At 45.8% G+C, this 144,179-nt stretch overlaps 5 long non-coding RNA genes across 5 annotated transcripts; 4 read left to right on the top strand and 1 right to left on the bottom strand.

The window, feature by feature from the left end:
- Nucleotides 1-22,462: 22,462 nt before the first annotated feature.
- LOC123837481 (uncharacterized) lies at nucleotides 22,463-26,695 on the bottom strand. Its single transcript, XR_006789225.3, has 2 exons — nucleotides 26,552-26,695; nucleotides 22,463-23,427 (listed from the first exon to the last, which is right to left on the bottom strand). It is a non-coding gene; the product is annotated as an uncharacterized LOC123837481 (long non-coding RNA).
- Nucleotides 26,696-38,661: 11,966 nt separating this feature from the next.
- Nucleotides 38,662-49,908, top strand: LOC123837482 (uncharacterized). The gene is made up of 4 exons (XR_006789226.3): nucleotides 38,662-38,726; nucleotides 43,343-43,477; nucleotides 45,060-45,155; nucleotides 47,094-49,908. It is a non-coding gene; the product is annotated as an uncharacterized LOC123837482 (long non-coding RNA).
- A 14,892-nt stretch (nucleotides 49,909-64,800) lies between these two features.
- On the top strand, nucleotides 64,801-73,676 carry LOC123836899 (uncharacterized). Its single transcript, XR_006789117.3, has 3 exons — nucleotides 64,801-65,206; nucleotides 68,630-68,761; nucleotides 73,293-73,676. It is a non-coding gene; the product is annotated as an uncharacterized LOC123836899 (long non-coding RNA).
- A 19,466-nt stretch (nucleotides 73,677-93,142) lies between these two features.
- LOC135365537 (uncharacterized) lies at nucleotides 93,143-94,473 on the top strand. Its single transcript, XR_010413513.1, has 2 exons — nucleotides 93,143-93,428; nucleotides 94,088-94,473. It is a non-coding gene; the product is annotated as an uncharacterized LOC135365537 (long non-coding RNA).
- A 7,819-nt stretch (nucleotides 94,474-102,292) lies between these two features.
- LOC123837483 (uncharacterized) lies at nucleotides 102,293-107,015 on the top strand. The gene is made up of 4 exons (XR_006789229.3): nucleotides 102,293-102,807; nucleotides 102,908-103,014; nucleotides 105,775-105,861; nucleotides 106,482-107,015. It is a non-coding gene; the product is annotated as an uncharacterized LOC123837483 (long non-coding RNA).
- The last annotated feature ends 37,164 nt before the right edge of the window (nucleotides 107,016-144,179 follow it).

Below are 144,179 nucleotides of genomic sequence, written 5' to 3' on the forward strand. Positions count from 1 at the left end.
CTGGGGTGTACCTGTTACAATTTTTTTTTTTTTTTTTTACTGTTTTCCAAACTGATATTTTAGTTGACAATATATTGGGACTATCTCTCCATGAAATTAATTATTTCTCACTGAAGGAACATGGCTTAAAAATCAGGGCCAGTCATTTGCCCAAGGCCCTTCCTCCCAGTGGGCGGATCCTGGTCTGCTAAAGAGAAGGGCAGGTGGTGACTTGATGTACAGAGAATTAGAACAAAAGGGACAGAGTCTCTGCAAGGAATATTTCCATCGGCAGTGGTGCCCTAATTGTCAGGTGTCCTGACCCTTAGCCCAGTCCTCTGTACATATAGTACATTGAACACTTGCTTAAAAAGAAAATGACATCTGGTTAACTGAGATTTCACGGTACACTTTATTTTGCAACAAAGCTATAACGGCATTCCTAAGAAGCCTCAGGTCATCAAAAACAAAATTAAAAAAGAATTGTTTTGATGGTTAAAAAAAAAAAAGCTAGAAGCTGTCTTACTCACCGTAACTAAATTATTTTTCTTGCAGGATTTTCAGTAATAAAGGCATTTCAAAAATATCTTTCGTTATTGAAAATTTAAACTCCGAACTATTTAACTAAGACCGACAAAAGCAATCCTAAATATCACAGAGGAAAGGCTAGATGGCATACAAGATTGAAAATAAAATCTATGGATTCACAAACAAGGACAAGGAATCCTAGCACAGCTCATGGCTACCAGCGCCTGGGCATTGGGCCACTCAAACCAAGTGTGCCTGGGACCTTCTCCCCCACCCCGGCCAGCTTCTTCTCCTCCTCGAGTCGTGCCAATGCCCAGTGGTGATCATGTGAAGCCAAGCACAATAGGCATAATACAAACCACGTTCCCAGAATTATTGCTTTATTTCTTATTCACATTCGTGAGAACATGTGCTGTGGCAGCTCGCCTATACATTTGGTCATCACCACTTCTGTGAATCAACCAAGAAACAAAACAAGAAAACAAACAAAGAGGGCATGTTTTTTACCCCTTCTCATGTGGCCTGGCAGCCTTTATTTCACATAGTGGTCCCTCTGAGAACAAGCCACAGGGAAGTTGCTGCTGTGGATGTCCCCGGGTAACATGACCCGTGGCTCTCAGAGCTGGGCATATTGTCCAAAGGGGAAAAGTACCTGCCATTTGTCAGGACTGAATGCCTGCCAGAGTGTGTCCCTTTCACCGGGAAGTATTCCTAAAAGGATGCATTCAAATCCACAAACCGTGTGATATCTGATGTTTTATCTGAAAGAGATGAGGGGAGGGGGAGGGGGAGGGAAGGCAGCGAGAGAGAGAGAGAGAGAGAGAGAGAGAGAGAGAGAAGGAGCAGAAACAAATGAAATCGATCGAAACAGCCTTCGTCCATATCCCCAAACGGCAACGCTCAACAGAAAAATTCCAGAAAAGCTGTAGGACCTTCTTACCTTTAGGAACCAGAGAATAGTGTAGAATCAGAAAACCACCAAGAGAAAGAAGTGGATCTCTTCCTCAGGAGAGACTGTTCTACAAAAAGTCACAAAATGGGCAGGAGAAAAGTTTATTTTTGACCCAAGCTAAAGGGAGACATTGGCCATTCCCCCCCCACCCACCCAACAGATCTTAGCATTTTCGAGGGTCCACTTGTCCTGAGGAGTTTTGAGAAAACTCCAGACTTCTGGAGGCTCTGGGGCTTATCAGTTGCCATGGAAACCATTAATCTCACTGCTGAAGTTCTAAGTGATTGGAGATGAAGAATGTTCACTCGAACCCGTTTTAGCCCGGCCCCTCTTCCTCCGTGCGACTGCCCTAGCAGCTAGCTGAGTGCCCCCCGCTGCTGCCCCCGGGGCCACGGGCGCTGTGAACTTCGAGAGAGTCCACACGTTAATGCAAGCTGCCCGGTCTGCAGTTAGGGACCTCTAGCTGGCAACGAGACCAAGCAGGTCTGAGACAAGTTGGTATAAATTCTGGCACGGACTGGCTCACCTGTTGTGTGATGAAGTCATGAGGTTGCCGCTTGCTCACTTTGGGACCCGGCCAGGCAGCATTTGTTCAAGTGAAAAATAAGGCTCTGCGTGTGTGGTGTGACTGTAGCAACAGAAGCAAATGGGCAAACAGATTCCGTGGAGGAAAAGAATGAAAAAGTGGGCGGCGGGGACAATCGGGCAGCTGTGTTGAAAGGTGTCTTAGTCAGGATGGCGCCGTGGCAAGAGACAAAAACCTACTCAGCTCGAGTACAGAGGGATTTGTTTGATGGTACAGGAACCCAACTGAAGGAAGTGGGAGCTGACATCATGGCAGCTGGGGAATTGCCCCCAGCTTCTCGCATTCTCTGCTCTCCCATCCCATGGGTCTGATGTGGAGTTGGGTTGCCCTGGTGCCTCGGCGGGAGGGGGGCTCCAGCTCAATGTAGTCTCACAGCGCAGGGACCCAGGGCTCTCTAGCAGATGTGTCTCTATTAGGGATTCCTAGGCAGGTATCTTTTTTTTTTTTAAGATTTTATTTATTTATTTGAGAGAGAGAATGAGAGACGGAGAGCATGAGAGGGAGGAGGGTCAGAGGGAGAAGCAGACTCCCTGCCGAGCAGGGAGCCTGATGCGGGACTCGATCCTGGGACTCCAGGATCATGACCTGAGCCGAAGGCAGTCGCTTAACCAACTGAGCCACCCAGGCGCCCCCTAGGCAGGTATCTGATTGGTCCAGTTGCCTGTGGATGGTGGGGTCAGAGGGCAGGCTTCCTCTGACCAGGTGGGGGGTAAGTTCTCTGAGAGAGAGGTAGAATTGGGGGGTAGAAGTGGTAGGTGGAGGAAATGATACACATTTGCAAAAGGAAAGCTTGGCATGGGCATTGACAAATCATTAACGGCTCAGAATGGACCCTGGCCATAAAAACAGAATAGCTGGAGCATCCTTTCAGGCTGAATATTGTACTGGTGTGAGTGATACAGGAAAGGGCAACATGGAGGACTGGTTGTGGATTCCAGATAGAACAGGGAGGCAGTGCAACTGGAGGGGTTAAAGAGATGCTAAATGTATAAAGGAGTTGAGTGAAAGTCCTGGTGAGAACAAAGACCAGGAGTTTGGAGGCTCACAAGAACAAAGATGGCCTCCAGGGAGAGCCACCCTAGAGCAGGCTGTGACTGGGGAGGGAGTGGGTGTCCGCACAGACTTGGGTGAGGTCTGGGCTGTGGCCACGCTGGGTACGATGTACAAACACCTTGATAAGTGTCATATCCATGGATGATGTTATGGGCTGAATTGTGTCCCCCCAAATTCATATGTTGAAGTCCTAAGCCCTCAGCACCTCAACATGTGACTGCATTTGGAGACAGGATCTTTAAAGAGTTAATTAAGGTCGGGCTTAATTAATTGAGAGCACGGCACATGTTCTCAAATTGAGACCAATCATCAATTAAGTTAAATGAGGTCGGGCACCTGGGTGGCTCAGTCGTTAAGCGTCTGCCTTCGGCTCAGGTCATGATCCCGGGGTCCTGGGATTGAGTCCCACATCGGGCTCCCTCCTCGGCGGGAAGCCTGCTCTCCCTCTCCCACTCCCGCTGCTTGTGTTCCTGCTCTCGCTATCTCTGTCTCTGTCAAATAAATAAACAAAATCTTTAAAAAAAAAAAGGTTAAATGAGGTCATGGGGTGGGCCCCAATCCGGCAGGACTGGTGTCCTTATAAGAAGAGGGGATTAGGACACGGACAGACACAGAGGGAAGACCATGTGAGGACCCAGGGAGAAGAAGCCATCTGCAAGCCAAGGAGAGAGTCCAGGAGAACCAGCCCTACTGACACCCCGATCTTAGACTTTCAGCCTCCAGAACTGTGAGAAATAAATGTCTGTCAATTAAGCCCCCAAGCCTGCGGTACTTTGTTACTGCTGCCCTGGCAGACGAACACAGATGGAATGTGGAGAGGATCATTTATTGGCCTAGAGGCAGCACTGGAATTCCAAGAGAAGGCCAAACACACCCACCTGAGCTGATGGAACTTAGGGAGTGAGAAAAGCCCAGAGGAGGGGCGTGTATTTCCCAAGGAGAGCAAGGAGCTCAGGGAAAAGGGGAGAGAGGAGAGGTCTGCATTACAGAGAGACGGCCCACAGTGCAGGGGATTTAGGTGATCGGAGGCAGCTGGGAGGAGGCAATGGGGCAAAGGAGCCGGTGAGGTGGGCAAGGGTGGGATGGCTGTTTAGGCTGGGCTCAGGCAGCAGGAGTAGGAGAATAAACGCCCCGTCTCATGTGCGGGACGCAGATATGTGATGTCACAGGAGCGTGGGGGTGGAGATGGAATGGAGCCATGTCAGAGGCAGAAGGAATTGACATGGGCTTGGCAGGATCTTGTAATTGATGGAGAAAGCGGAGTTACAGAGAACACATGTGCGCGCATGCACGCACGCACACACACACACACACACCTTGTTTCATCAGAGGAGAATTCAGGGATTCAGGGATCCTGGGACAAGAGGAATCCCAGGCCATGTGTCATAGTGACTCCTTACCAGGGAGCCCGGAGCATGTCCAGTCTGAATGAGAAGCTCTGGAATTCTTTGGGGTGCTTGGAAGTGACTGGACCCTTATGGCCTATTATGGTCAGACTCTGTGCCCCCAGCTGCCTTGGAATAAAACCAGTTTCTGACTTGTTTTTCTGTTTCTGCCAAATTAGTAAAGCACAGACTCTCTCCTGCTTTGAGTAATTCTGAGGCTTAGCTTTTTGAGGACTGATCTTGCTCAGTGGTTTGCTTGGGCAGAGGAAGGATTGTGGGAGCTTTGTGTAAAATCTTCCAGAAGTGTAGTTGAAGGTCAGTAACTGATTTGTGTAGGATTTGGGAGGGCGGTGGGCAGTCTTGAGTGGTGGCTGGTTAAAAAACAAATGAGGGTGAGTGTGTAGGTGTTTTGGGGATGTGTCCAGCATGAACCAGGGCTGTGCCCTGGAACACAGCTAAACCCTATGCTTGGGGTACATTGCATGGTGTCATCATGTAAGTGATGCCAATTCAAAACAGATAGCAATGTACGGATAGCTCAACATACATAGATATGGCCAATAGCACTTGAATGCAGGCTCCATAGGAGGAAGGGCCATTTTCTGCTGTATTTTCCAGTGCCCGGATCACAGTGCCAAACACATATTGGTGTTCAGTAAATGTCAGCAGAATGAATGAGTCAATCACAGAGTTGAAATGCATGGAGTTCAAAACCTTAGGTACTCCCACCCTCTCCCTTCCCTCCGACCCTCTAGTTTCTTTTGTCTAAACAACAAGAACAACAAACACAACCAAAACTGGACAAAGAACGTCTACAGAAAAATCACATAAGAGGGACAGAAAGGCTAGAGTATGTTCAGCATCACTCAGAATCAAAGAATACAATTAACACGATAATTTTATGCTGCTTTAAAATTAGCATACATGTTATTTTGAAATTAGCAAAGGTTAAAAAATGATACTATTGAATGTTGGCATGAATGCAGTGAGATCTTATATTTCAGGTGGGAACGTAAGGGGGTATCACTTTTATAAAAAGTCAATGTGTATCAAAAATTGTAAATTGTAAAAATACTGTAAGAATTGTAAAAATAATCATATGAGTTGACACGCTTCCGATTGTAATTGTATGGCTAAATCTTGGATCAAGTTTAATTCATTATACTGAATTTCCCCATTCCAGGAGGGCAGTTGCAAGGCAATGACAATGTATTTTTCGAGGAGAAAATACCGGTAGTAGAAATAGTGAGATATTAAGACAGAAATAGAAATGAGCAATCTGGAAAATGCTCCTGACCACATAGCAAGTATTGTGGTTTTGTTTTGTTTTGTATTAATGTAGAATAAAACAGCCAAAGGGTCCCAGGAGACCAATCATCAATTAAGTCCTAGTATGCACAGAGCTAAGACCAAATTATTCCCTACCATGTTTTATAGTATTTTACCAACTTGTTTTTGTATGACTGAGGTTTATGCCATGAGCTTGTTTCACTTTAAATGCCCACTCTAGTAAGCATTTAGCCAACACTTAAAATCGATACATTGATAATTTATATTCAGTACATTATAGGGCTTCAGTTACTTTGTAATCTTTTGACTAAGGTACTTGAATAGTCCTTGGCTTTTGGATGAATGCCTAGTGATATGGCTTTTGCATGATTGCATTTGTTATTTTACCACTCGAACCTATATTTTACTGGATAGCAGTTTCAAAAACAAAAAATAGTAGAATACTTAGTGCATGTAACAGTGATAGGGGAATCTTTCTCAATTCAGAAATAGGGCTCAATGTGAAATGCAAATCCGGATCATCTTGACAACTATGCCTGGTGTGGGCATGTGTGTATATCTCAGACTTGTGGAGTTCATTTGTTTTCAGATTTTATTTGATGGGCAAGTAGGAATGCTTTGGAGCTAAGCTGTCGTTAAGAAACCCCCGAGTGGCAAATGTCACACACCTGTCGGCCATGAATGACCCTTTCTTTCTGGAACTGCTGTAATGTTAACTTTGCCTTATTTCCCTTCTAGCCCGGCTCCTCTTTCCAGCATGCTCTCCAGCGATTCGTCATTTCAGCAGGACTTCCCCATCAACATCTGTTCCGAGAGCCAGTTCTGTGTGAGAGAATGCGGGGCAGTGCTTTGAAATTTGCAGAGGGTTATTATGCAGATGGCAGTGGGGAGGTCTTGGCTCCCCCACGTAGGAGACAAATGCAATGGGTGATACCTCCACCCACCCCCTCTGCACATGTTGCTCTGCAAGCCTGTATTGGCTCAGTTTTTAGAAGCTTCCAGTGTGAGCCTTCCCAGGGAGCTCACCTCCCTCCTCTGCAAGACCTTGTGACTCATGGGTCAATACGGCATAGTCCCTGTCTTCAAGGAGGACACCATCGGGGCCACATGTCACTTACTGCCTTGCTCTGTTCCTTTACCCCATGCAAACTGGCTTCTCTTCCCTCAGGATGCTCCCCCCACCACCCCTAGCAGTTGAAGCTTGGTGGCCTCCTTTTGGGCCTAGTCCTGTTGGACTCATGTGAATGGGGGTCAAAACATTCGTCCTGTCCTTATTCTCCTTCTTTCAGTCATCAGGTGTCCTTCTTAAACCCAGGCGTGGGCCTACATTCCTTGGCTCCAGGGCCTTCCATGGTTCTCCGTTGCTTATGGGGTATATTATCAATTTTATTTTTAGCATGGCACCCCTTCTTTCTGCTGGCTTCACTTTAATTCCACTCATGCTTGCTGTTCTTGAAATGTTAATGTTTTAGGCTCAGGTCCTTACCCAGTTGGGTCCACTTGGTCCATAAGGTCCTACCTCCCCAATTTCCACCCCCCCACTCCTCCCCCCACTGCTACCATGGACTTCTATTCATTCTTCAAGGTCCAATTAAGAACTCATACTGTGGCAGCTTCTCTGACCCCCATGTAAAGCGAAGTTTTTGTGCCTGACAGCCATTTATTCCAATTATGTATACCACTGATAATGCATCATGGTTACTTGCATGTTTGCTCAGCCTTTTCACTGAATTGTGGGCCTGATTAATTCATTCAACCTACTCTCTCTTTGTGCCTGGCACTTAATAGTTGCTTAATAAAACTATATTTAACTTCTTGTTAAATATAAATGCATCCCTTAACTCCTCCACTTTCTCCAATTGACTGCAAGCTTCTTGGGGGAGCCATTCTGTTTTTCCTCTTTGTTTACTCCGTTGAACTCAGCTTGGTACCTGCCGCATAGTAAATGCACAATAAATGTTGAAAGTGGTAGTATCGGGCGCCTGGGTGGCTCAGATGGTTAAGCATCTGCCTTTGGCTCAGGTCATGATCCCAGGGTCCTGGGATCGAGTCCCGCATCGGGCTCTCTGCTCCTTGGGAGCCTGCTTCTCCCTCTGCCTCTCTCTCTCTCTGTCTCTCATGAATAAATAAATAGAAATCTTTAAAATAAAATAATAATAATAAAAAAAGAAAGTGGTAGTATCTATCTATCTATCTATCTATCTATCTATCTATCTATCTATCTATCTATCATCTATCTATCTATCATCTATCTATCTATGAAAGCCTGAATACAGCAATAGACAAAATCTGCCTGGCAACATTCCAAGTTGGGGGGGGGAGGTGGGAGAAAGATGGTAACATTGCCCATTTTTTGGATGAAGAACCTGAACAAAAGAGAGGGTATGTTGTGGGTGCAACTCTGACTTTCTAATTATACTACTTATTTTGCGTCTATGGACATTTCTGAGAGTCTCATCTAAGGTGACTCCAAAGAATCGGGTAGATATCACTGCCTTGAAGAAGTCTTAGGGTCTTGGGAAAGCCAGGGGCTCTTGCAGGCTGAGCACATCCACTATGTAAATGGACTCCATTACCTCCCAAGGAGCCTCCCCCAGGAGATCAGGGGCTCTTTCTGGCCATAGAGCTCTCTGTTCCTCTTCTACTGGAGATCCAACTGGACTCCAGGTTCAGCCCAGCTTTCCCATCAGGGCAGTAGGCCCTTATGTGACTGACACTTAATCTCCATTAAAAAGCATTGGTTCATATTTTTGAGTTTTTTTTTTTTTATGTTCTTTTTCTCCTCTGGAACCAGGTTCATTCACTCAGCAGCATTTAGCAGTTTTTGCTGTTGTATGTCAGGCTTTCTGCTAGGTGTTGGCCTATAGTTGTGGAGAAAGTGAACACAGTTCCTGGTCTCAGGGGCTCCCAGACCAGCAAGGCAGGCTGACAGACACTCATGCATTTGCTCACACCTCACTCCCACGCAGGTGGGGCAATGTGCACAGGACCATAAAGGAGGGGCTGGGCTGGGGCTGGGGCTGGGGCTTGGCCCCTAGGGCCCTTTGTCCGGTCTGGATGACTCAGGGCCGGAGACGCTGAAGGAAGCAAGGAGGAGGCTGATGGAGGAAATGCTTCAGAGAAGAGGAAATATGCACAATGTCCTTTCCGCGTCCCACGTGGCAAGATGAAACGTAGGGCTCAGGTAGCTTTCTCTCCCATTATTCTCAGCTCTGCCCAGCTCCTTCTGTTCCCCTTCGTCAAAGAGTTTAACCCTGTCTCTATTCTCTGTACATGCGCACAGGCACAGATATGTGCCTGTGAACACACACACACACACACATACACACAGACACACATAGAACACTGTGGTCTCTGCTCCAGCTTCCAGAATGTCTGATTCAGGGAGGATGTGGGCTCACTTGCCGTTCTGATCTCAGCTGCTGCTTTCGGGACAGGCTGCCCTGCCGCCTCCAGCTAGTGAAGTTTTGTTCCTTATCGAGGCAGCAGAAACCAAATCAATAGGCGAGCAAAACACGGAGTTCAAGGCAACAGGAGGAAGGGAGAGAATGACGCTGTTTTGCCGTGGTAGGTATGCCACCGAGTGCTTTGCTGGCGATTACCTGGAAAAAACAAAATCCGCCCTGCCTGATGGTTGCATTATATTTTTACACTGGTCATGTTGGTATAAAAAGTGAAAAACTATCATAAAAGTTAAAATGGCAAATGTCGATTTCCTTCTTTTCCTGATTTCACAACTCAGGCAGGAGAGGAGTTAAATTGTAGTAGTGCGAGGAAGTAGCAGAGCAAAAGTCACTGTGCTATTTCTTGGAACTATTTCGGCCTAACCAGTTATCATTTCTCAAGCCCTCTGGGAGCGTGCCAGGAGCTGTCTGCCTAAGTAGCCACAGGCTGAGTGGCCGGCACTGCGTGTTCTAGTCTTTGGGGGTAATGCTGAGCAGCTTTTACAGTTACCTCTTTAACTGGCCTCTCATTTGCTTCTATTTTAAGCAGTGTCTTTTGGTGGAAAGTGCACTGAATGGGGAGTCAGAATATCTGGGTTCTAGTCTTCAGCAGGCCCTTCTTCGGGACATATCGATCCTTTACCCATGAGAGGAGAAGCAATTCAAGCAGAGCCTTCTAAAGGTTCTTCCTACCTCCAGGAGCCTTTGTCCTAGGTTAGGGGTTGGCAAACCACAGCCCCCTGCCTGTATGTGTTCTGTCCATAAACTAAGGGTGGTTTTTTGCCTTTTTAATGGTTGAACGAAATCAAAAGAAGAAGAATACTTTGTGATCTATGAAAATGGTCTGACTTTTAATTTGGCATCCGCGAGTAAAGTCTTATTGGAACGTGGGCATATTCATTTGTATTGTCTACGACTGCTTTTGTACTTCAATGGTAGAGCTGAGTGGTTGCCACAGAGACCATGTGACCTGCAATGCTTAAAATGTTTACAATCTGGTGGTTTATGGAAAAAATTCGCTGATACCTGTTGACCACAGTACGATATATATGCTTACTTTTGCGTTCACGAAAACAATAAGACCTCAGTGAGTTACTGTAAGAAGTAAATGAGATAATGGGTGTATATTGAAAAGGATGTCATGTACATAAATACCCAGCTCCTGGGGGTGCTGGATGGAGAAGGAAGAAACCTTTACTAATAGTTTGTACAAAAACCAGTTATATTTTTTATTCAGAAGCATTGAAAATGTATAGGATTGGAGATGTGCGAAATTATGTGTACATCTGGAAGGGAAAAATAATATGAACTTACTTGCTGGATTGGTATGATTCTAGATGAAGTTGTGTGTGTGGGTGTGTTGTAATTATTTAAACTACTGCTTTAACTCCATTTTAAAATAAATAAGGGGGTGCCTGGGTGGCTCAGTCGTTTAAGCATTGGACTCTTGATTTTGACTCAGGTCATGATCTCAGGGTCCAGAGATTGAGCAGGGCATCGAGCTCCACACTCAGCTCAGTCTGCTTGAGATTTTCTCTGCCCCTCCCCACTGCCCTCTCTCTTTCTTTCTCAAATAAATAAACAAATCTTAAAAAAGTAAATAAAATAAATAAGAAAAAGGGGAAAGTACCCTCTCATCTTTATTTCAATACTAATGCTAAAAAAATTTTTTTTTAGTTTCCAAAGTGAACATTGAACTTTAATGGATGAGATCTAGTTGTCTGTATATTCCATACTAAGTTGTCTGCAGGCAACATTGTCCCAAACAAATGAAAGATATAAAGAGTCAAGTAATGGAAACAATATACAATTTAAGAAAAATTACACCAGCCATGATTTATGGGTTTGTTACAATATTATTAGAATATTCCTTCACCTGTTAAATAGTTCATCTTTTACTTAAGTGTTTAGCAAGAAAAGCAAAATTCTACTTGTTTAAAATTTAACTTATTCAGAAAACTGGGAGGAAAAAAAAAGGAGCATTTTCAGTGGGATTGGGTCAGTTTCAGGTTTGGCAAAAGACACAAAGATCAAAGTCTAACCTGAGAGGTTCAGAGCTTCAGTGTGCCAAAGAATAACCTAGAGATAGCAGAACTTGGATTTCACATCCTACTTTCTAAAGTCAGTGTTGAGGGAGCATTCAGATCCACTCAGTCTGTGTCTTTGGTATGTAAGTAGCAACGTCCATTCTCCACGAAAGTGACCAGTGGTTTGGTTGAACTGGCAGAGTTCTCCGTGGACACAGCCTTACTGTGAGCTGTGCACAAGCATCACACAGATTGTGGGGTTGCCCCTCTCTCTTCCCTGAGGTGCAGAATGATCTGCACAATGAAATTTCAGGAGTTTAGGGCACCAATTCCTAGGCTGGTGGATGTGACTTCTCTTGGTATTAGTAGTGAGACCTTGGACAAGCCACTTAATCCTGCTGAACCTTGACTTCTTCATCTCAAAGGAGGAATGACAGTAGAACTTGCTTCATGGAGTTGTGAATGCAGACTAAGAAAATCCATGGAAAAGGGCTAACATACAGCACCAGGTGTGTAGACCGCTTTCAATGAGTGTTAGCCATCTTTGTTAGCACGGGTAGTCAGGTAGCTAAAAGCACAATGAAACAAATAGTTCTTGGTGGTGGAGGTTCGCGTAAATGCCTTTCCATTGCCTGCAAGCCCTGGGTCACATGATAAATGTAGACTGTCCAGCTCACTGGTTTGTAAAGGATGAAAATGTCTGGCAGAATTTTTTAACAATTTTACATCTTTGTAGAATGCCTTAGGCAGAAGTTCTTTAGCACTCGAGTGATTTTTTTTTTTTTTTTTTACATTAATATCCATCCAACAAAATGATGAAGTACACGCCGGTCACTGGAGCTGTCAGGAATGGTCAATAAACAATGACAAATAATCTTTTACATTCTCACAATAAACACTGCTGCTCCTTCTCACCATCTTCCTTGATAAACACCATCTGGAGGGAGCTTTCACCCAAGAGACAGCTCACTGCCATGATGGAAGATAAAGTCAGTGGCTGCCGGAATTTATCATTGCTCCCTCATTTTTTTTAAGCGTGGAAACTGATGAGGCTCCCTGGTTTGGGACCCTGGATTCTAGTGGCTTCCTTCCTGATGTGGGACACAACTTTGGGTAATGACTTATTTATCTTTTTCTTTAACTCTCAGTCATCTCAGCCTCTTGCTTTTGCATTCATGGGCTCAGCTGCCCATGAGGGAATTGGGGGGGCTGCAGTGAGGAGGAAAGAGACTTTGGGGCAGTTGAGTGTGAGAGAGGCCAATGGGGGAGATGAGAAGGAGGATTTAAAGAGTGTGTTGTACATAATGAATGGGCACCCCCTCTTTGGTGTTTTTATGAGAAATAGCAGTAAAGAACTCAGTATATTTTTGGGTGTTGGACTAGTGTTTCCTTGAATGCTACACTGGACCAAGATGGGGCCACCATTCTCAGTTCCTAGCTTACCGCCTACAACAGGGCCTGACATGTTGTAAGTGCTTAATAAATATTTGTTGAATGAATTACCACTATCCTGGTTCCAGGTATATATCTCATGAATCTAAAGCCACAGATCTCCAAATGTATTATAAATATCCTCTAAATCTCCTTTTTATGAAATGAGCCTGTTATTATAACTCTTCTATTGACCTTTCCCTGCCCTTCCCCCTCCCCTATATCCACCCTTACATCCACATTCCAGAAGCAGTTCCAATGTCTTTTTTTTTTAAAGATTTTATTTATTTATTTGAGAGAGAAAGAATGAGAGATAGAGAGCATGAGAGGGAGGAGGGTCAGAGGGAGAAGCAGACTCCCTGCCGAGCAGGGAGCCCGATGTGGAACTCGATTCTGGGACTCCAGGTTCATGACCTGAGCTGAAGGCTGTCGCTTAACCAACTGAGCCACCCAGGCGCCCCAGTTCCAATGTCTTTAGAAGTCATCTCTTGTAGAGTTTCCCAATTCTGTCCTTATGCTTTCTGACCTTACTTCCTCATTACTTGACAGGGGTGGTCATAATATTGTGAGACTCAAAGATGATATTTGGTCAGGGACCAAGGAATATATAGATTCTTTGTGGCTCTGTCAATGTTCCCCTCCAAAAAGTCCCAGAGGAAGAGAAATGTATGGTAATCACCCAAGACCAAGTTGTGATATAGAAGGGAAAGTGATCTAATATAGGGGAGAGATGGCCCCAGGTCACAATCATGTGAAGAAAAGAAGAACCAGAGACACACAGAGGTCGATCATCTGATTCCTGATGCAAGCTCGATCATAGGGTTGTAGGGACATCCTGTTATACTTTGTGTGTGTAGGGGAGCTGGAGGGGGGCTACTCTCTTACCCTGGACTTTTAGTCTTGATCCTGATTCATTCAGTAGAGGAGAGGGGCAGGTGTGTGTGTATGTGTGTGTGTGTATATATCCTTGAGCGCTCTTTAGAAGTTGAGCTTACTACGCATGGGTCACTGTGCCATAGTGGACCCCTTGTTGTGGGAGTGGGGTTGGGAGGGCTTTAAAGGAACCAGTGGCTTTGGGAATAGTCATTCATGTAAGAACATAAATCCTACCAGATAATCATCATGAATTCAAATATATTTAATTGAGTAAACATGTATTGTGTTCCTACTGTGTTCCAAGTGCTAAGGCTAAAAAAATGAACAAGAAATAAAATCTATTCCCAAGTGTCCCACAGCTCAGTGGGAGAATATAAAAGTGTAATTAGTATCATAATGAAGTATGCAGAAGGTGCTGTGGGATGGAAGATGGGGGAGCGATCAATCTTTGGCTGTAAGCTAGAGAGAGGCAGGCCATTTGAGTTGAGCCATAAAGGATGGTTAGAAGGTTGTCACGTGGACAATGTGGGGGACGGGTGGGGAAGGACATTTTAGGCAGAGAGAATAGCAGTGAGCCAACACAGGCCATGAAGAAATGCATGATCTTTTGTAGGCACAAACCATAGTTTTGTGAGGTTGGGGATTCTAAAATGTAGACTCTAAGGAGAAAGAAGGTAGAGGAGAAAATGGAAAGGCACATCCTATTCCAAGGAGAGTCTGTTGCAGGTTGGGTTTTCCAGATGCTGACATGGAGTTTGGGAGCACAGTGTTTCTTAACCATTAAGGCTAATGAAGGGGGAGGAGGCAGGACTGGGCAGAGGGAGAAGCTGAATCCCAACATATACCCCACAAAACTTCAGCCACTCCAGTGGGAAGCCTCGCCCACCTCCCAGCTCTGAGCATTGCTGGAAGAGTGGACCATTTAATGGCATACTTAGGAAGTCTGCCCCCACCAGCCTGCTTAATCTGCTCGAAGTTCTCAGAGGACTTTAGCTGGGGTAGTGGCATCCAGTGACAGGTGGCTATTATTAACTCCTCAGTGATAATGAACACAGGTGCTACACCTAGACCAAGACCCGACTGTGGTCAAGAGATCCTCCTTATGAAATCTAAAAGTCAATTCATGGCTAACTGTTGACCGGAAGTTGTGGGTTGCTGTTAATATCTTGAGGGCAAGGTTTTCTATGAAGATAGAAGTCAGTACCCACACACCTCTCAACTTGGTTGTGAACATATCCTTGAATTCCATGCTTCTTTCCTTCTGTTGAATGAGGAGATAGGCTGTCCTACTTGACATTGACAATGACCCTTTAGGAGGTCTGTGAACACAAAGGAGATCTCAGGGTATATTCTAGCTCCAGTAGGAGTCCACTATAAAGACAAAACTTGACTGAGAGCTCTTGTTTTGTAAGCTGGGTAAGGCTGAAGAATGGCAGGGAGAGCAGGACAGAGTTGTGATCCATTTGTCTTATTACTGGGTCCTCCAAAGACTCATCCTTATTTTTAACACCACGCTGCCTTGATTTAAATCCTGGTGCAAGCATGTCAAGCTGTGTGACTTTGATCAAGCTACTTAACTTCTCTGTGCTGCAATTTCCTCATATTTAAAATGGGAACAATAAAGACAGTAACCACATAGGGTCATGGAAATCATTATGAAGATTGAATGCCTTAATGAGATAGAAGAGCTTAGAACAATGTCTAATGTAGAGTAAATATTCTGTAAAAGCTAGCTCTTACTCTGATTGTTTAAAAACCACTTAAAATATATAACCCCCAAACTTTAAGACCCTAGAGACCTTTGAAAAAGAAGAAGAAAAGAGGAAAATGTTGGGAATGGGCGTGACACTTCCTTCCTTCACTTATTTAACTAATATTTTTGCAATAAACCTCCAGTGCCAGGTAACTGTGTAAAGACGTGGGTAACCTGAATAAAGAAGGTATAGTTTCTGCCCCTGAGGACTCCCAGTTTACTGGGGGACTTGCAAACTTAAGTAAAATATAATGTGGCATCCTATGTGCTTCATTAGAGGTATATGAAGGCGGCCAGGGGAAGCGGCCAAGGCTTTGGAGAAGGAAGTGTCAAAGGGTGAGGAGGAAGTCATTGGGTGCAGGTGCCCCGGGAGGAAGATTTTGCCGGCGGATGTGGGAGCAGAATAAAAGCGGGAAGATGTGGAGGGGCTTGGTGCTCCATTCAGGGAGAGCTGAGTACAGCCGGAGCAGGGAGGGATCCAGGCTGATGACGGCACAGGTGAGTTGGAGCCAGGCTGCCCAGAGTCTTGAACTGCTAAGCAAGGGGTTTGAACTTCACTCTGATGGCAAAGTGCAGGGGTGTGATGTGATCAGAATCTGCGTCTTGGAAGCCTTGTCTGGCTTCTCAGCAGTCCAGAGTCCTACTTCCTCCTTAGATCCTTGGTGCTTGGAGTGAGCTCTGAGGACCAGCAGGGCTGGCTTGGCTTGTGAGCCCATCAGCAATGCAGAATTTCAGGACCCATCTCAGACCCCCGCAAACTGCCAGACCATTGCACTCTGGGCTATACTGCATATTGAGGTTCAGAGTGTTTGCCTTACAAACGTTGCCCTCTTCCCCATTCTGTTGCTGGCAAGCTGAGCCCCCTGAGCAAGAAGAGCACAGGGCATTGGGGCTTTGGGGCTGAGGATTGCTCAGGTGAAGTGTTCTCTGAAAGGCGGTGGTTCCCATAACACGGCCAGGGCAGCTCATCCGTGCCTGTCTCCCATGGCTTTTCTCAGTCAGGGTATTTGTACTTAGTGGCTGGGACACAGACATGTTTCAAGATGTTTCTGCTCATCAAGTGCTTAAAAATTTTCACAATCAGATTTTTATGTCCAGCCTTTGGAAGTTATAATCTGTTCCCATAGTTCTCTGTTCTGTCAGGCTTTCTCTTACATTACATGAACATTTGTGACCTCTATTTTCCATTTGTGACCTCTATTTTCCAAGTTTCTCTACCCTTCTAGAAGTTTCCAAAGTTGCCTCTGGGTCTCATTTTTTGCAGATGTCTTTTCAAACATTATTTAATCTACCAGCATCCCTTCAGTTTATAAATAGCATGAGAAGGTGGCCTTCCCCCGTTTGCAGGATGTATTAACCTCAAAGAAACAAGAGTGTGGATCTGGAGAGAAGAAACAGCCACATCCTGAGAGCTAGGTGCTGCCTTTCACTGGCTCAAATCCAAGGCACATGCATATGAGCTGAACATTGCAAAAATTGCCCCAAATAGATGAGCCTCTAGGCATCAAAGACTTTGTATAAAAGCTGAAAGTATATCTTTTCAAGCAGAGCTCCTGTATTTTTTTCAAGCTACTGTAGAATTGGTATGATATTTCAAAGTATAGGAAAAGCCAGGGAAATTCTGAGAGAATTCTTTTTTTCCCTTTTAACTTCCTATGGTACCTGGGGAAAAAAAATCTGCAAAGCTGCTTGGGTGTATCTTACTGAATCCAGATAGCCCATCACAGAACATCTGAATTCGACATTCTGTTCTCACAGAATGAATGCTCTGCTAAGCAGTTAATCAGCCCGTCGTTCCAACTCAGGGAAGAGAAGAGAGACGAAGGAACCTGGGGGTGGGTGGATGGGGGAAGAGCAGAGCTTTCTTACCTCATATAGCAAGGGTAAATCTGAAAGAGACGCTATTAGAACCTATTCCAACAAAGGCATCCTACCAAATGCAAAGGCATGAAAACAAACAAACAGGAAATGATTCAAATACATACAGCACAGTGGTCAGATCAAGTTCGCTCAGCCTTGGCACAATTGACATTCTGGACTGGATAATTCTTTGTGCAGGGCTGTTCTGTGCATTGTAGGGTATTTAGCAGCATCCCCGGGCTCTACTCACTAGATGCATTCCCTTGGTCATGACCACCCAAAGTGTCTCCAGATATTGCCACATGTCCCTTGGGGTGGGTAACACCACCCCTGGCCAAGAGCAACTAGGTTAAAGAAAGGGCTAAATGGCTTCATGGCCCAGCTCTGCCACCTACTAGCTCCATGATCTTGGATAAACCTCTTAGTCTCTTGAGCTCAATTTCTTCATTTGTAAAAATGGGACGACCTCACAGGATTATTATAGGATTAAATACTTAAATATGCATCATCTAGCACATAGTACGTGTTCAATAAACATCAACTATTTTTGTGATGATAATCACATCCTCTCACCTGAGGTAAAATACTATAACCAGTAAACTGGAACGACTCATTGATAAGAAGATTAAGGACACAGACCACATCTTAGATGATCACATGGGGAAAAGTTCTGCTGTAGTGAACAAAAGCATTGATTTGCCCTACATTCATGCTCAGCTAAAAGAAAAGCACTACACACATCGGATTAGCAGAGAAGCTCTGGAAATTCTGAAGGACTCAAACAGTGTTAATAGGGGTGCCGGATTTAACCTTGGAAATCTGGAAAACAACAGGGCACAGTGTAAACAGAGTAGAAAAAAGAACAGAGGGCCTTTTAGAAGAGCTGTAAGGCTTAAATAAAATCCTCCCTCCCTGTACAACACCCACTGTCTCACTTAAGCGCCTCACTTAGAAAAGTCCCTTTGAGGTCTGAAGTAACTGGTCGTCCTTGCTGAAGAACATGGCACCTCCTCCTTCCACTCTAACTTGCCCATGATTCCTGACGATGGAAGGCAAAGCATCTAGTGTTCTCGGAGATGCTGAACCAGGAACTCTAGGCAGAGCCTGGGGCTGGGGGTGGGGATGGGGAGTGCCAAAGAAGAGAGTTAAAACTGAAGAACCACCAGCTTTTGATGGATTTTATTATGGATGCATAAATCAAGCAAGATGTGAACTTTAAATTGATTGCAACATGTTACCTTATCACTGTGTTCTCTGATTAATTTCTGGTCTGATCTTATCTTGTGTTTCCCAAGATGCTTCTGAAGGCTTTCATGTCCACAGCCTAAATCACACTTTCTTTTCTCCTGCCAGTATTCCATGTTCCCAGAGCGCACAGAGATGGGGAAGTGTTTTATATAGCGCAACTTACTGCTTTGGAGGCCTCTCCCTTGCCTATAGCAAAATTCCTTAGGGTGCAAAAGAAAAACCTGACTCTGCTGAGTTCTTCTTGCCTTTTTTGTATAGCTTTAATCTCTGCAATCATTTCAAGGCCTTGGTTTATTTTGATGTGTTAATTCATCCACTTTTTCGCTTTGTATCTAATTTTATCCTGTAGTTAAGTCTTAAAATTTCAATATCACCTTGAGTGTTATCAGGGTTATTCTTCATGCCAAAGGCCCAGAAATATTGATCTACTTATGTAGCTTTATCTGGCTCTATTTTTTTTTTTTTCTTCCTTGAGGTACTGTTATTAGTCAGGATCCCGATAGAAAGAAGATGGTTGACTTGAAAAGAATTTTAATGAAGCCCTTTGGACAGAGGTAAAGGAACCAATCCCAGATGGCAAGGCACCCAGGACCCAGGAACAGTGAGGAGCTGTGAGCTCCCTGAGGCCTGAGGGGCAATGAGGGGTGGGGATAGGATTGTCAGAGCCTGATGAGAAATGTACCAGAGGAGGCTCCCATAGAGGGTAACCGCATGGCAATAGAGACACCAACAGCCCTTTGGAGAGACATGGAGGGAGCGGAGAGAATAAACACCCCTACTATCTCTTATTCCACTTTTTGGTTTCCTCATGGTGTCTCTGATTGGCCAATCTGGATGATCGAATCTAGAGAGATTAGCTTCCCTGGCACAGAGAAGGGCAGATAATAGATCTGGATGGAGGTAGGAATGAGGCGTGAGCAATAACGAACATCAACCTCTTCTTCATTCTTGGCTGTGGAAATTCTCATTAGATTATCAATAGATGAGCAATTCTCAGTAGATTATCAATGGTGATGAATACACATGAATGCATGCCAATTCCATTCTTGTTATGATGAAACCAATTTATGCTCTTCCTGGAGATATGTATATAGTTTTGTTGTTGTTGTTGTTGTTATTGCTATTGTTTTGTTTTAGGAAACCTCTCTTTCTCCTGCTTGATCAGTCTTGTATCCCTATACAGAGTGGACGGCTGTCTTTAAAAGCCTTCATGCCCATATAAAGAATGTACTAGAGATGTTAATTCTCAGCTCCTACTCTACATCTACTGAACCAGAAACTCTGGGGTGGGGCCCATCGGTGTTAACAAGCCCTCGGGGAGTCTGACACATGCTCAAGTTTGAGAAGCACGGGGCAAGATGTTGTCCAGAACATCTCTGATGCTTCTCTCACACCACGCCTTTTTGTTCCGGGTGTTGCTGTGGCAACCAGCCGTGCATAGGTGTAGCCTGACCACACCTCACTTCAGCTGCACCACAGGTAACTTCTCTGCCCCTGGGCTTCTCTTCCACAGCAGTGTGGCATAACTGGGGGAGTCTGTTCAGCTCTTCCTGGGCATGTGCAAACCTGGAAAGGCTAAGGAGTTCATGAATAGTCCTGGGGCAGCCTTGGACCAATAGAGGTTGGGAGCCCGTGGATATATTGCACTCCCCATGGTCTTGGGGTGAAGGTGCATTCTACGTGGTTCCTCAGTAGTTTCCATTGGGACTGACCGCCATTTGCGCGAAGCACTAAGAAGCTCAGTAATGCACCTTTGGGTTGGCTTTCCCTCTTCCCAATCACTTTCTAAGATAACTACCTGCATGCAAACCTTTGTCTCAGACTCTACTTCTTGGAGGAATCCAAGCTAGGGCAAATGTTCTTTCCTTATCCTTTATCAATATTTTACTCATCTTTATTTATTTATTTATTTAAAAGATTTTATTTATTTATTTATTTGACAGAGAGAGACACAGCGAGAGAGGGAACACAAGCAGGGGGAGTGGGAGAGGGAGAAGCAGGCTTTCCGCAGAGCAGGGAGCCCGATGCGGGGCTCGATCCCAGGACCCTGGGATCATGACCTGAGCTGAAGGCAGACGCTTAACGACTGAGCCACCCAGGTGCCCCTTTTACTCATCTTTAAAGACCAATTCAATGTCATCTATTGCTCATAAACCTCTGTCTTCCCAGTTAGAGTCTAATACGCCCTCAGTTTGCTTCTATACTGTTTATTTTTACCAGCACAGCAGTGGCTATAATCTGTCTGGAAATATGGTTTTTCTATAGCTCTCTGTCTCCCCAGTGAGACTAGTGTTCTTGAGGTCAGGGACAGTGTCTATTCATTCAAGGAATACTCCCCCATCCACCCTTGTCCTGGCGGGTTTTTGGATCGTGCTGAGCACAATAAATATTTGTTGAATTTAATAGAATGTCAGAGTCCTCTCTGATGGCTTTTAAAGTCACATTGTAATACTCTCAGTGTGTCTGACTTTGGATAGTGTTCTCCTTTACTGTTACAATCTTGAAGTTATGAGGCTTTCTCTTTTAGCTATTTTCTTTTCTTTTTTGAAGATTTTATTTATTTATTTGAGAGAGAGAGAGACACACAGCAAGAGAGGGAACACAAGCAGGGGGAGTGGGAGAGGGAGAAGCAGACTGCCTGCGGAGCAGGGAGCCCGATGTGGGGCTCGATCCCAGGACCCTGGGATCATGACCTGAGCTGAAGGCAGACGCTTCACGACTGAGCCACCAGGCGCCCTCTTTTAGCTATTTTCAATCCAGTTGTTGCTCAAAAAGGAGGTCTAATTGATCGTGACTGTTCAGTACAGCCAAGGCCCACTTCATGTACATGTGACCTATGAAGATGCACAGGGTCCTGTGTTCAGAAGGGTCCCATGCTCCAATAATGCTTGGCTGTTGCCATCTCGAACTTCTTAACAATTTTATCTTTGTAGTTGTGTTCTGTGAGTGAAGTCCAAAGGACACTGGAATATACATGTGAGCAGAGCAGATACATGTAATGTGCATGTCTACCCTTCCCGGCTGCCCCATCACGTGTACTTCATGATGCTCCATGAGGACAGAATCCCAGCTGACTCATGACACAGGGTAATCTTGCAACACTTAAAATGAGCACAAGGCAAGTGTGTTAGTTCCATGACTAAACTGGGAACAGGAAGGTAAATAAGGCCACGACGTGGGGAGAGAGGGAGAGAGGCCATGCTTTCCAGGTAGAACTGGAATGTGCTTCCAATGCAGAAAGAAGGCAGTGGTGTTCCAAGAAACACCAGCAACCAGGAAACCCTATCATATCCTGCCTTACTCATGTCATTTTCCTGTATTAGCTCACCACTTCAGCTGAAAATGATGATGGAGAAGAATAGGGACAGGTAGGGTAACCCAAGAGCTCCTTTCTCGTTTGATCCTTCCTTCCTTTTTAATATGCTGGAGATGGAAAATGTTGGTAGAATGTGCACATAACAAGAGGTGCAATAAACACAGTTTGGTTCATTTTTTTTCAGTGTTTCCATTGTTCCAATAAGAATAAAAATATGTGAACTATATGATATTGTAAAATACCAGTTGTACAATTTCAGTGATTCTGCATACCAGTTGAATGCTGGAACAAGGAAACTCAGAAGTGTATCAAAAAAGAGAAGTGGGGGGTAAGAAAAAGGAGGAGAAGTGACCCCAATTCTGTGGGGTCACTGTATATGATAAAGATGAGTGGGAAGATTTAAATATATTCATACATGGGGCGCCTGGGTGGCTCAGTCGGTTGAGTGTCTGACTTTGATTTTGGCTCAGGTCAGGATCTCAGGGTTGTGAGATCGAGCCCTTTGTTGGGCTCTGCGCTGGGCTTGGAGCCTGCTTGGGATTCACTCCTCCTTCTGCCCCTCTTCCCTCCCCTGCACACACACTCTCTCTCCCTCTCAAAATAAATAAATACATACATACATATATACGCAAATATGTTCATACATGAAAAGAAGCATTAATTCAAAAAGAAATGAAAAATAAAAAAATACATTAAAAGTTTTTGTGTAATGACCCTTTATGTGTATGTTTCAAGCATGTAAAATAAAATGCTTTAATAAGTAAAAAGAAATATGAGTAAGGTGAGCTACTTCTATTCCCAGTTAGAACGTGCCAGGCTTTGGGAATACAAAGATAAAAGCCATGGTCCTTGCCCAAGGACTTCACAGATTAACAGGGGATTCAGACAATCAACTCGACAATCAGAGAAGAGGGTGGTGAGAGCTTTGGGCATCTAGCTGCTTGGGGGTCAGGATCAAAGCGCGCAGACATCTCCGCGGGCGTCTGGATGCTGACTCACGTAGCCCTGGCCACTGGTCACCCTCTACCATGGTGCTTGGCACACAGCAGGCATGCAATCATCAGAGGAATGAATCTGATTCAGCATAGTTTTCTGGAGGAGGTGACTTCTTAACTGGAAGTTTGGTAGCTGGGCTTGCGGACACCTTCCGTTGCTCCATGAACCTTCAAACATCGTGATGAGGTTGTGGTTGAAGTTATCTAAGAGACCACGGTGGAACACAATTTCCCCTCTAGGGAAATTGTTATATTCAACATCAGTAGGAGAAGGAAAGATTGGGGCCCATTCCTGCCTTAGGTGTTACTCTTAATCACAGGGACAGGGTTTAATTTTGTATTATACATTTTACGGCTAAGAATTAGAAAAGGCTTTGTGTATTCCTTCCCCAGATGAATTCCTTCCCCTTTCCTTACATTTCATAAGTCCTTCCATGTACCCTATTCTTTTTGCCTGTGTACTTCATATTTCTTTGCAGGACACTCAGTAATCTTCATCCCTGAAAGAAAGATTTGTTCAGCAAGGTCCTCCTCAGGGGGCTCCAGAAGCCTTGGAAGATGACAAATGGTGATAACCACCATTCACAGAGCTTCAACCTTAGGGCTCTTCTGCTTGGTGTCACCATGGTTCGTGTATTCATTAGGCTGGGAGTTTCTTGAAAGTGGCTCTGTGGTTTCAGCTACCCCGGGGACCCAGCACCGTGCCTGGAACATAGAAGAAGCACAATAAATGGGGTTCCTTTTTAATATGAATGAATGAATGGTTGAATGAATGACCTAATACCATCTGACTGCTCCCAAGCTTCTTTAATTATGGTCTTTGGTGCCTCACCTCTTTATCTTATTTATTACTCTTTTTCGGACACTTTTAAATATAGAATATACACACATCTGCACAGGCTCACCCTCCCTCTCCCCTTCCCCCTTATATACACACTGGCGTTATGTAGGCACAGCAGAACTTGACTACAGGATTTAGCTGGGACACTCACACTTGTTAAGACAGTTCACAAGAACATAAAAAAGATGATGGATAGCTTCGTCCCAGCCCTTGCGCATTTCAGCACGATGGAATCTCTTGGAGGTATCTGATTTCAGAGCACACCTGTGGACCTAGTGACAATCTGTACTCCTGAGTGGGTTTGGGAAAGCACTTATTTATTTTAAAGCTAAAATTAAATGACATGTTTTTACATGTTGTATAGCGGCCGGCGCTGATGCAAAACTTTGTCAACATGGAACTTTTCACACCTCGGGTTCCAACTTCAGTAAGTGGATTACCTGGTAGGACTGGTGTTGGTTTTCGGCATTGAAAATGAATGAACTAACTTGGGAAAGCTCAGAGTCATGGCCCTTTAGCTTTCTTTGAGTGAAAATCCTTTCATCTGAAAAGAATTGGGGTCACTTCTCCTCCTTTTTCTTTCCCCCCACTTCTCTTTTTGGATACACTTCTGAGTTTCCTTGTTCCAGATAGGACTCCCAGATCAACGTAGAAGCTGCCAAGTGCTGTGGCAGCGAGGTGACCATTTTTCCCGAAGCAGCTGGGAAGTGCCCTGGTCTGGGATGTGCAAGGCTAATGGAACCACCCTCGCGTCTGTGATGCTAAATTAACAGTCTTTGCTCCTTAGCCACCAGCTCTGCTGCCCACGGGTTGGGCTGCCTGTGCGTCCCTTTGTCTGCCAACAATGTCTCATTGCTTTCTTCACCGACAAAACGTCCTGCTCACAGCGAAAGGCCCCGGATGAGCCCCTGCGAGACTTCTCCTTGCCCCGGGTTCTTCCCACTGTGACCCTCCTGTTGATAGCAACCCTCTGCACACAGTTTCTCGTCCGATCCACTTTTGCAGGGCAGGACAAGGAAATCTCTCAGTCCTTACTATTACAGAGGCAGCTATGGGTCCCCCAAATAAGGTGGAAACTAGAATGTAGGGCAAGATTTAAAAAAGAAAAAGTGCTCATTGAAATGGGGAGCTAAAAGTTGATAAGACCCTCACACCATGGGTAGGAGGAGCTCGATGCAGGAAAGCCATCATGTAACGTGGCCTATATGCTGTTATGATATACTGTTATTATTATTACTTTATAACCCTTTAGGCATTTCGATATTATAAGGTATTTTTATATACATGATTGTTGATCTTTAATCAAGAATAGGTACTGTAATCTTTTACAAATGAGGGTAATTGAAGCTTCTAGAAGTTATGAGATCCTGTACAAGGACAGCCTTGGGACCGAGAAACTAAATCTATGATGCGTCACACAATTTTATTACTGATAAAATTGAGGGTATTTCCTGAGATATCTTTACAAAGCAGCTGATTGAAAAGGAGACTAACAACAAATATCGTGTACACATGTTACAATGCACAAAGCTGTTATAAAGTGCAAGCAGTAAGGCGGTGAGCCTCTTGGGATCTAGCAAGGGAGGATGATGCTAAGAATTGATGAGTATTTCCAGCACAGTCAAAGGAGAAAAGACATTGTGTTTAGTGAACAAGACCATTCTGGTCACTAAAAAAGTCTATTCTTCATTGGGGAAGAGATTTTTCATCACCCCCTAATACGACTACCTAATGCATTCTACCAGACGAAGCAAGCTCTAGGGTCATGCAATCCCTTTTGCTTGGTCTGGTGAACTTGACAAACATGTGATTAATTCTGTTTCTTTAGTACCTAGCAGCTGGAGAGGAGTAGGGTGCTCTGTATGTTGGACTAGAAAATTGTCGTCATTGGAGAAGTATGTCTTGTGCTTTACAATTAAGGCTCTGGCTCCCAGGTTAGTAAATCAGGCTCTTGTCTTGGTGAACTTGGTTAGCATGAATCCGTTCTCCAGCACCAACTCACTTCGGGGTGAGGTCGATCTGAGTTTCTACAAGACTGAGCACTTAAACCCATGATGGTCACACCAAGTGCAGCTTTCTGAGGGTCCTAGCTGGATCTACCAGCTTGCCTTCTTCATCACTGGGTATGAAAATAAATCTGATTAGATGGTCCACTGAAACAGCTTTCCTCACCAATAGCATCTTAGATGTGAACGAATCTTTGTAATCACCTGGTTCAATCTCCTCCGCACATAGAGGTCCTGTAAGTGGCTGTGTAAACCAGCAGTCAGCTTATTTCCTCAAGATGCATTCACTTTGGATGGCTCTAATTGTTAAGAATTTTTTCCTTATATATTGAGCTGACCTTTTTCTGCCTTTCTGTTCATTTCTCTAGAGCTGTAAGTACAGGGGTGCCTGGGTGGCTCAGTCGGTTAAGCATCTGCCTTTGGCTCAGGTTATTAAGTCAAGGTATTTTGGTTTTATTCTTTCTCCCTCACTTCCCATTAAAAAAGTACCAAGAATGGGGATGCCTGGGTGGCTCAGTGGGTTAAGCGTCTGCCTTTGGCTCAGGTCATGATCCTGGAGTCCTAGGATCGAGCCCTGCATCTGGCTCTTTGCTCAACGGGGAGTCTGCTTCTCCCTCTCCCTCTGCTGCCCCCCCCCCCCCGCGTGGGCTCTCTACCTTGCTCTCTCTCTCAAATAAATAAACAATCAAAAAAGAAAAAATAAGTGGAATGTTAGAACCGCCATGGCAGCGGAGGAAGAAGGAAGATTTTCATGAACTCCTCCCATTCTGGCACAATACCTCTGTCCCTTTTACTAAGACGGACAGAGAACCAGAGAGAAACACCGACTGAATTCAAGAGATCAAAGATGATTAAAGAGCTAGACATTAAGACATGGCGAGAGCAGAATGCACTAGACAAAGAAGAGATACTATGATATCACGGACCCTCAGTGGCCCGGGAAGTAAGACATCCCAAAGCAGCCGCCCCGGGGAATACCTACCACGGGTTCTCAAAGCGTGGTTCCCAGACAAGCAGCATTATCGTCACCAGGGAACCTGGTAGACAGGCAAATTATCCAACCTCATCCCAGACCTACTGAATCTGAAACTCGGCAGGCGGGGCCCAGCAATGTTTTGACAAGCTTTCCAGGGAATTCGAATGTGTGCTAAAGTTTGACAAGCACCCCTTGAGACCAGTGTTTCTCAAAATTTAAAATTCTTCTGCGTCTCCTGGGGAGCTGGTTAGGCCGCGCATTCTGACTCAGCAGGGACGGAATGGGGCCCGAGACTCTGCATTTCTCACAGGCTCCCTGGGGAGGCCATGCTGCCGTGGCTCCCACCACATGGAGTAAGTCGAGAAGGCAGACTGAGTGTGTGTTCCATGATGGGAGGGCTTCCTAAGGAAATAGTCGGGGAGGATACCGATCTCGTTAGCATTTTATTTCATTTTTTTCTTTCAAGGCCATGAGCAAGACTAAGGCCGCTTTCTTTGAAGGGCTTGTTGTCCGGGGGGTGTGGATGCTTTTGGCCATAGCACCGTGTTTGTGTCTCAGTGGTATGCCTCCTGAAAGTTCCAAACATTCGCTGCCACGCCTGACTTTGTGTTAACAGTTCCTCTTTCCAGATGGAGAAGCTGAGGCTGGGCCACAGAGCTATTTGTGTTCCAAGGTCACAGAGATCTGGGACAGCCCGGGCTGGCGAGGGCCTCCTGATCTGGCTGGAGCTCTTTGCACAAACCCCTTACGTCTCTCCCCATGGCCAGTGGGAAGTGGTGAGCGAGCTAGGAGATTAACACGCCTGCAGCTCCGCAGTAAAACCCAGAGCCGCTCACTCTCCAGGCTCGCTGGTGAATCACAGGGAGCTTTAACCTCCTTTCCGTCAGAAAGCATTTATTTAAAACCCCTTGGCTAACTCACAGGGTGAGCTGGCTTGTCACACACCGTCACATGGGATGGAAACTGGCAATTAAATTTAGCAACCCACCTCGGCAAATCCAGACCGAGATGTTTACAGGCTAGCCCGCAAGGAGCCAGGAGTTTTCGCTCCTAAATCAAGAGGTTTCCAGAGAAAGTGAAGTCAGGCTCGGGGGGGTTATGCTGAATTAGGGGCACCTGTTCCCATCAATAACTTGATGGCAAGACTCAGAGGGCCAGGAATGCCTGTTCCGCGCGCAGCCTGATGGAGGGCTGTCCGCCTCATTGTCGGTCTGTGTGAGGCTCAGCAGTGGGGAGATGTGAAAAGGAGGTGTTTGCTCCAAGGACGGTTTGTTTGTTTTCCCCCTCTGGGGGCTGAGACAGACAACAGTAGCCAAAGAATAAATGTCATTTTTCCTATACCCTCCCTCCCCCCCAAAAAGCACCACAACTGCAATATTGAGCAACTCAAGTCGATTTTTTGATGGCCAATGGCGGGGTGGGCCTATTGAGTAGTGAGTTTTGCTGGTTTACAGGATGCCATCGTGATTATAGCCTGGATTCATTGCTGCAGCCTGCCTGTGGTCCGGGAAGTTTTCTGTTAGAAGGTTCTACTTTCTGGAAAAACCCTTGGGGTGAAAATGAGCAAAAGTGGAATTTGTGTGTATTTCTGGATCTGGTGGTGTGCGTTGGGATGTCTACATGAGAAGAGACGTCTCTCATTTTAGCAGAAGGCCCTGCTTTCGTGTGGCTGGGAGGGCAACTGTCAGAGGGAGGTGAGTGGAAGACCCATGCACGAGCCAGACTCTAGTCACATCTTTTCCAACGACTGACGTGCCTGGTGAAGGACACCTGCCCAGCTTCTGTAAGAGCTTGTCTTTGACAGGAGCCCAGGTATGTGGGTGGGATGAAGAGGACCCTAGGGAAAGGTCGGGGGCGCCACTCTCCATCTGCATGAAAACATTCTGCTGGCCAGGTGAAGATAAACATGTTTGAGCTTCAGCACACTCACATGAGTATCTGTTCTCCCACCGTACATAATAGCACCTTACAGAGAAGGGAACGGGACTTCGAGTGTCGTCAACTGGGCCCTGCGGGGAGGAAAAGGCCAGCTGAGAATGGGAGCCACCCCAAGATTAGCGTGAGGGGGAGTGGCTTCTTATTCCAGCCACCCTGGTGAATTTCCTGTCCTGTGGAGTGATGCTGGAAAGGCATCAAAGCCTTCAGGGCTGGTAAAACCTAGCTTTGCAGAGCCAGGTTCCCTCACAGAACGATTCCCTAAGCCCTGTGTTCCTATCTACCTTTTCCATCATAGCTCCCTTCCTTATCTTTTCTTTCTCTCTCTTCCTTTTTTTTTTTTTTTTTAACCTCCCTCACCTTCCTTTCATTTGTTCCTACTCTCCTTTCTAGGCCTAATGGCAAAGAGTATCCCCTACAGATGTTCCTGAGCCACCCCAGGGCCCTTGGGCTTAGGAGGTAAATGGTCCCCTATGGCTCAGTTCAAGCAGGTTGGGGCTGATGCTCACGAGGCCTTGAATCTGATACCGGCTTGACTCGCTGTGCTGGTCGCTGTATATTTTCAGGGTCTGGGTGTCTCTCTCTGTGGAGTGTGGATAGACCTCCCCTTCTTTCACCCGGATGATCTGAAGGACTAGCGAGCTCGGATATGAGATCACGACTCAGGAAGGGCACGGTGTGAACGCTGGGCATTGCTACCACTGGGCATTTCTGTGCACAATGGTTACCTTTCACGGTGCTCCAACTGGCCTTCCTAGTCACGTCTTCCTCGTCTTGTAGAGCAGGTTGTATCCTAAGAATTGTGTTTGGCTCAAGGTCACACAAGGTTGGGCGCCTCAGCTGAATCTAAACAAAGAGCAATTGAGTTCCTAACCTATGCTCAGCCCATTTGACCACAGTGACCTCTGCTCTCTGTACCTGGAAGCCCAGCCCTGGTGAGGGAAATAATGCTCCTGCTTCTCCAGGTGCTGTGGAAACCAGTTACACCACCTCATCCTCCCCCTGGCTGGGTTGAATCCAGCTCTGTCTGTGTCTGGCCCACATCTTACGCCTGCTTAGCACAGTCTGCTCCTTGCTGAGAGAAAGCATGGGGCAGAGGTGTCAGTTGGGGGGAGGGGAGCGGTGCTTGGTCTGGCAAGGGGGGAGCTAGAGGACACAAAATCCACTTTGGGGGTTCAGAGTGATGGGCTGGCCTGGAAGGTGAGCTTTACAGCCTAATTAAAATGTTTCCATTCTGTCCAACTTTAACTCGCTTCCTTTGCATATGGGGCGTCTAAAGCAGGAATGCCAGAACAGTACAAAAAAAGTGGGGAAAAAAGATCCCCTCTAAGTCTGGGATGATTGCAACAGCCGTGGCTGGATTCGTTGGTCTTTTGCCTGGATTCCACTGCCCTGCTTTGGATTGCAACAGCCTGTCTTGCAAACTACATCTCCCAGGCTCCCTTGCTGCCTGGCTTCCAGCTGGGTTCAGCCCAAGGGGGTTCAGTGAACGAGGATAAATCAGAGGGCTGGAGGAAGGGAAATGCTGGGGTGTTTCGCTCCGTCTCACTCTGAGCCGGCCAGGATCTGTGGGGGCACCCTTGTTGGACCGACCCTTTCCACGGTTCCCACTCCGCAAGACTGCCCAGAGTTCAGGTGCGGATAACGGTCCCTTTCCAGACCTACGGTGCATGGAATCTTCTGCTACTTCAGTCTGGGGTTGGGTTTTCAGTTCTTCCAGCATCTCTGTAACCAGTGCCCCCACATCACATTTCCTCTGTTAGATTCCCTGACTGGGCACTGTTTGCCTAACTCATCAGATGAGGAGACTGGGACCCAGGGGAGCCATGGGCCTGCCTGTAGAACCTGGATCAGAGGGAGCCTGGGAACCCAGCCCCCCGCCCCCTCTCCCGCCGCTACCATCGCCTACAGACGCCTGTGGTGGGCCTCCTCGTGCAGGGGGCCCTTGGGTCTGAGGTGGAAGTGGGCCACATTTTACGGGTAAGGAGAAACCCAGAAATAAAGCTGAAATTGCTAACTGAAGCACAGAAATGGGCCAAATACTCTAATCAGCCAGAAAGGACCTTCCTTTATTATTTATTTTATTATTATTATTTTTTAAAAGATTTTATTTATTTGAGAAAAAGAGTGAGTGAGAGAGAGCACAAGCCAGGGAAGGGACAAGGGGAGAGGGAGGAGCAGACTCTCTGCCGAGCAGGTAGCCCGATGCAGAACTCGATCCCAGGACCCTGGGATCATGACCTGAGCTGAAGGCAGACGCTTAACTGACTGAGCCACCCAGGCGCCCAAAGGACCTTCCTTTAAAGTCAGCTAAAAAAAAAAAAAAGAAGAAGATAAAAAGAGAAACTTGGTGTCAAGGTATTAAAGAAAGAGGTGTATCTTCTTTTTTTTAAATTATTTATTTATTTTTATTTATTTTTTAAAAAATCTTCCTTTTATTTTATTATGTTATGTTAATCACCATACAGTGCATCATTAGTTTTTGATGTAGTGTTCCATGATTCATTGCGTATAACACCCAGTGCTCCATGCAGTATGTGCCCTGAGGTGCATCTTCTTATTTCTCCTTTCTATTTGCCTCTTTAGACTTTGAGGAGGAACCATGGGCTGGGGATCTTCTTTCGAAGAGAAACAGAGGCCCCTCAACCCTTTTCTCGGAGGGCTGGATACTGCTGGGGGACACCCATGTCTCTGTCAGAGCACCTTTCTCTTTGAGTATTGTTGACACACAGTGTTGCCTTAGTTTCAGGTACAACGAGGTGATCTGAGAAGTTTATATGTCACACTGTGCTCACCATCCGTGTAGCCACCATCTGTCACCATACAAGGCTGTCACAGCATCATTACTATATTCCCTATGCTGTGCTTTTTATTCCCATGACTTATTCCTTCCATAATTGGACAGCTGTATCTCCCGCCGCCTTCACTCACTTTGCCCATCCATCCCCGCACCCCTCCATGTCCAGAGCGTCTTGCCATGACTTCTTTGGGGCGCGTCTAGGAGCCTGACCCTTGTCACAACCAGGCCCCGACTCCCCGCAGCCTGCGTTGAAGATGGGCTGCCACCAGCCTGGACCTCATCCAGCCCAGCACCTGCTCCCCCACCCCGCCCCTGCCCCCAAACCAGCCCTTCCCAAGGGCACTCCGTGGTCAGCAGGGCCAGCAGAGCCCTGGAGGGCCCCCCGCCCCGACAACCGCCCTTTGACTCATGCATTATTCAGAGGTCCCTGAGCCGGCGCTGCCAGCCACCTGCAGCTCCCGGGAAGGTTCAGCTCTGGTGGCACAGTCGTATCCAAAGGGACTTGTGACATCAGAGAAGTTTTTTTTTAACTTTATTTTTAATTGTAGTAAAATACACATAACATAAAACTTGCCATCTTAACTGTTTCTGAGCGTCAAGTTCAGTGGCATTAAGTACAGTCTCATGGTTGTGGGGCCATCCCCTCCATCCATCCCCAGAACTTCTTCATCTTCCCAAATTGAAGCTGAGCACCCCTTGACCGCTAACTCCTCATTCTCCCCACCTCCTAGCCCCTGGCGGCCCCCCTTCTACTTTCTGTCTCCGTGAACTTCACTTCTCTGGGGACCTCCTGTAAGTGGACTCAGCCAACATCTGTCGTTCGTGACTGGCTTAGGTCGCTGAGCACGATGATCTCACGCTTCATCCCTGTGTCAGAAGTTCCTTCCTTTTTGAGGCTGAAGAATATTCCACTGTACGTATAGGCCACGTTTTGTGTATCCATTCAGCCACCGACAGACTCTTGGGTTAATGCTGTGGATAATGCTGCGGTGAACATGGGGGCGCAACTATCTGTGTGAGACCCTGTTTTCAATTCTCCTGCGTTTATACTCAGAAGTGAAATTGCTGGATCCTATGGTAGTTCTGGTTTTAATTTTTTGAGGAACCTCCATTTGGTTTCCCATAGCTGCGTTACTTTGCATTTCAAGCAACAGTGCACAAGCATTCCCTTTGTTCCATATCCTTGCCCACTCTAGCCGTTGTCTGTTTGTCTCACACCTCTAGCCATCCTGATGGGTACGAAGCATCTTTTACCTTTATAATTCATGTTTAAAAAATGGGGTCTGTATGTGGAATAAAAATGTCAACATCAGTTTTCCTCTTCCCAACCTCCGTGTCTCTGTTTCTAGAGACGACCGCTGTTTCCACCCTAAAGAATGCTTCTGGAGATGGTCTATGCACAGATAAGCTTATGTGTATATACTGCTTTTTAAAACAAACAAGAGCATAGATTACACATTATTTTACCTTACTTTTTTTTTTAACTAAACATGGCATTTTTCACATAACACTCCATAACTGTATTCATAGGTGACAAGGGATTTAAGTCTGTATAAGACACTGAAACTATAATTAGAGTCCTCATCCTTCCAACCTAATACAGAAAGTTTGGACTTTTGGAAGATAACACACACATACAAGCCTTAAAAAAAAAAAAAAGAATGTTCTTCCTTGTTAAGCTGTTCCCTCGGCTTAAGTTTTATGTTAATGCTCTGAGGACAAGGGCATTTTTATGTTTTGGACATAACATACACACTGGACCAGCACCCTGTCATCAGACACATTAATATTTCTGCAGCAAAACATAAAGATAAATTACACCAAGTGGGATAAAGATTCTAAATAGCCATGCATTGGTCATGGTCAGGTTTTGCCACCAAATGTGTTTGAAAAGCTTTCAGTTTTCAGAGCTTGTTGAATTCTAGATAAGAGATTACAGGCTTGTAGTATTTAGGGAGTGCCAGATCCTGGGCTGGAAGCTTTTTTTTTTTTTTTCCAAAGGTTTTATGTACTTTTTTGACAGAGAGAGAGAGAGAGAGCGCACAGGTAGGCAAAGCAGCAGGCAGAGGCGGAGGGAGAAGCAGGCTCCCCGCTGAGCAAGGAGTCGGATGTGGGGCTTGATCCCAGGACCCTGGGATCATGACCTGAACTGAAGGCAGACGCTTGACCCACTGAGCCACCCAGGCGCCCCTGGATTGGAAGCTTTTTTTCATCTTATGTTTGCTACTCATAATAACCTCACAAGATAGAAACTTTACTGATGGGGAAACTGAGGCACAGAGACAGAAAGTAATTTGCCCAAGTGGATGCCTAAGCTGGGACTGGAACCCAGGTCTGTCTGATCCCCACGCCCGGGCTCATCCCGCTGTGTCCCAGGGGACAGCATACCCTTGTCTCCTGTAATTATCAATAGTGCCGCTTCACTCTCAAAAGAACTGGGTCTTGGGGCGCCTGGGTGGCTCAGTCGTTAAGCGTCTGCCTTCGGCTCGGGTCATGATCCCAGGGTCCTGGGATCGAGCCCCACATTGGGCTCTCTGCTCCGCAGGAAGCCAGCTTCTCCCTCTCCCACTCCCCTTGCTTGTTTTCCCTCTCTTGCTGTGTCTCTCTTTGTCAAATAAATAAATAAAATCTTTAAAAAAAAAAAAGAAAAAAAAGAACTGGGTCTTGGAATATATGTTATACGGTCACGCCCACCATACCCTGCTATGCCTTGGTGACTGGAGCTTTCTGGAGTTTAAAACAGCCTTTACACTGCACTGGCCTGGATTGTCCGTTTTGCCAGCACTTTACAGCTTATTAAGAAGGGGGTGGGTAGCCACGGGAGCTCTTCCTCTTCCTTGAAGACTTCCCTGAATTCTGAAACCTCAGGGAAGCTCATGGTCCACACCGCACTGTTTACCTCTTCATCTGGTGGGATGATGTGGTCTCTCTAATTTAAATTTTTTTTTAAATTGTGGTAAAATACACATAAGCAAAATTTACCATTTTAACCGTTTCTAAGTGTGCAGTTCGGTAGCATTAAGTACATTAACACTGTTGTGCAACCATCACCACCGTCCTTCTCTAAAACTTTCTCATCTTGCAAAATTGAAACTGCGCCCATTAAACACTGACCCCTCCCGCCTCCCCCAGCCCCTGGCAACCACCCTTCTACTTTCTGTCTCTGTGAATTTGACGACTCTAGGGGCCTAGTATAAATGGAATCATCCAGAATTTGTCCTGATGTGACTGTTTATATTCCCTTAGCACCATGTGTTCAAGGTTCCTCTATGTTGTAGCATGTGTCGGAATGTCCTTCCTTGGGGTGCCTGGGTGGCTTCATTGGTTGAACATGATTCTTGATTTTGGCTCAGGCCATGATCTCAGGGTCCTGGGATGGAGTCCTGTGTCGGGCTCTGTGCTCAGTGTTGATTGAGTCTGCTTGAGATTCTCTTTCTCTCTCTCTCCCTCTGCCCCTCCCCACCTTGTGCGCGCACACACACACTCTCTTTCTCTCTCTCTAAAAATAAACAAAATCTTTTTTTTTTTAAAGATTTTATTTATTTGTCAGAGAGAGTGAGTGAGCACAAGCACGAGGAGTGGCAGGCAGAGGGAGAAGCAGACTCCCCGCTGAGCTGGATTCTGGACTCGATCCCAGGACTCTGGGATCATGACCTGAGCCGAAGGCAAACACTTAACCAACTGAGCCACCCAGGCGTCCCTAAAAATAAATAAATAAAATCTTAAAAAAAAAAAAAAAGAATATCCTTCCTTGTTAAGCTGTTCCCTCTGCTTAAGTTTTAGGTTCGTGCTCGGAGGACAAGGGCATCCTGTGGGCTGCTGGTCTCACACATGACCACGGATTTGATGGCTCAGTCAGTATCAGCGGGTGCGTGATGTGCAGATGAGCAATGTTTAGGGCTGTAGCTGCCCTCCGAGTGAGGCAAGAGGCTGGCAGACCAAGAGGGCCCCACGCCTTCCGTGGCCTGGTCGTGGCATTTGTGCTTTTAACCACACCTGCGCTTTTGTTTTGGCCGTAGATTAGTGGTTGACTTATTCCGTGGAATCAAGGGGCAAATGTTGCTACTGTTCTCATCAGTCCGCAGCAGCGTCGCCCATTGATCAGGGTGTGCGAGAGCGAGAGTGGGAGCTGAGAGCGTGTGAGAGTGTGGAAACGTGTAAGTGTGAACATGTGCGGGTGTGACCGTGTGTGCACAAGTATGTGGGTGTGAACATGTGTGAGCGCGTGAGGAAGTGTGTGTGTGGGCGGGTGTGACTATGTGTATGTGTGTAAGAACACGTGTGAGCGTGTGCGTGAGTGCGTGGGAAAGTGCAGGGGGAGCACTCTGCAGCCGCAGGCTAGATAGGGGAGGAGGGATAGTCTCTCTTGCCCCTCACCCTGCCTCAACAGAAGCCCTGGTTTAGACAAAGTACGGATAAGCTCTGTTCTAGACTTGAGACCCTAATTGGGCTTCAGTGGTTCTAAATGGGAAGGGGAAAGTCTTGAGTTTCTTTCTTTCACTTTTTACGTGTGTTCTCTTCAAAGGACGGGGAGGAAGATGCTGGCTCTGGGTCTGTGAGGTCTCTGGTCTTTTAGGGCCAACAGAGTCCTTCCTCAGCCCCAGGTCCCGCCGCCCCGCAGGGCAGCCACCGTCCCCCGTGCCCGGCGGCACACGTTCAGGTTCGGGCTGTCGTCACCCCGCTTTACTGTTCACAGACAGCGTGCGATCACTGGCTCAAACCGCAGCGGTCTTGCTTTGTGGATGAGGTTTGTTGAGCTCCCGCTGTGGGGTCGAGCGTGCACTTTCCAGCCTGGGCGGGATCCCGGGCTGTCCGGCTCAGGCTGCACGCGCTCTCAAGGGAGCGGCTGTGGGGGGTCTGCCCCGGCACAAGCCGGGGCCTGGCGTCCTCCCCGCGGCAGCCGGGCCCCGGTTCTGGCCGTGCGGCCTGCTTTCCGCCCCTGCCCCGGCCGGCTCGCTCAGCAAGGGCGCCCGGACAGAAGGAGCCCCGCAGGGTGGTCCGGCCAGGCCTGCCGATGCCCGGCCCCGGCCTCGCGCGGCCTCACGCCGTTTGCTGGGTGGCTCCGAGATCGGCCTGGGGGCTAGCGGCGCCCGGTGACCCTGACACTGTCCCAGCCCTCACGCCGTGCCAGCGCAGGCCCTGACGTCCACCCGACGCTGGACAGCTCGTCGGAGCCGCGGAGCTCGGGTCAGCCCGGGAGCCCTGCCCATTCCAGAAGCTTCCCCTGCGTGAACCGGAAGCACATCCTCCTGGGTGGAGGAGGGGAAGGCGGCGGCGGCTGTCTGGGCTCGTCGTCCGGGTGCAATGCTCTGCTTGTTACTGAGCTCCTGTGAGTTACGAACACACCAGGGGGGAGCGGGCGGAGTTTGGAGAAGCCACACAAACCGACCCCGGGCTGGGGCCCGGCCGCCCCCGAGATGGCGCGGTCTGACGTGCGCACGGGGCCCCTGGAGTCATGGGACGCAGGGTCTGCGGGGACGTGTCGGTGGAAGTGCATGCGGGGTCTCGATCAGTCACCCCCGGGCCAGCCAGATTGGGCACAGGTTAGAACTAGAAGGGTTCGTGTGTGTGTGTGTGTTTCCGTGTGTGTGTCCGTGTATATGTGTGTATGTATGTCTGTGTGTGTATGCGTGCATGTGTATGTGTGCCCGTGTTTCTGTGTATTATGTGTGTATGTGTATATGTGTGTACATGGGCCTTGTGTGCCTATGTACGCATATGTGTGTATATGTGTGTGCCTGTGTGTGCACGCATATGTATGTCTATGTATATATGTGTGTCTGTGTATATGTGTGCATGTATGTATGCATATGTATATGTGCATGTGTGTATGTGTCCATGTTATGTATATGTGCATGCGTGTATGTGTATGTGTGTCCATGTTATGTATGTGTATGTATATGTGCATGTGTGTATGTGTCCATGTTATGTATATGTGCATGCGTGTATGTGTATGTGTGTCCATGTTATGTATGTGTATGTATATGTGCATGTGTGTATGTGTGTGGCCGTGTTATGTATGCATATGTATATGTGCATGTGTGTATGTGTCCATGTTATGTATATGTGCATGCGTGTATGTGTGTCCATGTTATGTATGTGTATGTATATGTGCATGCATGTATGTGTATGTGTGTGGCCGTGTTATGTATGCATATGTATATGTGCATGTGTGTGTGGCCGTGTGTGTGTCCCCGTGTGTATGTTTGTCCGCATGTATATGTATGTAGAGAGTGTGTGTGTGTACGTATATATGTGTGTTTATATGTCTGTGTATATGTGTGTGGCCGTGTTATGTATGCGTATGTATATGTGCATGTGTATGTGTGTGTGGCCGTGTGTGTGTCCCCGTGTGTATGTGTTTGTCCGTATGTATGGAGTGTGTGTGTGTGTGTGTGTGTGTGTGTGTGTGTAGCAGTACCATGTAGCTTCCAGCCTTTCCTCAGCTGTTGGGAAGAAGCCCTGCTCAGCTGGATCTGCTCCCCGCCTCTCGGGAGCCCGGCAGATCCAGGCTGTAGGACAGGCTGGATGATGGAGGAGGCCCCTGGCTGTCAGGCCGGGAGGGAGCTCCGTGCAGGTAGAGCAGCCTGAGAGAGGAGGAGGGAGAGGAGGAGGAGGAGGGCCAGGTGCAGGGGGTGGCGTGGGGGAGGGAGCCGAGGCTGCGGGTGCGGTGGGCCTGGCAGAAGTTCTCAGCCTGCGGGCCCTGAGGCTGGGGCTGGGGCAGATGGCCTCTTCAGGCACTGTAAGTTCCTTTTGAACCCTGTACAGCACAGAATGGATCCAAGACAAGCAGAGAGTCTGGTTTTACTCCTCCTGTCGCTGTATTTTCAAATCCGTGGTGCACATTTACACTCTAACCACATGCAGACTTGCCGTGTGTGCGGGCAGCCGTCCGTGCCCGCCCAGCGCCCTGCCAGTGGGGAAAGGTCGTCTGAGGCTGGGCCTGCTCCTGCAATCCCTAAAGCCCACTGTGGGCCACAAGTCACGGGCGGGCCCGCTGCGTCGCTGTCATGCTACCTGCTCTGAGAAGTCGCCCGGCTGCTGGTGGTTGGCGCGGGGCCCGGTCCCGCTCACCGCTGCCCGTTCAGTGCCCCTCTGCCATCTGTCTTCTGGCCGGGCTCTGACCTGGGGGTGGTAGGGCCGCGGGGTCGGGGGGCGGCCCAGGGAAGTGGGGGGCGGCAGCCATGCCTGGCGTGGCGGGGAGCAGGCCCCCATCCAAGGCCGTCCTCTGCCCACGGAGCTGTGGGTCTCCAGAGCTCACTTGCACAATGCGTCCTGGGAGCGTTTTCATCAGAGGCTTGGCAACTGTCAGGTTAGCACATGACCTTTAAAACTGTTGAAAAGGAGCCACTTCTGGAGATGTGCCTTCTTCCTGCTTCCTGTCCACTGCTCAAGGACATGCCTGCCTGCCTCCCAGGCGAAGGCGGGCCACCCACCACTGGGGGAGTAAGTCATACATGGAGCCCGTTGCTTGGTCACTTGGCAGCTGGTTTTACTTTATCGTTATTGCTATTTTACCTCGGCTGTCTTCTGTGCATCCTTTAGTGAATTTAGCATCTCCTCATCTCTGGAAAGACCCAGGAGCCACACCCTAGTTCTCCCTCTTACACCACTCTCACCTCCAGGGATACCCTGTTCTCTGGCAACTGTCTCCCTCCCGCCACACCTGCACCTGGACACTTTCTGATTCTCAGCGGGGCTCACTGAGCTGCCTTCCCGCAGTATTATCTGCCTTGGAGAGGCTTTAGGTGGGAGGGAGAATGGGGGGCATCACCGAGGGGACTTGGCAGAGGAGGGTGAAAAAGCAGCCTGTGGGCGACAGGTGAAGGGAGCCGTTTCCGAGGAGGACGGCAAGGTCAGTCGTTGCTGTTGCTGTAAGGCATGGGTGGGAGGAATCCCTAAATTCAAGGCCCAGGGAGACCTTTCTCCCCATCATTCCAATTTTGATTGCTCTTCTCTGGACCGTTGCACAACTTTGCACTGAGTTCTTGGGGTCTTTCAGATTGGAAATAGAATACAGAGATCCGCCTAGGTGGACCCACGGTCAGCCTGTTCTCCTGGGGGTGTGCGCTGGGCGCTGGGAGTCCTGGAGGCCCTCCTTCTCCCCACCCCCACCCACAGCCAGTTAACCCCCAGTTCTCCTGGCTCTACCTCTGCATCATTCTTATATCCCCTTCTCTCTATTACGCCCAGTTCAGGAGTCAGTGACCTACAGCCTGCAGGCCGGGTCTGGCTTGTAAATAAGGTTGTCTGGGAAGATAGCCACGCCCCTTCATTGGCATACTCCACCTCACTAATTTTTGGCTTCGATGGCAGAGTTGAATATGCCCCCCATATTTACTCTCTGGCCCTTCACAGAAAACGTTTGCCAGCCCCTGCCCTAATTCATCCTTATCTTCTTTCAATGGGATTATTGAACCATCTTTGCAACTGGTGTCCTTGTCCCCTGTCCGGCTCCCCCTCCAACCCGTTTTCTACACTCTGGTGTTCCTAAAATACCCATCTGGTGATGGCACTTTGCCATTTGCTTCTTTGGCTCCTTGAGTTTTCTGGATGGATTCTGAACACCTTTGCATGGTTTGCTGGAAGCTTCTGCCGGGTTCGAGCCCTCCTTATGCTCCCATGCCATGTTTGACTACATGTGGCTTCCAAGCACATCACATTCCCCAGGCGCCTGCGCCTCCCTCCCAGAGTCGAGTTGTTTCCTCTTCCTGGAATGACCTTTCTCTCTGCTCCTCGCCTGGCCTACTCTTATTCCACAGTTCTCAGGAAAGCCACTCGACTTCTCAAGACTGGATTAGGAGCCTTTTCTATGTGCTTTCGTGGCTCTCCAGAATTCCTCCTTTATAAGACACACCATGTTATATTGACATTGCATATTCATTCATGCATGCATTCATTCTACAGATCAGTCACTCGACTAAGAGGTCTGGATTTTAAAAAAAATTGGGGGATGCCTGGGTGGCTCAGTTGGTTAAGCGGCTGCCTTCGGCTCAGGTCATGATCCCGGGGTCCTGGGATCGAGCCCCACATTGGGCTCCTTGCTCAGAGGGGAGTCTGCTTCTCCCTCTCCCTCTGCCTCTCCCCCTGGTTGTGCTCTGTCTCTCTCTCTTTCAAATAAATAAATAAAATCTTTAAAAAAATATTAAAAAAAAAAAAATAAAAAATACAAAGCTCCCTGATGCTCCCAGAGGCTTACAGGCTAGTGGAGGAAATAGAAATGAAACAAGATTAAAAAGTAGACTAGGAATATTAGAGAGGAAGATACCGTCAGGTGAAAAAATAAATCAAGCAGGAGGAAATGAAATACCCTGGGAGTATTGACATTCTAGATGGGGTGACCAAAGATGGCCTCATTGTGTAGGTGGTTTTGGGTAAAGGCTTGAAGGAAGGGAGGGACGAAGCCATGTAGGTATTTGGGGGAAGAGCATTCTAGACCAAGGAAACATAAATACAAAGATGGAAGGCAAGGGCACATCTGTCTGGTGTGTTGGAAGACCAGGCTGGTGTGGCTGGAGGGGAGAGAAAGTGGAGAGAGGAGGAGGGTGGGAGGGGGCAAGTGAGGGGAGGGCAGTGAGGGTCTTGAGAAGGGCCTTGGCCTTTGTCTGAGAGGCATGAGAATCCGTGTAGGGTACTGAGCAGAGGAATGGCATGGCCTGACTTGAGTCATAATAGAGTCATCCTGGCTGTACGCTTACTTTCCATCAGGCAGAGAAGGTCCTTGAGGGCAGGTATTGTGCCTGTTGACCTTTATTCTCAGACAGTAGCATTCTGGCTCATAGAGGACCACAATAGGTGTTTTACAAATGGACAATGAATGCACAGATACACGAATGAATGCTGTCTCCCAACCGCTGGATCCGGACGCCAAAGGGCTTGGGAAGTCTTCTGACTGTTGAAGGAAAAGCTCTGGTAGCAGATGCTGCCAAAAGCCAAGTCCCAGGGGCTCTTAGCTGCCTGCTTGGATGTCACCGTGGCGGCAACGCACACCCAAACCGGTTTTCCTTGTTGCCACAGAAAGGGCTGCTTAATGGATCAAAGTCACCCAGAGGGAGGATTTCAGGGGTATATCATGTAGCACTGACCTTGGCCCTGCCCTGGGCAATGTTCTGCTCCTTGACAGAGGTGAAGCTACGGAGAGTTATTACCCACATTACAGATGGAGGTGGGAGGGATAGATGATTTGTGGATGGATAGACTCAGGATTTAAAACTATCTCTGTAGGTGCAAGCCAAGAGGCCCTATCCCTAAGAGAAGGTAAATAGGGAGCCATATAAGGTTCTATGTTAAAGCCAAAAAATCAACTGCAAAGATTAAATTGGGGATATGTAGCTTGAGTAGGTGATAAACACCACCTGAGTGAAAAGTGTAAAGCCATCGTCAAAAATCCTAAAGCAATCTGAGAAGCCGTTCTAGAAGTATATTCACGGATGCCAATTATCTGATAGTTGTAATCCTCCTCTGACTCTGCGAGGCCACACCCAGGACTTCACGTCCAGGTCTGGATTAGACACCTAGAGAGTGCTGTGAGCACCCTGGGAAGGTGACAGAAAAGGCGTTTTGGAAGCACAGAGGGCACTTGGAGGAGTCTGGGGGTGGTAGGGGTTGCATAGCTCTCTCCAAATACCTGAATTATCAGGGCAACTGGGCTTAGTTTTGAGAGGCTGACATAGGGCCAGTTGGATGTGAGCTGGACTGAGGGAAACGTCCAAACGTCAAATGGGTTGCCTCAGGCCTCTTTTTATGGGGGTGATGCGGGGGGACACCAATGGACAGGAATACTTAAGAATCAGAGAAGTATTTTTATTAGATAATTTAAAACACTCTTTTTCACACTGGGATTCCATGGTTTTATGCTTCTCAGTTCCTGTGTGTAGTAGAATTTGCTAGTTATTCCTTAGTATCCACCTTGCGCTTTTTCCTTAGTACTGAAAACCAATGTTTTTAGCATGCCTTTCCATGGAACAAGGGCTCCTCTCCCCAACCTTCCTTGGAACTAGGTGTGGCCAGGGGGTAAAACTGTGGACATTGAACTGAAAGTGGAAATACCATGATCAACTTCTGGGAAGTAGTAGTCAAGAGAAGGGGTGCACTCTTATTTTCACTTCTTTCTTGCCATGGGCTGGAATGTGGATGTGGTGTTTGGAGTGCAGTAGACATTTTGGGCTATAATGCAGAAGCTCTATGTTGATAAGGAGCCTGGGCTCCTGAGGTTTGTGGCCATTGTTACAAGTCTGGTCTGCTTACCTGTCTTCTTTACTGTGGGAGACGTACCGACTTGTATTTGTAACAAACCAGTTATTTTAGATTTTCTGAAACTTATGAACCCACTCATAACTAATCTACCATGGAAAGTACACACACACACACACGCTCACACACAAGAACAAACAGTGTTGAAAAAAAGGACATGGACTCTCCAGTTGGACTGATTGCTTCAAATTCCAGCTCCGCTGCTTGCTAGCTGTGTGACAAGATTCTTAACCTATCTGTGCCTCAGTTTCCAAATTTATAAACTGGGAATAATAATAATAATTGTGCAGTTTTTTTTTTTAGAGACCATTAAATGAGAAATACATTTCAAAACAGAACAGTGATTGGACACATAGTAAATATTTGATGTATATTAGCTATTATTATTATATAGACAGAATCCACATGTTTGTTTGTTCATACTTTGTCTCTCTATGCTGAGATAACTATAGAGCTGTATTGTGCATTTTCTCTTATTTACTTGATCATTTGATAACTTCCATTAATATCACAATATAAGAACATTCAAAATGTAGTTTATGCATCCATATTTAAGATTTTTATCTTAAGCTCATGCTTTAAGACATGAGCTTAAGGAATGAATTGTATCTGGAAGAGTGGGTCATTAGGATTTGCTGTGTGTTCTGAATTTCTTCACTGTTTGGGTTTCTAATTTTTAGATACAAATACAGATTTCATAGTGGTAAGCACTAATTGGTACCTAGAGAAAGGGTTTACTTCTCTTCTAGAGGCTGTCTTTCCAGAGTTTCTTAAGAAACCCAAGTTTGAACATTGTTTTTTATTCACAGGAGTGTAGAGGGTGAACAAAGAGGGATCCATACCCTTAAGATGCTCCCAGCTAATAGAGAAAGCAGACATACTTCTGTAGCTCTCTGGGCAAGCCTCTTCTTATTTCTGGCTTCCTGGGCCGTGGGTGTCAAAAGGTGAGTAAGAGTTTGCCAGGAAGGAAAGGTGGGGCAACACTTCTGGGAATTTATCTCCCAGAAGCGCCTGCACAAGTATGGAAGGATGTATTGCTTATAGGAGTGGAATTCTGGAACCCATGTGTCCATCTATAGAGGGCTGGATAATCTATGAACCTCCCTACAGTGAAATACTACACAGCCGGAAACAGAAAGGGGTTGCTGTCTGTGCACTGCTGGAAAAAACTCTCCAGAATATGCTATTAAGTGAAGAAAAAAAAAAAAAAGAAGCAATGAGCATTGAGCATATATAGTTGGTTACATTTTGTTTAAGGAAAGTGAGGGGGAGAGAGAGTATATATCCATATTTCCTGTATTTGCAGAAAGATTAGAAAGATAAAGAGTAAATAAAAGTGATTATTCCCCAGTAGGGAGGGGGGTAGGTAGTGGGAAAGGAGAGGATCAGGTCAGAGTGCGAGCAAGCCTTCTCAATCATTTGTTATCTTTTTTTTTTAAAATTTAAATTCAATTAACCAACATAGAGTATATCATTAGTCTCAGATGTAGTGTTCAATAATTCATCAGTTGCGTGTAATACCCAGTGCTCATCACATCACATGCCCTCCTTAATCTTTATCATTTTGATTTTTGAACGATGTAAATATATTATCTACTCCAATAAATAAGATGAAATATAATAAGAAGAGATAAGAACATTCTCAGCAGAGAATAGCATGTGCTGAGAGGTTCAGAGGCATGGAACAGCAACTACTGGGGAACAGAGTCCTCCCTAACTTTAATCTAGAGTCTCTCTGGTGGGGCTTCCAGAACTGTTTGTGTGTCTCCGTTTTGGATTTCTGGACACCTACTGGAATATAAGTTCCTTAAAAGTATGGAACTTTGTCGGTCTTATGCACAACCAGATACAAATTACAAATTATTGTGGACTGAGATCTTTTGTTCACGTGCATCCCAGCATCTTCTGAGGGAATAAACCCCTTCTGTTTCCATAACCTTGTTCTGCTTCCCAGCTGGGCTCCTATGCTCTCCTTTTCCTTCAATCTCCGGGACCAAGAGTCATTCCATCTCTATTCAAGAAAACGAAAAGATATAGCAGGTGTGGCTGATGGGCCACAGAGAAACTATACATTTAAATAGAAATACATAGCTCTGGCTAAAATGACACATCGATATAAATCTGTATGCATAGGTGCCTAAGAATGTCATGCATATAAGATTATATTTACACATCCACACAGAGAGCTACATGAGATACACAATAGATACATTTCACCTGCTAAATAGGGACTATGCAAGTGGGTTTTCTAGAAGAGCAGTTGTCAAGAATTTTAGCTTGCGTACCTCCTAAAGGAATTTTGAAAAAAACCCTCCCCGATGTTTGTAAGTCAACACCTTATGACAATTTTTTTTTTATCATAAGTTCAAATAGTTGCCAAGGATGTAATTTTTGGCATATTGTAAAATGTTGACATTTTAAAGTAAAAATGTTACATGTCTTTAAAATATGGGCCAAATGGAATTTAAATGCGGTAATGATTTGATATTTGTTGCATTTTAATCTTCCTTTTCTTTTTTTTTTAAGTTTTTATTTATTTAAGTAATCTTTCCACCCAACATGGGGCCTGAACTCACGACCTCAAGATCAAGAGTTGCTCACTCTTCCGACTGACTCAACCAGGTGCCCTTATACCTGTTGCATTTTAAATCACATGAACTGTTATCGTTAACATTCAGACACTTTTCATCTTCCTTTTTTCCTCTTTGAATTCCATTTTCTATTTTATTTCTTCTCAGATTTTTATCCTAATGTAATATGTTTTTATGTTTGAAAGTCTTTTATTGGTCTCCTAATTATCAAGACTGTGTGTGCAAATTGCAATGTCATATTTGTTTTATTTCCTACGGCAAGTGGCTAAATGTTAAAAAGACCCCCCCCCCCCCACGAATTGAGTTAGCATCACAATAAATAGTAGAGAATTTGTCAAAAGAAGATATATTAGCTTTCTCTTGCCTCAAGAATGGTGTGTAACAAATAGTCACAGGCTGTAAACAATAAGCTCAAGAGTCTGTGGGCTGGCTGAGTTGTTCTAGAAGGGGTCAGCTGGCATGGGTGGGATGGCTCACAGGTCCGGAGCCAGCCATCTGGTCAGCTGGGATGCCCTGTGTCTGGTGCACATGGTTTCTAGCTCTCCGGTGAGCTCTCCTGGGCTTCTTCCTGGGGCTGCTGGGCAGGATCCCAAGCAAGAGTGGTTATGACCAAACAAAGCCTCTCATGCATAGCTTCCAGATGGACTCATTGTCACTTCTACCACATTCCACTGGCCAAAGCAAGTCCCAAGACCAGCCCATACTTAAGGGTGGGAAAATACAATCAGCTCTGATGTGAAGAACTTCAAAGTCACATTATAGGGAGAATATTTTGTTAGATTTATACTAAATATTTCATTTTGGGGGGTGCTCATGTAAACGGCTTTATGTTTTTAATTTCAAATTTCACTTATTCATTGCTGGTATATAGGCAAGTGATTGACTTTTATATAATTGCATGTTAGTTCTTTATATATGTGTATATATATATACATACATATACACACACATAGATAACTCATATAATTGCATAGGAATTTTTTGTTTGGTTGTTTTTTTGTCAATTCTTTCAGATTTTCTGCATAGATAATCATGTCATCTGCAAATGAAGACAATTTTATTTCTTCCTTACCAATTTGGATACTTTTTATTTCCTTTTCTTGCCTTGTTGCATTAGCTAGGACTTCTAGTATGATGTTGAAAAGGAGTGGTAAGAGGGGACATCATTTTCTTGTTCCTGATCTTTGTGGGAAAGCTTTGAATTTCTCATCATTAAGTATGCTGTTAGCTGTAGGAATTTTGTAGGACTATTTATCAAGTTGAGGAAGTTCCCCTCTATTCCCAGTTCACTGAGTTTTTAAAAGTCATGGATGGGTGTTGGATTTTGTCAAATGCTTTTTCTGTATCTATTGATAAGATTGTGCAATTTTTCTCTTTTAATCTGTTGATGATGACATTAATTATTTTTTGAATTGTTGAACAAGCCTTTCATGCCTGGATGAATCCCACTTGGTTGAGTGTATAATTCTTTTTATACATTGTTGGATTCGATTTGCTAATATTTTGGTGTGGATTTTTGCATCTATGTTTTTGAGAGATATTGGTCTGTGGTTTTCTTGTAGTGTGTTTTTCTGGTTTGGGTATTAGGGTAATGCTGGCCTCATAGAATCGGATAGAAAGTATTCTATTCCCTATTCTGGGATAAGATCTTAATTATCAAATTGGTAAGAAGATGTTTTAAACTATTTTACTAAACAACACAGCAAATCTGAAAGAAATCACATGAAACTTTGATCTTAGGGCTTTAGCTAATGTATCTTGGACATTCCAGTTACAGTTAAAATGACCAATAGTTATTATATGGCTTTAGCTATTTGAATATGCTTTTCTTCTCAGCTAATGATACCTCCTAGGGATAAGTCTTAAGAATAGCTGCAAAGAATTTCTTGCATTTGAAAATGTGAAGAAAAAAGTATTTTTTAGCATTAAATAATTCTTACCAATGTTCTTCTTGATTTTTTTCTCATAGGACAAACCTCAACAACAGTGATTTTTCTTCCTCTCTTTCTCCCCCTTCTCTTTCTCTCTTTCCTTCTTTGACAGAGGTGACAAAGTAGAAGAGATGTCTGTCGATGAAAAGCTGTTTTTATTCCCATTTCTCTGCTGTACCATCTAAGTGAATTCAGACATCCCCAAATGGGCCAAATACCCAGTTTAAATAATGGGCTTTCCCTTAACAAGCAAAGGAGTGAATGTCTAAACCAGGGAAATCCCGAAATCCCTGTGGGGGGACAGAACCTTTATTACTCATCCTAGGAGGCTTCCCTTTTGTTGGCTGCCCTGAAGTTTTCCCATCATAGGATAATGAATCATGGTAAGACGTGTAAGAGTGGAGGGGCATGCCTTTCTTTCACAAAGTGAAGAAAGGCTATAGGGAACTCCAGCACCTTCTTAGCCCGACCGCTTTAGGAAAGAGCACATATGGAAACTGAAAATCTGAAAGTTGATTCTTTTAAGACTATCCACGCTGTACCCCTGAAAGGTCTTCATGTGCCCCAAAGTTAGGGGGTTCCTGGTAAATTAGGGGATCTTCCAGGTTATTGGAGTAAAGCGGGACTGTGCCGAGGGCAGATATTTCTTGTAAAAGAAGAGAACTTCACTTATTGTCATGACTTGGCTATGTGCAGGAGAGCTGGGACATCTCTCCCAACTCTGAGAACTTTCTTTGGGCTTGTGTGCTGAGAACCACAGAAAGGGCTTTTTGGGGTGCCTGGGTGGCTCAGTTGGTTAAGCATCTGCCTTCAGCTCAGGTCATGATCTCAGTCAGGTCCTAGGATTGAGTTCTGCTTAATGGTGGTGGTGGGGAGGAGTCTGTTTCTCTCTCTCCCTCTGCCCGCCCCCCCGCCCCCCCACTGTGCTCTCTCTCGCTCAAATAAATATATATAAAATCTTTTTTTAAAAAGTGCTTTTCTAAGTAGATCATAAGCATTCTGAGTGCAGATGCCTATCCTCTTTTTCCCCCAGAGTGCCCAGGATTGTGCTGGGCATATGATAGACCTGCATACACACTCACAAATGGACTTTTCTATTTCATGGGAGTGAAAGGCTCAAAGAGACCTCTAGAATTCTGCAGTTCACTCTCTAGTGCACTTGGTGAAATGAAATTCAAAGTCTCAAAGGCGGCTGAGAACCTATCCAAGTCTTACAAAGCAAGAGAAAGATTCCAATAATATCACTTGTTGACCCCTTCCAGGATCTAAGAGCCTGGAGTACCAGAAATGTTTCCCTATGTGTCACCTAAGTGTCGGCTTGTTTTCCAACATGGACTGAGGATGATTGGTCCCATCATCGGTGACCTTCATCTTTACCACTAAGTTGTGCCTTCCTCCCACCCTCCCTTCCTCTGGATGGCAGGTCTGAGTTCTTTTTATGTCTCAGAGGTGTAGCATATTTTTGGAAGGTGTTCTCATTTACCTTCTCTTATTCTGAGCTGGAGAGAATTTCAATTTCAAAGGAAAAATAATCTTAAAATTACCTTTCTAGCTTTAATAAGATCTGTGATATTCATGGAAAATGCTGTATATTTGCTATTTCCCACTCTCCCCGCCATCTCAGAGTGCTCACTGTTAACCCTGATATCAGATCTCCCCATAGTCATTGCTGCTACTGTTGTGAGCTGGGCACCAGGCAGCCCTGATAGAGACCACACTCCTCAACTCCCCTTGCAACTGACTGTGGCCCCAAACATAAAAATAGCCATGTTGCCTGGAAGCTTATGTACAGTTCCATCAAAGATAGCAGTGCACATGCTTTTGGTCTCTTCTTTGCCTTTTGTTCACTGTTCTTTCAGCTTATCTATTGCTGTGCACCAATCCATTCCAAAAATTAGTGGCCCAAACCACTACAATTTATTATTTTTTGCCATTCCATGAGTTGGGAGGTTTCTTAGCTTATCTCATGGGATGTCCTAGTTGGGCCACAAGATCTAAGAGGGCCTCATTGTCATGTCAGGCAGCTGGGGCTCCTCGCTTCTTCTCCACGAAGAGTCTCATTCTCCCACAGGCTAGATGGGCTTTATCACAACACGGTGTTCTCAGGGCTTCAAGGGGGAGAGAGAGAGGAAACATCATGATTCCGTAAGGTCTAGGCCCTTATTCATACACCGTTAGTTCTGCCAACTTTATTGGGTCAACCTGGATTCAAGGATGGAGAAATAGACTCCTGGTCTTGATGGAAGGAGAGGCAGTGTCCTTGACATCACAAAGGTGTGTAGACACAGAAGGGGTGATTCACTGGATTAAAAACAATCCATCACAATTGTGGGCTGGGCTATGGATATGATGTCTAGAATGCAACCAGCTCTGCTGGACGAGCTATAGCGACCTTGTGCTGAGAAATGGAAGCAGTGAGGGAAAGATCCTGAGTCTCTGCAGCTTTGGGAAGGCTCTCTGTGAGCCATAGACTGTCTACCTCCATTGTGGTTTTACGGGAGAGATCGATAAGCTCCTTTATTGTTTGAGCCCCTGTCATTTTGAACTTTCTGTCACTTGCAGCCAAGTCTTTACATGCTCTCCAATGCTCAATCTGTCTTAAATTCCCAGTGCTGCTTACCAGCCTAGGTTACCACTACTTAGAGTTTTCTGCAATTTCAGGGTTGGAGAGGAAGGGGGAAACCTAACACTTTGGAGATGGCAACATGATGTTGTGATGTAATTTCCTGTCCCACTTGGCAAGCCTGGGGAAAATAAAATGAGGAAGGTGGCCAGGAGGGATGCTACCACGAGGCAGGAAGAAGTTTGGAATTGTCACAAGCCTGAAATGTTGCCTGGTTCCAAGTCGTTCAACGTAATCTCAAAGACTAGCCCAGGGGAGAGTCTGGGAATCACAGTGGCAGGACCAGGAACGTTCCAGGCAAACTGAAAAAGCCAAACTTGCCCATGCATAGACTTGTGGCTCAGTGGTTCATTTGGATGTGGTCAAAAGAGGGCCTACTCCTTGATGTAATGATAAGCTATGTATCTCAGATTCCATCTGGAAACCATTCTTAGATTTACATTATGAAGAGATGATTTTGAGCTGGGTCTCTCTTAGCTCATCTGTTTTGCATGTGCACAGGGTGGGTTTTAGGCATGAACAACAGCTTCTCTCCTCCCCATTTTTTCTTCAAGTTTTATGGTTTGGTTTGGGCCTTATTTATAACATGTCACATGTAGAAATACAGCAGGGCACTATCCAGAGGCCAAGCAGTATCATATCATTTTACATATCCCCGCTCACAATTAGTTGAGGCTGTTTTAAGGTTGCATTTCCCCCCCTATAATGATACAGTACAAAGTGTTAACCAGAAACAGAAATATTCCCCTCTACCTCCGTCCCACCCTTCAGCAATCCCCCTCCTATGTTACCTCCCTCCATCTCCCACACCCTCCCTGTCAGTATATCAATCCTAGGTTCATTCACCCACCAGTGAAAAACAGATTGATCTGGAGGCTTCTGCCACTCTTAGAGGCCAAGGGACCTTGAACCCTTGTCCCATCCCTCTCTCTCCGCCAAACAGAATGGTACACAAACAAACCTGGACAGATAGAAGGCATCTGTCTACTTTGAAAGAAGCTCCACCGACAAGGATGATCTGCGACCTTGCTTTGTTCCCCCTCTCTGAGTGTAGAGGCCTCACCTCCAGGGACTGTCCAGAGTTCCTGAGACCTCCAACAGTGTGTGGTCTTTTGGTCACTCAGACCCCGTAGCTTACTTCAGACGCTGTATCCTGCCGGTGTTTCAGCTGCCTTTAGCACTGTATAAAGGACAAGCTGGTAAGGCACGAATGGGAAAACTGTGACATGCGACAGAATTACTGTCGATTTAAAAAAGAAAATATACACATACATATATGTATATTTGTTTTCCGAGGTCTTAGCTTAGAAAACAAATTTGCATATATGTGGGCACATTTTACATATATTTGGACACAATTTGCATATCTGGCATGAATTTGCATGTTAATGTTCATAAGTCTCTTATTTCCAAATAAAGTTACATGAGAATAACTTATTTACTCTAATTTATGTTTTCTTCCCTAGGCCCATGCTGTGTTACATCAGTTGTGTTAGTAATGTATTGCGTTCCCCTAATTTGTCCTCCATTTCCCAGAATCTGTTCTAATTTTTAAGAAATGCATCACCATTGTTTGTTGTGCAATCCAGCCCCGAAGGACATCAAGAGGACTTTGTGAGCTGATAGCCGTTGTCAGGTATCATCTCTGGAGACACTGGGCTCCCTGGAGACACCCCACAGAATCCTCCGAAAAGTATTAGTAAATTGGGTTTTTAGTTGCATTATATATAAATTTATGTAATTTATATATACATTATTTAGCTGCATTTATATAACCTTATGTTCATAGTTACGTAAAAAAGATTAAAATTAAAACTTACATGTGTATAGAAAAGGATTTTATCAAAAGTACTAGAACTTGCATCACAGTTATTCTCAAATGCAATATTAGGGGATGTTAGTCATTGTTCAAAAGTGAGGTTGTCAAACCTACCGACATAATTGTGTGTGAACTTGAGCAAGTTACGTCACTTCCGTGAGCCTCAGGCTCCTCCTCTGGGAAGTGGGGACAATGACAGCTATCTCAGTGTTCCTCAAATCTCAGGCATGGGGGCATTACCCTAAGAATTTCCCCCCCATCCTCAGATCACCCATACTATTATTTACTTCATTTTTCTGGAACTTAATACCCGTTTAAGTTAAAAAGTTATTACCTACCTTACCCTAATTCTAAGCAAAAGTATCTGAAATGACATTTGGTGTACTTTTTTTTCCCCCACATTAAAATAAATAAAAAAATTTAAAAGATGCTCATCTGTATTCATTCATTTCTCTGGTACCACTACACTTTGAGAACTGTGGCCAAAAAACCCTGAAATAACATGGATAAAGAGCTTGGTGTAAGACGCGGGCAGAGCCATAAATGGCAGCCGTGTCTGTGGTGGCTGCGGCGGCAGAGACAGCGAGTTTCTTACTTCATCCTTCTTCCCTCATAGTAACAGAATGCTGACTTTCACCTGGGCACGCAACTAAAAAACTACCTCTCCCAGGATTCCTCGCAGCTGGATCTAACCACGTGACTATGTTTTAGCCTATGAGACATCACAAAATCTTTGGTGAAATTTCTAGGAAGCCCCCTTAAGAGCAGGCGTATATTTCTGCAATGTCTTCCATTTTGCGTACTCAAACTTGGATGGGTAGGTGTCTCCAACCATAAAGAGGAGGGCCGTCTCCTAGGGACGGCAGAACCAAGAGGCAGAGGAGGCTAAGTTCTGGGTCATGGTATGGGACTACCATGGTAGCCCGAGGTGATTTACCTCTGGACTTGTTTTACATAAAAGAGAGGAAATAAATTCCTCTGTTAAACCACTATCTTTCAGAGCTTTCTATCACTGACAGCTGAACAGAATCCTAATGGATATAATATTGTGCACATGGGTGGGTGGGGTGTCAGTGCTGAGCTGGGGCTGGTCATACAGGAGAGAGCTGAGTGTTAACTTTTCATGAATTTGGCATGCTGGTGAATGTCACGTTGGTAGGTTGGAGTTGGCCATGGTGGGAGTATGGATACCACAGAAACAGCAAATGCTGTACATCAGAGCTTTTTTTTTTTTTTTTCCTCCAAAAGAGGCAGTTATTGAATGTTTACCATTTACTGTCACACCACTGATGGGATTAAGGACCTGATCCACAGAAGTTTGATTATACAGTGAGCGAGGTGACCTGAGTTTCGGGGAGTGGTCTGATCTCATTTGCTCTTAGTGTGTTCAAACTCGAAGTCAGGGGCTGTATTAAGCCTAGGACCCTAGGCTTCCTTATTTTCTAGCTCTGATCTTGAATGGAGGAAGCTTGAATGTTACTTGGGGGGTGGGGTGTGCTGTGGGGAGGACCCAACAGGTCTTGCCTTCCCCTTGCCATAGGGATAATGATTACGGAAGATAGGAAATGAGCATTCTGACTTTGCCATCAGGTGCTAAAAATACTGAGGTGCATATACATATGATTAACCTATGAACCAATGTTTCCTCTTCCTTTTCAAAGGTCAAAGTTGCTAACTTGGAAATAGACGTGTACATATTTAGAATTTACTGCCACCCCATTATTAATTATATTTAAATAATACGTGCTGCATATAGATTAGGTATCAATATCAACAGTTTCCACAAATGGAGCTAATGAGTATAACTTTTCCATAGTCAAATCTTATCCATAGTTACTCTTTTGTTACTTTTTCACTAGGAGGTATACCTATTGTCAACTGTTGAGTTCTTTGATATCCTTTGTGTTCAGTTAACCCTCACACATGATTTCACCCCAACCCAGTAGATAGTTCCACGTCTTAGAGGACAAATTAGTGTACCTTCATGGGAGAAAAGAGGCTTTGATAGAAATAAGCTTATATAAAATTCTGATTCCTCTGTGCTTCTGGATGTATAATCTTGAGCAAATTATTTAATTCTTGTATCAGTTATTAATAGCTGCATAACAAACTACACTAAAACTTAGTGGTTTAAAACAAACACGAGTGTATTATTTCTTTTTTTTTTTGTCTTTCGAAATTTTATTTAAATTCAAGTTAGTTCACATATGAGTGTATTATTTCTTAGCACTGATTTTTCTGCTGGTCTTGTCTGGGTTCATGCATTTTACTACATTCAGCTGGTGGCTGGGATGGAGCTGTTGACCACAGTCTTGGTTTTGTCCATGTGGCCTCTCTGGGTAGGTTACTTGGACCTCCTCACAGCACCTCGACTTTAGGGTTCCAAGAGAGAGAAAGCAGAAGCTCCTGGTCCCTTTAAGACCTGGGCTCAGAAGTCCCAGAATGTTACATTGTTTGCTCAGGGCACATCACAAGGCCAATCTAGATCCAGAGAGGGAGAAATAGACCCCATCTCTTGATGGGAGGAGCTGCGTGCATACCAGGGATGCGAGTGATTTTTGGCTAGCATGTTTCTAGGTGACCTACCAAAACCTCCCTGAATTTCAATGTTTCCATTTACCAAAAAGGGAAAATACTTTTTATGAAAGGTTGCTATGAAAATCCAATGCAGTAATGTGTAAGAAACTGCTAGTATAAGCCTGATACGTGAAATAGCGGCTTGATAAATGGCAGGTCACTCTTCCTTCCCCTTCCGTGGCTCTGCCCCAATACACCCACCTCCCCAGCTCCTATCCCATGTGATGCTTTTCTGTTTCCCCAGCACACACGAATCTGAGCCTTTGCTGAGGTCTCAGTCGTCTGACATTTGGACGGATGACCAAAGGTCTGAGTATCATAGCTAGAGATTGTAGGCTTGTTTGGGGGTGTTTGGGAGTGGGGCAGATATAGAGGTGGTACAGGGGACAGATTAAGAATGGGTCTAGGAGTAGGATGTGGAGTAGTATGTGACAGATGGGGCACATGGGGGGTGGGGAGGTGGGTGTCTCTTCAGTCTGGGACCCACTTAAGGACCTTCTGCTTCCTTCTGATGTTAAAGTTCAAAGTTCACTATAGCATACATCTTTTAGGGCTATAGTTATGGACTGGTTGGGGTGTGTGTGTGAAAGAGAAGGAGGGGGAGAGAGAGAGCAAGAGAGCCCTCAGGGAACGTTTGGCAATGTCCGGAGACATTTTTGATTGTCACAAATGGAGGGGGCGCTGCTGGCTCCTAGTGGGTAGAGGCCAGGCATGCTACTTTGCTAGAGACCAAACAACCTACTAAGCACAAGACAGCCCCCACAGCCAAGAATCATCCAGCCCCAAACATCAAACCCTGCTAGGGGACTGTGGTGATTTCTGCTGCACAAAGAGAAGGCACTCTGTCCATCCCTCACTCACCTCCATCAAGTGAGGTGTGTCCTGATGGTTTCATAACTCCTTTCACAAGATACAAATTTTGTCACACCATAAATAGAGCTAAATGCGTATTCATGCATTTCCATAGCGTGGGCCTCTGCATGCTTGGGCTATGGCTAAAGTGAGCTAGAAAAATGGAAGGAGTGATGAAGGATGGCATAGAATAAGACAATAGTAAGGGGTTTAACAAGAATTAATATTTATTGAGTCCTCCCTGCACGTCAGACCTTGGGCCGAACATGCCACATTTCACATGTGTCCCTGATGTCACCTGCCTGGTGGCCCAAGCTCTCTATCCCCACAGGTCAAACTTGGACATTCACATCCCCATTACTTTACCTTGGCTGCTCCCTCAGCAGGAGCTCCTGTCCCTGGGGGGCCTGCATTTCTTCTGGTTACTTATTTTTGGACAAATTTATTGACATACAGTTCACACACCACGTAATTCAGTCAATTAAAATGTACAATGGAATGGTTTTTAGTGTATTCACATAGCTATGCAACCATCACCACAATTAGTTTTAGAACATTTTCATCACCCTAAAAAGAAATCCCATACTTGTTAGTAGTCATGTCCATTCCCTCCTCCCCCAACCCTGCAACCACGAATTACTGTCTGTCTCTATGGATTTGTATGTTCTGGACATTTCATCTTAATGGAATCATACAACACATGGTCTACTTCTAATCATATAATATGTGCCTGGTTTCTTTCACTTAATGATGTTTTTGAGGTTCATCCATATTGTAGTATGTATTGGTCTTCCTTCCTTCCTTCCTTCCTTCCTTCCTTCCTTCCTTCCTTCCTTCCTTCCTTCCTTCCTTCCTTCCTTCCTTCCTTCCTCCCTTCCTCCTCCTACCTCCCACCCTCATTCCCTCCCTCCCTCCCTCCCTCCCTTTATTTATTTCATCAAATAGTCCATTATATGAATATAGCACATTTGATTTATCCATCAATCAGTGGATGGACATTAGATTGTTTTCACTTTTTGGCTGTTTGACTAAAGTTGCTGTGAATATTTGTGTACACATTTTTTGGGTGGACATAAGTTTTCATTTATTTTGGGTATACCTAGGAGTGGAATTGTTGAATCCTATTATGTTTTGAGGAACAGCCAGACTGATTTCTAAAGCATCTGCACCATTTTACATTCCCACCAGCAATGTATGAGTGGTTACAATTTCTCCACATTCTTGTCAACACTTGTTCTTGTCTTTTCGATAGTAGTCATCCTTAGTCTTCTGGTTACTTCTTGCTCCATTAAGAAAAAATCTGGGAGGTGCCTGGCTAGCTCAGTTGGTAGAACATGTGACTCTTGATCTCAGGGTCATTAGTTCAAGCCCCACATTGGGCATGGAACCTACTTTAAAAAAAAAATTTTTTTTTAAATCTGTTCAGTTCCTAATCTCACATCTCACTTCCTGTATCTGTTGTCTTCTTTCTGCTTTATATCAACCCCACAGGGTCCTTTTTTCTTTCCTCAAATGTAGTTGTATGTAGTAGAGTTTAACAGATGATTGGGGGCCATGGGGTGGATGAGGAGAGACATCACATGGAATAACTTAAAAGTAAAGGGCAAATGGTCCCCGATTTACGATGCAACTTTATGATGATGTGACAGTGATACGCATTCAGTAGAAACTATACATGGAATTTTGAATTTTGATCTTTTCCTGGGCTATCGATACCTGGTAGACACGCTCTCCTGATGTGAGGCTCAGCTCCCAGTCAGCACGCAGTCCTGAGGGTCAGCAACCAATACATGGACAACCTCTCTGCACCCACAAGACCCTTCTGTGTGTCACCTTCAGGACAGCATTCAGTCCATGACACGGGAGAGTCAACTCTTTATCATAACATAGGCTTTGTGTTGCATGATTTTGCCTGTCAGCTCACTGAAGTGTTCTGGGCATGTTTAAGGTGGGCTAGCCTGAGCTATGATGTCTGGTGGGTTGGGTGGATTAAATGCATTTTCGATTTAGGACTTTTTCTTTCTTTCTTTCTTTTTTTTTTTTTTTGACTTAGGATATTTTCAACTTACGATGAGTTTATTGGATGCAATCCTATTGTAAATTGAAGAAAATCTGTACTTGTTTCTTTAAAGTTACTCCATCATGGCAGACCTGAGGACTTTCACACAAGCCAGTTTTCCTCATCAGGATCTATGGATTTCTTGCTCGTTCTGGTCGCCTCTCCCTCCTCGGCTGTTTACTTCTGGGTCCTGTCATCCTTACTCTAGGACTCCAGATCCTTCCTATTCTGTCACACACAACAATTGTGCTCCCCACTATCACCCTCCCTGATACCAGTCTGGCCCTGGAACGATCTTACTGCAACCAGGATATCCCATGTGTTGCTAAACTGGGGTTTCTCTGACTAGGATTTGCCACCAGCTTTTTTTTTTTCCCCTGAAAAATTCCACATATGCAAAAGCAAAAACAAACAAATGGTTCAAAGTCCCATCACTAACAAAATATGGGATGAAGAGAACAGATCTCTCACCTCACCCCAGCCCATTCCCTGAAAGTAGCCATGAATAACTAGCTGCTAGGTATTTGCCACTTTTTTCAAGAACATATAAACAGGCATACATGGGAATAGCCTAGATCATGCTAGACTTGGGGCTGTCACTTCACTTTTTCATTTAACATATGTCGTGGACTTATTTCCATGTTTGCTTCACTTCTTGGAATAGCCATCCTATGAATTGACCATAACTTACTCACCCATTTCCCTACTGATGGACAGGTAGATTGTTCCCAAGGACCTCCTTTTACCAGCAATGCTGTGGTGAAATCTTTGACAGGTGCTTTCACCTGCCAGGGCTGGGACTAGGCGGGTAAGGCACCTCAGACACACCCAGGGCACCTGGACAGCCCTGAAAACAAGGGCCTCCTTCAGGTTTGCACTCAAGGCTCACTTCCTTTGCCTCACCTTAATCCCAGGCCTATTACCTCCTATAATTCAGTTTCTCTTAGAAATATATGGAATGAAGTAGGGTTCTAATCTCCTCCTCAGCTATTCCTATTTGTTGAGTTACTTATTTTTTCCCTGGTGAATTGAAATGGAATCTTATTCTATATTGGATTCATATATATATATATATATATATATATATATATATATATTTATATATGTATATATGTTTATTTCTGAGTTTTCTCTTTTGTTCTATTAATCCATTTATTTTTACTATATGTACATACATAGTAAATATCTATATCTATCTCTGTATTTATAGATACAGATATAGATAGATATTTAAATATGGGTCCACTTTGCACCCAGCCCTGAAGACCCAGCCCTTCCTTAGAGCCAGTCCTTACTCAGAAGTTATGGATCTGGCTTACTGATTTCCCTTACCTACATTTTTTACCATGCCGGAAGCTGTTCAGCCTGGAGACCTGCTGTGGATATGGGTACAGCCCAGCAAGCCACAGGGTTTTGATTGTAGCAACTCTATAATGAGCTGTAACACATAGCAGGCCAAGTTCCCATCACCTACTAGCCTTTTTCAAAAGCTTCTTGGCAATTGTGGAAAAGTTATTCTTCCGTATGAATTTTGGAATCATTTTGGCCAGTCCCACTAGCGCTTAAACAAGCTTTAAAAAAGTCACACATCACCTCCTTTGCTCCTGACAAGAAGGTAAGATGTGGCGCAGCGCCTTACATTTCGGAGCAGGACAGAAAAGTCAGGTGCAGTCAGGAAGTCACATGACTCCAGAGCATGCTCTCAAGTGCGCTTACACACCACAGAAATGGTGATGAGCACACAATCATGGGGTCACTGCAAGGCAAGAGACTGTGAGTGGGAAGGAGCATGCCTGACCAATGTCCCCGTTACGGCACTCCCAAGTCCGTCACCATGACCGTGAGGAGGCCTTGCTTCCTGGGCTGCTCCCACCCAAGGATCTCCTGCTGTGGAAGAGCAGACCCAGTTGAGTTGTAGGTGGAAGGTCTTATTGTTAGAGTCACTGACCTCCAGAGCTGTTGGAATGCTCAGCACACGTGAAGTCCAGGGCCCTGGTGGGCAAAACCTGAGACTCTGAAACACGGATCTGAGAACCGAGATGGGGAAGCAGGAGTGGCCCCGACATCCCTCCAGTGACTCACTAGGGGATTTTTGTGCTTCCTGTTCCTGCACTTGTGGGCTCTCTCCAGGGCCGAAGGTCCTTGTGATAGTAGGGGTACCATTGAACTCTGCCCCCAGGTCACCTTGGACTTGTGCCCAGGGATCAGCAGGTGAGAAGAATCACCATCTGGGCAGGAGCTGGTGACCCTGACCAGCAGCAGGAGGAAGGGCTCCTTTTACACAATAGGCAGAAATCCATGCAGAGCCCAGGGGTGCCCTTGGGTGCCTCTGGGTACCCCTCCCCTGTAGTGACTAGGTATAGACTCTCCTAGCAAGCCTGAACTGAGAAGGCTGTAGGACCCTCCAGGAATGAGGCTTGGGTCACAACACCAGGTGAGCCTCTGAGATCCCCCAAGATGAGACATGACACCATAGGAAATCAGACCAGGTAGTGGAGGAGGAAGAGGATGAGTATGGGTTTGGCCTTTACATCCAACGCAGCTATGGGGGCTGTGCACTGTCTCTCCAGCTTTCTTCTGAGCTTCCTCTGAGGAGGAGAGGTGCATGGGGGCCGTGGAGGGATTGCTACTTGATACTGAAGAGAAGCAGATACGTGGCGGGTTACAGACCAAATTGTGTTCCCCCCAAAGTCCTATGGTGCAGTCCTAACCCCTAAGCCCCTAACCCCTAGGACCTCAGAATGCGATAGTGTATTTGGAGACAGGTTTTACAAAGGGAATTACCATGAGGTCATAGGGGTGGGCCCTAATCTGGCGGGCCTGCAGGCCTTCAAAGAGGAGAGTAGGACCCAGACCACACCGAGGGAAGACCATGCGAGGACCCAAGGAGAAGACAGCCATCTCTAAGCCAAGGAGAGAGGCCTCAGAAGGAACCAGCTGGGCTAGCAGCATCTGGATCCCTGACGTGCAGCTTCCAGCTCTATGAGGCAATACGGTCCTGCCGTGTCAGCCACTCACTTTGTGGCATCTGTGCTGGCTGCCTGAGCGAGCTGATACATGGCAGAAGGGGTGGACTGTGGTGCCCAAGCGAATGTGCCTGTCCCGTGTCTGTCTCCAGCCACAGGGGTGTACCTGCCCCTCCCCTGCTGCTCTGAGGCCCCCCCTTGGAGCTCTGGGCATGCACTGAAGCATCAGACTCTTCCTCCCCACGATCCCCCCTCAACTCCCTCCTGCACAGGGTCAGGCCCGCTTTGGGGGCTGCGGGACCCCAGCCTCTTGCGGGGCCCGTTCCATTGTTCTCAGAGATATTTTCCCTAGACGCTGCTCTTGCACAACCAAGCCTCTCTCGGTGTCTGCTTCTTAGAAGATCAGAACGATTCAGTCTGAGCCTCTTCCTCCCCCCGTTTCACATATGGAAAAACTGAGGCCCACTTTAGAGAATTCTGTCCAAGCTACCTCTCTTTGCCACTGAGTGAATGAGTGAATGGTCTCAAAATTTACCATCCTCATTGCTCCCGGTTGGATAGCAGAGGTCAGTGAAAATTTCCTCCAACTTGCTTTATCCTGCAGCATCTGGAAGTGCTTGTGAATGTCTCTGGCACCTTTTCCACACTGGAAGCAACCTGAGGCAGTTTGGAATGAATGAACGTGTGAGCTGGACATCTAGGTTCGTCCTATGCGGTGTTTGGGGGAAACTATGAAAGCTTCACACTCCTGAGAGTTAATTTTAGAGAGGCGGTAGTGAGCTGCCCCAATGAGAGACGATTTGGATTGTTTTTAGTGATTGAGACAGCAGATAACCAAGGCCTAGTTCAAAGTACAATGTAATGAGCATGAGTCAGAACCGAGGTAGGAAACATGTTCACTGGGGCAATCACCTAGCTCAACCGTTAGGACAGGATCAGGATATCATTGTATTAAAAAAAGAAAGAAAGAAAAAGAAGGAAAGAAAGAAAGGTTAGGAAGGGTTGAAGGAAGGAAGGAAGGAAGGAAGGAAAGGAGGAAGGGAGGGAGGGAGGAAGGAAAGAGGGAAGAAAGGAAGGAAGGAGGGAAGAGAGGAAGGAAGGAGGGAAGGAAGGAAGGAGGGAGGAAGGAAGGAGGGAAGGGAGGAAGGAAGGAGGGAAGGGAGGAAGAAAGAAGGGAAGGGAGGGAGGGAGGAAGGGAAGAGGGAGGGAAGGAAGTAGGGAGGGAGGGAGGAAGGAAGTAGGGAGGGAGGCAGGAAGGAAAGAGGGAGGGAAGGAAGGAAGGAGGGAGGGAAGGAAGGAAGGAGGGAAGAGAGGAAGGAAGGAGGGAAGGAAGGAAGGAGGGAGGGCAGGAAGGAAGGAGAGCAGGAAGGAAGGAAGGAGAGAAGGAAGGAAGGAAGGAGGGAAGGGAAGAGGGAGGGAAGGAAGGAGGGAGGGAGGAAGGAAGGAGGGAAGGAAGGAAGCCTGGGAGTTTCACCAACACAGCACCAGCTAGAGAACCATCACTCAAGGCTTCGAGCTGATCATTAAACACAGGGCCTGTGCTGAGGAGGTGGTCCCGCAGGTTGGGAGCTGGGAGCCCAGGTGGGGCTAGAAGGAAGGGAAAATCCTCCATCCCCAGGGAGCTCTCATGCTTCTCAAGGAGAGGTGCTCAGACTGTGGCCTCAGGGGTTCCTTGGAGTCGGCAGTGGGGTCCCAACTGAGGGCCACTTGGGGGGAGGCGCTGGGGCAAAGACCAGCCATGACCTCAGGCAGGTACCGTGGGGAGACCAAGCACCCTAGAACTGTGGCTGTGAGTGCCAGTGGGCAGGGGCTGCAAAGGAATCCTTTCCTCCTCCTCCACCGGCCCCCTCGTCCTTCTCCCTCTCAAAGGAGCTGGGCTGGTTTAAGGCCTGGTGCAGTTTGGGCCTCTGTCCCCAGCATTACTGAGCGACATGGCTTTGGCTGGATGTGGGCACTTGGTGACACATTTACTTTTTGAAGTCAAAGTATGACATGTTGACAGCATTGGCTTTCAGTGAGCTCCCACAGTACCAAGGTTATATGGAGGTTTCTGCCAAATTAAACCTGTATACCTTCTTTAACACTTAAAAAAAAAAAAGGCTTATTTTTGGCTTTCAAAAAAAAATTACACGTCACTGTTGGCAGGCTCTAATATTTAAATGGTATTTTTAGGTGGGATGATTTAAGGGAGTAAATTCATTCATTCATTCATTCATTCATTCATTCATTCATTCATTCATTCATTCATTGTACTGAGTGTCTTTCAGGTAGGGTATCCGGAGAGATGTGAAGCCAGTGTCTACCTTAAAGAAGAAAAATGTTAAAAGAGCTGCCAAATAATAGGGCTCCTGAAAGATTCTCATAGTTGCTGTGTGATTAGTTAGACCAGCTCTGTCCACTCCAGCTGCCGTTGGCCCCATGTGGTTCTTGAACACTTAGACCGTGCCGCATCCAAGCCAGGATGCGTTGCACCTATTGGCTTCTGGGATTTAGCATGACAGAGAACGCAGAATATTTCATTAGCAATGTTAAATAGTAATCATGTTTTAAATATTGATTATTTGGTTATATTGGGCTAAATAAGCTCTATTACTAAAACGAGTTTCACCTGTTCTTTTTTTTTTTTACTTTTCTTTTATTGTGGCTACTAGAACCTTTGAAATCACCCACATGACTTCTGTCGTGTTGCCATTGGACAGAGCTGGGTTAGTCGCTCAGAACTCTTTCGTACCTCCAGCTTTCTGTAGAAACTTGAGGATAGACACTCTTTATATATTTAGATTCAAGATACTATATACAAGATGGGGCGCCTGGGTGGCTTAGCCAGTTAAGCGTCTGGTTCTTAGTTTCGGCTCAGGTTATGATCTCAGGGTCGTGGGATAGAGCCCCGCATGAGAGTCTTTCCCCCTCATGCTTCCTTTCCTCCCTGCTTCTCCCTCCCACCCCGTGCACACACACACACACACACACACACTCTCTCTCTCTCTCTCTCTCAAATAAATAAATAAATAAAATCTTAAAAAAAAAAACCCAACCAAAATACTATATACAAGGGAACCTTGAAGAGTTTATCTGGGGCTTTTTGTTGGAAAGTTGGGATTTTTTTCCCCCAGAGGTAGAACTCCAGGTAACAATGGGCATATGTGTAAGGTGGTTCAGACAGAGGTGTGGGGCAGTGTTGTCCACAGCATGGGGTCCAGTCAAATAATCCAGGGTGAAAGGAAAAGACAGTGAGGGTGTGGGGAAAGGCCCTTCACCAAAAGCAGGACATCTGACTTTCAGCATTCCTTCTGCGGCTCAGAGAAACAGCTGAGAAAAACCACCACTTAGGAAAATGCGGTGTCTGTGCACATGGGAGTCCCCAGGACCCCATGAGTCGCCAGCCTTGGGAGAACAAGGGCTGATGAGTGTCTTCATTCAGATTTTATCAGAAAAAATAGAATTCCCTGACTATAATAATCTCTGAACTCCTTTGAGCAGGGAGCTCACTGGGTTTAGGGAACATGTTAAAAAAGTAAAACTACGACAACGATATAGAAAGCCTGGTTATTGTAGTCCACGACCCCTTTTCTCCTGCAACGACTGAATTGGAACATGAATTATGGCCCATCAGTTCCCAGGCTGTTTCCCCACTGAGAGCCTGCGTGTAAAATAAACCCTCGGAGCACTTATGCAAGGTATGATTAGCAGAAGCGCACAGGATTATGTTTATGGGTGTCTGGAGGATTCTCAAGCTGAGAGTTCGGGCAATCTAGGGGAAAAATAAATTCTCTCTTGGGTCTCATTTTGGAGTCATGAATCCAGACACTGGATTATTTAACCGCATTAGATGATCTTTTGGGTCTGATTTAAAATCTACAAAAACGAGGAAGTCAGCACTCGGGATGAGGATGCGAGCTAGTGCTTTAACCCTGCATCACGTTCAAGGGATTGCTCCTTGGAAAAGAAGGGTTTGAGTTAGCATCTCCTCCAATGTTGAGTCCTTCTGTGATGGATTTATGCCAGATTGTTGCTTTTCCTTGAGTGGCATTGGTTATAAAGAAAGTATTTTTGTTTTCATTTCATTTCATAAAATAATTTCATTTTCAGTGTGTATGCTATCCAACTAGGAGAATGCTGTTCACCATTTTCTTTTCTTGTCCAACCCTGAAAGGCTGTTCATACCAAATCATTTCATAACTCTTCAATCGCATTTTAACATATCTCCTGGTTAGCTTGTGTGGTTGTGCAGTAATTTGAGTTAACTCAGAGTGGGTGCTTACCTGTTATACTTCATAGATAAAAAACAAAGACATAGGGTTTAGACCAATTATTTACTACGTGTTTTGCCCAGAATACCACGGAGAGCCTTGGGTGTGTTGGGGTGAGAAAACCACAGAAGTAAAAGAAAATTTTTAATCTGGCGCAATTTTAATCTTCAATATAGACATTTTAGATAAGTACAAAGGAGAGAGGGAAATGTGTGTTACACTTTCTTTTTCCTTTTGTCACAGCTATTTTTAATCTTGATTGTTCCAGAAGTTGTGCCATTCCTGAGACTCTGCTGGGTCCAATTATAGCTGCCTATACACCCTTCCCTTTGTGGAGAAACACTTGGGTGTATGGGTGTATTTTTTTTTTTTTTTACTTCTTGACCTTTTCTCTAGTTGTCAATTTATAACACGTCCCAGTCAGCCTATCAACATTTATTCCCCTAAGATTTCTCTCAATAGTTTGGGCACTGGAACTGGACAGCTGAGTGCAAGTCTCACTTGTAAGCTTATGAGACCTTGGGAAAGTTCTCTACTCTTTCCAAGCCTCATCTGTTAAATAGGCCTAATAATGGTGCCAGCTCACAGGGCTGGGTGAGGATTAAAAGAGATTATTCACATAATGCCCTCAGCCCAGAGTCTGGCACTCAGTAAATCGTGGCTATATTTATTATTGCTTTCCTGCCAACCTCATCCTGGCTTCCTATGGAGCAGTGCACCTCAAAGGGTGAGCCGGGAAGCCTCCGCACCCGCGTCCCTGGGAGCCCCTGAGAAGCCCGTGAGAATTCTCCATCCACCTCAGACCTTCGCCATCCGAATGTCTGGGCTCAGGACGCAGCGATCTGTGCGGCCAGGCTCTCGGAGAGATTTGCAAGCATGGTCAGTCTGAGAGGCACCTATCTGGAGAGCCTACTGTATGATTCCTCAGCCTGACACCTTGCTCTTTGCACAGCCCCACCTCATTCCTGGGAACGGTAGAAGCTGCAGGTGTGGGAAGAAACTGAGGTGGGTTCTGGGAAAGGGCTGTTGACTCAGTACTTCCGGATGGATAGACAAAGGGTGTGGAGGGGATTGGCCCATCCCCGCCTTAAGCACAGGCCACGGAGAGGGGGACGGGAAGGAATTTCTGAGTGTCCCTGCAGGAAGCCAGGGAGAATTAGGCGGGCCCTGCAGGGCAGAGTGCCCAGCCCTTTAACAAAGGGGCTGCAAACCTGCCAGCCTGAGTGCCACTGGATGTTCCTCCCACCAGATCAGCGGCTCTCCCTGGCTCATGCCAGCCCATTCCCTGGGCCCTGGGGGAGAGGGCGGCACCATCCAGCTGCTGGGCCTTTCTTCATGGCTCCAGCAAACGTTTGCCCCCGGTGCCACCCATTTTGTGTCATAGCTAACATAGTCACATATTTGACTCACCTGGGAAATTGTAAGCTCTCTCAGGCCAGGACTTGATTTATTCCCTCACCCTCTATTTACTAAGGGTCTACTGTGCCAAGGCTTTTCCTGGGGGCTGGCTAGATAGCTGAGAACAAGGACCACAGCCGGTACCCCCGGTCCAGGCGACATCACCCTGCTGGGGCTAACCCAACAGGTTCCCCAGATTGCTTTACTTCCCTGCCTCACATCCTTCAATGGCTTCCAGTCATGTTTAGAATAGAATCCATACTCCTTTCTGTGGCCTGTAAGGCTCTGTATGCTTCCTGCTTTCACCTCCCCACAAACAGGTGTTCCATCAGCCTCCAAACCTGTTCCTGTTACAGGCTTTTGCCCCTTCCTCCACTTGGGATGCTCTTCCTCAAATCACCAAGGTTTGCTCTTTCTTTCTCCTCCTCTGATTCCTCCATCAAGTACAACTGCACCATACTCCATCATCCCGATCTCCCATTTGGCTTTAGTTTCTCGGTAACATTTATCATTGCCCAAAGTTATATTCTATACTATCATATTACATATGCTTTCTTCGCTTGTTTCTGTCAGTCTCCTCTAGAATTTAGAAGTTCCCTGGAGGCAGAAACTTAATTGGCCTGTTCTCTGTTCTATCTCCAGTGCCTAGACTGTGGCAGGTACCCAGGAGGAACTCAATGAATATTTGGTGAATGAATGAACCAATGGACAAAAGATCACATTTGGAGTTTACAGAATTTCTCATTAGATTCTGGTTCCGATGTCAATTCCTTTCTCCCCTGCTCCCTTGGAAGAGGTAGAGGCTTTTGAAATGTTCAGCAGGCTGAAAATATGATTCTCCATCCCAAAGGGCCTTAGGGTGTCAGTGAATGACCACCAATGATACTTGCTGGTCCTTGTAGGAGTCCTTTAGGATGTCAGGAAATAACAATGTGTTGTTACAAATAGCTTTAAGGAAAATTTGCTATTGACTATCAGTCTGAGAATAATAAACATTCCCTGATAATTTTCTTAGAGTATAGATACTACTTTAAGGGCTTTCAAAATATTCTTTAGAGTCCAGACAGTAACACAGTGTGGGCTTGTCTCAGGTTATTTGTCAGAAGTACCAAGTCTGGGCAGGTGAGTTTTCCAGAATTATAAAGCATCAACCTTCTTAATCCTAAAATTAAAACGCAAATATGAAAGTCATTTTGATAGAAGACTTTTTCATAGATTAAAATGCTTATCCGCACCTACATATTATGTGAACTCTCTTTGAGGGTGGTCTCACACAGAGGAAGGGTCTCTCTCTGTCAGAAACTAGAACACAGGAAATGATTCCCAAGACACTTATGTTGGAGGGTTTTTTTTTCTCCCTCTTATTTTTCTCATTCTCCTTCCTCTTTTCCTCACTTGTGACGTGGAAATGTAAAACGTTCCTTCTCAGTTTGGTGCTTCGAAGTCTCAAAGGGAAAAGTAAACAAACTCCTACCCTATTAGCAGATGCTGTGTGTGGCAGATGTTCGCTTAAACACTCAGATAACAGTGACAGACCTGCAGGATGTTCCCTGAGGAGGGGCCACCAAGGACCAGCCCTCCCAGTTCCCAACCCAGCGCAATTCTTCCTGGTTTTTGTAGAACTCTTTATGCTTAGATAACGTAAGGAAGATTTTTACAATGTACCATCTTAACACACTGTCAAGTCACAACACACCCCAGTAAGTGAGGAGATGGAATCATTGCATTCTCAGGAGAGTGTTTCTTGGGCCTAACAAAGAAACCATTTTCTTTGCCATTTCTAGAGGCTTTTGAAAGAATTTTCCAAATTAACTCAAGTCGCCAGTGGTCTGCATGTGTCTTATGAGGACATCATCCTTAGAAGAAAAGGAACGTTTCCCGATTTCCTTGTACCTGAAGGAACTTAGAACTTTGTACCTCCTATCAGTGAGAATTCTTTAGGTGGCAAGTGACAAGAAACCTGATCTGAACAGGCTTCAGCCAAAAAGGAAATTACGCTGGCTGGGGTCACTTCGCAGTCCAGAGTAGATCGGGTGTGGCTTCAGGTGCGACTTGATTCAAACCTGAAGGGATGCAACCCAGGCCCAGTTGTCTTTTCTTTTCTCTCCCATGTGTTCTCCTCTTGCAAGATGACTGCCAACGGCTCTCAGGGTGAGGGGTCCTGGGTTCAAATGCAGCAGAAAAAAATGAGGACCTTTGGCTTGGTATTCCCAGGCAGAGTCTTGTTGCATCTCACGGTCTCTGATTGCCAACCAGAAGTCTGTCCCCCAACCAGTTATAGTTCCAAGGGGTGTATGATATGCTGATTGGCTTAGACTCAGGTCTAAGCTCAGGGCTTAGACCCACTCCAGAGCCAGTTAACTTCACCCAAAGCCAGTGACAATGGAGGACTAGGTGACCTGCCGGGGATCTCCGGCCAGATCTCTGCTACGGACTAGCTGTGTTGTCATTGAAAAGACAGACGAGGGAAGTGATGGCACATATATATTTTCTAAGGAATCCTACAAATATCATCACCCTTTCTTTTGGTGAGGATTTAGCCAGAAGTAAAAGTTTCCCAACCGGCATATCATCAAAATTACTGGGGGATTTAGATTCCATAAGTTTGGGGTGGCACCCACGGAGTATAATAAATCTGTTAAATTCGATCATTTTTAAGACCATCCCAGATGATTTGGAAGATCAGATGGAGTCGGGCACCCACCCAGGCACCCCTGTTCTTGGCAGGGTCAGCTCCAGCCAGAAGCGATCTCCTTCCTTCTCTGCCCTATGTCTATACCTGTATATTTTGTCTTGTAGTGTAGTGCTTCTATATGGATTTTATTTCCCCTTTCAAAACAATAAACCCTTGGAGGACTTTGATCGTGCTGTTGCTTGAGTCCCAAACCTTCACAGGCCTTCACGGTGCCTTATGCCGAGGAGGCACTCTATTTATTTCTGTTATTTGGATCAAAGTATGAGTGAATGGAGCCCTTACACCTCCCCCTTTCTTCTCCTTCTCTTTGTTTTTGGCACTGTCTTTTCCCCAAGATGCCTGTCCTTGGAAAGCTCTAACGAACTCTAGCCTGATTTGCTGACGAGGCCTTCAGATGTTATTTCTGCAGTGTTGCTTACGTTTTAAGAAGAGGTTGTTGGAAGACAGGACATTTTAAAGCCATAATGGTAAGCAGAAGCAGAAAGAAAGATTGGGGTACAGAACTTGGGGACTCTCCCCTTTCTGAGAGCTCCTTTATTTCCTGAATTAGAAACACTAGGATGTTTCCTATCATTTCTCTATTACAAAGTGAGGGAAGAAGCACATGACAATAAAAATAGTAGAGCAAAATTTAGGAGGACGGGTAGGGATTCCTTTTTAAATAAGATAGGAAACTCAGAAATCATTAAGAAAAGAAAAACAAATAGAGATTTGACTACAAAAAATTAGAAATATCTGCATGAAAAAATATACCTTACATAATATAGATAGATGACAGGAGAAAAAATTGATAATGTTTACCACCACAGAAGTTTACTGTTTAAGTGCTTACAATTTGATATGAGAAAGCTAACATCCCAATAGAAAAATGGGCAAAGGATATTAGGTGTGTAGGTGAATTATAAAAGAGGAAATACAAATGGCCAGGTGTATGAGAACATGCTGACTCTCACTTCAGTCAGGGAAACAAAAGCAAATTTAACCAGATGTCAGTTTTTACCCATTCAATTTGCAAAATTTGAAACAATCCATAACACCCAGAGCTGGGAGGTTTGGTGAAATGGGCATCTTATCCATTGCCAGTGGAGGTATGCATTGCTGTAAATGTTTACCAAAGTTGTTTGGAAACATCTATGAAATAAATGATATTTATAGCCTTTGACTTAACCACTAATCCTATTTCTAGGAATCTGAGCTAAAGCTTACGAAAGGAAGGCACCAGGAAGTAGGACTACAGGTATAAAGATTGTTTCAGCTTTATTTGAGGTGGGGTGGGGTAGGGAAAGAAACACTGCATATCTCATCATAAAGGAATATGCATTCAAACTATGGCATATCATGAAGCTAATAAAAAGAATAAATGAGATCTATAAATTGGGGATGGGGGTGGCCATGATATAGATTATATTATATATTGGAATACCACTTTTATTAAAAAGTGATAGAGAAAAAGAAAGAAAACCCCTTCCATATGTGTTCATATTTCTATATGTTATGAACTCCTAGACAAAGATGTGAGGGTTAGGTACCAAACTGTTAACCCTGTTACATTAGGGGATGAGATTACAGTGGGGGAGGGAGGCCCAACTTTAACACCCAGAAGTGGTGGGCCCAAGGAGAGAGGACAGATGGAAGCTTGGCCTTGTCAGCTCCCCAGCTCTTCACTCCAGCTCCCTGTGCACCTGAAGAGACTTTGTGCACATATGTGTTGGCACCCCAGCCCGCCCACTCCCCACAACTGCTCCTGGAGTCTATGAGTGCACCCATCCTGGGCCAGGCTGCCCTTGGAAGAACAGACCCCAGGGGAGGCTCACTCTGGTCCTGGGAGAGGGCTTGAGGTCTTTTGGGCAGGGAATTCTAGTATCCCTGGTACCTGGAATGTGGTCTAAAAGGAGTCACAGACTCTCAAGTGGGCAATTGTCCTTGGCTCTGAAGACCCCTATTTCATTGGTGAGGCTTAGGTTTCTAAAGAAGAGGGCTAGAACTGGGGTCTTCGTGGTCCACGTCTAAGGGGGTGGGTACAGAGAAGTGGGGGAGATGATTAAATATTCTTCTTTATGTAGCTCTAAATTATTGACTCATTACAATAACATTCAGGAATTAAAAAAAAATTTAAATGTATCCCCTTAAACATTTTAAAGTGAAAACCCGAGAACCTAACAGGGAAAAAGACGCTCAGCTAAATTAATCTCTAATGGAGAAATGTCAGGCACCGTTGTGAGCACGTGGGTAGGAGAAAGAGCTGAGACTATCTACCACTTCCTCGTACCTCCTCACTCCATCTTGCCATTACTGTTTTGCTGTAAAGTCAAGGGGCATACATGGCATGGGGTCAAGCACATATACCTACATACACATTTTTTGAGGAAATTTATCCACCCATCAAATATTTACTGAGGGCTCCTTATGTATCAGGCATTATTTCAGGTGCTGGGAATACAGCAAAGAATAAAATAGCAAAAATCCCTGCCCTCATGGAGATAGATATTAAACAAGATAAATAAATAAAAGTAAAGGTGTGTTAGAAAGTGCTAAACATAAAGCCAGGACAGAGTGAGGGGTAGGAGACTCCAGTTTTAGATGGTGTGACCAGGAAGGTCTTACTTGGGATGAGATGTAAATCCTGATCTGTAGGAAATGAGGGAACCAGGTTGAGAAGGGGAACTAGGTGAAGTGACATATTTGTGCAGCTCACTTTTTTCCCCCTGGAATTGATTAAACAACAAACCAGACATGAAGAGACGTGGAGGATACTCACATGCATATTGCGAAGTAGAAGAAGCCAGTATGAAAGGCTACATACTGTGCAACTCTAGTCCTGTGGCATTCTGCAGAAGGCAAACCTGTGGACACAAAAAGATCAGTGGTTGGAGGGGAGAGAGGTAGAGGGGAATAGGTTGAGCACAGGGGACTTTTTAAGGTGGTACAGTTAGTCTGTATGATTATGTAATGGTGGATGCATGACATTATGCACTCGCCAAAACCCATAGAACTTTACAGCACAAAGATTGAACCTCAACGTATGGGAAGTAGAAAAAAATTTTTCAGAAGGTCAGAGGATCCCAGGGAGGAACTCAGACTGTGCCAAGAGATTCTAACTATAATAAAAATGTATGAAACAGCCTCGTTAGGGGAAAGGTGCTGACCTAAGTAATACTGGGGATGAGTAGAATTTGTAAGACTAAAGGCAAGAGGAACAGTGCTAAGCACTGGACTCTAATTGATAATGTTGCTTACCATAGTGCTGTGGGTTCATGATTCTCTTTTTTTTAATAATTTTTTTTTTTTTTTTTGAGAGGAAGGGAGAAAGAGAGTATGTGCAGCGTGGAGGAGAGGCAGATGGAGAGAGAGAATCCCAAGCAGGCTTCATGCTCAGCGTGGAGCCTGATGTGGGGCTTGATCTCACAACCTTGAGATAATGACCTGAGCCAAAATCAGGAGTCAACACTTAATCGACTGAGCCACCCAGGTGCCCCTATTATGATGCTTATATATGTATATACTGGAATGGAACATTAAATAAAAGGATGGTGGATGGTAGGAGCCAGGTTTCTTACTGTGGGAGCGGGTATTTACAGATCAGCAGGGGAGGAGGCAAAAATGGCTCTATCTCTTAATAGGTTAGAGTTGGAGATGTCAGTGAAAAATCATGTTTTAGTTAACATCAGTATAGATAGTTACATATTGAAGTATTCATAGATAGTCACAAAAATATTTCTTCGGGTTATCCTCTGACAGGGCCTAAAAACAAAAAAGGGGGGAAAAAAAAGATACTCTGGTATCAGTGAGTATACCTAGGTCCCCAATCTTGGTTTCTTTCTTTCTTTTTTTTTTTTTAAAGATTTTATTTATTTATTTGAGAGAGAGAATGAGATAGAGAGCATGAGAGGGGGGAGGGTCAGAGAGAGAGGCAGACTCCCTGCTGAGCAGGGAGCCCAACGTGGGACTCGATCCCGGGACTCCAGGATCATGACCTGAGCCGAAGGCAGTCGCTTAACCAACTGAGCCACCCAGGCGGCCCCAATCTTGGTTTCTAATACCATCCTCTAATAAAAGGAACCAGCGCTTCTTGGAGAGTGAGGACCAGGGTAAGAAATATACAAGATGAGCCTAGGGCACCTTCTAATGACAGAAAGTAAGGAAGGCCCCCTCCCTTCCCCGTCCCCCACCAAAATGAGGGGGTATGTTGGAGGGGTACAGGAGCCAAGCAAAAGAGCTCTCAATGGCTAAAGCTGGGACAATTTGAGCAATACAAAAGTAGTACTGGATTACAACCCAAAGTATAGTGTAAATATTCATGAGTCCATATTAATATAAATAAATAATTGAATAAATAAGTAAGTAGGGAGGATAGACAAATCTCCATGCATAAGAATTCCAAATACTTGTACACTTTACCCTCAAGGAGGTGAAGCAGAACCACCCAAGTAAGGACTGACCTCCTTCCAAAGAGTAGGTAGGGTATGGGAAGAAAACATGATTGTGAATTGTCAGAGTCTCCCCAGGGTGGGTTGCAAGGATATTCCTAGAATTTAAGGAGCCTTTTCCTTGTTGTGAGTGGTGGAGTCCTGCCAACCTCAGGTCTATACGTCCTTGATACACGTGTGGCCTGGTTGTGGCAGGGCTGAGGTGTGATTTGAGGCCCTGGGCAAGTGAGGGTGGCAGGGACTGTGGTTTTTGTGGCCAGAGGTGCAGGTGGGGTTTGGAGGGAGTCCTACTCCGACCTGAGGTAGGAGGAGAAAACAGTGGCTGGGGACACAATCCTATGGCAGCTAGCGTTCTCAGGCTGGCTCTCCCTTCTAGGACATGTCCAAGACCAACCTCCTTCCAAAGAGTAGGGTATGGAAAAAAGAGGAAGTGTCACTTGTCAGTGGAGAAACCTGACAGGGATGGCCTCAGCTGGGTGGTCATGGTCAGCGTCAACAGGGATAAGTTATGTTGATGGAATATGATGAGAATGACGCTTACCCTCTGTGCTCTTCCTCCCTCCCAAACCAGAATCGCAATCTAATCATGAGAAAAATATCAGACACACACAACTGAGGGACATTCTACAAAATACTGAACCAGTACTCCTCCAAACTAGCAAGGTCATCAAAAAAAGGAAAGTCTGAGAAACCATCACAGCCAAGAGGACCCTAAGGAGACAGGATCATGAGATGTAATGTGGGATCTGGGGGATGGGTGGGGAGAGGATACAAACTGAGGGAAAATTAGGAGATCTGAACAAAGTGTGGATTTTCCTTCATAACAATGTATCAGTATTATTAGTTCATCAATTGTAACAAATGTACCATACTAATGTAAGATGTTAATAATGGGAGAAACTGGTGTCAGGTATATGGGGGCACTGTAAATCTTCTCTCATTTTCTATAAATCTAAAACGGTTCTAAAAATTAAAGTCTGTTATATATATATTTGTATGTATTTAAATATTTATTTAATTGAGAGAGAGCACACAAGCAGGTGGGACAGAGGGAGAGGGAGAGAGAATCTCAAGCAGAGTTCGTGCTGAGTGTGGAACCTGATGTGGGGCTTGATCCCATGACCCAGAGATCACGATCTCAGCCAAAAGCAAGAGTCGGATGCTCAATGGACAGCACTACCCAGACGCTCATCTATTATATACATATATTTTTAAAACCTTGTATAATTACAATCATGACTTTTAAACCCTGGTTTTGTTCAAGGGAAATGTAGCTATGAGCTTTTGTACACATGGGCACCAGAAGGACATTATGGTTATCATTTGAAAACTGGTGCCTGGAGCCCTTCCCAAGTCATTCTGTGGCTTAGGAAGGCTATAGAACAAGATGGGGCTCCCAGAAGATGAGTGACCTCAAAGCAACCCCTGGGTACCTCTCCTTGGACCCCCAACCTTCCATAACAGAGTTCTCTGCTTCCCAGAAACCGTGAGTTCCCTGACAAGGAAAGGCTGGCCCAAGCCCTTCTGGAAGGGGATATTTACTAGTAAGGTACGGGGCCACCTTGTATTTGGGTACAGTCACCTGGGAACATCCCAAGTTTGTTCCATCCCAAGTTTGTTATTTCAGAGCTGGCCTTTGAACACTAAAGAATTCCGACGGCTTTGGATTATTTTATTTTCTATCTCCCAGGGGACACTGTCAATAATTTACATTGCACAGCATTGGGTTATCTAATAACTCTGGATTTTCCGCTCTAAGGGAGGGGGATAGAAAAGTAGCTCTTTGTTTTTTAAAGGGGGAAAAAAAATCACTGCTCCTTTTGGTTGGGGGTGGTCGGGGTGCCAGAAGATGGCCCTGGCCGGGCTCAGGAGGTCACCTTCTAGAGGAGTAGGTAGAAAGGAGGTTGGAGAGAGGAATGTGTGGGAGAGCTGACCTGGGGTGGAGAGGTGCTGGGTTCGTCCCTCTTCCGAGGGAGTCATTCCTTGTCTAGATGACCAGGTAAAGAGAGGAGGGAATCCCCTGACAGCTAAGGCACAGGTCCTTCACCCCTTCCCAATGGCAGTTCTTGAAGGGATGCTGCTTGTTTCCCTTTAAAAAGGAACTGGAAATGCTCTGAGCATTTTGAGTGACTCATACCAGTCTGGTATATTTGTAAATACCATTCCTTGGACAGATTTAAACAGGAAGCCTGGAAAGTCTGTTTCCCCAACACATTGCACTGGTGGTGGAGTTCTGCTTCTGGGGAAGAGCAGAAGATCCACTGATTTCTAGTTTCATTCATGGTGCGACCCCCAAACCATCCATGTTGGCCATGAAGGAGGGGCCCCGCGGAACTGTGGTGAATTACAAAGAGAGTTTTCTTCCCGTGGGTGGAGGAACACAGCCTCTGTGCAGCCCGCCTTCCGTAATCTTAACATTCCCCCTCTTCCCATCCCATAACGCTTGGGCCATTTTTAAACCTCAGGGTGCTTCTAGAGCCTTTCTCGCTGCCAAAATGGAATGTGAGCAAATGTTTCAAAGCCATACTTTAAAGGCCTCAGATGAAGTTATGCAGCCTGATTTTGCCTTTTTTAGGCTTGCCCTGTTCATCGGCTTTGTATATACGGAACGTGTGCTATTCGCATTGTGTTTTTCTTCCTCTTCCTGGTTCTCTCACAAATTTCTAAGCTCCAGTCGGTGGTGGGTAAGTCAGACCTATCATTTTGTGGAGCTGTCTGGCAGAGTGGAGGCGGCCAGGGTGTGGGCTGGGGTCTGGACAGGAGGCGTGTTAGAGACCTCTGGGTCCATGGGGCCTGAAGGGCAGGCTAGGCAGCAAGGCAGCCCTGGGGGGTTGGGGCACAGCAAGGAACGAAGGAGTGGGTTGCAGAGGCTTTTCTTTCTCACCTGCCTCTTCCCAAGTGCAAACATGTTTTATGTTACATAGTGAGCGAGGCAAAGTGGTGGTTTCTCCTAATTCCTCATGCGATTTCCAGACATGACGGTCCTTCTCCTGGCAGGCTGAGTTATCTTTCCCCGTGAGAGCCTTGGATTGAATCGATTCCCTTTAAAAAGGGAATCAAACGTGAGAGAGAGAAAGAGGAAAAAAGACAGCCGTGGAAGAACATCCACATGGGGTTGTATTGGAAGTCAAAGAGAGAGCAAACAAGGACGGGGTTTTCCTCTTTCTCCTCTCCTCCCTCCCTTCGTCTCTCCCTCTCTCCTCTTTTCATTAGAAGAATTGGATGTTTGCCCATGCAGACAAAGCTGGCTTAGGGAGGCAAAGCTCGGGGAGGAAGCAATGTGAGGAGACTGGAAATAGCAGGAATCCGGACACGCTTTGCTCTCCAGCCCTGAACTGGGAGAGGAAGAAGCCATTCTCCCGGCCGTGGCTAAGGCCCCGGGGGTGGGGTGGGGTGGGGTGGGGAGGGGGCAGGGAGGGCCACCCACGCCTCTGGCTCTCTGTGGCCTGGGTAGCAGGACATTTGTCCCGCAGCTGACCTGCCACAGGGCAGCTGCAGGAGCCCGCATCCCCATCTGCGGAGCACAGACCTCCACTGTGGAACATATGCATGGAGGAATTAGGTGGAACATATGCATGTAGGACGCTACCGGCTTTTTCCAGACACAAGGCCACTTTCCAGCCCGAGAAGCAGCTTGGAGGAAACAGGGTAATGAGACAGAGTCCCAGCTGGACCCGAATGCTTTACTCTCCTGTCCTTCCTCTGCCTCCTTTTCTCTCCTCCTTCCCCCTCCATCTCCTCACCCCCCCATCTACTTCCGGTTTACTTTTCCCCTTCTTTACTGGTCCTCACCTTCTTTGCCTGGTTCCCTTTGCTCTTTTGTTCTTCTACTTTGTGCCTTTCTGTCATTTCCTTCTTTTTCCTCTTTAGCGTCTTCTACTTTCTTCACCATGCGCTCCGTCCTTCTTCACATTTATCCCGATTTTGTGTTTGACTCCTCTGTCAGCTGAAATGGATTGCGGGTTCTCGTGGAAAGAAAAATGCAGGCCTGTGTCATTGAAAGCTGGTGACTGCCTTCATAATGCTACGAAGAGGCCGTGGCATTTTATAATAGAAAAGGAATGCCTGCTATCATTGATTGAGTCCTGCTTTGAGTTCTTCTAACAGCCTGGCTGAGCAGCGCGAGGGTTGCAGCTAAAGTGGCCATGCACGCTGGGGGCGGGATGTGTTTGTGGCTCAGTTCAAATGTCTAAAGCAGCCAGTTCCAGTGTTGGCATTACCAGACTCACCTGCTGGGACCCACCCCAGGGTTTCCAATTCGGATCTGGGGGCAGAGCCTGAGAAGGGGCATTTCTAACAAGTTTCCAGGTGATGCTGAAGCCACTGGCCTGGTGACCACACTTGGAGACCTACTGGTCTGAAAGGTTTTGGCTTTAGAGTTGGGTGGCCGGTCAGAGCTCAAGCCCAGGTGGCAGGAAACATTTTCTAGATCCCGACTTGAGTGCATGGTGAGTGCAAATGGAAGTGTTTAGTTAGTTGAATACTGTCTCATTTCACAAAGGGCTGGAGAGTGCCTTCCAAAAATATTCACGATATAAAACCGATAGAGTTGAAGAAATTAAATCAAGGAAAAATGAAGGCAGGAGTTTAGTACAGGTGGTTGGAATCCAATAAGGATAACTTTCCCTCTTTGTTGGCAGAGCTATATGCACTTCCCTTATTTTCCTGGTCGATGGCATCCTGTTTTCGTTGTGGAAGGAGACACACCTGAATTTTACCCTTTGAGTAAAATTCTCCTTTTCCCAAACTGCCTTGTGGAGAGGGTCATCTTCTCACTCATACAGTTTAGAAGTTACGAACTGATCAATGTTTTTTTTTGTGTGTATGTGTGACCTGATACTTGGCAAAATGGCAACTGTGCAGTATGGATTAGTTGAGCAACTGTATTTTTTTGGGTATCTATGACTTACTTTCCGCAGAAAGGAAAGCTAAGAAATATAATAGGGAGACCTGCAAGAAAGCTGAAAGAGGATTCCTATCTTCAAGGAACTTAACAACCTAGCTTGGAGAAAAAGATGTACATCTAAACAGCAAGAGAAGAACTGTGTCCTTTAACAGAGGTCAACAATTCTAAAGGTAGCCATTCACAGAAAGGAAAGCTCAGGGTAGGCGGATGCGGGTGCGAAAGAATGAAATTTAATTTGACAAAATCAAAGAGAGAAAGATAACCGGGGGAAAAACTGAGACCATTTTCAAGAGTTTTAGATATAGAAGTTAGTGCAACTTCGAATAAACAAAACACCCAACGACTTCATTGGACCCATGGACGGCTGTGGGGTGGTAGAAAATGTTGCTGAGTTTGTCCTTGGAAAACTCGGGCCGAGGGACAGATTTGCCACTTCGCACTGTGTGATCTTCTGTCCTTTGACCTCTTTAAGTCTTCATTTCTGCAGAAATAAAAATGGGGATTTCTAGTACCTATGGAACCCACTGAGCCTCAGCTAGGAAACAGTGAGCGGCATTTAAAGCCAAAGGGCATTTAAACGGGGAGTCAGGGGCTTCAGTACCATAGGCCAGATTGGGAGAATGGAAGCTGGGAGACGGCCACCAGCTTCCAGCCGAGTCAGGGGGCTGTTGTTTCCATTTGGAGGCCAGGGAACCGGCTAGAGCTGCCCGGCCAGGCCCCTCGGCGTCCTCTGGCCCCAGTGAAAGCTCGCGATTTCAAGTGGATAAAAGACACAGGGTAACGTGTGAGCATGCGCATGAGTGTGTGTGTGTGTGTGTGTTCCTGACACACTGGGTCATGATGTATAAAGGTTAGAAAGGTTTGAAAGCCACAGAATAAAGAATCAGTGACACGAAATGATTTGTGGATTTTGTAAATTGTAAAGCACAAAGCAAGTATGAATTAATGGCCCATTCGCCTTTCCTGAGGCCCACGTTCCCTTTGACTCAACCTCGGTTCCTCCTCTCTGTAATGTTCAGATACTACCTGTCTACCCCGGCAAGTGCATTCAGGACTCCTCCCCACTCGTGGAAGCCCGTGGAATAAAACCACCAATGGGGCCAGAAAGCGGAGATTAATATGTTAAAAAAGAAAAGAAAAGAAAATCTGGCCTTGGTGTTTGATTTCCTGAAGGCCCAGATAACTTTCCTGATTGAAGACATGTTTAGTCAGCAAAAACGGCAGTGCATGTTTAGCTGGGAAGAAGGGAAGCCGCATGGCATGCGAAATAGCTCTTAAAATGTACCCTGAACACCTTACGCATCATCACAGAGCTTATTTGCAGATTGGATGATATCCCAGTTCAGACAGCAGCTTCCTCGGATACCCTCATTACCAACATCTGGAAATGGAAATAATACTCCAGAGTCAGGTTCATACCTCAGCGAAAGCAGGCTTTGAAATTTTATTAACTGAAAAACCATTGTTGGCTCTTTCCTCATAGACCACATTATTTCAAGCAGTCTCATATCTTTGGGGCTGGGCTGGATTTCGTTTTGCTCAAGGGTAAATGAAATTTTAAACTGGGTACAAACTTAATCATTTTATTTTTTTTTCTGGTTTAGAAATTCCTCCTTATCTCTCCTTCCCTGAACTCCCTCCTTTTTTAATTGCTTGTAAGAGGCAGCCCATGATAGGGTAACTGGTTTTTCCTGGAATAGCAAATACATAATAAAAAGAGCACCATTTACTCCAAACAATTTACTGGTTGTTCTCTGAGCCCCCTGGGAGGTGGGTGAATGTTGTTACTCTTCTCTTTATAGCAAAGGATGTATGACAAGGTGATAGGATCCAGGTCAGTGCCAAGTAGGAATTCAAAACCCAGACATGTTTGCTCTATAGAGAACAGTATTTTCTGCCTCCCCACCAGCTCAGGTGAACGGAGAGCTGCTGCCAGCCCAGGGCTACGCTTATCTAAGTGTACCTGTGCGGCTTTCTCGGCTGTTTGTCCCTAGGTGGCAGGGAGGCCAGGAAATGAGACGGGGGCTCTCTGCCACCCAGGAGGGCTGAAGAATCGGGAAGGGGATGTGGACTGAGGGACTGTGGGTGGTGGGCTGGGGATTATTTGGGGAGGGCGTGAGACCATGTAAAAATAATGGGGAACAGTGAGAAAAAGGAGTTCAGGAAGCATGAAGAGTCATTAAAGAAGTCTGAAAACGTCTCCTGAATATTTGGGTGGGATTAGAATATAAATCAGCAAAGAGAAATTCTGATCAAAGTAGATTTGATCAGAATATCCTGTGCCCTGAGTAGTTGTAGGGATTGTCGAGAGTGGATTTAAAGCTTTGAGGGACTAGAGAAAAATGATGTTAAATTCAGAGTGCCACAAGGAGCCGTCTTTTGAAATGAGAGTAGAAGATCAAGGAATAAAGTTCCCATTTGCTGGTAACATTTCAGAGACTCTGCTAGATGCTTAGCCTTTCCTCCGTCCTCCCTCCCTGCTCTCCTTTTCTCCATCCCTCCCTTCTCTCTGTCCCTCCCTCCCCTCCTTCCTTTTTTTTTCTTTAAGATTTATTTATTTATTTTTGAGAGAGAGAAAGAGAGAGAGAGAGAGAGAGAGAGAGAGAGAGAGAGTGGTGGGGAGGGGCAGAGGGAGAGGGAGAGAGAGAATCTCATGCAGATTCCCCGCTGGGCACGGAGCCCTGAGATCAGGACCTGAGCTGAAATCAAGAGTTGGCCGCTTAACCGACTGAGCCAGCCAGGCGCCCCTCCCCTCCTTCCTCTCTTAAAAGATAATGTCTCCCAACAGTCTTATGGTTGTTCCTACTTTAAAGATGAAATTTTAAGGTTCCAAGAAATTAAGTAGCTTGCCCAAGTTTATACAACTAAATGAAAAAGGAAGATTCAAATTGAGCTTCCCCTAACTCCCAAACCCACGTTCTTTCCAAAACACTGCTCCACTCCCTCTCTTCCAGAAAATGGAATGGAAAATGTCTGTGGAAACCCGATCACTGTTCCAAGCTATATTACACAGTGAGACTGTGTGTATGTTATCTTCGTCTGTGCGGTCTGTGCCCAAAATTTCCATGAAACGTGCTCTCTCCGTGGCGGGCTGTGTGCTCTGAGGAGAGGATTTTGTGGGGTTGCATCCCTACAGAAGCGAGGAGGAAAGGGTGTAATCTGAAGGGCACCATCCTCTGAATAGAAATTCCTTGGCCGCTGAGAGTTATCACCGCAAATGCCAGGTGGTCCTGTGGTTCAGTGGTGGTGTCTTAGTTTCTTTTGAGTTTCCTGTAGGTGGATGCTGTATGATTTAGCCTGGGGCTCACCAGGGCCAGACTATATGACTCGCAGGGCCCAGTGTCAAATGAAAAGATGGGGCCCCTTGTGAAAAATGTATTAAGGATTTCAAGACGGTGAAGGCAGAGTACTCTGTACGTGCAGAGAGTTCTGAGTGTGTGGTTGCACAGGACGCATGCCCGTGAAGCTGATTGTGCAACTCACCCATGTAACGTGGTCTAACAAGATAGTCACCGAAGGCCTGCATCCTTCGTGTGTTATGCCAGGGTTACTCACACAAACACATCTCGGGGGTTGGAAGGGAGATTCTGTGAAAAAGCAAGTGGACAACAGTGGCTATCAACTCACTTATTTGTTCTTTCATTCATAAGGTCATTCATTTGAAAGGCATTCATGGACCCTTTACTGTATTCCAGGCAGCATGCTCTGTGGGGGGGATGCAAACGCTTCACCTGAAGCATGACATGTGTATAAAATACATCATGTCTTTGGTTTACGTGTGCATTTATGCCATGTGTGAAATGGACCGAATGGGTTTTGTACAGTAGAGACTATTGTGAGGCTTACCCTTCTGCTCAGCAAGTGCCCCCTCCACGTTGCTGTCCACAGTGATTCTAAGCTGCACATCGTGCTTCATAGAATTCTCCACCATGTCTTAAAATCCATTTTCCTGGAGATGGTCACCTTTGTCGGTCTCCAGTTCCCCAGGACACAAGCTGATGGTGAGGAGCAGCCTCCCGTAGCCTCCCTGCTGACCTGGGTGAGAATTGTCTTAAGACCCAAGTCTTGCCTGGTGGTAAAAATCACTTTGTGTGGAGATGGGGGGTGGGGGGGCGTCACTCATTTAGATGCGGATTCTTGGGCTCTTCTAGAGAGTCTCACTCAGTAGGCCTGAAGGGGCCGTGGAATCCTCAGGTTTAACAAGTGCCCTAGGTGATTCTTATTATCAGGTACAGGTGGAAGCCGACCAACACTATATGCCCTGAATGGGGTCCCTTGGCCAAGGGTACACATGTTCTCAATTTTACTCTTCTCCTGAAAGACTGGTCCATTTGGCCTTCCCCATCTACTGACTCTTGGTTTCGTCTCTGATCGGCTCTCATTTATGACTCCTTGCTCTTTACTTGACTAAATTTTCCTTTATCTATTTGATTGAAAGCATGACGCTTGTTTCTAAGTTCTGCTTGCCCTGGTCATTACTGTGAATTCACCTAGCCCTGACTGTTCCATGTTTTCTTTGATCTCAGACACGCTCTCAGGTTGTTACTCCCTTTGAGTTCGAGCTCTTGCTGAATATCAAGTGCCTTGTCTGGAAATGGGAACCTCCGGGGAAGGTCTTTAGCTCAGACCCTAGATTGTGCCACTCCTGGATCCTAGAGAAAGCGAGAGAATGTGTGTGTGTGTGTGTGTGTGTGTGTGTGTGTGTGGTGGGTGCGGGGGGGACCAGGGGAAAAGCTTGAGAGAGAGAGCCCGAGTTAATTTAGGTGTATGCCTCTTATACTCCTGCCTGGGAGGTCTTTTTCGGATGTAACCATCTAATGCTTGAGACGTGTTAGGGGGGTGGGGAGGGGAGGCATTTTTGATGCAATTTTGGAACCGTTCTAGGGTTCCAGCAGTGTCCTGATGTGTCTGTTGTCTGCGGCCAGGCCTGGAGTAGCTGAATTTTGGTCCCCTGGAGCAGTGGCAGCCTGGGCAGTGACACAGCTGGGGCACGTGAGGGATAGAAGGTAGCATAGATGGAAGACTTTGCATTTCTACATCCTTATGCCCAGCCTGCGTTTGCCTGTCACACTGTGTACCCGTCTCCCCTTCTTTCCCATAGGACCGGGGGCGGGGGTGTATATCAGTTTCTCTCGTCTTTCAAGCTTCCTGGGGCATCTCCAGGGCCGAGCTCCTGGAAGGCGGCAGCCTTAGTGCTGAGCCCCGTTTCCAGCTTCAGTTCGTTTTCTGGGCTGGTGCTACTCTGTTCAGTTGCATAGGGAGAGGGTCTTACTGGCCCCGCCTAGGCCATGTGGCCACACCTCGACCATCTTGACTGACTGACGGGTAGAGCAAGACGAATGAAATTGCTGGGGGAGCGGAAAGTAGGTAATGGCAAGATGTTCCCACAATCTTGACATTTGCCTTTTATGGAGGAGGTTAGAGAAGGTTCATGCAGCTAATTAGGAGAGCCTCAAACCAGTGATTTCCCTCACATGGCCACCCACCTACTGTCTCACTGAGGGCAAATCTTGTTTTGAGATAGTATGAGCACTCGGTATAGTTGATGCTTAGCATCAATCCAATGCCAGTAGCCCACCAACCCCCTATAACCCTTGTTTGGTGGGTGATCCTCGCTCTGACCTTCCTCAAGTTTAGGAGAAGCTGATATTCAAAGGCACTGGCCCGTCCACCCAAACACCAGCTTCTCATAGTGGCAGTTAAACTAAGTGAGCTCGATTTAGAATTCCTGTTGATTCTGACATTGTACAATGATTTGGGAAGACCTCGCTTTTAAAGTTTCTGATTTCGAAATATCAAGTGTTCTAAGCATGGTATCTACCAAAGGTGAAGCTGAAGAAAACTCCCAGGAAGTATCGCAATTGCTAGCATACAGAAATCAGGGGTTAAGGCCATAGGCTCTGGGGTCAGCCATTCTGGATGTTCAAGTTAAGGCTCCATCAGTGTATTATCTGTGTTACCTTGGGCAAGTTACTTAGTCCCACTGTGCTAAATAAATTTTATATTGGATCACATATTTAGAGCCCTTAGACATTACACACATGTAGACTATTTAATCATTACTATATTGGTCATCTTCAATGTATGAGGTATGCAACTAAAAATAAATGTTTTTTTTTTTTTTTCTGTTATCATCTTCAGAATATCAATACTATTGGTTTTCTTACTGCTCAGGAAAAGTTATACAGTCCTGATGGAACTTTCCCAGGAAAAGAAAAAGAGCTTTGAGCCTTGAGCTTTCATGGGACTATGTGATTTCTCCCTTTGCCCCCCATAAAAATGGCCGCTCTAACTGAACCATTCTTATTCCAGTGGAAACTCTACACAGAATGCAGAAATGTAAAATGGACAAAAGCAATGCAGTGAAAACACCCAGGCAGGTTAAATCGGCATCGATCATCAGAAACCTATTTGTTTTTGTGGAGTTATTAATATACTTCCATGGATAACCAGAATTGTGTGTGTGTGTGTGTGTTTTTAAGTTTTTATTTAAGTAATCTCTACACCCAACGTGGGGCCTGAACTCACGACCCCGAGATCAAGAGTTGCATGTTCTTCAGACTGAGCCAGCCAGGCACCTTGGATAACCAGAATTTTGGAACACAATTTGAAAACCTTTACAGCATAAGGCAGTCAATTAAAAAAAAAAAGCTGTAGTTACTGTTTAATACACACACACACACACACACACACACGAACCTGGCAAAGCACGACGGAGCAGTGCTAATGTTTTGTCCTATTGAGTTGCTGTAGTTTGATAGAGCTAGCCAAGAGAAGACTTTTTCCCCCTTTGTTTAATAATGTCCAGCAGTTGTTTGAAGGCCTTTTCAATCCCTTTCCTGTTTTGAAAGCACCTCGTGTTCCCATGTGATGTAGCCCTGGGATATCCTTCATTTTCATCATTCTGGATAACAAAGACAAATGTGTTAGGCAAAAGCCAAGGGGTTGTTGTTGAGGAAGGTGGAGTTGGGCCCTCATGACGTTTCTGCCTTGCTCAAGAAAAGCCTTAGCCAGAGCCGTGAGGGCCCAGTTTTTGGATCTCAACCGTCTCATTATGCTCCAGTGACTACTAGCTTTCAGTGTCCACATCCCTGCCCGAGGCTTTTTCTGGCACGGGAGAAGGTCACTCTGTCGTCACACTCAAGGCAAATTGGAAGTGCCATAAATTAATACCACTTAGGAACGGCCCTCAACCAAGGACTCCTGAGAATTGACAGGAACCTTAGCTCCCTTGACTCTCAGGTGCAATGATTTTGTGGTGTGTAGTTCATGCTGTTTCCAGCATTCCCTTTCAGAGTCATCCATGGCGGCAGCTGCCTTATGAGGCATATTTATGGCGTCCCCCCTCTCCTTGCATCAGTTCCCTGTCCCCCAATTGGTGTGGCTTTCACTTGCCAAGTAACCTACTTGCTCTGTAATTCTTGTCTTAGGGTCAGCTTCTGCTGGGGGTGGGGTGGGGTGGGGAATCCAAAGAAGATGCCATTTTTAGCTTCACTTCCCTCTTTATACCTTCCTCCACTCATCACTCTTTCAAACTCTAAGCTTGGGCTCTTGCTAGTCCTGTGTATACAATATGAGCCTGTCCTCCCTCCTACAGTTGATTGGATCCAGGAGGGAGAACAGGTAAGCCAATCAGAGTCCCTTCCCTAGGAGTTTAGGGATTGGTAGGGATGGGTGGGAGTCAAGTCGGGGTGGCGGGGGAGAGAGAGAGAGAGACAGAGACAGAGAGATTGATTGAGTGAATCTTCCCCTAGGTGGGGACTGAAGCACGCACACTTGGGAGCCATGAACACATTCTGCATATATCCATTCTGGGGAGCTGAGACAGCTCGACTAGTCTGCAGAGAGAAAAATGAAGCAGGTGTGCAAGGGAAAGCATAGGTGAAGGACACAAAAAATCCTGCTGTGGTTTTGGCAACCTTCCCATTTCTGGTTTCAATCTCTTCAGAGGCATGCCTCCATTTCTGCTTTGACAAGATACCTATTTTAATTCTTTTTTTTTTTTTTTTTTTTAGGAATAATGCTCACTTTTTGTTTAAGCTGGGATGAGTTGGCTTCTTTTGCTGGAAGCCAGAACATCAATGAATGCACATTTTATATCATAAGTCATTCCTATTATGGCTGTTGCCATCTCAGCCCTGGAATTAAGATATTTTATTGTATATTTGCTTATCCCCTTCCCTAGGAGACATGCTAGCAAAGAAAGAGGTAATTTCCTTTCCCCTCTTAGGGAAAACCCAGGGGCCTCCTTTTGTGGAGTTCTTGTGTTCTCGGCTCTCTCGGTTACCTAAAGACAATCCCCTCTCCCATCCTGAGGTTTTGCAAGAAGTTGGATTTCCTGAAGAGGTGTAGGCTGTGTGTATGGGGGCCGTGTCGGCACGGAGGGTTAGGAGCTGTAGATACAAGCCAGGGAAGAGGATCCCAGGACCGCAGGGCATGCCGGATGGGAGAACCAGCCCCTAGCAGTGGCAATGAGGAGCAAAGAAAAAATAGTGACCATTCAGGACTGAAGAAAAGGTTCTTCTCCCTTTCCCTGAAGCAAGTGAGCCCTGGGATTGCGAGATGCTACCGGCTGGTGGGGCATGAATATTGCCTCATATTGGCCATTCTAACCACCCTTGGCAAAGTGGGGTGTCTTAATTGGTTTGGACTGCTCTAACGAAAATGACCATAAATTGGTGGCTCAAACAAGGGACATATATTTCACACAGTTCTCGAGGCTGGAAGTCTAAGATCAAGGCCCTGGCAGATCCAGTGTCTAGTGACCATCTTCTTCCTGGCTTGTAGACAGCTACCTTTTTGGTGTATCCTCACATGGGCAGGGGCGGGGATGGTGGTGGAGAAGGCTGGTACAAGGCAGGGACAGGGTGGGGGGTGAGAAAGAGAGAGAGAGAGAGCATACTCAAAGAGATCTCTTCTCTTTCTTCTTATAAGGACACTAATTCCATGATGAGGGCTCCACCCTCATGACCTAATTACCTCTTAAAGATCCCTCCTTCAAATACTATCACATTGGGGATTTAGGGTTTCAACATGAGTTTTCAAGGTGGGGCACATTCAGTCCATAGCATGGGGGCTGGAACTGGATTTAATTTAATTTCAGTAAGACATTTCTTATAATACTCCAGACGTGGTGGAAGATTTCATATCTGTTAATTTATATATTTGGCTAATTGTTATGATAAAAAATAACCATTCTTTATAAAGGTATTTTGCCTTACAATAACATTTTGGAGGTGACTGTTTCTTACTGATGCTTTTAGGGGATGCCTTAATCTACCATAAAGTTTAGAAAGGAGTCTGCGAGGGGCGCCTGGGTGGCTCAGTTGTTGAGTATCTGCTTTCGGCTCGGGTCGTGATCCCAGGGTCCTGGGATCAAGCCCCGCATTGGGCTCCCTGCTCAGTGGGAGGCCTGCTTCGCCCTCTCCCACTCCCCCTGCTTGTGTTCCCTCTCTCCCTCTGTCAAATAAATAAATAAAATCTTAAAAAAAAAAAAAAAGGAAGGAGTCTGCAGAAAATAGAATTATCTAAGGAATGGTAGATTGATGTTGGACCTCTCAGAGAGCCAGGTTAGACAAGAGAAACAGACTCTAGAGATTTGGGGGAGTGTATCAGGAAGTCACTGAACAGATAGAAAGACCAGAGAACGAGTCTAAGAAAATGGGAGGAAATCAAGGGAATATGGAGAGCCAGAACACAGCCAAGATCATGCGTCAGGAAAGGGGGACCCTGCTGCTGGACACTGGCCATGGCCACCCCCTGCCACCACAGGGCACTGACAGCATTGTCACGGGTGAAGGCCATCCTATGCTGTCTTGTGCTTTTGCATCACTTGCCGTAAGCTCAGTGTCCCTGGGGGAGCCTCAGGTTGGCCAGGCACATGTTTGCCTCGGTCTGGCCTCCGGGGCTCAGGGACAGTGAGGATCTGGCTTTCTGGCTATGGTAGGGGAAGGTGTGAATCTTATCAAGATAATGACAGCTTCCCCAAATATGGCAGCGGAAACCTCCCGCATAAAACCATTGTGATATGTACATGTTCACAAGGAAAAGCACCCATTGTTTAGGTACCTGTAGGTGGGGTGGCCGCCTCCACGTCCCTCTCTTCTTCCTTAGGCTGTCCACTCCTGTGGCTGCAATCTCACTTCTATGCCCCATGAAATCTCTAGCCTCGCTGCTATTTCTCTTCTGAGTTTGACTATTCTAGTCAGCTGACTACTCCCTCAAACTCAACTGAACACATCATCTTTTAGAAAACCTATATTTGGACTGGTTAAGGATGTGGGCTCTGAAGCTGGGCAGCCTGAGTTAAAATCCCAGCTCAGCCACAGCTTAGTTGTGTAACCTTGGAAAAATGACAGACTTCTCTGTGGCTCAGTCTTGTCATCTGTAAAATGGGGATAACACCTATCTCATAGGGTTTTTAAGATGATTAAATGACTCAATACATGAAAACCACTTAGAATATTGCCACATACACAAGAAGCCCTTAACTAATTATTATTGTCCAGTACACTGGACCTCCCCTTATTTCTTTTTTCAATTAATACTCCTTGATGATACAGGCTAAAACTTCACACATGGCTACTTTTCCCTTTCTTCAGTGCCTATATTATATCAGTTCCAAAGTCTATTGAGTCACCTTCTCAAATGCCTTTTAAATCCTTCTCCTTATCTGCAATCCCACTGCCACTTTCTTGGTTTGGGCCACCGTCATCCCTTGCTTGGATGATTGAAAGAGTTCTCTAACTTGTTTCTTAGCCTCCAGGTTCTTCCAGGTTAAACGAAGACATATGATTCTCTCAGATGATAGTAGGAATAGCTAACATTTTTGAGTTTCTACTACTGGCTGGGAAGTGTTTAAAGAGCTTTATATGGATTAGTTCGTTCATTTAATTGCCACCTCCACCACCTGAAGAGGTACTTTTGTAAACAGGAAAATGAAGCCCAGAGTACTTAGGGGACCTGCCCAAGGTCACACAGCCATAATGGCCCAGGCAGGATTTGAACACAGGGGCTCTGTCCATGTACTTCACCATATATTCTCCCCTACACAGGTGGTCTCCGAAAGAGGTACAGAGTCCCCAGAGAGTGTCATGGGTGAAAAATGCTAGAACTTCTATTTATATTTATTTTAAAATAAAACTATGAAATCCATTAAGGTAATATAAAATATATGGATTAACATTGACAGTCTCATGTGGCCTGTCAGATGGTCCTTGTTGCACACAGTACCCGAGACACCTCTAAGGGAAGAGGGAATTTGATGACTTGAGAGGTTGACAGTGACATTTTCACAGAGGTTTGCTGCCATCGACTTGTTACATGTAGTTCACGCACTATTAGGGTGTCATCGATGCAGAAGTTGACTTCTAAAAAGGACGGTATTACAGTACTTCTAATGGAATGAGAAGTGCATATGAAATATTTATCCCAAATAGAGGCTTACTCAAGACAACAAGTTGTCAAACCTACTCATGAGTGTTCCAAAATTTCTGACCTTTTCTATCTGGTAAGTGGTTATTAGTTATAAGTTATTAGAAAATAATTATGAGAGGGGTGCCTGGGTGGTGCAATCAGGTAAGTCTCTGACTCTTGGTTTTGGCTAATGTCGTGATCTCAGAGTCCTGAGATCGAGCCCCTTGTCGGGCTCCGCGCTCAGCAGGGAGTCTGCTTCTCCCTCTCCCTCTGCCCCTCTCCCCTGCTCTCTCTCTCTCACTCTCCAATAAATAAATAATTCTTAGAAAATAATCTTGAGAAATTAAGAACATCCTAACATGTACCTTCGAAGTAAAATGGACATTTTAACAGTGAATGAAAGAATAATTGATTTTCAAAAGAAAATCATGTTGTGGAGAGAACATATTAAAAACAGATTTTTGGTAAAGAGGGCACATTCTGCATGGAGCACTGGGTGTTATGCACAAACAATGAATCATGGAACACTACATCAAAAACTAATGATGTAATGTATGGTGATTAACATAACAATAAAAAATTTTAAAAAAAGATACTGAAAACAAAACAAAACAAAACAAAAACATTTTTGGGAATATTTCCAGTGCTTGCAATTTTCTCTTTTCTTTCTTTCTTTCTTTCTCTCTCCCTCCCTCCTATCAGCTGAAAATGGCAGGTGTTAAATATAAAACCTCATACCTGCATTCTTTGAAAATATGGAAAAAGACTTTTCTATCTTGCCCCTGTTTTTCAAATGAGAAATTTCAATGGGCTTTGAAGCCATTTGGTGAAAGTACAAAAGTACAACAACTTCTGATTAATTTCTAATAACAGCCAATCAACATTAGGGAAGACTGATCCTTTCCAGCCAAATTTCAATAAAAGCTTTGCCTAGGATAGATAGGATTTAAAAATGAGTACCAAGACCCCAATTTGAACCTACATACCTTGTAAGGCATAATTTTTGTGTATGACATTGAAATCATAAAATCATTAAAATCAAGTATCAAAATAAGACCTTCGGGGTGCCGGGCTGGCTCAGTCTGTTAAGCATCCAACTCTTGATCTCAGCTCAGGTCATGTTTTCAGTGTTATGAGAGCCAGCCCAGTCAAGCCCAGTCAAGCTCTGCACTCATCAGGGAGTCTGCTTGAGATTCTCTCTCCCTCTGCCCCTCCCCCTAAAATAAATAAATAAGTCTTAAAAAAAAACCCCTTCAAATCAGTGTATCACAAAATGTTAAACCAAGATTTCAAAAATAATTAAGATTATTCGATCACATTGCTCTCATAAAGAATATATTAATTATAAAACTTTTTTATGGGAGATAAATATTAAAGAGGAGAAATTATTAAAATATTTTCTTGAAAATGTTGTTTTTTAAATGTCATAATATTTCTAACAAGTTAATATGGAGCCAAGGATATAAAATTCATCAATACAATAATATCAATATATTAGTGCTCTATAAAAAGTTTTAACAAAAAGTGTGGAGATTACTGCTCAATAGTATTAATACAACCATGTTTATGATTGTTGTCTGCCATTTAGAAGACTAAATTTGCGGGGTGCCTGGGTGGCTCAGTCATTAAGCGTCTGCCTTCGGCTCAGGTCATGGTCCCAGGGTCCTGGGATTGAGCCCCGCATCGGGCTCCTTGCTCTGCAGGAAGCCTGCTCTCCCTCTCCCGCTCCCCCTGCTTGTGTTCCCTCTCTCGCTGTCTCTCTCTCTCTGTCAAATAAATAAAATTAAAAAAAAAAAAAAGACTAAATTTGCAAAGTGCTTATTCATACCATTTTTTCTGGGATAAAAGTTACTGCTATAATTAAATAGTTCTTGTTTTTTAATTCTTTGCTAATTTATGTATATGTATTTATATATTATAAATATTTATATTATATATATATAATATCTATGTGTACGTATATATATAGTGTGTGTGTGTGTGTGTGTGTGTGTGTGTAAATATATAGCCTTGTTTCTAACTGGCCACATTTTTTCCCTTCAATTTTTCAATCCTTTCCTTCTTTCTTTTAAATCCTTTTTTATAATCTGGATTGATCCGACTTTGCATTTGGCATGGTGTGCCCTCTCTGCCTCACCTCCACATCCCTACTTTCCCGTCTGGTCTTTCTGGTTTCAGACTCTCTCCTTTTGTCTTCTTCTCTCTTTTCCCTCCATTATTCCATGCCTCTCTGGAACCCAATCAGTATGCCAGGCAGTAGGGCAATGACAGAGAAGTAAGTCGTAGGGGTCCACCAGCTTCTACTTCCATCGTTAGAACAGAAATACATGCTGAGGACAAATGAACTGGTCCTCAAGACTCCCTGGGATAACTTAAAGGCAGGACCGTGGGAGGCTGGGGGGGGCGGGGGTCGGTGGAGGTGGGGGTGGGCACTCCACACATGGTACTTCAGGATCTTGCCCCCTTGAGTTCGGTGCTCTCTCTCATCCTCTACTGAGAGCTCTTGGATCACAACAGGTGGCATGAGAGAAAAACTAAAATCATTAGTTGTGTGTGGGAAGACTCATAGCTGTTTTGAGGCGGGCAGAAAATGGGGGGGCATTTGGATCTTCAGTAAGGGGCCTGAGCTTTGCATGTCTGAGAGGAGTTGTACTCCAAGTGGATTAAAATGGAAATAGAAAGGCACCTAGTTATACCACTGTTTGTTACAGGGCAGAAATCAGTGTAAGTCAGGCTGGCCCTGGCTCTTCGCCAAAGGATTTTATTTCCTGAATCGCCCAAATCGTTTTCCTTTGTAGGCTTCCCCATGGTCCCTACCCTCGGCACAGAATTGCAAAGAGTGAGCCTCCAAGGCCACAGCCCTCTGGCCGCTCCTGCTGGCGCAGACTTCGTCCCAGTTAGGGGCTTCCTGCACCTCCGCTGCAGATCATCCCTGGCTATCCTTCCCTCGTCAGCAGCCTTGAGGTACTGCTGCGTCAGCGAATGAATGTCCAGTGCCTTGCGGATGGGGCCTGGAGTCACGGCCCAGGCTAGCTGGTTGCCCACGTGTGGTGCAAGGGCCCACAGCCACCCAGAGGGGAGGCGCGGATCCCCTTGCGGACACTGGGAGAAGCCAAAGCCACGTTAGGTGGCTGTCCACCCCGCAGCCTCAGGAACACGCACCATCCGATTCTTTGGCCCGCTGCACCCCCCAGTCGGTAATCCGAGTCCCTGCAGGGCTGGTAGCCGTAGCCACTAAGCCGGGGCTGCTCTGTTTCTTCTCAACGGTTAACATGTCCCAGCTCTTCTTCAATGTCAAAATGTTTTCCCATGAACAGCAGGGGTAGCATTCCCCCCCGCCACCCCCCCCACTCTTATCAGCCCTAGCAACCAGAAGCCCGGTTTCCAGGAAAACAGCCACTTGATCCAACCTGGCGAAACCCACTCCCCAGCCCGGCAACTGACTGGCACTTATGCCCCCAGCACTCAACAGCCCAGTGTTTTTTTAGCTGTGGCCACATGACATCATTTCCAATTGGCCAGCCTTCCTTCTCCTCCTCCCCCGTGCAGCCTCACTCCCAGCCCTTCTCCTCCCCGCAGCCGAGGGTGGTATTTTGTGGAGCAGTGGGAATGCTTTGGGCTTTTTTGGGGGGACTGATTCCCTTTGTTTCTCAAAATATTCCTGGCCCTGGCAGCTCTAATTCCTTCCCTGGCTAGAGACAGTGTGGCTCGGGGCTCCAGGAACGCACGCCGCCTGCTCGCTGCCACTGGGCTCTGGCTCAGCCCGGGTGGCCGGGCTGGGTGGCCCCGAGGAAGACCCTCCCTTTCAGTGGGGCGCCCCCCTCCCTGGTGGGAAATGGAACGCTGTTTCTCTGAACCCCGCATCCTGTGAGGTGCTGGGGGGGGGGCGCAGGGGGCGGGAATAACTGCGATGCTCACATGTGATTGTTCGCTACTTCCCACGCCCCGCAGTTGTCTTTGAGTCAGTTTGGTGGCGTTCCGGCAGGCCACGAAACAGCAGGGCTGTGTCTTGTGATGCGAAGAGTTTCTTTTCCTAACCATATATGTCTCCCCAAGAGAACCAATAAATAATGTGGTCGCTCTGGCTGGCTTGTCTTTCCATAGCTGCCCCAGGAGCCCTCTGGCCCCTGCTCGTGGCTTCTCCTGTTTCAATTTCCATGTCCTCTCCGTTTTGTAACTCAAGGAGCTCCCCGGCTTAGGAACAGCTGACAAGCCGGCCAGCTCCCCGGCCGTGGCACCTGGGAAGGGGCGAGGGGCAGGGCCTTGCAGGCATGCTCGGGACACCCTGGCCCCGGCGGCCCTGACGCCCTGGACGGTGAGCAAGGATGGGTGCTGGGGGGCAGGACTTCGGCTGCTGGACCCAAAGCATCTGGCAAGGCCATTCAAGTGAGTAATGAGATGGGGAGACGTGGAAGAGCATTTCCTCCCAGCAGAATCTTCCAGACAGCCTCCCAACACACCCTCATCTTCCACCTGCGTCTCCCACCAGAAAGGGGGCGACCGCTCATTCAGTGCGCATGCGTGGCGGGACTGCTTGCCCCACCGAATCGTAGAGCTCGAGGGCTTTTCAAACCCATCACACACCAGCTCTTCATTTTACAGAGGAAGAAACTAAAGCCCAGGGGAGAAATAACTTGTCCCAAGTCAGAGTAGAGCTGGGGTTTGAACCAACGGCCTCCCAGAGCTGTTACTTCGCACACCAGAGAGCTCAGGGGCGGCTCCCTCAGGCCCCCCCAGAACCCCCCCGCCCCGTGTGTTTCCATACAGCGCCCAGGAAGGTGAGTGCACACTGGGACAGGGGGTGAAGGTGAGTTGGAAGAGTAAAGGCAATGGAAGCCCTGAATTTCATCCCTCCAGTCTGGTCCCGGTCCCTGCACCCCTAACTCTGCTGATCCTTTCCAAAAGTGATGGATTTTTCCTTCTGGGTCAAACGAAATCCTCACCCCCTTAGCCCTGGGGGAGGGACAAGCGGAGTTCCAGGTTAGGGTAACTGGAAAGAACACCGAGGGCTGTTCCTTGCCTCCAGCTGTTCTTTTATCATGCAGCACCTGGCGTGGAGGGAGCCCAAAGGGCCATCAGAGCGAAACATGCCAACTGCGAAGTGGCTGGCAATGCTGGTGTTGGTGGCCGAGCCAATAAATCCCAAGGCTCTGATTTATCCTCTCTCTGAGTGCTGGAGTGGACATTTCTGAGAACGCCCCTGAAAGGTGACAGCATGGACCAAGCTGCTCCCAGCTTTGGGCTTGGAGGGGCATCTTTCCTCAGAGCTCTGGAATGCCGTGCATTTGTTTATCTCGGGCAGTGTGTGTGCCCGCCCACCCTATCTACCTCCGCTTTCTCCTGAGCTCAGCATGCCATTGGCATTTAATAAATGTTAAAAAATAGCAACATCTGAGCCACTGACCTTCACATAAAGGCCTTTGAGACCATTGCCAGCCGGTTCCTCCTTCATGCCGCCAGACCCCGAAGGTCTGAGGGGGGAAAGAGAAACACACCCTCAGCAACTGGGGTGGGGGGGTGGGGGGGCACGGCTGCTGGGGTCTGGGAGTGCTGCGGAGTTTGCAGCCCGCGCTCAGAGGTCACAATATATGGACTGGGGCCAGATGCTTTAACAGAGATGCCCGGGCTGGTTGCCCTTCACAAATCAAGGGCGGTGGTTTTGCTCCATCTCGCCCTACCCCTCCAGACATTCCTGTGTTCTCCAGGCCAATGGGTGTCACGTGTGCTGGGGATCGGGCGTTTCAGACCCAAGCGCTGGGCCGAGGCTGGGGCATTTCTGTCGCCCTCTCTTTTTTGCCTGTGCCTCCCTCACAAAAATCCTTTCCACCATTGTTCCGCCGAGACTTCCTCGTCTGGTGGTATAGGACAGGAGGGACTGGGGTTTTCCAGTCAGTCTGAGTCAGGTTTCAATGTCTTCCTTTTTTAAAAAAATTATGCAGCCTTTTCTTCAGCCACATGGCCTGGGTGGTGGAGTCTAGGCAGTCTTCTTTTTCGGCCCACTCTCTCCCTTCCTCTTTTTCTTCTTCCCTAAAGACTGGGAAAAGGTGAATGTTGTAGAGGGAGGGACCTGAGTCTCCTGCGGGCCTGGAACTGGAAGGCCAGCTTCATGTAATTTATTTAAGGTCACCAGTGAACCGGCTTGACAGGCGAGGCCATTCAGATTTGGGGAGAGTAAGCAGGCGGCTAGGTCAGCGGCTGGCAGGGGACAAGGCTGCATCCCAGGCCAATCATGTGGGGGCGCACCATGCCACACACACTGCTCAAGGAGCTTGGCTCGCTTGAGCCCTTTTCTTCTCCGTAACAGCATTATAAGAGGGGGCTGTTGCTAGCCCCCATTTTACAGATGGGGAAACTGAGGCTCAGAGAAGTTAAGTACCTTCCTAACATGGTCACTTCGGTTTCTGAGCCACTATCATAGGAGCAAAGGTAATTTTCTGGGAATCCTGGGCATTCTGGATGGCTGGACTGTTGGTGTGCCCAGGATGCTCCCAGTCTCAGCAAGGAAAGTGCCGTGTCTTGGGAAACCCCTTGGTCTCGGGAAGCCGGACAGGGTGGTCGCCCCACTGAAAGCTCTTCCAGCCCTTTCTCTTTCTTCCCCACGGTGCATCTTTTGTTTTTGCTCTTTAGGGCAACACACTGTTAACTTCACTTGTTTTCTGGGGAAAGGCAGAGGGGGCTCTGGGGTGGGGAGAGCAGGAGCTAGGTCGCGGGGTGGGTTGAGGATGGCAGGGGGCAATGTAGCCCCCCAGTGCTGGGAAGGCAGTGAATGCCCCTGACATGGTCTCTCCTGTTATTAGCCTAATGTGCAGTGGAGGACGAAGAATGGACAGCAACATTGGGGACTCTGGTTCAGTGCAAGGGAACCCTGAGTTCCTCCGCAGGACATGCGGGGCATTTCCTCCATCACAGAGTCCTTGAGGTCTGAGAGGCAGGCTGCAGGACTCATGGTCACAGGAGAGGAAACCCAGGTGTAGGAAGACCCGCAATTGCCCAAGCAAGGATGTGGGGAGTGAGGAGTTGAATCCAAAGCCATGCCTTTAATCATGGGATGGGGCTACCTCTTAAGGGAAAAAAAGGACGGGGAAGAAGGTGCCCCAGAGAGGCCTTGAAAAAACACAAGGGGTGGTTGGGGGGAGGGGAGGCAGGCAGAAGCAGAGAAAAGTGAATCTTGGTGGGAGCCCAGGCATTGCTCTGTGCTTTCCCACATATTAATCCATTCAGGCCTCCCCAGTTCCTATGAGGTTGCTATCATCATCATCATTTCCAGTTACAAATGAGAAGGGTGAGGCACAGAGGGATAAAGACACTTGCCCAAGGTCACACAGCTAGTAAGTGACGTAGCTAGGATTCAGACTTGTCCGATGGTGAAGGACGAGAGGGATTTTTTCCTCCTCCTCCTCCTCTTCTTCTTCTTTAAAAATTATGCAACATTTTATTTACTGGCAAGGTCAGTGGAGTTTAGGCAAAATCTTTTTCAGGCAGCTCTCTCCCTTCCCCTTTTATGTTCTTCCCTAAAGGCTGACTATTTGAGCCCCTCTGCAGCTCTATCTCTTTGTGGGCTCAGGCCCACCAGGGAGTAGGGCTGGTGTGTGGGGGCGGGATTTGGTGATTGGTAATCCCAAGTGTGTGTGTGTGTGTGCGCGTGTGTGCATGCGTGAATGAATGTGTGTGCATTCAGACCGAAGTTGCTCCAGGAAAATGTTGGGATCCTAAAGCTGGAAGGTCGGCCCCGCCTTGCCCCTTCTTAGCTCCTCTCTAAACCCTTATCAAGCCTTCCTGGTTAGTCTCCTTTCAGAAGCACAGGGAAAGTGCCAAACCCTGAGATCACCTGTTGGCTTTGTCCCAACTCGCTGCTCAGGAAGCAGCCTTTGTGCATCCCTTACACCTGTGTCTGATGGGAAATGGGGGGTGGGAGGAGCACATCAGGAAAGGGCCTGTGCTGGCTGTGGGCTCCATGCCCTGGGGGAAGTTCTCTCTCTCTGCCCCACCCCTCCGGACAAAGGGGAGCCCTCTCTCGCCCCTGCAACCACCTCTTCACTCTGGTGCATTACTCCCCTGTCTCCACCTGTTCCCCTCCCTGGGTCTGCACCAGGCTGGTGCTGGAACCGGCCCTGCTGTGAACAGCGTAATTATGAATGAATCACACATCAACAGGTTGAAATGGATGAACAATGAAAGTCCAATACCAGCCACAGTTGATGGGTCCACCTTGTAAAGAAATACAGAATCACCTTCTGCATAGTGGGGAGTCTTGTTTCAAGTAGCTTTCACACTGGAAGCTCTCTTTCTGCCAACCAGTTAAGTAATTAGATCTATACCAGCGCTATGGAGAGAAGCCATTTCTAGGTAGAAAGCCTTTTGCAGGGCAACCAGTAAAGGAACAGGAAGTGCCTAAATCTAGAGCATCGCATGGGTATCTAGTGATTATGCTCCACCACGGTTGGAATAACAATATAGAAATTAATCTTTATAGCCCATAGTGAGTACCCAATAGAGAGCTTTGAATAAATGAATAAAAACTCTATTTTTATGTCTGAGGTTTGAACAAGTAGACTGAGAAACTGAGAAGCCTGTGTAATCAGAACATCAATGCTGATACAAAAATGTGATTACTCTGATCTAGACTGACTTGAAAGGTGGAGCGGTTTGAGATACAGAAATAGATCATGAAGCCAGGATGATGAAAGAAAAGAATCAGCCACTGAGATTCATCCCTTTGCAGTAAGTAGTTGGCTAAAAGCAGGTGCTATGTATTGCTGCCCAGGTTGTATACTGCACAACTTCAGAATGTACTCTTCATGGCAACTATAGTACGCAGTGTGTTTTGCAAAGCAATGGCTCTCGATAAGTGTTTTCCCAATCTCTTAGTGAGGGATACTTGGAAAGCTAGTATCAGAACAAAACAGTGCAGGGCGCCTGGGTGGCTCAGTTGGTTAAGCGACTGCCTTCAGCTCAGGTCATGATCCTGGAGTCCCGGGATCAAGTCCCGCATCGGGCTCCCTGCTCAGCAGGGAGTCTGCTTCTCCCTCTGACCCTCCCCACTCTCATGTGCTCTCTCTCTCAAATAAATAAATAAAATCTTTAAAAAAAAAAAAAAGAACAAAACAGTTCATGTTATTTGCAGTTTATCTATACATCTATTTATGCTTGCCTTAATGGTTTAGTAAATTGCATATAAGTCATTCATGTGGATTCAGTTATTTAAAATTTTTTTATTATGAAATAATTATAGATTTACAGGAAATTGCAAAACAGTGTACAAGGAGGTCCCATGTACCTCCAGTTTTGCCCACTGGTAACATCTTGCAAAACTAGATATAACATCAAAACCAGGGAACTGACATTGGTGCAATCCACCAAGCTTATTCAGATTTCCCCAGTTTTATAAACTGTCATCTCTGTGTATGTATGTGTGTGTATGCTTGTATGTAGTTTTATCACATTAAACTGGTGGTAGATTCTTATAACTACTATCACTGGTCCATCCCCCAGGATCACTCTCACCCTGCTACACCATCCTCCATCCCTAACTCTTGGCAACCATTAATCTGTTCTCTGGCTCTATAATTTTGTTATTTTGAGAATGCTATATAAATAGGGATTCGATCTTTTTTTTAAATTGCCAATTATTTTAAAACTAATTCTTTTGCAACAAAGTTCTGACTTCAGGGGCGCCTGGGTGGCTCAGTTGGTTAAGCGACTGCCTTCGGCTCAGGTCATGATCCTGGAGTCCCGGGATCGAGTCCCGCATTGGGCTCCCTGCTCGGCGGGGAGTCTGCTTCTCCCTCTGACCCTCCCCCCTCTCATGCTCTCTCTCTCTCATTCTCTCTCAAATAAACAAATAAAATCTTAAAAAAAAAAAAGTTCTGACTTCAGGATTTCTACATAAGGATTCCTAGGGGCAAGTGGTTGAACTAGGGGGACTGAACTGATAGAGAAGTCAAGACAGAGAAGGTGCAGGCCTGGAAATGAAGAGAGAACTTTTATTTATTGAGCACTTACTGTGTACCAGGCACTGTTCTAAGGTTTTGTGTGGGCTGCCTACAGAATGGTGCCTGGAGGGGCTGCCTTCTCTTTGGGGCTCTTCCCAGCCTCACCCAACATACATTCCTATGTCCTTTATGTATGCATTTCCCATTGTGTCACCAACCCCTGGAGAGTAGAAATGCCTATCCCTACTCTGAGAGCTAGGAGTCAACCATAGGGTCTCTGGCCATTGAATGGTTCAGCTTTGATTTTCCTTGCCCTTAGGTTCTGAGCAAGCTCTGGCTGCCCAGGGGGCTGCATGTCATTCATCTGCTTATGGTCCTTGCATTGCCCTTGTTGCCACCTCCCCACTGCTGGGACGAAATGCCATCTGACAACTGGACACGGGTGGCCTTTGCTGTTGGCATCATGTCCTATAGCCACTTGGCTGCCTCAAGGTTTTCACCTCTGAAGACCTAGAGAGAGACACCCACACCATCATTGACACCCTCAGCATTTCCAGGAATTCAAGATTAATGGAGAGGAACTCATTGTCCTAAATCCCCCACTGGATATGAGATTTAGGAAACTCCCTTCTTGAGGTTATTAAGGCTCAGTGGCTCAGTGAGAGACCATAACACAATTGGCCTTTTATCTGGGAACTTTGGGCTGAATTGGCACAAATTGACAGTGAGGGACTTTAGACCCAGGATGGATTATTGGCACGGGTGAGTTTTTCTGTTGGGAGATCTCTGAAAATAGAAGTGAACATGGTGGGCCTGAGCATCATGTCTGAAGTCATCTTGTTGGAAGTCAAGGCATGAAGGAAATATTATTTGAGAGCCCTTGTTGCACTTGGATTTTGCAAAATCTCTACTATTTGTAAATGGACCTGTGGCCTGAGGCAGGGAAGATAACAATCTTGGTGTTTCCACTGCCTGAACACCAGTGAAAATACCACAGCTATCCTATAGGCAGAATCCTCTGGTATTATATTCCAGTGGAGATTGGAATACTAGACTGGATATTTACAACCATTTTGAAGTTGGGACACTTGTCACTGATAAGCAACATGGATAAGTACTTCATGTTGGTTGGCGTATATACTTTATTAAGGCAAATAATAATTGATTGTGTTGTGAGGATTTTGTTAGAACACTTCGGAAAATTGGAGGCCCTTTAAAAATTGCAACAGGAGATAGTCTGCATTTAACCACCCTGTCTAGGTTAGAATCTGGGGCCATAAAGCCAGAAGTCACAAAGACTGATATCTGAGTTCACAACTCCTATGAGGAGAGAAACGATCATTTGTTATGGCCACTGGGCACATTAAAAACTGTGTGATTACTTCCACGCCCAATGGTAGGCACTGTGGTGACTTTAGACATTTACTGGTGACTCATTAAACTATTGGTCTTCAACCCTTTGCCTTGGAAACCCCCGCTTTCTTGGGGCCCCTCCTTATTATAGTTAAAATAGCTTAAAGTCCTTGTGAATCCTTTAAAGGCAAACATGGATAGATTCCCTCTAGAGGAGATTCCAAATCAAAGCAAACATCATTAAAGCAAAGTCCAAAGCATGTTGATCAAAAATAAAACGTTGGGGAATATTTTGTGATGCCCTGGAGGTGTGATTTTTCTATAAAGGGAAGCCCTTAGATTCATTGCACAGACACACCATCCACCCTTTCCACTTGGTGGCAAGTGTCCTTCTGGTAAGAAGCACATTAAAGACTCCCATCTCTCATCTACAATCATAAATCCGGAAGGCTATGAAAACCGAAAGCTTTTTGTATACCTGATGCCATTTGCCAGCAAAATCTGACCTGAAATGACTTGAAACTATTCATAGGTTTAATTTATCTTATGAATCTTCATGTTTCATTGCAGAAATATTAACATTTGCATATGGGGCAATGCTCTATGTCCTCTGTGAGAGTGGTGATATACAATATATAGTGTATGTACCGCATTATCTTTCTAAAAATCTGAAAAATTCTGAATTCTGTAACACAGTTGTCCCAGAGGGTCTTGAAAAAGGGATTGTGGACCTGGAGTACAACCTTTTTTTTTTTTTCCCCCATGCTACACAAACATCAGATCCTTTTTTTTGATAGGTGATGGGACCCAACCAGATGGCTAAGCTTGTCAGGCCTTTATCCCCTGTCACTGACAAAGTCTAAGGCAACATGATCCCATGTTAAACCCCAGGCTCCAGAGCTTCCTCCACCTTGCCCAGAGTTCAAGGACTGGCAGCATTGCCTTTTGGCTGGCTGGGCACTGAGGTGGTGGGGCCCTTTTCTGACCCCTCACACAACTTCTCTACCTGGAGGCAGAGAGTTGGTGGGGAATGCCAGGCTCCCTGCTGACAAGGCTTTCCCTGGAGTGTGTGAGACCTTACTGTAAACCCATGGAGCCACTCACTCATGGAATTGTCAGTGCCTTCATTCCCTCAGTTAATATTGTGCACCTTTTGTGACCTAAGCATGTTTTATTGAAATCCTGGCACAAAGTGAGAGATCGAGTGAGAGTGTGAAGCTTGGACTCAGGCAGGATTTTCCTAGACAGTCTTTCATAGAATCCAAGAGATGCTAATGGGATTTTAGAGGAAAAAGATTTCCATGACCAAAGGAGTCTAGGAAGCGATGAATCCAACAGAGTTAAACAGGTTTCCGTAAAGCAGTGTGCTCGGTAGACATCCCAAAGGGGGCGTTAGCACTGACCAGGGAGGGGATGCTTGCCCCTGGGCCTCTGTGTCTTTCCCAGCTCACGTTATTTTTGTATTCCATGGAGGCTGTAGGAGAAATTCTGTAGGTACAGAGCTGAATGACTCCATAAAGCCATGGGAAAAATTCCCACCATGATCTGTGTGTGTGTTTGCAGGGGCTGTAGGCTATTGTAGCTGTCCCAACTACCTTAAAACAACATGAAAGTGCAGGTGGGGACCTGCGCTACTGTGGCAAAGGAATGCTCTTCTGAAGTTGTACCATCTTCAGAATAATAGTCCCTGCAGAGCACCTTCCAACTGAATCTCTCTGAACTTTTTTTTATTCCCTAGACAGCTTGCCTTCCGCGGTACTGTAATACATAGTGCAAAAAACATGATTGCCCTCTGACCTGTTAGTATTTTTTTTTTTTAAAGATTTTATTTATTTATTTGACAGAGAGAGACACAGCGAGAGAGGGAACACAAGCAGGGGGAGTGGGAGAGGGAGAAGCAGGCTCCCCGCAGAGCAGGGAGCCCGATGCGGGACTTGATCCCAGGACCCTGGGATCCTGACCTGAGCTGAAGGCAGTCGCTTAACCGACTGAGCCACCCAGGCGCCCTGACCTGTTAGTATTTTAAGAACCAAAATTTCTCATGATTCAAGACTACGTGGAAGACAGGAGGAGTCCCATTTTCATGACTGATCTTACAGTTAGGGTCTCTCCTGGGAAAACCATCAAACATGCACCACTATAGTATTTTAAAGCATTTCCCCAGAGTTAGAATGTTAGTTTTACTGATGGAGTTTCAACTAAAGTTTATGACAAATGCATGGGACAACATTTTGCTGGAGATAAGGGACAGTCTAGTAGGATGGGAATAGATTGGGTTCTTTAGTGTTTGCTTTCTTAAATAGTGATTTGAGGTCAACTTCTGAACTGAACTTGGGTTCTTTTTTACCATGTTTGTGGCTGTAGCTGTTTGTTGTTGTTATAATTATTTCTGCCCGACTTGCTCTCTGATGGGAATTATTTCACTTTCTTTCTATTTGATTTTGTTGTGCCTTAGTTTCCTCAGAGGAAGATCAGAGTTTGTGAGTATTTATGAAGAAATGTCTGTGAAATTGGGAATAGTCCTGGGGTGGAAATTTGTAGGTACTATGAAATGACTTTTTTTTTTTTTTCTTTTTTCAGTGATTACTGCGTAGTGAGCACTCAACAAAAAACGTAGCAAGAATGTAAGAACGGTGATCCGGGAGGGCTGGCCTCTTCCGCTTTCTCAGATACTGAATCCCCCAGTGGTCAGTGATTTGCAGTACTTGATGAGTACCTAAATGATTGATTCATGACCCCCAGAAGGAAGGAAGGAGGGAGGGAGGGAGGGGAAGAAGGGAGGAAAGAGGGAAGGAGGGGAGGAAGGAGGGAGGGAAGGAAGGAACAAAGGCAGAAACAACCTACTGAGCTAAAAGGTAACTGATTGTCACCTTTGTTCTTTCCTTGTCATGGAATTCAGGGGATGTGTAGAGCTTTTTTCTTTCTTTTCTTTTTTTTTTTTAAAGATTTTATTTATTTATTTGAGAGACAGAATGAGATAGAGAGAGAGAGCATGAGGCAGGGAGGGTCAGAGGGAGAAGCAGACTCCCTGCTGAGCAGGGAGCCCAATGCGGGACTCGATCCTGGGACTCCAGGATCATGACCTGAGCCGAAGGCAGTCGCTTAACCAACTTAGCCACCCAGGTGCCCCTAGAACTTTTTTCTTCACAATTCTTTCCAAATACATAAATATTTTGCAGTATTCCAAATTTCCTTAGATGTTTTTTATTCCCTCTCTTATGTGGGTGAGTGAATCATTTCATTGATCAGGACTCTTGATGAACAAGCACAGTTCACTGCATTCTAAAAGAATACACCTTTCCAATTTTTATTCTTTATGCCCCCGCAAACCTGTGTCCCTTAGTAGTGGGGTAAGCCCATGTCTGTGTGCTAGCTCGCTAGATCTGCACGCTACTGATATTTAAATCACTTGATCCTTTCAAAATAGTCTATGCAAACCCAGGTGACCCTCAGCCCAACAGACATTTTTCTTCCCTAATTGTAGGAGAGCCAAGTTCACTTTGTTCTTGGACCTTCCTCCTCACACTGCCCCACATTTCCTTCTCTTTGAGGGGCAATGGCATGCAAGTCAAAGATTCGTGGCCCAGGAGAAAGAACACTGGGCCCAGAGCCAGGTGACGAGGGGTTGAGTCCCAATCTAGCTACTCATTCATCCATCATGGAGTCTTGGGGAAATCTCTCTGTCTTTCTAGTCTTCCATTACCCCACAGGACTGTCGTGGAATGCAGTCAGCTCAGTGTGGCATGCTTGGCTTTTCCCTGGGAGAATGCCACAGGAAGCCCAAGGCAGGGGCAAGCAAGGCTAGCTAGGTCTGCAGTGTGGCCACATAGCTACCCCCGGCGAAGTCTCCTCCAGCAGTTCCCCACCTGCTGGGGTAGAGGATGCATCATCCCTGAGCAGCCTGAGCTGGCTAAGGCCCACATTTTTGCCACAACCCCTGCTCTAATTAAAAAAAAGAATATTGCTACCTAGGATATGATTCATAATACTTAATAATAGTAACAACTCCAAACACGCTATTCTAAGTTCTGGACTAGACTCTGAAACTGAATTAGTTTCAGTTTTCTGCATTTCCCTTTCCCCATGTGTAAACTCAGGAAGGTGGATCACGTAGTCAATCCTCTTTAACACCGAGTTCTTCCACATCTAAGCACTGTCTTTAATACTTATGGGGGAATAACTACTCAGGTACAATTTGCAACGCCCATTTTATGGAATAAGAAACGGGCTCTGACCGGTTCACAGGGGCAACAAGCCACGGATCTGGTTTCCAGCCAGGCAGTCAGACTCCCAGCTGCTTGGACTTCCTTCAGTAAGTGACTTCTAGGGGCAGATTTACCCCCAGGCTAGGGACTCCTCATCCCCTCAAAGCTCAGCTTTTCGGATGTGAGAAACTGAACACACTTCTCAGGTAACTTCCAATGTTGTTTTCTGCATTTACTTGATGAAGCAGGTGCCCCAGGCATCATTATGGGATGTGACTGTTCCTTACTTGGTCTTTGTCAGTTAGCTTTAAAAATCCCCAAACACATATTGGTGTAAAAAGGCAACCTTCTGTCTTCTGTTTGGGTTATTTCTCCTTTGACTTCTGAGCATAAGAATGACTGTGATTGCGGGCGCCTGGGTGGCTCAGTTGGTTAAGCGACTGCCTTCGGCCCAGGTCATGATCCTGGAGTCCCGGGATCGAGCCCCGCATCGGGCTCCCTGCTGGGCGGGGAGTCTGCTTCTCCCTCTGACCCTCCCCCCTCTCATGCTCTCTCTCTCTCTCATTCTCTCTCTCAAATAAATAAATAAAAAAAATCTTAAAAAAAAAAAAAAGAATGACTGTGATTGCAAAAAGACAAAGATGTTGATTTTATAAGCCACAGACTTCTGAACCATTCTGCGGCCCTCCGGTTGCTGCTGATAAAGACCTCATCATTAGGAACAGCATTGAAGGAGACAGACATAGCAGACAGCTATTCAGAGCTGTGCTGTTTTGAAAGGAGGGGCTGGTTCCTTTGAAGTCACAGTGCCTGATTTTGCTTTCCGAGGTGTGCGCGCAGCTCCTCTAAATGCTGGCTGTGTGTGCACATCTGAGGGTGGATGTCTGGCTCGGAAGAAGATATGACGCCGTGATGAGGGTGTGCCTGGTGCAACCAGAGCTGAGTTATTTTCCTGTCCCCCGCCCCCACCCCGCCCTTTCCTCCTCTGCAGGATCCCTGTGCTCACCTAGAGATAAGGGAGCACAGAGGTTTCCCTGGAGGCTGGAGGCCCACCTCCTCGGCAGTCCGGGCAGCCTGCAGGCCAGGGACTGGGCCTGCTTCCCCCACAGTCTCCTATTTCAACAGAAACCCCTGCTTGAATAAAGCCAGAGAGGAAATGAGTTCAGAGGGAGGGAGGTGCCTCATTTCCAGAAAAGGCTTCAGATTCAGACTCTGACTTCACCTGTCCCTCTCCCTGTGAAGGGCCCATTGAAATCAACGCATCCTTCTCCTTGGCCCAGCCTCCAAGTCACCTAGAAGCTCCTTCCTTGTCTTGCTGCCTGGCCCCAGGTAATTTCCGTAGGGAGTGCTTTTGCTTGCTATTTCCAAGCCAAAGCATCTTTTTCTTATACTCCCTGCCTTTGTGTAGCAGAGAAGGACTCCAGATCACAATGACATAGTCTATATTGATTCCCAGTCAGTCATCAGGGACTTCTGAGTGCAGGATGGAAATCCCAAGGGAGGCTTGAGTGCCTAGCACCCACGTGTTCCTAATTAAGGACCACTGCCCCCAGAGTCATGGTCAGCCACCATCAAAGTGTCTCTTTCACAGAGTACTGGAAAATGAGACCTCAAATCTCTGATTTACTCCCCTCAGACTATAGTGGGTTGGGATTCCAGCACCCCGACATCTGCGTCTTCCAGTTGAGTTGGAAGAGCTTCTTCTAACTTAGCCTCAGTGTGAATATTTTGCTTCCCCGGGGAGAAGTCAGCGCACAGCCTGCCCAGCAGAACCTGACCAGGTGCTGACCCAGATCACAGCCCTCATGTTTAGGCTCTTAGTTTCCTTACATGCATGGGGAGTTCATAATCATAATAAGAGTAAGATGAAGACTGACAACAGTGAACATTTACTGAGTACTTGCTATGTGTCAGGCATCTGACTGTTTTACCTTCATTTTCTTCTTTAGTCTCCATGACAACCCCATGAAGCAAGCACCACTTCTAGGCCCATTTCATGGATGAAGAAGTGAGGTGTAAACATAAGTTATCTGTCAACTTCACACAACTGGGAATTTGTCAAATTAAGATCCAAAATATAATTTTTTTTGGACTCCTTGTGATAACCTCACTATATTATCCTTGGAATCAACCACAGACCTGTCTATCTATCTATCTATCTATCTATCTATCTATCTATCTATCTATCTATCTATCATCTTTCTATCATCTATCTATCTATCTATCTACCTATCTATCTATCTACCTATCATCTATCTATCTATCTATCATTTTTTGGGAGAAGAATCCACTTTTTACTTCCCTGAAGCCTTGAGATCACCTGGGACTGAGAATAGAAGGGTAACTTCCAGAGCTGGCTAAGCAGAGGGATTGTGGGCAGCCTGATCCCAGGTCCTCTCCTTGCCAGAAATCCCTGCACAACTGAATCTGGGGCAAGGTTATCCCTTTCCTGATCTACCAGTTAAGACCCTGAGATCTACCAAAACAGCACATCTGCCCAGCAGGAACTCTGACATTTTTTGCTCATGGGCCTCCTCCCAACCCCCAGTCTTTACACCAGCTCTCCCTGCACCCCTCACCCCACCTGAGTGCTCTCCCTGTCTCCAACACCTCTCTGACCTCACCTGACCTCACCTGGGGCCACATATGGATGATCTCTTCCAGTGTCTTCCATCAGCACAGTGAGATTTGAGTTCTCTGATGGTACTTCCTTGTCAACCTGTGTGTGTATGTGTGTTTGTGTCTGAGAGTGTGTCAGTGTGTGTGTGTGAAATAGCTTTACTGAGATAATTTCCATACCACAAAATTCACCTACGTAGTCTACAAATCAATGGTTTTTAGTATATTCAGAGTTGTTTGACCGTTGTTGCAATCCATTTTAGAACATTTTTATGATTTAAGAACAAAATCATTCAACTATTCCCTTTAGCTGTCCCCTTCCTGTCCCTGGGCATCGATGTGCCACTGCTAATTACTTTCTCTCTCTCTGTTTTAATTTACCAAGCAGACAGGGAGAGGAGCTAAATGAAGGCCTCTCCTCTTGCAGGATCATTTTCACGTGATCGTGAACTACCCATAGTATAAGAGTCAGAATCACCTCCAAAGATCGGGCTCGTCAGAGCTCACGTGGCCATTCGCCACCCAAGGCTAAAGCTCCTGTTCCCTCCTTTGCCCATTGTACTGGAGGATTCTAGGAGATGCCTTTTCCCCAAACAACCCACCCCCACTCCATTAATAAAGTGAAGGGCTGTTGCCAAAAAGCTGATTACAGCTCAGACAGAGGGGCCTCCAGGCAGAATTAGAACTTAAATTGTGCAATCTGAAAGCTGGAAGGAAACTTAGAACTTCTTCATGCCTGTTTAGGGCCCCGTTTCTGGATCTGGGAACTGAGGCTCAGTGAGCTTAAGACAGGATGGGCATCCAAGTACCTGGGGATCCCGGGCTTCGCGTTCTTGCAGCAGAATAGACACAACATCAGTTAAAGTGTCCAGCAGGTCAAACCAGGCTGGGAGAGGTAAAGGGAATCTGTAGGAGTGCAGACTGAGCATGGGGTAAAAATACCAATATCTTGTGATTGGAAAGCAAAGCACCATCTGGAAGGATCTCTCCTCAAAGCTCTATCAACTATAGACTGAAAGTGGGGACTGATTTTATGTGGGAGAAACCTGGTCACTCACCTGGTCAGGGGACCAAGAGTGACAATACCCCAGGTGGGTATTGTCCTAAGGTGCCCCCGAGGTGGCGCTCCAACACAGCTGGGGTCACTCCTGAGGCTGGCCATGAGGAAAGATGGGTTTGGCCCTGCTGGGGGTCCACGGCAGAATGAAAGATCTCTCTCTGAAGGTTGTCGAGGACAGGGGAGGCAAAGAAAGGCTGTGTGGCTTCCATATGGATGGCGACTCCATATAAGGCGTGATCCTGGATTGGGCTTTGAACCAGAAAAGAAAAGGTGACATGGTTGGAGCTGGTGGTGGGATTGGGATGGGGTTTCTGGTTTGGATGGGGGTGCTGTATCCAAGTCTATGTCCTGCTGTGGATGATCGTACTGTGGTTACGTAGGAGAGTGTCTTTGTTTTGGGGAAATATACACAGGAATATGTGGGAGTACGGGGCGTCGGGTTTACAGCTTGCTTCCAAATAGTTCAGAAGGGGAACTAATGGAGATGGGGGAGGAGAGAGGGAGGGAGTAAGACAGACAGACAGGGAGCAGATGGGGTAATCTGGGTGAAGGGCGTATGGCAGTTCTTTGTACTATTCTTGCAGCTTTTCTGTAAATGTGGAATTATTTCAAAATAAAAAAAAAAGGAAACCAGACACCTCCTGATACCCCAGTCCAAACCAAACCAAGAAAGCAAAAACAAAACAAAACAAAACAACCACCCAAAAAACCAACAAGAAAACACATCCTCAGGAGGTCATTTAGTGCCCTCATCCTTGTCATTAGAAAGATTTCCAGAGAGAGATAAAAAAAGTTCTTACTCTTTCTTTTTTTTTTTTTTTTAAATTTATTTATTTGAGAGAGAGAGAGGGAGCTCGGGGGGGAGGGACAGAGGGAGGGGGAGAGAGAATCTCAAGCAGACTCGGAGCTGTGTGTGGACAACAATGCGGGGCTCAATCTCATGACTCTGAGATCACAACCTGGGCTGAAACCAAGAGTCAGATGCTTAACTGACTGAGCCACCCAGGAGCCCCCAAAAGTTTTTATTATTTCTCCTTTTCATAATAATATTTCTTATTCATATTACTTAAAAGTTCTTACTGTTTAAAAATGTATCTTAAAGTCTCTGGAGGAGAAATTTCTCTTGAATATGCACAGGATCAAAAGCATTTTGGGAATTCTATTCCCTTGAATATACCATTATTCAGTTTGTTTTTAACACTGAAAATTCTCTGGGAACTGGGAGTGACGAGTTGCGTATTCACTCCATGTGAGCGTAGGGAACCCTCATGCTTGCTCCGCCGTGAGCTGTTGGGAGGCCTGGAAAGGACCAGCCTGCCCGTGGGAGCTGTGTTAATGAGTAGTGATCACTAGACTGAGGCAACACATCTCCCTGGGTGGTTAGGATGCTATTATTTAGCCCAACGACATAACTGTAGCAGTTGTTTTGAGACATGTCTAGACTGAACCAGGAGCATGTTAATTTAATAATAATCCCTTGCCTTTCAGACACAGGGGTGTGTGTGTGTGTGTGTGTGTGTGTGTATGTGCGCGTGTGCGTCTGTGCACTCACCTTTACCTCTACCTGCGTACACATGTGCGTAAACACATTCACATCGGTTACATAGGACCTGCACATCCCCACACTATGGGTGTGCCCAGGATCTGTCCCACCTCTCTCTGTTCCCACCCTTTCGTGCTCTCTTCTGTAGTGCAAGGGGCTGGAGGTGTGCAAACTACATTGTCCAGATTCTCTTGTCATGTCGGTTCCTGCTAGTGTCTTCCAATGGTGGGTGCTGTCTCATGATTGGAGGGAGACAAGACTTTCTGTCTGTCTTGTTTCCTCTGGAGGTGGCAGTGACCGCAAAGTTGGGGTTCTTTGGTCCCCAGGCAGGGAGTGTGGTTTCGACAACTGTGGGCAGCCCCCGGAGGAGAGCGTGGGGTCCCGGTTCCCCCTGCATCAGCAGAGGGTGGGGTCTTGGTCTACTGCAGGGGTAAGAACAGCGGCTCCTGGTGCAGCAGTGAGGGGCAGGTACCCCAGCAGCCTCGGAGGCCACCCTTGTGGGCTCTAGGTGGGTCTGTTTTTGCTCTTCGACTTCAGCCTTAGACTTGGTAGCAGATTCCTCATGTTATTTATCTCTAGATAACCTTACCTTTTCCCTTCCTGGTCCCAGCCCTTCCAATATTTTGTAATCCATTCCCTATACTAAATTCCTTCTGTTTAGAAACATCTGGAGTCATTTCTGACCCTGCAGGTTTTGATGGAACATTCTTGTCTTGACACCAAACGGTTTGCAGCTATGGAGTGAGATAGTTTGGATTAGGACTGTCCTGTTTTTATGCTTATTTCTGATAGTAAGCAGGGATAGAGAGAAAGTCTGCAGCATTTATCTCTGATTTTCTCTAGTCCTTGTGACAATTGATGCAATTAAACACTTTTTATTTCCACTGTCACCCAAGGACTTCTTTCCAGCTAGTCTCACAGCAGCATTTCCTACCTTCCACAATGTGGGCAGGGCCTCCATCACACTTTGGGGGCGACTGGGTGGCTCAGTCCTTTAAGCATCTGCCTTAGGCTCAGGTCATGATCCCAGGGTCCTGGGATGGAGTCCTTTGTCAGGCTCCTTGTTCAGTGGGGAGTCTGCTTCTCTCTCTGCCGCTCCCCCTGCTTGTGCTCTCTCTCTCTCTTTCTCTGACAAATAAATAAAATCTTAAAAAAAAAAAAAAGAGTCTCCCTCTTCCTCTGCCCCTCCCCCCCCCACTGGTGCGTAGGAGCTCACGCGCACGCTCTCTCTCTCAAAAAAAAGGCCTCCTTTTGGTTTGTAATTTGGGTTTCTGTCTTTTATCTCTCCTTAACTTTGTTCTTCCATTGATTTACTCATCCTTGCATATTTAACCATCTCATTCAACCAAAAAAAAAAAAAAGTTACTACTATAAATAGATGCTACTAGGAGCATCTCCTATACCCAGTATGAATCTGGAAACATAGGGAGCTCTATGGACACACTTGCTGTCCTCATGAGCCCACAGTTTAGTGCAGCTGATGGGCCAGTAGACAGACAGTTTCTGGGTGGTGTGAGGGGTCCTTCAGTAGGGGGCATGCTAAGCGCTCATCTACCTTTTCCTTGAAAGGCATATCCTTGATATTCCCCCACTAAATGCACACAGACCCCCATGATCCACTGTACCTCACACACAAAGAAGCACTGATCTGGCCTGACATAGAATATAAGTCAACAAATGATGAGTATAGTTAAAATAAAACTAAATAAAATCTGAACAGTCTGAGAGAGAGTCTGAGACTAACAGGCAACCCAAGAATGGAAGAGCTCTTAGCAGCCTTCCAGCAACCATGATGCCCGTAGACCAGGACTGCTCACCCTACCTGCCCCAAACTCAGGGGACAGCAGTTCTCTTGGCCCGTTTTCCTCTACTGCCCAGAATTCCTGGCACTATTTACATCACGGCGGTCTCTTTTTCTGGCCAAGCCCAGTTGGAGAACTCAACTGTGAATTGACCTAAGTCCACTGAGTATATTTGGTGATATTGTTTTCCCTTTCTTCCTGTTTCTTGTATTGTGGGGTCTCATGACAGGTGTTTTTAACTTACTGAAAATTAACTCTACTTGTGAGCCCTCTGCTCTTCTTCCCCTGAGTATTCCTTTTCCCCAAAGAAGGAGACAAGGATGAACGTGGGGCAGGGCGCAGGTGACAGGATGTGTATGCCCCGTGGATGTGGGCTAGGTGCTGTCTAAGGAGGAGTGTTGGCGAGGAAGCAGGCTGCCCTGGTCCCGTGTGCTAACCCATGAGGAGGTGTCTATCTTGAAGGCTCAAGGGAGGCAGCTGATTTCTAAATGGAGACAGAGTGGAGGAAAAGAGGGCCTGGGAATTGCATTCCAGGCTGAAGAAAGTGTGAAGTGCAAGGGCTCCAGGTCACAGAGCCCAGGGCACCTGCCAAAGTACCGTAATTAGTTCTGGCCACTGGGGAGGGGAAGGCGGGTGATGGGGTTGGAGCAAGTGACGAGGGTCTCATAGAATAGGGTAGGGAATTTGGGTAGCATGGGTATATTTTAAGCAAGGGCCTTGCCCGGTGAGATTTGTAGCCAGCTATCCCCGGGAGGAAATAGGAGTAACCCTGGCAGGCAGGACACAAGCTAAGGATCTCTCACAATAATCCAGTTGAGAGATGACAGACAATAGTGGCTCAGGACAGAGGCGGTGGAACTGTGTGTGGGATTTTCTCTCAGAGATTTTTAAAATTTTGGTCAGCTTTGATACTTTTAGTCTTGGAAAGATCTTTCCATTTTCCTCGGATACTCAGATGAGCTTACAAAGCACTTGCAGTGTCAAAGATTCAGATGCATGTGGGTCATTTCCCCAAAAGAAATGGGTAGAGGATTTTTTTTGCAAACTGGTGTTTGGCAGTGAGAAGTACCCAGAAAAAAATATTCTGCGAAGAGTTGGTTGTCGATGCTTTGACCCTTAACATCTGTTCTAAAAGATTAAGAATAGGAAACAGCCTTGGGTTCAACCTCCTTGGGAAACAAAGCAGAAAGAGTCCTTGTTGAATGGCTATCAGGCCCCCAGCAAAATCTCTGCAGCGAGGAGAGATGGAAATAAGAGAAAACAAGGCTTGATTCCTGCCCCGTGTGATTAACAATGAGGTTGGACAATGGAACGACACACGTGAGACTATTAGTTATGTAATTAAGTGTTGTGGATTTTGTGGTCAGGAGGGAGCTAAGTGGCTAGGAGCTGCATGGAGGAGGTGGGCTGGCAGGGGCCCTGAAGGGCTGCAGAGATAGACAAGAGGAGGTGTGCAGACAATGAGAAGGTGGCCCACAGAAGCTGGGCACAAGGACATCTGCCTGGGGGTTCTAGGCTGGGCCAGTGTTAGCTCAAAGACAGCTGCAGTGCACAGAGATCACAAACTCAAAAGAAGCAACCATCTTACTGTTTTGAGTGATGATTCCATGTCCTTCTCAAAGTGTTTTAACTCTCCTGGGCCAAGGGTTTGGACAGGAAATGCAACCATGATCTTGGCATAGCTTCACCAACAAAGGGTAGGCTTGGGCACCTGGGTGGCTCAGTAGGTTAAGTGTTTGCCTTTGGCTCAGGTCATGATCCCAGGGTCCTGGGATCGAGCCCCGCATCAGGCTCCCTGCTCAGCGGGAAGCCTACCTCTCCCTCTGCCTGCCGTTCCCCCAGCTTGTGCTCTCTCTGACAAATAAATAAATAAAATCATTAAAAAAAAAAAAGAAAGAAAGGGTAGGTTTGTGTTGGGGCTGTCCAGCCTCCCCGCCAGCAACCCATGGAGGCAAATTCTCTCTTCTCATCCTGAGATATGTCCATAGTCACTGGAAAGGGAATCAGTGGATCTTTTTCCTCGGAGCTGTGCTGGCTCCAGGCAGGAGGAATGGATTTATTTCCCTCTTTACCAGCTCTCTCCACCCAGGGGGCAGAATGGCCCGGGAGCTGATGGGGTTCAGTGGAGAGGGGTTTCTTCACAGAGTTGGAGGGGAAGATAGAGATGTATTTATGGCCCTTGTTGAGCCACTTGTCTCTTCTCAAGGATAAAATGACAAATTCCTTGTATGGTACAAAACCAGTTTTTAAAAGCCAATTTGGGCCAGTCAGAAGGTCTCACCCGACTGTCAGTGACGCCAGGAGAGCAGTTGCATTTGATGGCAGAAGCCTGGAAACCACTCCGTTTGGCTCAGGCCTGTGAGCGCCAAAATGGAAGCACATTCTTGGCCTTCACCTCCAGGGTTTTCCAGAACTCTTGCTGTGAATGCTTCAACTAACAGACACACCCTTCCTGAGGATCTCAGGGCTGTCGGAATTTGAGAAGATCTTTGATATTTTAATAATACTGGCTTTGATGTGTCCCCTCCAAAAACAAATCAACAGGAGCCCGATTCTCTGGATGCGACTGGCCCACATCATGCATGTATTAGTCAGGTCGGGCTGGGTTATGGTGCAGTAAACAAGCACCCCCCAAACTCAGTGGCTTAAAACTCAAAAGGTTTACTTCTCTTTCTCATTACACGGCCATTAGGAGCAGCCTGGGCCCTTCTCCGTGCCTGGGCGTCAGAGCAAGCACCATCCCCGGCTCTACGGGTCCCCAGGCCAGAGTTGGGAAAATGCCCCGTGGATCACCACTGCTTTCGAGAGCTTCTGTCTGCACACATACCACCTCTGTAGGAATTGCTTTGGCCTCAGTCGGACACGAGGCCACTTCTAATTTCAAGGGGGCAGGAAAGGCAGTCCATGGTGTGCCTGGAAAGAGAACTGGAAATTTGCTGACTCCCCAGCTGTGTGACCTCTGAGGGGCAGGGATGAAATAATGGTCCAGTCTGGTTTAATGGCCTAGAAGCCAGAGGCTGGGGGTTTTCGCCTATTAGTTCTTGCCCTCAGGCAAATCATATACTTCCAAGAGATACCATTTCCTTGTCCTTTTAGGAGGGAGTTGGGTGGGAAGAGTGGTGAATGGAAAGGAATGATGACACCTGTCCGGCCGGCCTCCTAGCAGTGCTGTGTGGCTCAGAATAAGTCAATGCCAATGACACTGGAACACGAAGAGGAAGGGATACAAATATTTTAATGATGGGCTGGGCACTGCTCCAGGGAACTACAGTGCAGGAGTGGTTCTCCTGAGCAGCTGCATTTATTAGGACAAGGTTGCAAGGCAGAAAAAAAAAAATCCAAAATAGTTGTGGCTTAAATACGACAGACATTAGTTTCTCAGATAAAAAACAGAGCATGCAGCCAGGACTGGGATGAGGGCTTCACCGTCCTCGGGGCTTTGGCTCCCTTCACATGGCTTCTGTGTCGTCCCCCAAGTGTCTCCCTGTTTTAGCCCAGGCGCCCCAGAAACCAGCGCACGATGCAAGAGCAAATGCACCCATCCTTTTTTGCAGTATGCAACCCCAGGAAGGAAGAGGGAGGGAAAAAAGGCAAGAGAGGCAGAGAGGTGAGGGTGTATTACAAAGGGCTGTGTCACGAAGCTGCTCACAGCTTTTGGCAAATGCAGCTGATGTTTTGTGGGCTGTTTCCAGAAAGGCCTGCTGGCCTCATGGGAGGGATTTGTCTGTCCAGTCATCTCCCCCCTTGGTCAAAGTTGGCTTCGCAGGGCATTAGGATCCCTGTACTTCCAGGTGGCACTGTCTGGCATCGCCTGCAAAGGAGAACCGGACTCAACACAGCGGCAGAACCAGGGCACGTGGAGCCACCCAGTGAGGGACTGTGAGTTAGTGCGGCTCTACCTGCCCATCTCAGCTACTGCCCCACGGGCCTGGCCTGGAGGACGGTGTACCTGCTTGGGTAAGCAGGTCCCCCCTCACCCCGCCTCGGTGTCTTGCTCCTCAGCAGCAACAGGGAGGCCCTGGGGCAGGAGGTGAAAGGGATGAGATGGAAGGCATGAAGCAATGGGCTGTTGGGTTGTACCTGCAAGGAACGTGAGGAATTCAGGGACATCTGCCACAATGGGCCCATCCCAGCCAACCAGGTGAAATGTCATGGCTCCCTAACCTCTGCCACAAGATGGCATGGAACTCAGTCAGCCTCCCTGTAGAAAATCCAAGCCCTTCGCTAGCTGACGAGAATGTGGTTGGTGTTAGGGGGTCCTTTCAGGGGATTATTAGAGGTATGGACAGAGAAAGCTTGTTTGAACAAATCCTGGGAGGTATGTAACCGGCTGTGGTATATTCCATAGGCCAAAATGGCTGCATGAGCTCCAGCCATCATGTCCATATACCTATTAACAAGGAAGATGGAAAGGAAAGTTTGTGCATGACATACTTGCTGACCTCCCTTTGGCCAGATCTTAGTCCTGGCATCAAACTTAGATACAAAGTGTAGTCTTTATTCTTGGTGCTCTTATGCCCAGTTAAAATTTGGCTGAAAGAACAGAATACTGGGGCCAATTGGCAGTTTGTGTCACAGCAGCCAAGGTTGAGGGGCCCTGAGTTAGCACAGGAGAGCTTCCTTTGTGAGCTCCAGCTGCGTCCTGGCAGGACGGTGGGGCCTCTGCCGTGCTCAGTGGGGACCGGGTGGGGGAGGGAGGCGGGGATCCACGGCAGTCAGCAGTTTCCTTTCTGTGGGTCGATGTTTGCCACAGGCCCCAGTGGCCGGGCGGGTGCGGGCCGTGCTGGAAGCGAGAGCGTGAGAGCGGGAAACATCAGGCCTGGCACAACTGTCTACGCTGTTGGCACCACACTCGCCCTCAGGTCAAGTCGCTCCTTCTCCTTGCCCTTCAGTTCCCACGGGGAGCCCTGTACGGATGATGCCATGGGAGGCAGCCCACCATGCCCGAGGCTGCCCTGCTTTTCCAGGGGCCACTCCATAGCCTCAGAAAGGCTGTCTCTGTGAAGGATGCCTTAGTTAAAGCTCCCCCCCCCCAGCTTCATTTCCACTTCCCTCCCCCTCCACCACCATCCCTTGGCATTCCCTCACATCTTTTCCCTTTAAACTTGATACTGAAGGAAGATATCTTTCGACTCCCCGCCCCCCCCGACACAGAACAAGGTCATAGCTGAGTATTAAAAGGGCATCTGGAGCATGCAGGCAATGATGACCACTCCGTCACCAGCTCCAGGGCACCCCGAGGAACCCGCGCCGCCTCCCGGGGCGGTTTCTGTATGGATTCCAGGAGCTCTTCTGAGGGACGGGTGGCCGCCGAAGGGGCCCCGCACCCACGCGGATGAAACGCTGACTGCTGGTGGGCAAGGAAGCGAGAGGTGGTGAGTTACTGCATTTCCCCAGCACGCGCACGCACAGCTGAGCCGCGCCATGCCAGGGCCTGGTCTGAGCACAGACGTGGTTACAGAAGGGAGTGATTTTGGTGAAGAGAGGTAGTGAGGTCATCGCCCTCCAAGGTGTGTCTTGGGAGGAGCACGTCAGGTGGGAGGTGGAGGATTCAGCAGCACTGAGTCAGTCAGTGGGCCACGGAGAAGAGCCTGCCCGCTGGGAATGGGAGGGGCTGAGACATGGTGTGGCCCTTTGAAACCAGGGCATGGGCTTCTGGCTGCTGGGTCTGCGCATGCGCTCACGCTGCTGCCCACCTGGCGGGTCCTCCTCCCCCTCCTCCTCCTCCTCCTCCCCCTCCTTCCTTCCCTCCCCCAGCTACCCCCTCAGCTCCCTCCTCAGCTCCCTCAGATCCCTCCTCAGCTCCTTCCTCAGCTCCCTCCTCAGCTCCCTCAGCTCCTTCAGCTCTCTCCTCAGCTCCCTCAGCTCCCTCTGTCAGCTCCCTCCTCAGCTCCCTCAGCTCCCTCCTCAGCTCCCTTCTCAGCTCCCTCAGCTCCTGCCTCAACACCCCCCTCAGCTCCCTCCTCAGCTCCCTCCTCAGCTCCCTCAGCTCCTTCAGCTCTCTCCTCAGCTCCCTCAGCTCCCTCTGTCAGCTCCCTCCTCAGCTCCCTCAGCTCCCTCCTCAGCTCCCTCCTCTGCTCCCTCAGCTCCTGCCTCAACACCCCCCTCAGCTCCCTCCTCAGCTCCTTCCTCAGCTCCCTCCTCAGCTCCCTCAGCTCCCCCTGTCAGCTCCCTCAGCTCCCTCCTCAGCTCCCTCAGCTCCCTCCTCAGCCCCCTCAGCTCCCTCCTTAGCTCCCTCAGCTCCCCCCCTCAGCTCCCTCAGCTCTCTCCTCAGCTCCCTCAGCTCCCTCTGTCAGCTCCCTCCTCAGCTCCCTCCTCAGCTCCCTCCTCAGCTCCCTCAGCTCCTGCCTCAACACCCCCCTCAGCTCCCTCCTCAGCTCCCTCAGCTCCCCCTGTCAGCTCCCTCAGCTCCCTCCTCAGCTCCCTCAGCTCCCTCCTCAGCCCCCTGAGCTCCCTCCTTAGCTCCCTCAGCTCCCCCCCTCAGCTCCCTCAGCTCTCTCCTCAGCTCCCTCAGCTTCCCCTGTCAGCTCCCTCAGCTCCCTCCTCAGCCCCCTCAGCTCCCTCAGCCTTCCCACTCCTGGGCTGCCTAGTTGTCAGATGGATAAACTGAGGCAGGCGCCACTTCAGGCCCAAAAGAGAGGAAGGAAGCCAGGGTGCTCTAACCACCTGCTTCGTCCTTCCTTCACACCCAGATCCCACTCTCCTTAGGCCGGTGGTTCCCTGATTCGTGGAGGCGCTTCTTTCTAGCTCCTTCTCTGGCCCTTTTCTCTTTCCTCCCTGGAGCTTGGGCTGTGGGCGCCCCCTCCCCAGCACATCTTCTTGCTGAAACTGCAACCACACACTAGTGCCTTTATCCCGTTTATATTCTTTTTTTTTCCTCCACTGTCCCTGGCCACAGGTGCTGGGATAGGCAGGAGCAAGGCTGTCCTGCGGAGCAAGGCGAGGGGCATCACAGGACCTCTTTCCCTTTTGCTGCCCCAGAGATCAGGGAACTCCCACATGTAACTGAGCACAGCCCAGCTGTCCAAACTGCAGGCCGGGATGGGGGACAGGCAGGGCGAGCAGGCTGCAGCAGGCCCCGGCTCCCGGCCAAGCCCCAGGGCCCCCGCTCTCTGGCTTAGCAAGGAAAGTGGTACCTCCCTTCCAATCTCTTCTCTGTTTCATCAGTTGAATCTTGAGGCCCTCAAATTCGACACATTCAGTTTTGCTTTTGAAATGGAAACCCAAACAAAAACCATTGTCCAGTGAACTCCCAATCAGAGAGCAGAGCGCTCTGTGGGCTCAGGGGCCTGGCCCAAGGTCTGGTCCGGCGGCCACCGGCCACCAGTTGGCTGAGTGACCACGGGCAGGTCATATCATCCCTCATGGCCTCAGTTTCCACACTTGTAAGTTGGCAGGGGTGGATGATAGTTCTCTAAGGCTTCTCTGGTTTTTAATATTATGGTGCTGAGTCCCCAAATCATTGTGAGCAAATAATATGGTCATAAATTGAGTTACCAAAAAAAAAAAAAAAAAAGTACAACTGCTCTGATTTTTTAAAATGTGTGTGCTATTTTCAAAGGTGACTTGGAAAATGCAGCTCTCCCAAAGAGGAGGAATATTTTCCTGTGCCATAAAAGGGGTCAGAACTGGTGTGGCTTAAGCTCAGTATTTGTATTTCAGATAGAATTGGAAACTCGCTTCTCCCATTTAAGCACTGGAGGGAATTAGTCACACTTCCCTGGGAAGTGGAGAGGAGATTCTCTATGCTGCTCAAAAGGCTCTTTCAAAAAGTCCTGGGGACAAGCATTGCTCTGTGTGTGTGTGTGAGAGACAGAGAGAGTGGGAGAGACAGAGACAGGGAGAAAGAGACAGAGAGATGGAGAGGCAGAGAGAGGGGCACAGAGAAGAGAGATTGGAGAAGAAGAAGGTACATGGAAGGAATGAAATGATTAAATACAGTCAATGACCTGAAGGGTTTGCTGTCCAACAGGAGGACCTAACATGCCAGCAAATATAACGATATACGGAGTGTAATAGGGCTATAAACAAAGGTTCCTAGGGAACGTGATGGAAAGGGTGGTTGATTCTGGCTGGAAGGACCTATGAAAGGCTTTCTGGAGGAGGTGGTATTTGGCACAGAATTTTCCTTTAAGGGGGAGCTGAATGTCTGGGGGTGAAGAAAGCAGGGTGGGCTTCTGCGCAGGGGAAACAGCAGAGTGGAGGTAGCTGGCTGGCAGCTCTCTCTCTAAGCCTTGGGGCTCCTGGCCTAGACCTTCTTCATACCCCAGTGGGGCAAGATGCACAGCAGGTCAGCGTCCTGGTGCTCAGCTGGGGTTTCTCCTCCTCTCCTGAGGTGGCACAGGGGAAGTTGACCACAGTCTGCAGGCAGCCATGGGAGGGCTTTCACTTCACTTAGCAAAATCTTTTCTTAGAACCACAGTTGGTTCTTGCAAAATTTTCCGGTCACAGAAAGGCTAAGAAGCCAGTTTTTGAAAAGCTTTACACAGCAAAAAAGGAATGCCCAAGAAGGATGTTGTTGTATCATTGACGAGACTCCTTCTATCTCTCTGTCCCTTTACAGTCAAAATGGGGAGAGAGAGAGAGGTGAGGATGAGAACACAGGACGTCTGTGAGCAAAGCCCTTGAGTAGACACACATTTTTCCACCAATGGTGAACACCTTACCATCCCTCCATCCCCCATGGGTCCACCCAACTTCCAGCATCTTCTTCAGCCAACTGCAGTGTTGAGTTTTGAGGGAGAAGTTGGGGAGAGGGTGAGGATTCCGAGGATGAATAAAGCGAATTCTCTTCTCCATAAAGTCGCAAATGAACAATTGCACCGCGAACCATTAGGTGAGAAATGGCTCTGTCTTGGGGAATGAAGGAGGTGTTCTTTGTGCTTGCTGTGGAACGGTTTACCCACAGACACAGACAAGAAGGATGTCCAAAACAGCCAAATAGCAGAAGCCCCAAATCCTAGTACATTGCTGCCACTAAGGGTCATTCCACGTCTTGGTGCCTCCAGTCAGTAGTGATACTTGTTTACGAAGCGCTGTGTGAGCTTGTGGGGGTTAGGAGGAGTTCTGCATGAGAAGTCTCCCAGCATCTGACCAAACATCCCATCAGCTCCTGTCCCTGGAGCCTCAGCAGAGTACCCAGCACACACTAGAAACCTAATCAATGTTTATTGTCATGGAGGCGGAGAGGTGTTATTCTGGGACCTCGGTCCCACAGCTATATTTTGTCAGGTAGGGAAGTACACATTCTGTTACCTTGACCTTACTCAGAGTGAAATACTCTAAATCTATTGCTACTGCGTTCGTGAGATTTTGTTTTCCTAGTAAATGAAGATGTGTTCAATACCTCTTAACTAGAATCTTTGTGAGCCTTAAATGGGCGGGAATGAACACATCTTTTAAAATCAGGCACAGTTACCATGATTTTAGTGGCTCTTTATGGAGGAGGGATATGGGGTTTTTGCACTTTTTTTTTCTAACTGTGGTCAGTTATTTTTATCTTTCTTCTCAACCTCCCTGTGACATCTCAGAGGATGTCCAGGGGTGGAATCCATCAACGTGAGACAAGCGTCTACAAGAGCAGGCTTGAGGGATGAGGAGGCTCCAGGCCTGTGTACGGCGGTGAGAAGGAAAGCAAGAAGCCTGGGGTCCCAAAGGAGCAGAGGTGGGGAGGCCTTGAGCCTGGTGGGGCTGGGGCCAGAGCAGGGAGAAAGCCAGGGTTCACAGACGGGTGTGGCCTGGGCACGGGGAGGAGGGCTTGAGGTATGGACCAGACATCCTTGGGTTTCAAACTGGTTTTCACTACCCACCCCCTCCCGAAAGGGAGCCCAAAAGAGAAGATTGTGGACCCTTTCTCGGGCCAGATTGGTCCCCAAATGATGGCATCTGGAAGGACCTGCTGTTACCAGTGATAAAGCAGGTGGTCACTGGAGCCTGCTTGTCTGGAACAAAATCCCACCGTTCCACTTGATGGCTGTGTAACATGGGCAATTGATTGAACTTCTCAGCACTTCAGTTTTCTTGCTTGTAAAAGGCTCAGTAAGACCACCTGTCTCTTAGGGATGCTGTGAGGCTCATGGAAGGTTAGGCACATACAGAGTTTATGGTGGTGCCTGATGTAGCATGGGAGGGCTCAACACACAACAGTGAGGACCACCAATGTTCTTCTCCCTAATCTTTCTCCCCGCGAACATCCTGAAACACTTCTGTGCCCTCAGCCTGATTTCTGGGTATGAAAGAACAGGGTAGGGTGGCTTCTCAAGTTCCTGTTAGCTAGGATGTCTTTAGCAGCAAGGAATACAAAGTGACTTCTCTCCTAAAGATGTTTATTTTTACTTAAGAGGAAGTTCAGCAGTAGATGGTCCATCTGGATGTTTCCATATGTCCCAATCTTTTGTCTGATTTTGAGCCACTTAAGTGGTCATTAGCCAGTATACCAAGGTTGAGCAAAGAACAGAGAGATGCTCAAAACCAAATAGGTCCATTTATGAGGTATGGCCGGCCAAAAAGGAGAGGAGCCACATTAAAAAAAAAAAAAAGAAACAAGATGTATGTTTCCACCTGAGTGTCGTCCTTTGAGGGGGTCACTTTGGGAAGTGGGGCACTTCTTCCGATGTGCTGTGTAGCTCAGATGTTTTTGAACTCTTTTACTGGAATCTTCCCCAGAGGCACGTTATGAATCACATACAAAGATTAATATTAATTTTATAGTGAGATCTTCTATTGGACCTGAAATTGGCTTCTTTTTTGATGTATTCATTCATGAGGTTCTTAGTTGGACAAATATTTTATGACTGCCCACTGATTTTTTTAAATCAATGCTAACAGCCCAGGGCCTTTTTATAGGTGATTTCACTTATCACACAATGACTCTGAGCAGTTGGTACTATCCTCTCCAGTTCAAAGATGAGTGAATGGAGGTTCATATTAGTCGAGTGACATTTTTAAAATCACACAGAACAGAGCCATAACTTTGAATCCTGTGTTCTGTGACTCCACTTTCACCACGCTGGCTCCATAGGCATGGTAGTTGTCCTCAAGTGTTTATAATTAGTGGGGTATATAGGAAATGCACAAATATCACATGATGATATGGATGTAATAAGTGTCCTTAGAATGTAGAAATATTTTAATAAAGGAATGCAGAGTCAGGAAAGATTCAGTTTAACTGAGAGCATCAGAGGACTTCATGGAAGTAGGCTGGAAAGGGAGCAGTGTGGTGGGAAGGGACAGAGGCAGGGAGGATAAGAAGGAGCCTTGTCTGGAACACATGGTGGTATGGATGGGGTAGTGGGAAAGGGCTGGGAACTCGGGGTTGGAGCTAGTTTCTAGAGGTCAAGGACTTTCTATTTTATTTCATAATCATTGTGAAGTCCTTGAAGACTTCAACATAGAAATAGATTCAAAAACATTTTAGAGACAATAACTTGACAGTGATGTGCAAGATAGATGGGAAAGAGATTTTGAAAGCAGAGAGACCATGTAGGAAGCTATTCAGATAGTTGAGACGTAGTATGTTTCCAAAACATTCAGATTTCATGGACCAGCCAAGTTTCTCTCCAAATTTAAGGGACTGACATAGGCATCTCAACACTTTACTTTGCTAAATAAAGGCACAAACAACCATCTAAGCCACTATCATTTCGTAAGTGCAAAGACATGTCAACCTCCATAAGCAGAAAGGACATTACCTCTGTGTAAAGGACACAGTGTCCCACAATGTCCCAAAAAGGACATTTGAAACCTTATATAACCTGAAACTTTATATGGTCCTTCCTCCCAACATGCGCGCGTGCGCGCGCACACACACACACACACACACACACGCTTACTATTTTTCTCATTTCATAACAGAAAGGTAAAAACTTGGTTCTGGACATGCCACTAGTTTGTAGCCCAGCTTCCAGGAACCACTATGGTAGAATTTTGTGGGGTACATTTCAAACAGCCTCTTTGTCTAGCATTGGTCTTCATCAGTAGATGCTGCTGAAGGAACACACCTAGAGATTTATGTTAACACCCATAATTCTACCTGGACTAATCCAGATGCTGGAATCAAAACTGGCTTCATGGCAGGTCTCATTCAATCTCCTGGCTGACCAGTGGTCCATCAAACCTCTCTCTCCAGAATTTGAACTAAATGACAGAGACTGCATTTAGTCTAAAGAGCACATGCAGGATTGGGACAAGCATTTGGGGGACAGAAACAATCTAGGGGAGAGAGAAGCAGGACAGTGAGACAAATCTACAGAAAGGAATCCAGGCAGGAGAACCAGATGGGCCATGCAGGGAAAAAGTTGCTGGAAGCAGCAGCAACCTTATCCCCAAGCCCTTCCAGGTCTAAACTTGCTTCCCACAAGGCCCAGCTGCATTTTGATTTCTATGCCCCTGAGATGCCCTTGTGCCTTTTAATAATCCTCCTGGGTTTACCAGTCATTTCTTTCTGGAAACCAAAGAACCTTGGTTTGAAATCAAGGCAAAAACAAAGCTAGTATTGTAAATGAAAGGGACATAGAGAGAGAAACAGGAAAGAATTGAGTAAAAATTGGTAAGGGATTGAATATAGGGCCAAGAGGGAATGTCAAAGATCACTGCAAGTTCTTGAACCAGGGAAGGTAGGTGTGTTAGAATCAGAACAGGAACACAGGTGAGTGGCGAGTTGAGTTTTGGCATACGGGGAATGTGCCAGTGGGGCAGATGGACCAGGAGAGAGACTCAGGAGTCAGCCAGAGCAAGGGGATATCTGGAACTGGAAAGCATGTGGACATGGATGAGAAGGGAGAGGGAGAAAGACGAGCATGGGGCTTGGATTTGGGTTGGATACCTGATAAGAAGCCTAAGGGGGTGTAGGACACTCCCAAGGTCAGGTGTGAGATGGTGAAGGTGAATGGAAGCAAGAGAAGCAGAAGAGGGGCTGGGAGAAGAGAAAAAATTGGGACACCACTGGTTTCCTTGCCCCTGCAAAATGCTCAGTAGATGTCTTGAGCTTATCTGAGGAAGAGCATATATACTTCATAGAGACTTTTAGAGACATACATTCTGATATGCTAAAATAACTCTCGGAGCTAGGTTGCATTTGGAGATGGAAGTGGTGCAGGGGTATTAGAGAGGGCAGGGAGGAAGGAGAAGGTTGATGGATGAAATTAGAACATGAAGGAAGGAGAAAGGGGATGAGGTGGAGATCACTGCCAAAAATGGAAGTTTTTGGATAATCTGTGGACTTCCATGATTTGTAACTATTTTTCAAAGGGTCTGACAATCTTCTATTGAATGCCATGTGGGTTTATTTTGAAAGGAGATTCTTGGGCCCAGGCCCAGACTTACTGAACCAAAATTCTAGAGTGGAGGCCCAGAATCAGTATTTTATTTTTTTATTTTTCAATTAAATTTAATTTAAAAAATTTTTATTTTATTTTTTAATTGTTTTAAATTTTAATTCCAGTATAATTAACATACAGTGTTATATTCATTTCAGGTGTACAATATAGTGATTCAACAACTCTATTTATTATTTATTTATTTATTTATTTATTTATTTACTTATGGCAGTGGCGGGGAGAGAGAGAGAGTATGTGTGTGTGTGTGTGCAAGTGAGGGGAGGAACAGAGGGGGAGGGAGAGACAGGGCAGGGAGGGGGAAAAAATCTTCAAGTAGACTCCACACTGAACATGAAGCCAGATTCAGGGCTGGATCCCAGGACCACAAGATCATGACCTGAGTGGAAGCCAAGAGTTGGATGCTTAACTGACTGAGCCACCCAGGCACCCAGTGATTCAAGAATTCATACATCACCCAATGCTCATCACAAGTGCACTCCTTAATTCCCATCACCTATTTTACCCATCCCCCCATGCACCATTCCTCTGGTCACCATCAGTTTGTTCTCTATCATTAAGAGTCTATATCTTGGTTTTTTTCTCTCTTTTTTCCCCTTTGTTTTATTTCTTAAATTCCATATATGAGTAAAATCATATGGTATTTGTCTTTCTCTGACTGACTTATTTTGTTTAGCATCGTACTCTCTAGTTCCATCTGTGTCATTGCAAATGGCAAGATTTTATTCTTTGTGTGTGTGTGTGTGTGTGTGTGTGTGTATATATATATATATATATATATATATATATATATATATATATATATATATACCACATCTTCTTTATCCATTCATCTGTCAGTGGACACTTAGGCTGCTTCCATAATTTGGCTATTGTAGATAATGCTGCTATAATCATAGAGGTGCATATATCCCTTTGAATTAGTGCTTTTGTATTCTCTGAGTAAATATCCAGTAGTGTGATTACTGGATCTTAGGGTAGTTCTATTTTTAACTTTTTGAGGAATTTCCATACTGTTTTCCACAGTGGCTGCATCAGTTTGCATTCCCACCAACAGTGCATGAGGGTTCCCTGTTCTCCACATTCTCATCAACACATGTTGTTTCTTGTGTTGTTGATTTAGCCATTCTGACAGGTGTGAGGTGATATCTCATTGTGGTTTTGACTTGCATTTCCCTGATGATCAATGATGTTGAGCATCTTTTCATGTGTCTGTTGGCCATCTGGATATGTTTTTTGGAGAAATGTCTGTTCACATCTTTTGCCCATTTTTAACTTGGATTATTTGTTTTTGGGGTTAATTTGTATAAATTCTTTATATATTTTGGATACTAATCCTTTATCAGCTATGTCATTTGCAAGTATCTTCTCCCATCCCACAGGCTGTCTTTGAGTTTTGTTGATTATTTCTTTTGCTGTGCAGAAGATTTTATTTTGATGTAGTCCCAATAGTTTATTTTTGCTTTTGTTTCCCTTTCCTCAGGAGACATATCTAGAAAGATGCTGCTATGGCTGATGTCAGAGAAATTACTGCCTGTGCTCTCTTCTAGGACATGGTTTCATGTCTCACATTTAGGTCTTTAGTTTATTTTGAGTTTATGTTTATGTATGGTAGAATGTTTTATAATGGAGCAATGAATAAATAAATGGTGGTGCATTCATGCTGTGAAATACTATATGGTTATTGAAAAGGGTGAGTTAATGCTATGCTAATTGATGTGTAAGTTTAAGTTAAATAAACAAGAAAAAGAGATGTATATATAATATGGTCACTTATTATTTTTAATTTTTTTAGAGATTTATTTATTTGAGAAAGAACAAGAGGATATGACTGGGAGGGAAGGCAGAGGGAGACAGAGAGAGAGAGAAGCAGAATCCCCACTGAGCGTGGAGTCTGACACGGGGCTTGATCTCATGACCCTGAGATCACGACCTGAGCTGAAACCAAGAGTCCACTACTAAACTGACTAGGCCACCCAGGCACCCCGTTGTCACATTTTTATATAAAATTAGTGACAAAAATAATCCTGTATATGTTCCAGTGTTTTCATGTGTGATTCTATCAATAAGTGGAAAGTCTGGAAGGACATATACCAGAGTGTTAACATTGATTTTCTGGGGAAGGAAAGGCAAAATGAATAGGAAAAGATTTTTTAAAAAGGCATCTAGGATAATAACCATTTTTGCCAACTTTTTGTAAACTAACACTTGTCGGTGCATATAAATGCATAGAAAGGCAGACAAAGGGACAGGCACCAACATTTTAAAGGTGAATTTTCTGAGTAGGAGGATTTCAAGTGATTTTAATTGTCTTTCTTTTTCTTTTCAGCACACTTAAATTTTTACCGTGATCAACATTATTTTCTTCATTGTGGAGGAGAAAAGTTGTGTGTGGGGGTCAGAACCAGCATTTTAAACACACTCTCTAGGTCACTCTTGTGTCCATTGACATTTGAGAACTTGTCTCCATTATCCTTAGAGGGTAGGCTGTGTTGTTTCACATTATCTCCTCCTCTGGAAGATATAGGTGTGTTCTTTTACCCACCTATGAGGAAAATCAACAGTTCCCAATCATGCTGCCAATCTTCTAGAGCCTCCCAGGGCACCACTCATGTGACCTTACAAAGATGGAATCCAGCCAGTAGCTCTATAAACACAGGCCAAGATGGCATCTGGGAGGGTTTCTGCTTCTCCCTGAAAGAGAACCATCAGTGGGTCTCACCTCTGCAGTGTCTGTTGGCATTGTGACAGGTGGGAGACCTAGTCCTCTTTTTCCAGATAGCTGAGAAAGTCTCTCTAGAAGCCTTCTCCCAGCATCATAAGGAGCAATGTGACTCACATCGTACAACTTAGTGTAGCATCAGGTCTGTTGGTCCTAGGAAGAAGGTAAGTGGCATTGACCCTGTGGTCTATCCAAATTTGCAGTGTCTGGGCTGTGAATGTGAGTTATGACTGTGTCAGTTCTTTCTTAGTGGTAAAAGTTCTTTGATTGCACTCACAGACATCATGGTTGTCATTGCAAGAATACCCCAAGTACCAGTGGAGAGTTGAGTTTTGGACAAAAGGACACCCATGCCCACTCAGACAATATGAAACAGATAAAATTGACTCTCATATTGCTATTAATGGCATACACATTGCATCATTTAGGATTGTTTTGGCTGCAAGCTACAGAAAATCCAATAATAGCTTAGACCACTAGGGTGAGCCCAGGGACGGTTCTGTGACTCAGTGATGTCTGAGGGTCTGACTCTTGGTCTTGCTCCTCTACCATCTTCAGTGGGTCAGCAATATCCCACCTTCTAATCAGAGATTAGTACCAGCTGGAGGACCGATTGCCTCACACACCTTGGAATCCCAGGCAGGAAGCAAGGAGGGTCTTGGCAAAGGGAAAGAGAAGATCCTTTCTCTCATCAGGGAAAGAGATCTTTCTTGGGGGTAGGCCCTGGACACATGTACCTTCCTGGACCCATGACTGCCAAGAGGAGACGGCCATTGACAAGGGCAGTTGCTACCATGTTAAGAGCTCTGTTAGCAATGAAAAAGGACTGCTCACTGAAAGGCCATCAAAAAATGTGTCCCACATGGTGAACAAATATATTTTTTAAAAATTTGTTTATTTATTTTAGAGAGAGAGCGAGTGAGCAGGGGGGAGGGGCAAAGGGAGAGAGAGAGAGATTCTCAAGCAGACTCATCGATGAGCCTGACCCAGGGCTCGATCCCATCACCCCAAGACCATGATCTGAGCTGAAATCAAGAGCTGGACCCTTAACTGACAGAGCCACCCAGGTGCCCCTAAATAAATATTAACAGATACTAATTTCACAGGATTTTGTTTTCTCCACCCAGAACGTTGCATCTTGTGGAGGAGCCAGAGAGCAGCAGGAAGGTGAAATCAGAACCTTTCCTTGGAGCATTTCCCCAAGCGGGGGCAGGTGAAGCCAGGACTGCCTGACGCTGACAGACCTACAAGAGCCTCTCTCCATGTCATCCGAGGTGCTTCAATCCTGCCGTCACTCTGTTAGGAAGCACTGCTGGGCCTCAGTTTCCTGCTGAGAAGCCATTGGTGGAGCCTCACCAGCAATGCCATTCTAATGTATCTTCTTGTACTCAAGGGCTAGTCCCACTTGCTTCACAATCTTCACAGAAAAGACTCCGAAGGGGAGAGTGCAGAGAACTTGGTCTTTAGGCTGGGGAGAGGCTTCCGGGATGGAGTATGTGTTCAAGAAGCTTCACATACAAAATAGGATTAATACGGCATAGGAGCCTAGCTGCAGGAGTGTAGATGGGGGCTGCAGCAGGTAGGTGGGAGCTGCAGGTAGGTGGGGGCAGCAGGGAGGTAGACTGGGGACCCACAGGGTGATGGTGGGGGCTGCCAGGGGTAGGCTGGGGGGTCTCAGGGAGGTAGGTGGGGGCTGCAGGTAGGTGGGGGCTGCAGGGAGGTAGACTGGGGATTATAGGGGGTAGGTGGGGGCTGCAGATAGGTGGGGGCTGCAGGGGGCTAGGCTGGGGGCCCACAGGGAGATGGGGGGCTGCAGGAGGGTAGGCTGGGGGCTGCAGGGAGGTAGACTGGGGTCTATGGGGGGGTAGGTGGGGCTACAGGTAGGTGGGGGTGGCAGGGGCTAGATTGGGGGCCCACAGGGAGATGGGTGGGGGCTTCAGGGAAGGTAGGCTGGAAAGATCAGAGGAATGAGAGTGACTGCAAGGTTAAGGTCAAGGTGAAACCTTGAGAATCAGATCACAAGGCCCTTGAATTTGACCTATTACATCAAATCAAGGAGAGAGGCAGAAAGTAGGCTGGCAGTGTTGTGATGGGACACTTCCACTCTTTCAACCAACACATTTTTACTGAGCATTTGACATGAGCCAGACTCTGTTAGATGCAGTGGTTTCCAGAGAAGCTGTAAAAGAACTGAACCAATTATCAAGGTGTTTTAGCGACTAAGATTCTTGCTCCCTCTCTTCATAGCTCTGTGTATCCCTTTCTTATTAGCTAAGGGCTCACTCATCCTGTGTCAAATGTTCTATATACATCGTGTCATTCAAATCTCTCCACCACTCTCTGAGATAGGGACTATTATTTTTGCTTTACAGCTGAGAAAATTGAGGCCCAGTGAGGTGGTAGGATTACCTGAGGTCCCACAGTTAGATTCAAAAGACAAAACTGGTACATTTTTCTTCCCCCATATGCCTACTTTCTTTTCTCTCTCTCTTTTTTTTTTTTTGTCTTTTTCCACATTTTGTAACATTTTATTAATTTTTATTTCTAATCAAGTAATATTAACAAAAATTTAAAAACTCTAATAGTTCTAAGCTTTATCACGGAAAACAATGTTTTCTTGCATACCTTCTCTCAAACTTTTCCTACTTTCCAGAGGCAGCCACTTTTGAATGTCGGTGAGTTCAGTTCTAAATAATAGGCTAATGGTACTATTTTTTGACGTGTTAATTTTAGACATTATTGTTTTCTGGTCATGAAGTTTTAGCTCTCTGCTGGACACTGTCTATCTCTTCCAGATGTATTCTTTTACCCAGTCGATCCCCAGGGAGGCTGACCTTTGTGAATGAAGTGCACAGGCTCCCTAATCCTCTGGCTTTGGTTTGCGTCTGGTTAATGGAGGCATCAGCAGGAGATTGGATTGGAGGGGTATGAAGGAGATGAGATATTTATTCTCCTGGATAAGACCCCCCTCCTCCTCTTCTGGCAGGCAGCCCTATCTACCCAGCTGCTCTCTGAGGTTCTGATAATTGCCCCTCCCCTTGCCCTTGAACATTCAGGCCTAGAAATGGCAATGACCCCCTGCTATTGTTAGCTCAGGGTACTTCCCTATCTTTGTTTTCCTAAGCCCTGTCCTCACTTTGAAAACAGTTTCTGTGTTACAGGTTGAGACCCTTTACCCCTACCCTACCTCCACACAATATATTGTTTACCTCATTAGTACAATGTTTACATTTTTTAACTACATGAATATTGCTGACTACATAGTCAAGTAGTGAGTTATAAATTAGGATTACATTTCTTTACTGAACAAATTTTTGTTTTTACTGCACCGAAGGGCCTAATTTTTAAAAAATGCCTTAGCTTTCTGTATATCTGCCTTTAATTCTTTCCACATGCTTCATTGGGCCTGTGAAATGCCCTTAAGTGTTATTTTCCAAAGGCTCAAACATTATCAGTTTTTTATGTTTTTCTTGGGGGAAGGGTGTGTTGAGTAAATCAGTCTCCGTAATAAACAGAATTTGATCCAGGCATTCTGAAATTAAGATCATTACTAACCCACTAACAAAGTGATGAAAACAATTCAGGATAGTTTCATTGATCTTAAAGGTTTTACTCTCCTTGGCGAATATTGTGACCACTTACAGATAGTAAGTATTTTACTAAAGAGGTAACTGAGACCTCTTTCAGATGTGTCTTATCATTACCCCTTTTGGATAGTGCATTTTAAGTTTGCTAACTTCTAGTTATATGGTCTGTCCTCTCCTCACCTGCTGAGGACCATTGGGTTTCATCTCTGCTGCCCAATCATCTCAAGACCTAGCTAAGTACAAAGCAATTGTCAGATGTACTTGTCCATAAATGAAAGTCAGGAGATCTTATTTGTTCAGAATTGGTGTACAACAGGCCCCAGCTTCTGGCAGACTGACACAGTCTTCTTACAGTGTAGTTCTTTTTTTTTTTTTAAGATTTTATTTATTTATTTGACAGAGAAAGACACAGCGAGAGAGGGTACACAAGCAGGGGGAGTGGGAGAGGGAGAAGCAGACTCCCTGCTGAGCAGGCAGCCCAATGCGGGACTCGATCCAGGGACTCCAGGATCATGACCTGAGCCGAAGGCAGTCGTTTAACCAACTGAGCCACCCAGGCGCCCCACAGTGTAGTTCTTATAAACGTAAGATCTCTATTTAAAATTCTGAAACTGTGATCTTATTTTTCACAACCTTTTCATAGAGACCCTTCCCTGGAGCCCTCTGTTAGTGGGGACTTTCTTTTTTTTTTTTTTTTTTTTAAGATTTTATTTATTTATTTGACAGAGGAAGACACAGTGAGAGAGGGAACACAAACGGGGAGTGGGAGAGGGAGAAGCAGACTCCCTGCCAAGCGGGGAGCCCGATGCGGGATTCAATCCAGGGACTCCAGGATCATGACCTGAGCCGAAGGCAGTCGCTTAACCAACTGAGCCACCCAGGTGCCCAGTGGGGACTTTCTTTAACATCATCTGGTATTCCCCTTTGGCCCTCCCGTGCTGGATTTCCTGTTTCCTGGAGTGTATACTTTCCTATTTCTTGACTTACTCCCTTGTTTTGCTGAAACATATCCTATAGTAGCTTCATAAGAAAGAATACATGGAAGGTAAATATTCTTGTGTTCTTACATGTCTAAAAATGTATTTGTCCTACTCGTTACTTGATTTGTACTTAGACAAGGATAAGAGTTTAGGTTCAAATTATTTTTCCTCAGGTTTAAGATGGTGTCACAGGAAGATACTGGACCCACTTCCTCCCGTGGACACAACAAATCTGCAGCTACATATGGAGAAATTCCCTCCAAAAAAGAGACCAACTGAAGAGCTTTCCCACAGTGAAAGATAAAATGACCTCAGGTGGGAGAGGCAGAAATGTGGCCCTGCTAAACCCCTCCTTCTGGTGCCACAGCCCATGACTGGAATGGATCACACAGAAGGAGCTTCACCTTCATTAGTTAGGGGTTTGTGCTTCATGTCAGGTGCCTCAAGCTTTGGGATCTGCACTGGAGAGACAAGGTCCCCAAATGTCTGGCTTTGAAAACCGATGAAGCCTATGTCCAGGAGACCCACAGAGAACAGGGGTTCCATTCGTAAAGGGCTTATGCACAAACTCGCGTGCCCTGGGACACAGCACAAAAACAACAGTTTGGAAAATGCCTAGACCATCATGTGAAGGAGACGCATTTGCTAATCGTAGAGCATTTAGGGGTGCAGGAAGTTGTTGGGACTCTCTCTGAGACAGAGGTACTGACTGGTACCATTTTTGCTTTCTCCCTTCTCCCTTGATAGTTTTGGCACCGACGGGTGCCATTTTTGTACTCGCCCTCTTATCTGCTAGTGCTGATGGATGTGCACACCTCCTGCACTGCTTCTTTGGCCCCACCAAAGCCACTGGGTGAATGCCCCCTCCTGTGCCACTCCCACAGCACTGTCCAAGCTAGTGGGCATGTGCAGCCCACACAGGGGATGCCCTCTGAGTGCCTGGCCATGGTGGCCATGGGGATTGTGTTTCTGGGCCCCATGGGTCTGAAACAATCAGAGGGACAGTTCTGGGCGGGCTACCACATCTAGGGCACCACACAGACAGCAGAATGAGACACACTCCTAGTCTTCATGTGGAAAAGGCCTATGTACTTGTCCTGGAGCTTCAGCCTAAGGAACAGGCTTCAGATCTGTCACAATCTAGAGGTTATGGAGATGCTCTCAGGGAATGTATATGCTGCCTACAAGGCTCTCACTTCAGATGTTAAGGCCACATGCAGTCTGAAAGTGAAGGGGTAGAAAAAGATGTCTCATGCAAATGGAAACCAAAAAAGCTGGAGTAGCTACGCTTGTATCAGACAAAATAGACTTTAAAACAAAGACTAATAAAAAACAAAGAAGGGGTCAATCCAACAAGAAGATATAACATTTGTAAATACTTTTGCACCCAACATAGGAATACCTAAAGGGAGAAACTGATAACAATGCAATAATAGTAGGGGACTTTAATAATCCACTCACATCGATGGATAGATCACCCAAAGAGAAAATTTACAAGTAAACATTGGTGTTAAATGACACATTAGACCAGATGGACTTAATGACTATATATAGAGAGAGACCATTCCATCTAAAACCAGCAGAACACATATTCTTTCCAAATGCACATGAAATAGATTATATATTAAGCCACAAAAGGATAGATCATATATTAAGGTCACAAAAAAGTCTTAATAAATTTAAGAAGATTGCAATCACATCAAGTATCTTTTCTTTTCTTTCTTTTTTCTTTTTTAAGATTTTTATTTATTTGACAGAGAGAGGCACAGAGAGAGAGGGAACACAAGCAGGGGAATGAGAGAGGATGAAGCAGGCTTCCCACCAAGTGGGGAGCTCAATGCAGGACTCGATCCCAGGACCCCAGGATCATGACCTGAGTCGAAGGCAGATGCTTAATGATTGAGTCACCCAGGTGCCCCACAAGTATCTTTTCTAATCACAATGATATGAAACTAGAAATCAATTTTGAGAAGAAAACTGGAAAAGTCACAAGTATATAGAGATTAAACAGCATTCTACTGAACAACCAATAGATCAATGAAGAAATCAAAAGAGGAAAAAAATACCCTGAGACAAATGGAAATATAATATACCAAATCTATGGGATGCAGCAAAAGCAGTTCTAATAGGGAAGTCTATAGTGAGACAGGCCTACCTCAAGAAATAAGAAAAATCTCAAATAAACAATATAACTTTACACCTAAAGGAACCAGGAAAAGAAGAGCAGTTGAAGCCCAAAGTTGGTAGAAGGCAGGAAATAATAAATATCAGAGTGGAAGTAAATGAAATAGGAGAATAAAAAGGCAATAGAAAAGATCAATGAAACTAAGAGCTGGCTCTTTTGTTTTTTTTAGAGAGGGAGGGGGGAGGGGCAGAGGAAAAGGGAGAGAGAGAATCCCAAGCAGGCTCTATGCCCAGCGTGGAGACCAACACGGCTCTTGATCTTGCTAACCTGAGATCGTGACCTGAGCTGAAATCAGGAGTTGGATGCTTAACTGACTGGGCCGCCCAGGTGCCCCAAACTGGCTCTTTGAAAAGAGAAACAAAATTGACAAACCTTTAGCTGGACTCACTAAGAAGAGAGGCTCAGATAAGTAAAATCAGAATGAAAGAAGAGAAGTTACAACTGATATCAAAGAAAGACAAAGAATCAAAAGAGACTATGATGAACAATCATACACCAACAAATTGGACAACCTAAAAGAAATGAATAAATTCCTAGGAACATACCATCTTCCAAGACTGAATCATGAAGAAACAGAAAATCGAAATAGACTGATTACTAGTTGAGAGATTGAATCAGTAATCAAAAATCTCCCAGCAAACAAAAGTCCAGGACCAGATGGCTTTACTGGTGAATTATATCAAACATTCAAAAAAGATTTAAAATGTATCCTCAAGCTCTTCCAAAAAACTGAAGAGAAAGAAATGTTTCTGAACTCATTTCATGAAGCTAGCATTACCCTGATATCAAAACCAGACAAGGACACCTAAGAAACGAAAATTATAAGCCATTATCCCTGATGAACAAATATACAAAAATCTTCAACAAAATATTAGCAAAACGAATTCAACAATACATTAAAAGGATCATACATCATGATGAAGTGGGATTTATTCCAGGGATGCAAGGATGGTTCAATATCAACAAACCAATGAACATAATATACCACATTAACAAAAGAAAGGAAGAAATCATATGATCATCTCAATAGATGCAGAAAAAGCATTTGACAAAATTTAACATCCCTTTGTGATAACTCTCAACAAAGTGGGTATAAACAGAACATACCTCAGGATAGTAAAGTCCCTTTATGACAAGCCTACAGCTAACATCAAACTCAATGGTGAAAAGCGTTTGTTCTAAGATCAGGAACAAAACAGGGGTGCCCACTCTCACCACTTTCATTCAACATAGTATTGGAAGTCCTCCTCAGAGCAATTAGGCAAGAAAAAGAAATAAAAGGCACCCAAATTGGAAAGTAAAAAGCAAAACCATCACTATTTGCAGACAACATGATTTTATATATAGAAAATCCTAAAGAGTCCACCAAAAAGTGTCAGAACTAGTAAGCAAGTTTGGTGAAGTTGCAGGGTACAAAATCGGTATACGAAAGTCTTTTGCCATTTTATACACTAATAATGAACTATCAGAAAGAAATTAAGAAAACAATCCCATTTATAATTGCATTAAAAAGAATAAAATACCTAGGAATAAATTTAACCAAGGAAGTGAAAGATCTGTACACTGAAAACTATAAGACAACTGATGAAAGACTTTGAAGATGACACAAAAAATTTAAAGATATTCCATGGTCATGGTTTGGAAGAATTAATAGTAAAAACGTCCATACTACCCAAAGCAATGCACAGATTCAATGCAATCCCAGGCATAATTCCAATGAGATTTTTTTATGGAAATAGAAAAAAACAACATTCTAAAATTTGTATGGAACCACAAAAGATCCGAAACAGTGAAAGCAATCTTGAAAAAGAAGAACAAAGCTGGAGGCATCACACTCCCTGATTTCAAACTATTTTACAAAGCTATAGTAATCAAAACAATATGGCATTGGCATAAAAACAGACACATAGATCAGTGGAACAGAGTAGAGAGTCCAGAAATAAACCCACACGTGTATGCGTGGTCAATTAATGACAAAGGGGGCAAGAATACACAATGGGTAAAGGTTGCTCTCTTCAGCAAACGGTGTTGGGAAAACTGGAAAGCCACCAGCAAAAGAATGAAACTGGACCACTTTCTTGCACCATATGCACAAATTAACTCAAAATAGATTAAAGATTTGGATGTAAGACCCCAATCCCTCATTTTCATTTATTCATGTCTTATGTCCCCAAGACTGGAGAATCCCAGGTTAATTTTCTCCAGAGCATCGTCTCCCATCCCTGACTGAGGTGTGGGTGGGAGCGCAGTAGTGTGTATGGGGTGGGGGCAGTTGCTGGCCGAAAGGGGCAGGAAAGGGCACATGGAGGCACCAGCAGCCCATGTTCAGGGTTTCGATTGCTCCCCTGTCCAGGCCTGAGACTCACACCTGTCTTTCTGGGTCCTTGGTGCCTCAAAGGCTAACAGCAATGTGGGTTCTGGATGAGGACTAGCCACCTTTCATGCTCTTGCACTGTCACATGCAGCTAATTGCTAAATCTTTACCATTTTCCTTTCTGCTTTTCATCTTCCAAAAAACTGCCAAAATCTTTCATTTGCTGAAGTCTCCCCTTCTGATCTCTTAATTCCTTTCCTGTCATTTTAGTGAAGCCTCTGGATGTCAGAGGTTTGGCTAGGAGTCCCATGGGCCATCCTTTGAGCTTTTAGGTAGTTCTGCCTGCTGGGAGATCATCTTAGCATGTCTGTTTTGAGGGTTTCTCTTCCTGTAGTAATAAAAAAAATGATGCCCATCTTTCTGTTGACTACTGAAAGTCAGCCGGTAAAAAGGACTCTCTTCTGAACTCAGACCTTGGCCCCCATCCTGTCCTCAGCTTCCCTAGTCAGTTCTTAGCAAGAATCCTGTTAAGTCAGGTTAGAAGAATCCCCTCCGCTTGATGCTCCTCATGGTGATTTTCCATTCACTGACCCCCCTCACTCTGTTCCTTGGCTATAAATCCCCACTCATCCTTCTCATACTCCAGGTTGAGCATCATCTCTCTGCTCTACTCAACAGTCTTCAATAAAGTCTTCCTTATCATTTTACCAAGTGCCAGAATAATTTTTTTCTCTAAGTCTGGTGATTGAGAAGCAGTGTTCAATCAGGGACTGAAATAGCAACTGAAACATTGGTCTTTGCCTCATGAGCACTTTGCTTGACCTATGAAGCGCAGGAGGTGATTTTCTAGGGCATGGTTTTTCCAACTGTGAATTGCAACCCATTAGTGTAGTGAAATCAGTTACTAAGTCACAACCAGCATTTCAAAAATGAAATCAAGCTGAGTTGGCAAACACCACTGAGCACTGCCTGCAGTTGTGGGAGGTACTGACTTGTGAAACCTTTGTTTCAGTTCACGTGCCTGTGCACTGGGTCAAGGTATAAATATATTTCTTACTGTGGAAACTGGTAAAATCTGCCAGCCATTGGTTCTAGGAAATGGATTTGAGCTGTTTGCTTTGTTTTTCTAAGAACAACACCGCCAGTCAGACTGACAGTATCATCTATCTCTATCTTAGTAGGGATGGATTTAGTAAGGTAAGTTCTCAGCCAAGGAGTGCTAATATATCGATTTCTCAGTCTCTCTTTTACTGTAACCTTTTTAGCATTCTCTTTTGGTTAAAGAGTTGTCTTAACTTTGTTCTGCTTAAGAAAGCCAGGATACGTAAGAAGAACTTCCTTCTCATGAAGATGATGAGTAGATGGCCAGAGAAGGACACAAAGTCTGTATCAAACAGATTAAAAGCAACAACCAAACTGACCACCCACATTTCTTTTTGGAGTGAAACTAAGCCTTTGTGAATAATCTATATTTTAAATTATTAGCTCTTGGGAACCTAAGGAAGGAGTATCTGATTCAACTTTCTATTACCTTTTGGTGGGTGGTAGGAATTGCGCAGTAAGGGATTAGTGGCAAGATTTAATGCTTAGAATCACAATATAAGTAAAACTAATTCTACAGAAGAATAGACCATCGGAGGCTCTGTGGCTGGCATTTCTGTCCATTTCTGCTGTGCCTTTGGTGGTAGTGATTTGAACTGGTCCACACCCAGACCCTTCAGTTTTGTTGTATAGGGAGAGAACTCAACCACTGGCTACCCTAGAGCTTTGGGAGAGTGTAAACCTGAGAGGTGGGTCACCCAAAGTTCAGGTGAGCCCTATCTGGAAAGTTAGTAAATCTAAGGGATCTTTTGGGAACCCTGAGACAGGGCTTTATGATTGGTGAAGAAATGCGGATTCACAATTAACTTGGTTATCTACCAAGAGCTTAAAGTATTTGATTTTGCTACTTAATAGGAGAGTTTATTTTGGGGGGATTTGTATTAACCTCATCCTTTTGTTTAATGCTGACTAGTCATTTGGTGAATTTATATAGATAAAGAATCAGGGGCGCCTGGGTGGCTCAGTCAATTGAGCGTCAACTCTTGATTTCGGCTCAGGTCATGATCTCAGGGTCATGGGATCGAGCCCTGAGTCAGTCTCCATGCTCAGCAGGGAGTCTTCTTGAGGATTCTCTCTCCCTCTCCTTCTGCCCCCTTCCCCTGCTCACACACACATACACACACACTCTCTAAATAAATAAAGAAAAAAAAATCTTTAAAAAAGAATCAGATCTTGAAGGAGACTTGCTTCATCTGTGGTGAAAAAAGCATATCAAGCCCGCCACTATAACCTAAAACACTACCTAAGAAAAAAAACAACTAAACAAATAAAAAAACAATCTAGGACATGGAACAAGCAAATTGAAGTATAATTGGCCCAGTGGACTTATTTTTAATATACGAATGCTCCCTGCTTTCTAACTAGCCATCAAGTCCCTCAGTCCCTTCCATCTTTCCCTTTCTTCAACTGAGTTAAATTTGGATGCTAAGGAAACCATGTGATAACTTTATTTTTGCATTCTTCTGTTTGGTTAAAATGGTGGGAAAGACTCTTAAAAAGCTAGCTGCCAGGGGAAACGTTCATCCATTGGAAGAAGCCAGTCTTGCTTTGTGGTTGCCCATTGTGTAAATGTCTACATTCTTTTTTTAATTGTTATTTAATTATTTATTATTCAGTATTTGTTTTGCAGCCAAAGCTCCCTGGAAGAGGAAATTCCTTTCCTACAGAGCTCTCCAGGAGAAGCAGAGAAAGATCTCAGCCTCAGAGATTAGCTAGCATTGCTGGGGAGGCATGTGGTAATGGTCATAATAGCAACAGTAATGACACACTGTTAATCTGCTCTCAGGCACAGCGCCAAACAGTTGACCTGGATTGTTTCATTTAATCTACACAACAACCACATGAGATAGGTGTTTTAGTTGTCTCCATTTTACAGATGAAGAAACTGAGGTAGAGTGAGGTTGAACCACTTGTCAAGGTCAGCGCCAGCTTTGAATCTTGGTGGCCTGAACTGGGGTCTTGGCTCTGTCCAACTTTGTGATATTGTCTCCTCCTGAAGTTCTTACTGATCGGTTGTAAACAGCTCAGGGGTTTCTTTATGGCAAAGTTATAAACAAAGGAAAATGCAGATAGTCTTTTTTTTTTTTTTAACCTTCAAAGAAAGCAGAAAAGTTAGAGGCAGAAACAAAAGTAAAAAAAAAGGATTTAGATCAAGCAGTAAGTATTCAATAACTCGTTTAGAAGGGTACTAAGTGTTATGTGAGTTTTTTATTTCTTTAAATCTTCCTTTAAAAAACTTGCAGTGTCTCTCCTCTAATCATTAGACTTTGAGCATTTACTACATTTACATTAACATTTATAATTCTTGTAGTGGTTACACGGGATCTGGTGGCACTTGCCCTCTCTTTTGTCCAAATATCTTGTGAGGCCAACCTGCACAACCTCACACCTGCCCACGCTTCTCCTAATGACAAGGATGGGGCTAGGGATGGAATTAACAAAAGCCATCAGATGAAGGCCCACATCACCGCCTTGCTGATTGCCTTCAATCTGGCCTCTCTCTTGGGCCATTCTCTTCCTAATTATTTTTACTATATCTTTAATGGGCTACACCTTCATTCATTCAATGCTCCTGTGTTTGGTGGTCCCAGGTACTAAGGTGACTGCTCTTCAGATAGCCCCTGTTGGGTTCAGGGTCAAAGAAGAAGGGAAATGACCTTCTTTGTGGCAAGAATGTTTCAGGGAAAGCTGACAGGAAACCCATTAGTCAAATTGTGGTTAGTGTCATGGACCTTAAACTTCACCAAAATGAAGGGGCACCTTTTCTATCAGCCACTTTGTTTCAGCAGGATAGGACAACTGTGTCCTGTTGTTTATTAGTCACATGTCCTATATAGCAAGACATGACACAGGTTAGGTGTTTTTTGCTTTTTTTTAATGATGAAAGGGAAGAGTAAAAGAAAAGATAATTAGAGACAGGAATAGAGCCTTCAAGCAGACTTTTCCATCCCTAACATGAAGGAAGTTTTTCTAGGCCTAAACTTTTTAAACAAGAGAATGATGCTGTCTTCTTTCAGTATCAGAAACAATATTATTAGTTATGTGCTAGAAAAAAATCACACAATTTTACCGTGTTTCAGGATCACGGGGCTGATGTTTTCCCCCCCTTCATTTTATTTTTAAAGTTCAAATTTGCTTCCAGCACCTAGAGTGCCCCACTGCTGATATGGATAATGAGATTGTATCATTGGCTGTAAATTTCTTAGATTACGGGTTTTTTTGCCCGCTCCTTTTTGAGTAGTTGGAATGTTTTGTTTAGTTGGGTTTTTCTGAGCCCCAGTAAAGTTGGTCACTGGCAAATCTGCAGTCACTTCTGAAGGAGGGAAATGGAAGGCCTGTGTGAAGTTAGTTTGCTGGTAATGGGTAGCATACAAGACAGGACACAAAAGATGGTTAGGGACCCGGGAGGCTAGAAGGAAGGGGTGGGGTGAAATTACTGACAAGAGACACTATAGTCCTTTATAAAAAAAGCATCTGAAGAATTTGTCTATTCATCATTTATCCAGCATCTGCTGTCTGGAGCAGTGATTCCAAATTCCCGACCCATTAGGAGCTGGGCACCCTGTTGCTGTTTGCTTGAAAATATAATTCCTTTCTCTCCCTCTTCTTAAAAATCATGCATGCATTAAAATCAAACTAAAGTGAATCTGCATTTCTGTCCTTTTAAAATGCATTTTTAAAAAAACTATAAGGTCTAAAAAAAAATTTCTCCTTGAAATAATTATAGTCCTCTCCAGGGAGTCATGAAACCATAACTTGTCTAGAGCAGCATACGTTTAGATTTTCATAATTACCTGGTGAGTCAGCACTGGCTGACGTCCCAGGAGTCTGTTCCTACTGTGGGGAATAATTTTCCATTCCTGGGGGAGGCTCTGGGAGACACCTTCTCTGATTCCTCCAGTCAGAGAGATCTGCACGGCTGTCTTCCTCACAGCCTTTTGCCCGTTTCTGGCTGCATCTCATACTCTCTTGTGGGCTATAGAATTGCTATGACTTACCCCTCTTATTAGATTTTGCACTCTTTGCCAGAGGGTCTCTGCTTGCTCCTCCTGTTTATTAGTAAACTTGAAATTCCGTTTGGAGGGTTAGGTTCTTGCTTGTCATAACTAGAATCAGAGTGCCCCAGAATGGGAAAAAAGTTTCCAGTTTTGGATGTCTTAGAAAAGACGTGTGCTTTGAGATCACTTGAAGTGATTTCAAGATATGAGTAGATGTGAAATATTCTTTGATGTGGGCATTCAGTAAACTCTTTAGAGGGACAGACTTAATTTCCTAAACTCTGAAAGAGAGCAATTTACCTAAGACAATGCATGTATTCAACAGGTCAACAAAGTGACCACTTGTTTCTTTCAAAGAAACCTGTTTTGGACAGTGTGGCGAGTACTATTTGGAAAGAAGTAAAGATTTGGAACTGAGAGTTCTGGATAAATGGCTATTGTTGAGTGTGTTCTATAAACCAGCCCTGTAGGAAGAGGTCCAGATTGCCTGATCTAGCACTACCTCCTCCTGGTCGTATAGGAAATCCACAGTCCAAATACCAGGTTTGGAGCATGGCGGCATACCTCCCCCTGATTTGTTAGCTCTTTCGGGGCTACAGCTGGGGATGAAGTTCAGAGCAAAATGTAGATGCCTAGACTCACTGAAATGCATTCATGTCTTCCTAAAGTGACAGAATCTTGCTTATGCCTTTCTTTGCTTATTGCTTCAGCCAGCATTTCCTTAAAAGACTCAGGACTCATGACTCTGAAAACAGTTAAATGTAAATTGAAGAGGGCCTTGGCAAAGATTTTGGATCTTTGCTATATTTGCCTTGTTCTCTGTTTCTTCCCTTGACACTCCTTTCCCTTCTTCCCACTCATCCTTTAGGCACTTAATAATTGATGGGCTGGTGGGTGGCTCATTCGGTTAAGCTGCTGCCTTTGGCTCCAGTCATGTTCTCAGGGTCCTGGGATCTAGCCCCGCATCGGGCTCCCTGCTGAGCAGGGAGTCTGCTTCTCCCTCTGCTCCTCCCCCTGCTCCTGTGTGCTCTCTCGCTCTCTCTCTCTCAAATAAATAAAAATAAAATCTTTAGAAAAAAATAATTGATGGGCTGTTGGGGCACCTGGGTGGCTCAGTTGGTTAAGCCTCTGCCTTTGGCTTAGGTCTTGATCCCAGGGTCCTGGGATTGAGCCCCGAGTCGGGCTCCCTGCTCAGTGGAGAGCCTACTTCTCCCTCTCTCTCCACTGCCCGTGCTTTCACTCGCTTGCTCGCTCTCTCTCAAATAAATAAAATCTTTAAAAAAAATAATTGATGGGCTGTTAAGGTAATAATTGTTATCAGCAAGGATCATCAATAGATGCTAAGCCATTGGGTGGAGGGTTGTTGGGGGACAAGATATTCACACATACCAACAGATCACTGCAGAGTCACCTACTAATTGCATGGAAGAAAGGTGCCTTTTACAACAGAGAGATCTGATGGTCACCACTTTACTCAAGGCGACCAAACTCGATGGAACCCTCATGGTGAGGCACCTCCTGGAAGGATGCACCATGAACTACACAACATCACCTATGAACTGTCCTTGCCAAAAGTGTTTGACCCAAATCTAATCAAGCTTTTACACCCATCCTTCAACTGACAGGAAATATAGGGGCTAGACCATGTACAAGTTAAATAGCAGTATAATGAAACAATCAGCCAGACCAGAATATGGGAAATGTTATAAAACTGTCAGGGACTTTTTTTTTTTTTAAAGATTTTATTTATTTATTTGAGAGAGAGAGACTGAGAGAGAGAGAGCACATGAGAGGGAGGAGGGTCAGAGGGAGAAGCAGACTCCCCGCCGAGCAGGGAGTCCAATGCGGGACTGGATCCTGGGACTCCAGGATCATGACCTGAGCCGAAGGCAGTTGCTTAACCAACTGAGCCACCCAGGCGCCCTGTCAGGGACTTTTGAAAAAAAACAAAACAAAACAAACAAACAAACAAAAAAAAACCCAAAAGAAAAACAAAAACAAAAACAACAAAACCCCAATATTATGAATAAAAAGTGAGGGACCTGTTCTAGATTAAAGATTAAAAGAGTCTAAAGAGACCTAACCATCAGATGTGGTGTGTTTACCCTGATTAGATCCTGGATCAAAACAATACCCAGAACAAAGAAGAATTTGATGACGAAGAACAGGAAAGGAGCGGCTATTTTAGGAGGCATTTTGGGAACAACTGGAGAAATTTGAATATGGACTGAGTATTAGACGATAAGAGGGAATTATTGTGAATTTTCTTAGATGCGATGCTCCATTGTGGCTCTTTAGAAGAACATCTTTATTTTTAGGAGATGGACACAGAAACATTTAGGGATGAAGTGTCACCATGCCCGACCCCTACATTCAAAGGGTTCTTCAAGAGCCTGAGTGTG

This window comes from Mirounga angustirostris, unplaced genomic scaffold, assembly GCF_029215605.1.
Source record: "Mirounga angustirostris isolate CCGP_5_RB_7025 unplaced genomic scaffold, mMirAng1.0.hap1 SCAF_8, whole genome shotgun sequence".
NCBI classification, from domain to species: domain Eukaryota; kingdom Metazoa; phylum Chordata; class Mammalia; order Carnivora; family Phocidae; genus Mirounga; species Mirounga angustirostris.